We start from the raw sequence: 121,896 nt of genomic DNA on the forward strand, positions 1-121,896 counted from the left end.
ACTAGGGCCCCCCCCGCACCGCATGGGCTGCGGGGGCCTGTGTTACACCCCTGTGTTCATCCTCCATTTTACTTGCTAAACCAGCAATATTCTAGGTGAGGACTTTCAGAGTGCCTATGTCCCCCAAAGTAGAAGATGAGCCAGTGGGGTCCTTAACAATAGATGTACAGGTTAGTTGCAGTCAATCTCGAGGACCTAGAGTACTCAAGACCAAAAATCTATTGACGATGGGATGTTACCAGCACCCACCTCACAACAGGCTTCTCACCTTGTTTAACACCACTAGCTGAGGTTCAGGGCTAGAGCCCTGTACATAAATCCCAAAGTCAAGGCCAGAATGCCTGAGTCCTTTTTAGTAGGGTAAGACAAATCCCTAAGAGGGCAGTTGTGCTGGAACAATTTTCAGAGTGGGGGTGCTGCCATCAATATTACATCACTGAAGTCATAGGAATTGTCAAAAATTGAAGCATCGCAAAAAGAACCGGTGCTCCAAATGTGCCACATCCTATCAGAAGGAGAGTAGTAAAGGTGTAGTATGTAGCTGGTGGTGCTTTTTGGAGCACACTATCACAAATATATTACTAAAGCATGGTGTGGAGCGCACTGTAATTTACAGAAAGCACATTTTGCATTAAAATGGACACTAACTTTTATTAGACATACAGGTTTACAAATAAAAACTGCAAAAATAATACTGTGTAGAAATCGAGTTTCAGGACATAAGTATGTCTTGATTATTGTGACCCAATTCAAATCTTTGTTTCAATCACACTTCAGAATTACAAAAACAAGTGCTGAATTTGTGTTCTCTGAACTGCTTATATAGTGTGAATCATTTGTACGGTTTGTTTACAGGCATTTAAATTTTATTATGTGTTGGGAAAAAATGACAGCCTTTAGTTTCAGACTCCAAACCAGTGGCGGAGGAGCGTCACCCCAATACTATAAGCAGAGTAAAAAACGGGCAAAATAAAATGATAATAACTCGAGGTTATTATCATTTTTATTTTTTCCTGTTGCAGCGTCTTTGTGAGGTGGGGCTGTTCTCAGAGCAGGTAGGAGTGGTTTGCACTCCCTATGTGACCATGAGTGATTGGCTGGCCCAATAAAAGTCATGCGCATATATCATGTGCATTACAACTTGCATGTAGAAAATGCCCACCCCTCCCGCCCCTGGCTGAGCGCTGAGACACAGCACTCAGACCAATCACAGAGCTGCATTTCAGTGTTGTAATTGACTGCGGGAGCGTGGGAGTCCTGGTGCTTCCTGCTTCCTGTTTCCCCTGAGAAGTCATGCAGAGGATGCAATAGAGGGGGCGGCGGCCAGCCAGGAGGTAAGTGATTTTTTTTTTAACCCAATACCACCCCTCCCCTCCACACTGCTGCTTCCAGGTAAAAGACGCCACTGCTTCAAACTACAGGCCCATATCAAATGTGCCATTCTTAGGAAAACTTTTTTGACAGAACAGTGTACCCCTGCAAGATCACCACATAGTTCACTTTACAAGATCATCTCACTTTGCAATCGGATTAAGTAAATACCAATCTCCATGTTAAAAGTATAAACATCCATTTGCCAGAAGATATAGCTTGGCATTTGGCCTCTGTCTCTGAATACAGCAAATGTCAGCAGATAATTTTTTAAGGGGTCTTCATTGATCATTCACCTCCTGAACTCCAGCATGGGTTTTTTTTTGGAGTGTTGCAGCACCACAAGCACCCCTACTTCCAGAACATATGCAAGAAGGTGACCAACAATGAAGATGTTATTAAAATTCCACCATGCAGTCTCCATCAAAGATGGTACCATCCCTTCCCACCTAGGACACTCTTCTAACCATACTGATTTGATCAAACATTGGCCAAACCCTGCTCATTATTTTGTGCAGGAAACGGGCTACCTTGTTTTTCAGCTGAGAGAAGCTTTGTCCCCATTACTCTTAGGTGTTGGCACATTAGCCAGCACTAACATGAAAGGGTTTTTCTGCCAGCATTAGGTCTAATGTCAAGGCATCATGAGCAGAACCAACCTAGCCTCCTGCTACCCCATAGAGTGAGTGACTTGGAAGAGTGTGTGGCCTTTTTGATTTAAATGCGAGAGTAAAGTGTCCTTCCAACATTTTGACAAGAATCCACTCCCAGGGGCCCCTAGAGCTCCTTACTGTGCCCCCTTCCCTCCCCCCCCCCCCATTTTGCTACCACCGTAAAACTTCAAGGACCTTCCTATCTCTAACCTGTGATTAACAGAAATATCCGAGAAAAAATTACTGTTAGAGGTCGGTAAGTGAGTAATATCTACAGTGTTCTGGGCAGAGAGGGTCAGCTATACACCAAAGCTGGGATTTAGCTGGTGCAATGAAAGAATCCACCATGTTAGAAATCATAGTCTCAATCTTATTTAAGTGCTGATTACAAGAATAAAAAGAGACCCGTACTAGATTTTCCAATCTTCTTAAGTGCTTCTCGAGCCCAACCCGAGAGCGGCATACTGGTGGGGCCTTCAGTGCTAAAGTCTGATTCACCTTGCCCGCCTTATCGCCGATCAAGGAGCTACCAGATGTAGTCTGTTTATCCAGTGGCTGATCCACAGAAATACCAGTCAATGGGCGGGCTGATGTACCATGGCCTTAATGGCTTCAGTATTAGCTACCAGATGTTCAGCCCTAGACCCAATTGTTCCTCCACAGTGGGTATTTCCTCTGTTAGGGCATCTTTTGCAGTATTGAGATATGGAAGACTAGTGGTGCTAGTACAGGAAATGTAATCTACTGCATGATCTGCATTGATTTTTCTTTACCCATGGTCCAGCATAAGGAGACATATGGATTCAAGGGTAGGGTTACCAGGCGTACCGGATTTCCACGGACAGTCCCGGGTTTTCACCAGCTGTCGCAGCAGATCTCTGCAATTTTGGCTCATATCCTAGTTTTTAAAGGGGGTCGACAGAAACCAGTGAGAGGCACTTATTGGGTGTTCTAAAGTTGTGCTAGTCAGCAGCTGGTATAAGTAAGCAATTTAATTAAAAGGTATGATGCTGGTTTTAGAGATTACATTTTATTTATTTTCTTAGTGCATCTTCTGTGTTCCTCTGTTGAGTTGTCCTTCTGTGCAGCACTGTTGATGCAAAATTGTAGTCCTTCTTCTATTTTTGCAAAATGTCCTGGTTTGTGGTTCTTAAGATCTGGTCACCCTTATCAAGGACCAATACGGATGGGCCAGTATCATCCAGGCTTGAACAGACGCAGACGGGCCCGCTCTTTACCCAGTCTTCGCTCGGCCTCGGGCATGCACTGGGGCACATCTTTTGTGTATCCTGCACCGTGGCGTTCTTCCTTCCGTGAATGTGTGCACCCATTGACACCAAGGATACAGGCTCTGCCCCCTGCAGCAGAGAAACCTGGGGATTGAAGTCCTGCCCCCAGAGGGTGCTGGTGCACGTATAAAGGGTTGTCCAGCGCTGCGGTAACCTCCCATGAATTTATGTGCCTGATGGCGCCAAGGTTACAGGCTCTGCCCTCCTGCAGCAAAGAAACCTGGGACTTGAATGTTGCAGGTGCAAGAACAAAGGCACGTACCAGAAATGTGTTTTAAAACCTTCTACATGAATATTCACGTGTCAGTCACGTGCATGACTGCTATAGCTGTACCTATTTTCCTGCATCCACAGAAGTGGGAGTTGTGTACCATCATTTGACCCTCACTTACTCATTATCCTGTCGTGTAATGTTCAGTCTCTTCTATCAACAAGGTCTTTTTGAGTATTACTTTTTCAATTTTTACCTGCTTTTAGAAGTGGTATCTATGTATAAAAGCCTAAATCAGAATGCTGGAGAAAAATCTGTTTAGAGGTTGAGACAATATTTTAGGTCTCTCACAGAAACTGATATTCTCCATTTTCATAAAGAAAGTATTATGTAGAAATTGACTAGGCCTGAGAAGGATTTTATTGAAGAGATGAATGGAAGGAGGGAAGTGATTGAGAGGAAGGCTGAGAGAGGAGTTAAGGTCTGACAGGAGAAGGAAGAAGAAAAGTTGAAAGCTGCAAGATGCATCTGAAGGGTAATTTGGATTGGAAACGAGAGGGAAAACTGTTTGTTATGAAGAGAAAGGAACAGGTTCGGCATCCTCAGATGGTGGGGTGGAGTAAATGTGTACAAGATTGAAAGTTATGGATAAGCAAATATTTTCAAGGAAGGATCTAGGTATTTGTGGGATTTATTATCTGTGTAGAAAGATTGCTTCATTCCAACATCCTGCAAATTGGATTGGCAGTTGCAACCTGGCTTTAATCATCCCTACAATGTATCATGTAGAATTGCAGATGAAATAGATGATGAGGGAATAGTGACTCATGAAAGAACTAAGCGTAGTGCTTCTCAAGTACTAGGTGACATCTTAGTTGCTATGAATCCTTCTGTAGGTGTAGTTTTTAATGATTTAAAGATTACAAACCTGCCTACTTTGGTTGGCCGCCTCCTTGCTAACACAGCTGGAGCTTTAACTTTATTAATTCTGAGCTTGTAGCAATAAGATCAATAGATGTGTAAAATAGGCATCCCCTGGATATATTACTTGCGAAAGAGAGCAGAGTCTGCCGCATTTTACACATTCAACAGTGCTGCACTTATGTGCCTAACAAGAGTAGTGCAATTAACAGGTGTGTTACTAACATTTCTGAGATTTCTGAAGAGTTGAATGATTTCGAAAAGACAGGTGCCTGGGAAGCAATCGGGAAAGAAATGTCATCATTGGTGAATGGCTTAGTGGCATTGGTAAGGGATTGTTAGGTAGCATACTAACCCCTATACTAATCATTGCAATTCATTTGAAATGTCTATTTCTTTTTATAAGGGGAATCAAATGAATGACTGCAAAGGGTGGATCAAACTTCAATGGAGAACAGCAGTGGACAAAGCTGAATGGGAGAAAAAGGAAAGGGCTTAGGTAGAGCTTGAGTAGTTGTTTTGTCACATATACAATGAATTGCAACATTTGGAGGAGTCCAGAGGCAAGCTGGGAAAGTTGACAACTGTTATGTATATAATGTCACTTTACACAATGTAAGGTGTTGAAGGGAATTATGGGTGTAGTGTGTGATGATCCCCAGAGTCATCAGAAAGAGGATTTGAAAGATATTTATCTTACTTGAATGTTTTACACACGTAAAGAAATTAACATGAAACTGTATTAACTGTGCACTTTTCGCATTTTAGTTAACTGTAGTTAACATAGGCCACAGTGTGCTCTAGCAGTTGGGGCTAGCCTTGCTACAAGATTGGCAGGGCAGCAGGCACGAAGAGGAGGAGAGGCTGCACCGCGAGGCTGACGCAGAATGGTTATTTTTATGCCTTAAACCTTTTTGGGGATAAAACATTATGGGGAATTTTTACCTGATTTTACTGAATGTGGTGAAGGAGCCAATTATTGGGGAAAATGTTTTTTAATTCTTTTTACTGGGAAACTTGCATTGACTGAATTTGCATTTTATACCCCCACCATAGAATCACCTAAAACAGTTTGGCGCTCTAGTTGTTGGGGCTAGCCTCGCTACAAGAACAGCAGGGTAGATGGCACGCTTCTGGCTCGCCAAAGACGCGCCTAAGGCAAGCCCCTCTTATCCCGTCTGCGCTAAGCATGAGCGGATTTTGCGGATTGGCAATCCGCGAATTTGCGGATTTGCAAACTCGCAATCCGCAAAATCCGCGAATTCCCGCGAATTTGCGGATTTTTTTTTTTTTTTGTGTTCGCCCGTGTTTCTGCCAGTTCGCGAGGGGTTTTTACAATTTCGCAATTTGCGAACTTACCTGTCGGGTCGCAAGTTTTGCGAACTTGTTGTTTCTACGTGTCCAACCTGTTTGGGACACTCTTCTTCATCACTGCCACTCTCTGTCACCACTGCCACTCTCTGACTACTCATGCCACCCTCTGGCCCACCCATGCCACCCTCTGTTTCATCACCACACCCTCTGGTTGTCCAGTGTACATTATTTTTGGCAAAGCAAAGCACACCTTCCCTGCCTCAAGTGACCTGAATTAATTTGGGGCTGATTAATGTGTCACAGAATATTTTTTTAGCTGGCACCTGCTTCCTTAGTGCGCCCTGATTAGTGATCTTTTGCACTTGCTAAGTGCTTTCATTGTTGCAAAATTAGTTACAACACCTGCCCTGCCCCAACTGACAATAATGAATTAGGGGCTGATTAATGGATTTTAACTTCCAGCCTGGCTCCTGCTTGTCTCCCTTAGCTGTAATTCAGGACCTTTGTGGCATATGTGTAACTATTCTGAGGTTCAGAGCAGGGTCACATAATAGTTGCAACTGGCAACTGAACTCTGGAGGGGCCCCTCAGGAAGCACTACAGGAAATGGCTACTAATGATGAGCCTGAACTTTTGAACCTGGTAAGTAGTTACTTTCAGTTTTGCTAAAATCGTATTTCTGCAATTTCGCACTTATTCGCGGGGCGCGAACTCACGCGAACAGTGCGAGCAGTGCGAGCAAAATCCGCTGCTCGCGGATTTGCGGATTTTTCAGGAAATTCGCAAATCTCGCGGATTGCGGATTTCCCGAAAATCCGCAAAATCCGCGAGCGGAACGGATTTTCCGCCCATGCCTAGTCTGCGCCCGCGCAAGCCCAACCGGGACACAAAGAAGCTTACTCTAGGGAATCCTTGCTCAAACTAAGAGGGCTGCATACTGATAACTGCAGCCACTCAATGGACCTCTTTAAGGGCGATAAAAACCACAATTTTAGTTTTTCACTTGACCATTATCTCAGGAGTTTGCTATTGTCTAAGCCGAAAGGGAACATGTTTCTGCTTAACTGTAAGTCCTTTCCATGTCACAAACTGGATATATTTTCTTTTTTGGAAGACACAAAACCAGATGTCGCCTTTCTTATGGAAACATGGCTCCAGGAGGAGTCAAGCCCTGACATCTCTCATACCTTTCCCCCAGATTATTATATAATACGGGAGGGATACAGCAGACAAAAAAGGTGGAAGGTTGACTATTCTTTTGAAATCTGCATTCAAATGCTGGACCAACCCCCTCATGCTCCCACACTGTGAGACTCTGGTGTTTGACATCTCACTGTCCCATATATCCACCTTCTCCAGTTTTATTATACTGCTCCCCAGGACCTCCTAACCAATACACTTAGGGGCATATTTGCAAGAACTTTATGCCGATGTAGCTTCAATTTTTTGACGTTACAGCTGCTTTTTTTTAATCGCCTTATTTACCAGTTTCCGCTAACAACAGTTAGTGGCACTTTTCCAGGCTAAACGTGAATTTTTAGGATCGCCACTTCTGTTAGCCGGACTTAATGAAAATTAGATGCAAGTTAGGTGTTTCTGTGATAAAACTGACCCTAACCACACTTCACAATATTTACAAGGAATTCCTTGTATGGTGCAAAAAAAATCCAGTTAAAGGCAGTTTTTGAAGACCAAAAAATAGCTGGTCCTAAAATTGGTGCAAACCCTTGGGCACACATATAAGATGTTTGGGTGCTGGACAGTGCTGCAAGGAATATTGTTGCACTGCCCTGCGCCAAAACAAAAGGTCAGGAATGCGCCCTTCAATAAGATGGAGCGCCTTCCTGGGCCTCATTCATGAAAAGTGTTGCATCGCTGCGACAAAACAGCGTTGTGACACTTTTCACTGTGCACTCCTTGCGACACCATGGGTGCGCTGTATTTACTGTACGGCGCTCCATGTTGCAATCAATAAAAGATACGTCTGGAATCCTGACATATCTGTCAGCACTAAAGTCACGCATTGCTGCAGTTGTGTCGCAAGCATGATGCATCTCCAGCAATGCATGGGGCAGGCCTATCCCTATGACACACCATCACCCTTACGTGTAAGGTTTTGATGCAGTGGCATCCTAGAATTGTCGCAATGAAATCTGATAGATTTCACTGCGCCATTCCTACAAGGCTTTGTTGCGTGGATACACCCACCCTGCATACATCATACATGACGTACGTAAAATGTGGGTTGGGGCTTTTCAAGGTCACGCACATGCCTAGATGCATCACTTTATAAATACGGCGCAATGTGGTGCAAAATTAACGCTGCAAGTATGTCAAGAAAATGATGCACCAACGACTTTAAACTGTCGGAAGGGCTCATGAATAAGCCCCCCTGTATTTTTCCTCTACATGGAACACAATGGCTACCATGTGCCAAAGCAAGCACCCTTGTGCCATTGTGTCGCAGAGTTGATTGATGTTGTGCAGGAAGTGACACCTACCTGCACAAAAATCAATCTAGGATATTTCCTCTTCATATGTGTGGTGTGTGTTGACAGCAGATTTGAAGGTTGTGTGAGTTTCAGGGGTATTGTTGTGGCTACATCTCTTCTCAAGACGTCTACAGGGGCGTCTGGACTAGTGGGGGGGGGCGGAAGTGAACCAGTTGTCCTTCTTGGAGTGTTGTTTGTCTGGTCTTTTCTTGAGGGGTGCCAGGGTGTCGGCGTAGTTGAAGATCCATCTGTGGAGGTTGCGCACTGCGGTATTGCCATCTGTAAGCATTGGTGAAGTGGTGCTGATAAGGGAGTTGACGAGAAGTTCTTTTAGTGGTCTTGATCCAGCTGCGACGGGGGGCAGTGATAGTGGTGGTGTATGGTGGGCGTAATGTATACAATGATGGTTGGTCCAGGAGAGTTCGGTGGTGTGGCTGTAGTTGAAGTTCCCGCTGGCGGAGAAAATGGGCTTGAGTGTGTGTCCAGCTATGTGGGTTGGTGCAGGGACTAGCTGCTTGAGTCCGATGTGGGTGAGGTTCCCCAGGAGGTGGGTAGTGTTCTGGTCACTGGGGTTGTTCAGGTGGAACTTGAGGTCGCTGAGTAGGATGTAGTCGGTAGACGGGAGAGCCTGGAGCATGATGAGGTCTACGATGTAAATGTAAATGTATAGGCATTTATATAGCGCACTACTTACCCGTAGGGTCCCAAGGCGCTTCGACCGCTGCGAAACCCTTCCTGGCTTCCCTGAGAGATGGTCCCTTAATGGGTATCTCCAGGGTGAGACCAGGCATCCCCGGCGGTCTGGTGGGGCCGTTAGTGAAGATGAGGCAAGCTAATGCCCAGAGTTGCCGAGTGTGATCGCTGATCAGAGTGGGCACCGAGGCGAGAGAATTATCGAGTCCGCTGACCCTGGTCCAGAAACCTGCCGCGCCGGGAATCGAACCCTGGTCCCGGGCCGTCCTCTGCTCTCGGGTCTGCCGCCTCTAACCAGTGAGCCACACTACTTCACGATGGCATCGGTGAATGGGGGTTCATGGGCTGGGAGGCCTGTAGACAACGGTGCCTTGTAGGGTGGTGTTGCGGTTGGTCCAGATCTTGAAGTGGAGGTGTTCCATGGTTGCCGTTGGGTCATTAGAGTGCGTGGTCAATCGGATTGTACTTTTGTAGACAATGGCAATACCTGTTCCTGGACAGTCAGGGTGGTCCTTGCAAGTGATTTTGTAGCCGTTGGGAATGTGGAAGGCGATAGCGATGTCCGGTCCGGAGCAGAGGTTTCTCAAGGTTTCCGTGAAGAAGGCAAAGTCTGAAGAGGTGGCGTCGAGGAGGTCCCAGATTTCTGTGATGTATTTGTGGAGAAACCGCACGTTGAGGAGGATGCAGTTGAGCCGGTCGAGTGCGCTGTTGGTTGGCTGGACGGCAAGAGGCGCGGTGTGCTGATGAGTCAGAAGGCGTGTTTGCAGTTTCGGTAGGCACAGGGTGCAGGGGTATTCTTCTCTGATGCTAGATGGCAGAGGGCATGGCATCCAGGGTTAAGGGCGAGGAGGGTGCTGGCATCATTGCGGTGGAGTGTCTGAGAGGCAGGGTCCCTGGTGCTGTGTGCGGTACAGGTGTGGATGGACGCAGACGGGTTCGCCTTTGGGGCACCAGTGGCACGGCCGCTGTACATGGCCACACAGTGTCCGCCATTAAATAGTGCTGCTGGGGCTCAACAGCTGGGAGGAGGGAAATGCGGGAAAGGACACTGGAGGGGGTGAGGACATGGGGGATCACAGCAGCAGCGAGAGAGAGGACAGGGAAAAAGGAACTGGAAAAGAGCACAGGAAAACAAAGTCAAATGAAGCAAAGATTTACAAAAAACAAAGGTAGAAAAGCAACGGAGAAGAGCAGAAAGATGGACAGGAACAGCAGAAAAGAGGGATAGGAGGGCAGTCAAGCTGCAGAGCAGTGACACTCGTCACTGGACCATCTATCATTCACAGCTCCAAGGGATGCAAGGGGGTCTTCTCACACAGGTCAGCAAAGTGTCTCCATGTGACCTGCCAGACTTCACCACCAGGTAAGGGCGATCCCCAACGCCTCAATGTCTACTGCCATGGCCATGGCCATGGCCCAGCACCTCAACAGCACTTCTGCCTCCCACTCCAGGTCACAGACACAGGCCCAGCAATGCCTCCGGCTCGGGGTACTGTCTGCTCTTTCAGGGTTTAGGCTGCCATGGTGTTGCCATGGTGTTGTAACGGTTTGCTGTTAGCCGCCAATGAGGGCATCATTAATAAACTCCAAGTCGTGCAGAACACGGCAGCACGCTTGGTTTTGAATGCCCCAGCACGTACACCCTCAAAACCATTGCTGAATCAACTGCATTGGCTTACTGTGAAACAGAGGGTGCTGTTTAAAACGTGCTGCATCATCCATAAATGCCTCACTGGTAAAGGTCCTGACTATCTAACTAAAAAATTTGTTCCTTACATCCCCTCGAGAACTCTGAGATCTGGTAATCAAGAGCTGTTATGTGTCCCCAGGTTCTGTAAGACCAGACAAGGAGGAAGGGCTCTGTCCGTAGCAGGACCAAAGCTTTGGAACGATCTTCCTTACGACATCAGAGTCTGTAAGGAACATTTTCCTTTTAGGAAAAAATTAAAAACTTTTCTGTTCAACTACTAGTTCCATTTAGGCATTACTTAACCTAAGATAGAGCCGGCTTTGGTCTCAGATGCTGCTAAAAGGCGCGGAGATACTCCTCAGGGAGTCGATTCCCAGCGCGTTATAAGTATGCAAATAAAATAAATAAAATAAAGGTGGGTGCTATGAAAAGTGATGCATCACTGGTTTTTCCCAGCGATGCGCCTCTTTTCATATAAGTAGCCCTGAATCTGCATTATCTCTTCCCCTGGGACGTCAGCTGGTCATCCTGGCTTTTGGGGAGTTTGATCTGTGCCGTACCCGGCCCTGGCTGCTCCATTCTGCATTCCAACATTTTTATTTAATTTTTTTATCAGAGGTGGACTTATAGGCTATTTTTGCCTCTAGAGGCAGAAAAAGTGAGGTTGGGATGTCTAACGTGAGTTTTTTGTTGCAAGTTGGTCTTTTGTCACTTTTATCTCACTAACGTCCCAATTTGTATTGCCTTGACACTAATCTTAGCGACAGTTTTCACTGCGGCTAGCTGATACTATCGCATTGTAAATGTAAATGTTTTATACTTGTAAAGCGCACAGCTGCCCACACCGCGGGTGTCCCGGCGCTGTATACCGCTGGGGAACCCGTCCTGGCTTTCCCTGTGAGATGGTCCCTTCTGGGCACCCCCAAGGTGAGACCAGGCATCCCCTGCGTTGAAGGGGCCGTTGTGAAGATTAAGCAAGCTATTGCCCAGAGTTGCAGAGTGGGACCCACGGTTAGAGTAGGCGCAGAGGCGAGAATTATCAGGCCCGCGGACATTTTGACCCAAGACCCTGCCGCGTTGGGAATCGAACCCTGGTCCCGGGCCGATCTCAGCTTTCGGGTCTGCCGCCTCTAACCATTGAGCCACACTTCTCCACACTTGTAGCAACATATTGAAAATACATCGCTAACAGGGCAATAGTTTTCTGCGATAGGCCACGTTAAGAAAACTGCAGCTAACTAACAATAACACTAGACAGTGGCAGTTCTTGTAAATATACCCCCTGAGATCATTCCAGAAGTCCTAGCAAGTCTTGCTTCAAAACACAGCAACTTCACAGTTTTGGGTGATTTAAATATACACTTTGATAAAGCCAGTGACACGCAAGCAACCTGCCTTATGCATGACTTGGATGCCATCCAACTAGAGCAAAGTGTTCAGGGCCCCGCTCACACAGAGGGTCACTTCTTAGACCCTTTTTTTACTAACATCGACACTCTACCATTCTTAAACCTAATACCTCTTTCATGGATTGATCCCTTCCTGATCCCCATGATTCTTAAGATATCTCAATCCACCCTATTCCCTAAATTTAAAACGATAGAGGCACGACATTTGTCAATCACGATAGTTGGAGACATGCTTTGAGTCTAACTTCGCCCAACTTCGACCCTGATCCTGAAGATGCTACTAGTATGATCTCAGAATGGTTGATCATTGTTTAGATTAAAACATCCTTAAGAAAACTGTAACTCAAAATCCTAGGAATAAATCTGCACCATGGTACGCCCCTCATCTCAGAACTTTAAAAAAACACTGCAAGATCGCAAGAAGAGCATGGAGAAAAAACAATGGGAAAATTGAAAAACACTATATCAAGAGAGAGTGAGGACATAGCACACTGAAATTCATCAAGCTCAGGCCTCATAATTCGAAGTGAGAAATAAATAAGCTATCAACTCCCCTAGAGAAATCTTTAGAAATACAAAATCCCAGGTGGAATCTAATGCTAACCCACCCATGGCTGAACCATCTATTGATAAGTGTAATGCCTTGGCCACCTATTTCAATACGAAAATTTATGACATTTATTGCTCATTTAAGGTAGCCAATGAAAGTGATAACTCCTCTTCATTGAATAAAAGTAATGAGAGATATCTCCCTATCCTGGATGAGTTTACTGCCCTGTTTAAGAAAGTCAAGTCAGGATCTTCATTGGATACGGCACCTTTGAGAATCATTGCTCTTTATTCTGAAAGTATTTTCCCACCCTGCGAGACATGGTTAATATCTCTCGAGAGACGGGTACAGTGTCCCTCTCCTGGAAACATGCGAAGGTCAGAAACGACCTTAAGATTCCAACTTACACTCCGATTTTTTAGGCAACTACCACCCAATTTCCCTCCTCCCAGGTCTTAGCAAAGTGACAAGAAAACATGTCAACAAATATTTGTCAGACCACCTGGAAGCAAACTCCATTCATCAATACACGCAAATGGGTTTCCGGCCCAAACACAGCACAAAACTACTCTTCTGACTGAGGCTGAAGAGGCGAAAAGGAGCCAGGATCGACGGGCCTTGGTTGCCATCATACTCCTGGACCTCAGTGCGGCTTTTGATACCGTAGACCACTCCACGCTTCTAAATAGGCTTGGTGAAGCCGGAATCACAGGAAAAACAACCAGGAGTGAGTGAGTTCCTTTTTGAGGGGATGAATATTCCAAGTCTTTGACAAAGACTGTTCATTGGAAATCATGCCGGTTACTTGTGGGGCCCTGCAAGGGTCCTCACTTAGTCCAACACTCTTTAATATATACCTGCAACCACTGGCGGACATTATAGCTCCTTACAGGATGTCTGTAGTCTCCTATGCGGATGACACTCAGCTGATCTTCTCTCTTGCTCCAAATTCAGATACTTCTCCATCCACACTTGGACCTTGCCTGGAGCAGGGGGCCAACTGGATGAACAAGTCTTTCCTAAGCTCAATGGAGCTAAAACAGAACTAATGATTCTGGGAAACAACTCCGCCACTCAACAAGACCTAGACTTGCCTACTAGCCTTGGCTTTCATCCATCCTCTAAGGAGGTTATAAAAAGTCTAGGGATGCGGCTTGAAAACACCCTAAAGATGGAAGCCCAGGCCATCAAAATGTCGACTAGTTGCTTTGTACTGTTAAGAATGCTGCGGAAGATCCTGCCCCTGCTCCAACAGAACTCTGGACGGGTAGCGGTACAGGCCCTTGTTCTCTCTCATTTGGACTATGGCAAATCACTGTGCCTAGGGTCTCCTAAAGGAGTGACACCCAAACTGCAAGTTGTGCAAAATGCAGCGCCACATAAGTACTTGGAATCCTGAGATCAATATCAGTTAGATAGGGCTTGAGAGACCTTCATTGGCTCCCCATCTTGCAAATAATAGAATTTAAGACACTATGCATTGTCCACCGTGCCCTGCAGGAACAAGGCCTACCTATTCTATGCCAATTGGCTTGCCCCTACATCTAGCTGCAGTCCCCAGTGTTAAACGAGCCAGAAGTGAAGGACGATCGTTCAACCTAAATGCAGCCAAGTTCTCTCTCCCCCACTTATCGGAGCAACAAATACAGAACCATGCTTTCGAAAAGTCCTTAAACCCTGGCACTTAAAATAGTCATCTTTCCTAATTGCTACTCCATTCTTAAGGTGCACCTCCCCGAACCATCGCTGGGATACCTTCAGGTTGCCTGTGTTCTACAAATTCTATAGTATAGTATAGTACAGTATAGTATAGTATAGTATAGTATAGTATAGTATAGTATAGTATAGTATAGTATAGTATAGTATAGTATAGTATAGTTTAGTATAGTATAGTATAGTATTAAAATGGCCAACATTAGTCTGTTATATTTCTCCTTGTGTATCTTCTTTTTTGTCTCATTTTTTTTTAAAGCTGTATCAGCTGGATGTAAGATGTAGCTTTTATTTTGTTTTCTCGTGTGAATGTTTAACCTTACTCAATCTAAACGCTTGCAAAATTAATGAATCTGTCTTATAGACATACATGTATTTTAACCTGATTGGTCCCCTTCATTGGAACTGTGTGTAGGTGTAGAAAAATATAGAAGGCGGATGATTAAAACTAATGCAAAGAAGACTTCGATGCAGAAGCCGTTTTCCCTTGCCCAAGGGAGCTTTGTTCAACTCTTAGAGAGAATTCCCTTTCCTGTTACTAACAGGAAATGCCCTCTCCACTCACTAGAAAATGTGTTACTTTGTTTATAAATACTGCCTTTCTGAGGCTTTGTATGCTGACACCTTTCTGCTGACTTCTCCCCAATGTTCTCCAACTTCTTCCTAGCTTTGCAGTGTAGGACCTTCATGGGGAAATGAGTCTGCTTTCCGTTATTGAAACAACTTTATAACAGTTTGTCTTTGCATTTATCGTGTTGAATTAGTTGAATTATATTGACTAATGCATACATAGTTCGGCTATTGAATTACAACGAGTAATTTGATGCTTTGTGTTTGTAACTTTGTTAATCTTTTAATAAACCTTAATTATTTGCAAAATAATACTCTGTCACTTGTGTGAGGCCTAATGTGCTTCACGTTATTGTGATGTTTTGATCTCCATGTTAGTCTCAGGCATAAAAATAGATCCATCTGCTTGAGTGCAGCCTTAACATGAGTTTGTACCATAATTTCCATGGTGAAAAATGCTACATCACAAATGTGTTTGTTTTTTATCTCACATAGATGCTAAAATAGAATTGTCAACATTATTTTTGGCGACATTATTTTGTAAGATGTGTTTGAGTTGTTTTCTTTTTTTCATGAATGTTTGCCAGGAAATATTGCTTGTTTATGATTTTTAAATTACACTGCTGCACTTTCTTTTTTACATAAGGTTAAAGGTATAGGGGGAGAGTCATTCTCTCCTTATAACAATTGCCGTCGTTAACACGTGGTACATCCAAGGGAGATGATAATGGTTCTATGCACCTCACTGACTTTTGTCATCCTGCTGTTACTTCACTCATCATGCCACCGAGTTTCCTAAGTCGATATCTGCAAAAACATGTGTAGATAGTTGCACCGCTCGACACATGAATCCAGAATCAAAGATACAGGTCAGGCAAAGCCATAGCCCTGACGTCTGGCACTGTGCCTGAAAAGGAATAACAAATGTTAACCTTACATTGAAGATGAATGTGTGACACGTTACAGGGGACCCTGTACCAGCTGACACGTTACAGGGGACCCTGTACCAGCTGACACGTTACAGGGGACCCTGTACCAGCTGACACGTTACAGGGGACCCTGTACCAGCTGACACGTTACAGGGGACCCTGTACCAGCTGTAAAACAACAGTTGTTAGGGAAGTAGAAACCTGCATTTCCAGAGTTTAAAACAGATTTATGAAAGATAAAAGCAATTATTTTAAGAGGTAACCTTGTTCATGACCCTTCCACCTTAAAAAATACAATATTCCAATCTGGGAAGCTTGTCTCCCTTAATCAAGTGATGGCAACTGTTTTACTATCTTTTGGCCAGACCTACAGAGCTTAGGGCCCCCATTGATATCCTCAAAGAAGAGGATTTACACCTCAAACTGGTGAGTCTTCAAAGAAAGTGGTCAGTTATTTGTAGCAGGAAGAGAGTGGCCACATAACTTCATGCCATCAGGAATTGTTTCCAGCCCCAGGCAGTAAGCCTGACACTCTAATGCAATCTGAGGATTGTTGTTGTTTTTTTGCCTTTGTTTGTAATGCTTAGACTGAAACCCCATAGCAATAATTTGTAGGTTAAATGCCCAGAAAATGAAGCAACGCAAGGGATTGTACTAATGAACAGATTCCTGATCCAATGAAGATATATTATTTCGATGACCATTCCTAATCCAGACTCCTTGAATATGACTTTATGTTCTTTTATTTTCTTTGTGTTCTTCTACATATGTTTTACTCTTGTGTGTTGACGTGTTTTGCTTCCCAGTTGTACAACGCTCTCATACCCGATAGAGTCATGTTTCCGTTATATTATAAACCTCTATAAAATTAAAAATTGTAGTATCTTAAGACTTTGAGTGCCAACATCCTGCGGCTCTGGGTGTACTCAATGAAAGAATCACCTAACCATTTGGCAAGGTGTTAAGGAGTGGTTATTAACAGTTAGAAGATAATGAAACGTTAAGTTAAATGTTGTACGCAGATGAATATGAAGTCAGGTGACCCTTATGAATTCAGTATAGGTGAACACTTTTCAGGTCTGGTTTGACTGTATGTTGTCTGATGCCTTATTGTTACCAGTTCTTTAACATATGTTCAGTGAGCTGTGGCTCCTTCAAGGGGAGAATCTATTTTTCATCTCATGCTATTGGAGGTTTAGTGAATTATTCCACATTCTTTGGAGTGCTGGTTTTTTAAATGTATGAGGTACAGTTTTGCACCTTAAAAGTATAATGAATTGCACATGCAAATGGTCATCTCATACATTGCTACCAGCAAGCTTTCAATTTGTATGGTGTTGCTCCCTGTATTTTTGTTTAATTTTCAATGTAGGACTCAAAATGCAAGCCACACCTATTCACTTTTCCAAATATTATTTGGGAGAATGTGGAGTGGGCAGGGAAAGAAACCCTAGTGATCACATCCCAAAAAGGTTGCATTATCCCCATTGACTAGCGGAGTCCTAAATTGCAGGCTTGCACACTGAACAGCGATCGCTCTTCCTTTTGCTCCTTTCGGCGCGCAGCTGCTTTGGTCTGTGAGAGCCGAGGACGGGTTGAGACACAGCTGTGCGGGGGGCGTGGCTGCGGTAGAAGCTCTCAGAGAGGAGCCACTGAGTGGCAGACGCCTATTGTGCATGAAGAGAGAAGAGGATACACAAATTCCAGGGGATACCAAACATCATCCAGCACGGGCGCATGCGCACTCCGCAGGGAGGGTCCTGATGGAAACAAAGTGTCAGCGGCGGAAGAGGGAGAAGAAGGCGCAAGGATGAGGATGGGGAGCAGAGAGATTGGGTACCCCGACCATCTTGGGCGGGCAGCTGCCTGGAACTGAGGCGGGTACCGCTGGGGTAGGGGCTTGCAAGCAACCGCGGAAGGGGTTGGCCGACCAAGTAAACCACTGACCAGAAGGGAGAAGCAACAGGAGGAACTCCGACAACCACTACAAGGGGGGTGTTCTGGTGCAAGCCACTGATCAAAGAGCCGGTCAAAAGGTGCCTAGGACAACCCACTGATGGGAGGGAAACAAAAGGTGGCTCTCGAGCAAACTACTGATCGGAGAGGGGCAACGCAGGATGGAGGAGTCAGGAACAAGCCACTGATGATGCGAGGCGCATGATTCGTCCACCGGCTGCAGCGGGGCCTCATTCTCCACAGCTGACAAAGGCCCGGGCTCGTGGCCAGGTCTGACCACAAACCGGGTGACGTAACAAAGGTCCGAAACTAAGTCCCAGCTCGACAGACCATCAGGGGCTCGAGGCGCTGCACCCGAGAGCTAAGAGAAGCCAATAACCAGGGAGTTTGCAGGAGGGGCTGACGGAGAGGCCAAAGGACTGGACAGGAGAGGATGATGGTGGCCCAGAGGCGGAACAAGGTCTGACTGGAGTATGGGCGACACCTCTAATGGCTGCTCGAGGAAAGGACAGAGAATAGTGACCTTTCAGGGTTCTGGGGGCTGACCACTAAATTGTGCTCTCGAAGATACATGCCCCTCTCTCTGGTCCTGGAGTGGCAGGCTTCATGACCGAAGATCTGTTACAGACTGCGCCCACTGCCTCCTTTAGACATCTATTCTACCCCAGCTGTTGGTCGCTGCTTTAGGGGGTGGCTGGCTGCCGAGAGAAGCGCAGCATGAAGGTCTGGGTACCGGGCAAGCTTTGAGGGGCGACTGGGCGCTGGTCAGCAGTTGACGTTTGGAGATCCATTGGGTGTGGGGTGATTGTCGTCCACTTGGGCTACTCTTGGCCACTCCCAGGCACCGTAGCGCTGTGGAATGCCAGGCACCGAGGTGGTGATACCTTCCCATGTTGTGTTGACAGTGGGTCACTGGAGAGGCGGTGCTGTATGTAACAGGTTTAATTGTTGTAGTAAACAGATGGAAGGTTCTCTACGTGGCGGGTGTAGTGCAGGTTCAATGACTAGGACTTGAAGGTCATTGCTATTTGGCCAGCTGAAGAATACTTGTCCAAGGCTTGTCACAGCCCTCCACCCCCTTGATTACATCACTTCCCTGGCCCACAACCCCCCCCCCCCCTCCGCCTTGCATCACAAGCTTCCCTCCTCGCCCCTGGGGGTCCCTCCCATGGTTTCTTCCCTCCCTGTCACTCATCCCTTTGTGCTAATTAGCAAAGAGGAAACAGGGTCAGCTGACAATAACTGGCCCAGCCTCTGGTTTACAGGGTATTTGAACCCCACTGCCCCCCCCCTCCACCCAACATACATTATTCAAATGAATGCCTCCTCTTAACTATCAGTTGTTCTCGCAGCAACATGAGTAATATTTTATAGTTCCTAAACGGCTGGCTCTGGCATTTCCTCAAGCCTGACCTTATGTGTCACCGTGAACGTCACTGCAGAAGTGATGCCTCGTGGTGAGCTGAGCCCCCTTTGCACCGCAGACACACTGCTGGCTTTGTGAACCCGTTTCTTTGCAAGAGAAACATATTGAAGGTATTTTTACTACCCTGTTTATGGAGAATCGTGCTATTAATTGATAATTATTTATAACGTTTACTTTCACTAGTAATTTATTTGACTGCCTTTTCTACATTCAATTGACAGCGTGTTGTAGGTCTTTTTAGCAGGTTAAGCAGCGTGGTTCTGCCTTTTATTATTTAGTCCTCATCCTTTCGCCCACATTGTGGTATATTTCCCCCTCATTTTTGATGAAGCTGTTTTTATGTTGGAGTAAGGCTAATGTATTAAATAGGTTTGTCCTTGTTATTGCCTAGGACAGACGTGGGAGGGGGCAGTGGTCTTTCGCTGTCCGTTCTCTGTGGGTTTCCTTCTGCCCCATTGCTGCCCTGCCACTCCCTTTCAAGCGGCCCCTGCGCTGCCTGCCATGTGCTTGTGTTGCAGGCCAGGCGCTGTGTGTGTCTGATCCACGGAGCGCGCGGGCTCCGGGGAGAGATGCCGGGTGGCAAAGCGTGCCCAGGGGCCGCCCGACTGTCCGAGGCGAGCGGGGGCGCCGCACCCCGGGACGAAGAGCAGGACGATGAAGGCGACGAGGACATGCGCGACGGCGGCGTGCCCTTTTTCATCAACCGAGGCGGGCTGCCAGTGGATGAACCCACCTGGGAACGGATGTGGAGGCACGTGAGCCGGTGCCACCCGGAGGGCGAGAGGCTTGGGCGGCAGATCCGAGGAGCCACCGACCTGCCGAAGGTGAGAGCAGTAACCCTGGGTAGTAACATGTCATTGTCTCAATGCAACATCTCCAAAACCTGCCGCATTCAAAGGGGTCATTTTGTTATTTCAAGGGAGGAGGCGCATACCTCTAAATTGCACAATGTAAACAAGCATTTCTAGCTTTGCACAGCAAGGTCTGAAAGTTGTGGCATAGGCTACAATCGCCCGCACTAGGCCCAAGCTGTGTCTAGAATACACCCTACGCCAACTCAAGCTGTAAATCAGCAATTAAAATGTCATAATTAAAGTTAATTAAATACATCAAAGAACACACAGCGACTCAGTTACTAGCTCGAATCCATGTTGCTTCAGTAGTCTAACAAAAGAACTATTTGAGTCCCACATTGAGCCGAATGGCCACAGAAACGAGGCCAGGTAACGCCCCCAATATCCTGCACTTGAAGGATAGCCATCGAAGCAAAGGCCAACATTGAACAAATCATGAAAATCAATGGCTGAGGTGGGCTGTTCCAAAGCCCACACTATCTGTACCACTTCTTAGAAGTACTTTTTAAAGTATTGATAACATATGGTGGCACAGAAACTAAAGCTGTCGCTTCGCTAGACCTAAACAGAGGATTTGTTTGCTTTAGTGATATCATCTTTAATGTCAATGGTGATGTGATGTGTGTTATGAAGTTTTGTTATGTTATGTTATGTTATGTTATGTTATTGGGAGTTTTTATAGTACTCTAATCACCTGTGAGGGTATCCAGATGCTCTGTAGCAGGTGTGTGAGGTCAGCCCTCGGGCCTTAATCAAAAAGCCAGGGTTGCAGCTTTTTGCAGAAGTCCAGAAGAGCAAAGAAGGCATTGATATGTGGTGAGAGGTTAGTTGTTCCCGGCTTCAGGGGCCAGGTACAAGAAAGCGCCAACTTCTGCTCATCTCTTGTGCACGTCTGGGGTGTGCTAGTGAGAGACCGGCATAGCAGAGGTGTCTGGAAGATTGGTGGAAATGAATGCAGCTGTTCAGGTAGGCAGGGACAGTGTTGTTGAGGGCTTTGTAGGTGTGAGTGAGGAGTTTAAAGTGTGCACGCTTGTGTTCTGGGAGCCAGTGGAGTTTGCTAAAGCGTGGTGGGATGTGGGCTCCATTTGCGAGGTTTAGGATTAGTCTGGTAGCTGCATTTGGGATGGTCTGCAGTCTTCTTGTGAGCTGGTTGGTAATCCCTGCGTTCTGGATGTTTTCCATAGTCTAGTCTGCTGGTAATGAGCGCTCAGGTTATTGTTTTCATGGTGGTGTCTAGTAGACACTTGAGGATTTTCTCCTGCATTCTTAGTGTTTTGAAGCAGGCCAAGACCACTGTGTTGACTTGGGAGGTCACGTGGAATTTATCTATGATGATTTCAAGGTTTCTTACTTGCGAGCATGGTGTGGGGGTTGGTCCAAGGTCTGTGGGCCACCAGGCGGAGTCCCATGGTGAGGAGTTCTTCCCGAAGACTACCACCCTGGTCTTGTCTGAGTTCTATTAGAGGCAACTGGATTTTATCCAGGTGACTGCTTCTGTCATGCATGTGGTGAATTGTTCCTGGTGTTGGGTGTTTTGTCCGGAAGAGACAGTATCATTTGTGTGTCCTCGGTTTAAGTGGAGATGTATATGTTGGTGGATCATGATGGTGGCCAGCAGGGTCATGTAGATGTTGAAGAGTGTTGGGCTGAGTAAGGAGGCTTGCGGGACTTCTCAAATAAGATCTTGTGCTTCAGAGTGCATGTTGATGGTTTGGGCTCATTTTGTGAGGAAGTTGCGGATCCAATCGAGGGCGAGACCCTAGATGCCTGTTTCATAAAGTTGCAGAATTAGGCTGGGTCTAGAAGTATGAGGACTGTGATTTCTCCCCCCCGTTGAGTATCATCCAAATGTTATCCACTGCAGATATAAAAGATGTTTCCGTACTGTGGTTTGGGTATGAATACTGATTGTGTGGTATTGAGAAGCTGGTGTTTGGCAAAGTGGTTGGAGAGGCTTTTTCCAGGACTTTGGCTTGGTAGGAAAGCAGGGATATTGGTCAGTAATTGGCAAGTTTGATCAGATCAGCCACTGGTTTCTTTAGCAGGGCATTGACGGCTGCATGTGTTTATGGTTACCGGAAGGTGGCTATACTTACGGAGGTGTTGAGGACAGGGGTGATTGCCTTGATGATAAAACTGCTCCTTCGCTACAAGACTGGTTTTAAGATTACCTTGCCTTCATTTTGCAGGGGCTGCGCTCTGGACATCGCGCACCCCTTCACGCCTCTTGACTCCCTTGCCTGCCGCCGCCAGAGCGCCCCACGCTGATCGTTCCCTCACCCTCTGACGGGCAGGTCACGAGGGCGGGGACGGGCGTGGCCACCATCTCGGGCTGCTCTGTGGTTGGCGGGGCAGCTCCTCTGTCCCTCCCCCCTGGCAATCTTCTTCAGCTGGGTGAGTCCCACCCCAGAAACTGACTAGATCTCCCGAGGCTTTGCCGGGAGCTACAACGCTGCCGAGGCGCGGCGCAACTTCGTTTTCAAAGCTACAAGACTGGTTTTAAGATTACCTTGCCTTCATTTTGCAGGGGCTGCGCTCTGGACATCGCGCACCCCTTCACGCCTCTTGACTCCCCTGCCTGCCGCCGCCAGAGCGCCCCACGCTGATCGTTCCCTCACCCTCTGACGGGCAGGTCACGAGGGCGGGGACGGGCGTGGCCACCATCTCGGGCTGCTCTGTGGTTGGCGGGGCAGCTCCTCTGTCCCTCCACCCCTGCCACGCCCCCTTTCAAACTCCTCCCCCATGTGTCCCTTTATTACAACTTCCCCTTACAGACGGCGCAGCGGGCGGGCGCAGCGGGCGCGACGAAGGCGCGCCGAAGTTGCGCCTAAGTTAAGCCCGTCTGCGCCCGTCTGCGCCCGTCTGCGCCCGTCTGCGCCCGTCTGCGCCCGTCTGCGCCCGTCCGCGGCCGACCGGGGCTAGGGGCACAATACCCTGCCCAAATCATTGCTTACACCTCTTCCCAGCTTCACAGGCTACAGGGTCCGTGGGTTCTATCTGCCTCTACACACTCACGGATATCCCAGCTAGATTTATCCCCTCCTTCTCACTGTTCCTGTTCATTCACCTCTCCTATTCCGGTCCCCCCTCCCACAGAAGCCGTCAATACTGCCCCAGTTAAGACCCTTAAGGCGTATTATCTGAATACCAGATCGGCGGTGGCACATTCACATGAATTATCAGTGTTGTTAGATCATCATGCACCAGATCTTCTCCTTTTAACCGAGACATGGTTCTGTGATGACTCCCTACCCACCTTGCTAGCTACATTGCCCGCCCCCTACTATGCACTTCGGGCCGATCGTTCATCCGGCAGAACGGGGGGTGGCGTTGCGGTCATTGCCCGTTCTGATCTTCCATTTCAACTGCTTTCTCTCCCCGATATTGCCACCACAGAGTATCTTGCCATTCGAACCACGTCCACATCCCCCCCTCTCACCTGTCTTCTCATTTATCGACCCCCCCAGTCGCCTCTATGATTTCTCCCTGATTTCCAGGAGGTGTTAGCCACCCTCTCGGTCAATAACTCTTCGGTGTTATTACTGGGTGACTTTAATTTTTGGCCCTCCGACCCAGCAGAGTGTTCTTCTTCTAGAGAGTTTTCAGACACACTTTTATCTCTTAATTTTGTATCTCACGTATCTTCCCCGACTCACGTCAAGGGGCATATCTTGGACCAGATTTGGTCCTTGAACTGCCCTGTCGACTCCCTTCTTATTTCTCCTTGCACTTGGTCTGATCATCACCTGATTTCTTTTGTTCTTCCTATCAGTTCTCCAGTTAGGGCCCCCCTTCCCAAAAATGTCTGGGTCCGCTCGTGGAGTAGAGTTGACCCGGCGAACTTATCAGCTCTTTTAAGTGCTACTTATCCCGTCTTACACGGGCTTTCCACCTCGGCTCAGGTTAACAGCATTGAACAATGGCTCTCCTCAGCCAGTGAGTCCATTGCCCCCTTGAAACGTCTGACCTCCAAGCGGGAAAAAGATGCCAACCTGTGGTTTACCGATGACCTGAAAACCATCAAATTATCGGTACGCCGTGCTGAGAGGGCCTGGAGGAGAAACTATTGTCCCATCTTAAGAGCTGATTTTACCACTCTATTAGCTCAATATAAGAATGCCATCTTGGCCGCTAAAACGGCCTATTTCTCCTCCAAGATCCTCACAGCCGAGAACCAATCAAGGGAAATTTTCTCAATTGTTCAGAACCTAGCCTTCTCAGATCGTACCTCTCTTAAGCCCTCTCCTTCCCTTGCCCTCTGTCACTCTCTGAATAGCTTTTTCATTGATAAAATTGCTGCCATTAAAGCCAATATCCCTGCACCTTCCCCGTCTTTTGTTGATCCTCAGTGCCCTCCTTCTCAAGGACAATTAAACTCTCTCCCCCTTCTGACCAAGGAATCCTTCACATCCTTAATCCCCCTTGTAAAATCTGGCTCTCCCCTTGACACCTGTCCCGCTCAAATACTCCGTCACATTTACATCTCTTGCCCTGATCCTCCCCTTCACTTACTAAACAGTTCACTCTCTCAGGGGGTTGTTCCCAACCCCTTGAAATCAGCTATCATTTTACCCATTTTAAAAAAACCTGGCGCAGACCCCTCGATCCCAGCCAACTTTCGCCCCATTTCTCTCCTACCATTTCTGGCTAAGGTGTTCGAGCGCCATGTCACCAGGTCGCTGAGCACCTTTGTGGAAGAAAATGGGGTACTGGCTTCCCGCAAGGCTGGTTTTCGCCCCGCACACTCTACGGAGTCCGTAGTCCTTTCGGTCCTTGACAACCTCAGGGAGGGGAGGGACACCAATCAATTTCAAGCACTGGTCCTCCTCGATCTCTCTGCCGCCTTCGACACGGTGGATCATACCATCTTACTCTCCCGTGTCGCGGCGGCGGGGATCGGGGGTACGGCCCTGGTTTGGTTGTCCTCCTTCCTGAGGGACCGCACCCAGGCAGTTCGCCTGGGTGACTTCACTGCGGATTTTCGGAAGGTCCTGTGCGGGGTCCCCCAAGGCTCCTCCCTTTCACCTCTTCTGTTTAATCTTTACATTTCTCCCCTCATTTTTTCTTTACAACAAATGGAGGTCACCGTATACAACTATGCGGATGACCTTCAACTTGTCTTCAATCTGTCTTCTTCTTCTGCCTCTATCTCTAATTTCCAGTCTACTATGATTTTCATCAGGGACTGGATGGATTTCAACCACCTGAAACTCAACCCTGATAAGACCGAGTTGGTGTTGACAGGTGGTTGCTCCAGTCCCTGGTCTTCACTTTTTTGGCCCCCTTCCCTTGGTCCCTCTCCGGTCCCCTCTACTTCGGTCAAAACCCTGGGTATCAAACTCAACTCTCACCTTACCCTTCACTCCCAGGTTAGTTCTGTGGTTTCTTCTTCTTTTCTGTCTCTTCGTACCATCCGCAAGGTCTCTCGATTTTTCACCTTTGAGGCCTTGAAGTTGATCGTCCTTGCGATGGTCATCTCCCGCCTGGATTATGGCAACGCCCTATATGCAGGTATACCTGCATATAGTCTCAGGCGGTTGCAGATGATCCAAAACCAGGCGGCGCGGCTGGTCTTTAACCTTCCTAAATCCTCACATGTCACCCCCCTTCTGAAACTTTTACATTGGCTTCCGGTTCGGGAACGTATCCAATTCAAGCTTGCATCTATCACTTACCAGGCTCGATTGGGTACGGCCCCTGCATTTATTTCTTCGGAGATTATCCCCTATTTGCCAACTAGGGAGCTCCGATCTTCTTCTCAATCCCTCCTGATAGTTCCCCGGTTTCGCCGGAAAAAGTGGGGGGGCTCAAAATTTGCGACCCTTGCCCCTACCCTTTGGAACTCATTACCCCTTGATCTCAGATCTTTAACCCCATATTCCCAGTTTCGAAAGAAACTTAAAGCCTACTTCTTCAGCAAAATTTTCATTTAACCCTCTGTTACCCGACCTCCCTCCCTTGTCTATTGTGGAGATCTGCCAGTTACAGCGCCATGAAACCGCTAGTGTAAGAGCGCTATATAAGAATTTTTAAACTCAAACTCAATTCGTCAAAGGCGTGCTGTGGGCAGGGGTTTGCCGGGCTCTGGAGTGAATGGTCTCCATGATTGTTGTGGTTTCCTCTGTGCTGATGGTGTACCACGTTGTGATTGTGTTGACTTCCTCCTTCACTGGGAAATTTCTGGAGTGGGCCAGAGGTTCTTTGAGCAGGGGAAGTTGCTGTATATGGTTCCAATTATGCTGCAGCAGAAGTTCGGGATGTTGTTGTACAGCTCTTGTGATGGGTTGATGTTTCTCATGATAGCTGTGGGTGTGGTGAAGTCTTTGACAATTGAAAATATTTCTTTACTGCTGTTGGAACTGGTGTTTATTTGTTTGACTAGGACCTTACTCTTGGTTTTTCCGATGAGCTGGTGGTATCTCCTCTGGTCGGCTTTTTCCACTTCCCCTTTTCTGGTTCTCTATTTCCGTTCCAGTTGTTTGCAGTGTCACTTCATCATTTTGAGGTCTTCTCTGTACATGCTGGCATGTGTTTTGGTTTTTGATGTGCTGCTTTGTTTCAGGGGGGCCAGCGTGTCGGTACAGTTGATGATCCACTTGTTGAAATTCTCGATGCTGCATCCGAGGATGCCTGTGGATCTGGTTTGTTTTTGTGTAGGGTGGTCGTCCAGTCTGCCTCTCTTAGATTGTTCCAGTGTCGGCATACTGGGCCCACTGTATGGGCTTTTCTGGGTTGATGGCTGTCAATTGTAAAATGGGCTGTCCAGGAGACAGTTCTTGGGGTGTTGATCGTACTGTTGTTAAAAGATGCGAAGACTGGGTGTAGGGTGTGTCCGGCGGTGTGGGTGGGCTCAGTAACACCTTAGTTGTGTCCCAGGTTTTCCAGAAGGGCAACTGAGTTTGGATCGGTCCAGTCTTCAATAGGGAAACGGAGGTCTCCTATAAGGATGAAAGGATTGGTGTCAAGGCCTAGGGGGATGATCAAGTCTGTGATGATGTTTGTGAAGTTGACACTGGGGGCTGGAGGACAGTAGACTAGGGTCCCACCCAGATTGAAATTTGCTGTTATTTGTAATTTGAAGTTGAGGTGCTCCATGTAGTTTGTTTTGGTTATGGTGGGCGAGGTGCAGATGAAGGACGGTGTCTTTGCAGACAGTGGAGATTCCTCCTCGGAGTCTGTGTTGACATTCTTGCCTGGAGATCTTGTATAAGGCAAGGATGGCAGTGGGGATCTCTAGCATTGAAGCTGTGATCAGCCATGTGAGCTCTTCACTGATTATGCTATTTGTGATGTCATTTGTGACATGTCAAGAGGAGTACATTGGGGTAGGGGCATGTTAAGTTGCATACGTTAAGTTGACTGGTATTTGCAAAGGTCGCCGTAATGGCAACTTCAGAGTGTCTAAGGGCTTTTGATTGGAAAAACAATATCCCTTGAACTGAAGTATGTTGGGGTTTTGTACGGGATGTTTCTTAGAATGTTAATTACTTGTCTTTCTTGATGCCCATAACTTCCCTCAATAATAATTTGTTTCAAATATTGTTTTTAAGTTTGTCATTGTATACTTCATCACATGCCTCTAATTTAGCTGTTGCCAGGCGGCCAGCGATTTTGGCCCTGCGTATTGCCCAGTACCACCTTCTCCAGTTGTTGCTGGCCACAGCCTGGGGACTTGCTGAGTAACCCCTCACTATGCATGGCCCTCAGTCACACGCTGGTCACTACCCATTCTAAAGTGCTCACTGGCCTAACCTCTTCCTTGCACCATGGGTATAGCTTGTGCCTTTAGACCCCCAGTGCCTGCTTCCCAAGCAGGCCATGGTGTCCGGCCACACACTGAGTCTCTTGCCCTTCCCCTGACCTTGGGCTGTGCTCTAATGCCACAGGGAGTGCCAGCAGTTCCCACTACCTCTGCTGCATTGCCAATTAGACCTGTCTGGGACAATGCCTGGCGTCCACAGGCTACTACAGTGAGACTCAAGTGCCGTTTTTTCTTTGTTTGCTTTTTTGTTCTTTTTTCACGCTATAGCTTATTTGACTTGCCCCCCTCCCCGCCCTTCCTCATTGAAAGCTCTTATAGCATCGCAACATTAAATGTGCATATTCATTTTCTCTGACATTATTGCAGCTTGCAGATGTTATGACCAAAAATACACATTTTTTGCTTTGGGGGAAAAAGGAAATGTTACTGTGCTCTAAGGTATGATTCAATCCTCACACCTTTCCCCTGATCCCTCTCATAAAAAACAACCATTGCATTGTTTACCGATCAACCCGGTCTTTACATTTATAAATTATAGATATATTTTTACACCATGTATGGGAATTTTCTGTAAACTCTGAACTAATTTCCACAAATTAAAAGAAGGCATTCGTAACTCAAAATTCATGCCAGATAACCCAAATTTGAAGTAGAAATTGCCATGTCACATTTAAAAACCTCTGTAGCCCTTTCCCCCTTAACAATTTGCTTGAAATTTCAAATGCTCGAGCTCAAGTGCATAACATTTTTTGAAAAGTTTCTTACAGATTCATATGGCACGACAAAAGTAAATAGTGAAACAAAAACTGATTTTATTATTACAAAGTGCAAGACCGCCATAATAGAATCTCTATCTATCTACTCACAGTGCAAAATGCATCATTTAGGCCAATGCGGGTTCTCATGGTGGTTGGCTGTAGAACTGTGGCAGACTTTCCTTCTCTATCCCCTGCACGCAGCAAAATATACCGAGCTCAGATCAACATGTCATTGCTTTAGACCCAATCTGTTAATTTTAATCACATCACAGTCTGGCTCGTCAAATTAGTTTTCCTCTCCTTACCTTCTCCTTTACTTCTTTCCTCAATTGATTTAACTGCCTTTAACTGCCTTTATTTTATTTTGGCATGTAAATCTCATAAACTGCTGGACAGCACTTGCCCGTGCTTATATGGAGGCCTCGCCCTCTAATCCTGAGCTAGGTAATGAGCTAGACATTAGGCAAGGTGATGACATTACCCCCTGTTTTCCTTTCTCTCATCTGCATCCAAATCCTTCTTTTCTTTCACTTGGGTTCTCATCTCATACTCTTTCACCCCAGCGTTTATCTCTGTGTCTCACTCATACCTCATTTGCCATCCCCCCTCTTTTGGACATTGCTTCTTTGCTGCAAATAAAAGCGCTATCACCCATGCTTGTTATGACCAATTAATGCCTTAGAGGGGCTCAACCCTGTCACTGAGTGCTGCGGTCATTGTATCTCCAGGGACGGACAGCACAGTTCTGCATTCCCTGTTACTGTACAGTGCATGGCAAATGCAGGTGCTGGTCTATTCCCAGGTGATGCAAACCAGCTCTGTCAGGCCATTTAAGAAATGGGTGGTATGATCTGATCAAGATAGACATTTCCTCACATGCATATGCCAACTCTAATCATTTGCTTGATACAAGATTCACAAAAACCCAGTGTCAGGCTAGAAGCCAAGAATGCAGGTTGATGGAGCATTTATTATTTAATAAGCACGCCCACTGAAATGATGTGATTCTTTGGCGATAGCGGTTGTTTTAAAATTACGGGGTTGCCACATATGCCAACATATGCTGCATAGTCTGCAGATTGTACAAAAAAAAAGTTCCTAGCTCAAATGGATCAAAAGGTAATAAAAACGCGGCAACATGTGTTGCAGTGCAGCGGAAGGCACTTCTCAAAAGTTAACTGGTCACTTTTCAATTGCCTGTTGCTGTATTTGAGTGTTAATCTATTACTAATGAGATGGAATATTTGCAAATACAGTGTAAAAAAATACTGTAATACTCAACATAAAATGTGCTGCAATTATTCAACCTGGAGGGTTTGGGGTTTTCCAGAAATGACAAGGCGCGCACCTGAGTAACCGCAAAGTATTTACTACTATAAAGTACAGAAGTCCAGGCAAGAAGGGCGGGCGGTAATCCCTCGTAACCGCTCAAGGTTGGATCAAGAAGATCCACACAAATTGCACAGTAACAACAAAGCCCCTGCACTGGAGAAGAAACAGTAATGTCTGGGTGATTTTGAGTTTCAATGAGAAAGGTAAACTGTGCACATCAAGACTTTCAAAGCAAATAGACCATTTGGTGCAATAAAAGAGTTCAGAAGATGTAAAGTTCTTGGTGTTAAACACCGGTTTAATGTTCCTCTGTACTGGCCAACACGTGTTTCATCGCAGGGAACAGACTGCGAATCTTCAGGGCCTCATAGATTATGGACCGGAATTGGTGGTGTGGCCAAACCCGATATGGGTGAAATTTGTAGAAAGTAAACGTTGCTCGCGTAGTTGGTAGTTTCTCATTAGTATTCAATGGAAGCCATAACCGGGAGGAGAAGATTTGACGCAGTAGCGCTCCGAGTAATAGACAGGCGGATACACCTGACTGTCCGTGTTCCCCCTCCTGTAGTTCCCGGCGCCGTTTTTCAAAGACGGTCTGCATTACACTGTCCGACACTATCCGACTTTGTGCACAAGCTCCAAGTGACTCGGTCCTCAGGCTGCTCTCTGTTTGCTAAGTGAAGCCCATAGGCTGCAGTGGGTCATGGCTGCCACTTCCAATTCTAGACTAGCCTCGTCCTCTTCCCAGATTGTGATATCCCCCCTTTGCTGCTTATTTTGCAACCTCGAAACCCCCCCAGTTGTACACGTAGCCCCAAATTATTGCTTTTACTTTGATCAATGCAGTCTAATCAATAGAGGGAGCCAAACACATCCGCTTCCTAGAGATTACACTGAAATTTGGAGGGCTGTCATTGGACACAAATACCCATGCTGTACCCTAGAGTGGAAGTGCAGTACCAATGACCATAACACTTTGGCTGAATCCATGATAATTTTGATGGCTGTCAGTCCTTCTCTAGCCACATGCTTTAGTACAACTGTCTCTCCCTATTGGGTAGGATGGCTCTCTGTTTTCCACTGCACCTCCTTCCAGGCAGTCCTCCACCTCCCTCTCACTCTTAAGGATATGTCACTGTCAAGTCACATCTTACCATATTCGGTTGGATACATAAACCATAACATTATAGTTAAAACAATAAAAAAAAGTTCAATTGTAATCCTAAAATACATATATACAACTAAGTACTGATAAAAACATGAGAATCTGTTTCTGCAGTTTGATGACACACAGTAGAAATGTCCCCAAAGCCCAACAAATGTGCAACAAGGGTAGCGATTGACTATAAACCATGGCTTCTTTACAATGCCTAAAGGTCGCATCTTTCAAAATAGGTAGGAAGAAGCGAACTCTAAGAGAGACACACTACTCACAAAAAACACAATAAGTTCAATGTATAAAGTGATCATCACAGGGCCATAATGGTAAAATCACATGATCTGAAGATGACAACGTAAAGGCCACCATAAAGTGCAAAGTCTTGAATTCCAGACATGTTAACAGATGCCCATGATAACTATTTGAAACCCAAACCATATATGAGTCAACCAATGGGCTGGTAGTGTGCAAATAATAGTTGCTCACAGAGGCCTTCCTAACCTCCTTGCGCTTTTTCGATGAACGGCATAAATCAAAGAATCTGTCTTTTATGACATGTTTGAAATAGATAGGCAAGCCACTGGGATCATCAAATAAATCATGGATACCAAGGGTGCGACTTAGTTCCTTGTTATTCATTAGCCAGATAATTTTATTTTCCATATTTTCCAAGTCCAAGCGTAGACCGTCTTCTACCACTTGGCGCATAAAGTTGTTTGAGGGTTTGGATCAGATTGACAACCACAATATGGCAGGGCAGAGTCAGATGGTGTTGTTTATGTAGTCCAGTCCCAATTCATCTTGGCACAAATATGTGGAGTTACACTGGGGGACTGACAGGAGACATCTCAAAAATCTATTCTCCACTTTCTGTATCATTTCATACTCCCACACACCCCACAGCCCAGCACCATTTGAAGTGATCCAAAGATATCCGCGTCTATAAACCTTAACAAGCTCTCTGATGGACTTGTGGCCTAATTTAACTGCAAATTTCACAAGCACCTCTACACTTCTCTCAAACATAGCTTCCCTATTGCTGCCTAACATAGACAAGCTACCAGAGTTGTGCAGAACACCCAAATAGGAGAAGATGGAAACAGTGAATTTTGGAACAGCTAGCAATAGAAGACTTGCTCTTAGGCCCAAAAACCATTATGTTTGTCTTAGACTGGTTTATGGTAAGATCAACATTTGTAATGAAGTTTGAGACCCTACCCAACAACCTCTGGAGACCAAGCGGGGCCTGGGCCATGAGGACGACATCGTCCACGTACAGGACTGCAAGAATGGGGGGTGGGCCAACGTATGGAAAATCGACGGGACGGTTCTTGAGATATTTTTCCAGGCTATTAATGTAAATTAAAAACAGAAAGGGAGCCAAAACACAACACTGTCTGAATCCTGTAACATCTGGAAGGGTTCAGTTGTCTCTCCATTAGGGCCAAAACTGACACTCGCAGTTACATTACTATACAGTTGCCTTAGAAAGTAGACAATGCTGGGCTTAACCCCCAAATCAATCATGATATCCCACAGTTTACTTCGATTTACATGGTCAAATGCTGAGCTGAGGTCCATAAAAGTGGCATATACGGACAGAACTACACTTTACAGCGGAGTATTTATTGGCTACAAGATCAAAATCTAGGCACTGCTCTAACGTTCCCACACCCGGTCTAAAATCATGATGTATGTCCAAAATGACATTATTAGCCTTGGCCCAGGCTTCCAAATGATCTATCAAAATCCTGCCCATTGGTTTGGCTGTGGAATCAATCCAAGAAATTGAACGGTAGCACTTCGGGTCCCCTCTTTCACCTTTTTGAAAATTGGCACAATTGTGGCGTGAGACCAAGATCCAGGCGGGCCATGAGAGCCACAGCACGCAAAACATTTGCAAGCTGAATTGTTAAAAAAGTAAAGTAATGGTTAACCACTTGCCAGGAGCCTTTACTATCGTTTTTTTCACAGGACTTTAGAAGAGTTTCATAGGCCTCCTCCCTGATCTGTTTCTTCCTGGTATCAGCGGCATTTTTGTAAGCCGCCCGGCACATATGTATATCAATCCTGGATTCTGGTGGTTGATTTTAGGGCTCAACAGGTTTTTGTGAGGCCTAGAGCAGTTGGCATCGAACCAGCGTAGAACCGTGACCCTTCTGGGTCCTACAAGGGGGTGTCAACAGCTTCTTGATGGCTACACGTAGGCCATGGTAACTACCAATGAAATCTGGAACTATAGGATCCTCATCTAGGCAAGTTAGGATATCGGACATATTTCCAGTGTTCAGATCGGAAAGCAGATAATCGTAATCAACATTTGCCCAACATCGTTCTTAACATGGATGAGAGTTAAACCTGAAGGAGACTCCTTTACTGCCCGCCTCCTATGACATGTTACTGAGAGGATACAATGGTCGTTAAACACAGTTTCTGCAACTAAATAATTGGAAAAAAAGGCAAATATTGTCCAATGAATACAAAGTAAAATCAATTAAGCTACCACCTTCACTGCCAATATGTTGGCTTGAAAGAAGGGTCCGCATGTAGCGAATCCAAAGCAAAATGCCAACTAAAGTTAATGAGAAGATGACTAAGTGCATCCCCGTACAGAGAATGACAAAATGGGTTAATGCCTCTCCTACACAGTTTGGTAAAGGTCTATAGTCAAGTGAGAATACAAAAATAATGAACCACAGACAATGTAAACACCAATAAATACTAACAGATGAACTCACCACTCACTAATGTATAAGCATTATTTTATATATTTTTATTTAGTCAGAAAAATTCTTTTTTCCGTTTTTTTGAAAATATTCTTTGTGTACAAATATATCTTTTTTCATTTTTTAACAGTGACAATACGGGATTAACATAAAGCCCGCTACTAAGCTTCTGCAAAGATCTACAAGGGAACTGACACCTTACTAAACTATGTAATATCACGTCGAAGGAATCCCAACCTTTGAGATATCACTTCTAATTCAAGTTTAAAAGGACGTGTAGCCTTTCTTGCAACCTATTTTAGTGCAATATATGGCCACCTGAAGAAGGCTAGCCAGCCGAAACGCGCGTTGTGACCTACCTTGCCATATTGCATAAATCACTTGTTGTGTCCCATGTTTGTCTGCTAATGGTTTTTAATGTCTATGAATTATAAACAATTTCATTCTGAACTATGTTATAAAATGAAAAAAGATATATTTGTACACAAAGAATATTTTCAAAAAACGAAAAAAAGAATTTTTCTGACTAAATAAAAATATATAAAATAATTCTTATACATTAGTGAGTGGTGAGTTCATCTGTTAGTATTTATTGGTGTTTACATTGTCTGTGGTTCATTATTTTTGTATTTTCACTTGACTATAGACCTTTACCAAACTGTTTAGTTTCCCTATATATAGCAAGTGTATCACTATTGTATATAGGGGTCCCCTTCTTTCCAAATTGCTTTAATGCCTCTCCTAAACAGTCCACTAGGCCGCAAAACCGAGACCCTGATTAATAACAGGTTTCAATATTAAAATGACCCATGCAACGCAAAGCTGTTGGTTCCTTCTGAGGGTCGATACATCTGTCCAATTCATATGTGAGAGCTGTCACTATCTTAGTGCAGTGTATGTTAAAATCGTTCTTCTAAAAATTAAGTAATAAGAAGTTCATGGAGCACGGATTAAACCACAAAAGGTGAAAATTAGGAGTATCTAAAAAGGACAATTTGACTGCTCCAGGGATCCCTACCTTGACTAGAGTTAAGAAACCACACTTGGTTCAGCCAGCACGTGGCGGAACTGCAGGTGTAAACAAATAAATAAAACCATCTATGTAGAGAGTAACTCAAGGGCCCATGTCTCCTGGCAGCTTATAATATCAACATCCTTAATGAAAAGTAACCAATGGGGGTTATTCGTCTTGGAGCCAAGACCTAAAACATTCCAAGAAGCAAAGTTAAGATCAGGGTTGCTGCCCAAACTCCAGCAATCCCCATGTATGATGGACCCTACAAAAGCAGGTACATGGGATGAGCCCGTACAATTTGAGGCCGGAGGGATAGGCAAATTGAGGCCAGGGGGATATATGGTAGGCACTAGGGAAGGGGGCCTATGAATCAAATCCTCAGCGGCTGGGCACACATGTTTAGGAGTGGGAAGAATTCTTCATGATTGTCAATCATTGACATCACAGCCGGACAATGCATCATATCTGTTAGTGACTGTATAGATAAGTCACTATCACACCCAACCCAAACCTGATGACCCCTCTATAATCCGCAAGCATGTTTTTCGGGGATTCGTCATTGTACATGCAAGTGTATGATCATATGTTCTTTACAAATGGAGAGAGCGTTTGGGATACAACAGTGTTGTGTGTGTGTGGTATCACCCCCAAGGTCATCCTGTGAAGCATTAATTCACCTCCTATGACGCTTGTGCCTATGAAATTGTCTCTCCACCAGGGATAGTGATTTAGCCCCCTGTGTAATAATCACATTCACTGAGTTCAATACACCATTGTGAAACATTGGGAATGGTGGGTGGTTTGGTATGGCTATCACCTACTGGCCCACACCAAATCTGCTTGATTTTACAAGAATGAATATCATTAGCCCTAGAGATGCTGTATACATCTGCACTTCAACAAAAAAGATGCACACACAACTTTGATCTACCAACTCTCCCAATGTTGGGACGAACAGGCATAAATGGGCATAAGAAAGGAATATTTAACGAGTGGACTAGCCCAACGCGGCTGGTAAGAACCAGCAAAGCACTTCAGAATCATCACACCAGGTAACGTGCCTCAACACCCTCCCAAGGGTGCTTCCTAACACACTTTGTGCTGCAGATTGGCAGGTACTCTGATTCCACAAAATAGAATGCAGCTGTGAAATGGGAAACTCTTTGCAACATCTTTTGTTGGGCCTAGCTATGCCCTATGTTACTGAGTCCTCCTGCGCCTTGAGATCACTGTGGTTCACACTTGGATCTTTGCCTGAGGCCGGTTCACCCATTGTTACACCACTCCCACACAGAGAGAATGGTATTAGGTATGGGTATGGTATTAGAATGACCATACATGGAATGCTCCTCTCCCTTTGGAACCCTTGCTGTACCATTTATCTCTCCCACCCACCTGTAGGCAACTTCCAACAGCAGTCACTCTACAAATCAGAAGCTCGACCAATCTACCCATCTGTATAGAACTCGTACTTGTAAGATCCTTTGCTCATTGGTTTCCAGGCCCGATAGGGGCTCACAGCACGTTTCCCAGATCCATGGGTTACCCTTGTGCTGTGGTTTTTGGACAGTGAGCATGTGTTTAATCGGAGTGTAGTAGATGTGTTGGGGAAGCCGGATCCCAGTATTTGGTGCCTGTTATGAGCCAGCCCACTACATTTTGACCAGACTGCAGGGCTGTGATGACACTGTCATGGACACCCTTGTAGAGCAAAAAGGAGCGCACAAGAACTTGCACGGCTCACATGAAAGGCATACAAGCACCTGTGGTTTCATTATTAGAGGCTAATGAGCTGGGAACTAGTTCAACTGGAAAGTTTGTGTTTGGGTGAGTCCTGACATGACCTGAAAAAGCTTCCACCTTCCCTTTTAAATTATTTGCTGACATGCCAAAAACTTTTTTTTCCAGTGAACTTTATAATTTATGTGTCCTCTAGAGGTACTTAACTGAGGCGTTTCACATGAAAGCCTAGCTTCTGCACAAAGTAGTTGTACCATTCTTAGTCCACCTGTATCAATGGGTGGTTACAAACCAGATTAACCAGGCTATGTGCCGACTAGAAAGTGATGGCATTTGATACATAACTCAGGAGTATATATCTCTTAATCTGCATCTCTGATGGAGAATCTGCCTACTGGTCCTCCTATCCTATAGAATCTGACCAGACCGCATGACTGGGGTCCGTGCCTTCCATTCCATGCACCTGGCATGTAGTAACCTGGGAGGAGTGTGGTTCTTGTGTGCAAGAAGGCTAGTATTACATACTGTAAAAGACGGGCATTCCTTTGCCAGCTTTGTTTGTTTACTGTTGATGTGTCCCACTTCCTTTCTGCTCTCTAATACAGTATCTGGCTGGTGGGCATGAGGGAGACTCACCATGCCTTCCTCCAAAATATACTAGTTTCCCTGTTTTACGCGGAAGCCAAGTAAACCCACTCCATAGTGTTGTGCAGGTCGCCGTATAGCAACCGGGGAAACTGTGGCTAAAGCAGACTAGCCCGAATCAATACACTACCTGGACCGATGACCCTGTCCTCTACCTGCTGCTAGGAAAGTCCAGGAGAAAGAAGACAACGAAGAATGGCCTGCTTCCCTGTTACTGGATGAGAATGCTCGAAGAGGCTGACCATTTCGTGGACCCTGGCTTTCTTCTACTTCTTCCAAAGTGTAAACCTGTCACTCTGGGCCAGATAGTTTTTTATTTGTGTGGACTTAAAAGGAACTCTTCACACTAGAGACAGGACCTTACTGGTAGCGGTTTTCCCAGATGGCAGGGACCAAGCGCTAGATGCCAGTCTCTCCTTGGTACAACCAGTTGCCCTACATAGGGAAGACTCTGTACTGCCCAGCAAGGCGAGAAGTCGCTTCTCTGAGAAGAAGAGCGGCACAAGGCCCATCTGACTGGAGCTCCGCGTGGGGACGCCTCAAGGGGAGGAGTCACTGATGGGCTAGTAACCCTTACAACCAGCTGGCCAGAATCAACAAAAAGGAGCCAGACATGAATTTCAGTTTTTTAAAATTCAAAATGTAACATTCTAATTGACATTTTCACCTAACTATAACATCACTCTAACCTTTGTTTTTTCAGTGAATTTCTGAGGCTGAGGTTTTTCTTTAGTGTTAAGTGACATTATATATATATATATATATATATATATATATATATATCTATACTACTATTATAAAGTAAGAACTGGGAACCTTTGAGGCAGGTAAACTCGGGAACCACAGCGCCAATCCAAACACCTAATACGTCATTGGAATTGGCAGGGTGTGCAGAGTGACATAGGCTATATACCCCCCAAAAATATACCTTCTTTAAAAAATATACCTTACAAAAAAAAGTAGTCCCTTCGAAGTAGCGCCGGCCGTGTGCGCTAACGTGCTGACATCATCAGGAGCGTGGGGAGGAGTGGTGAACAGCGTGAAGTTTCACAGACTGGAGCGGGCTGGGAGGAGCGGTAAAATGGAGGATAGCGGGGAGGAGCGGTGAACAGCGGTGACTGGAGTGGGCTGAGGTACGTCAAACGGAGGAGCGGTAAACTTTGGGGGAGGACCGGTAAAGTTTGTCGGACTGTAAGCCTCATTGCCTTTGCAGACTGGAGCGGGCTGGGAGGAGCGGTAAACTGGAGCGGTGGACAGGATAGCGGGGAGGAGAGGTGAACAGCGGTGACTCGAGCGGACTGTAAGCCTCATTGCCACCGGACGCCCGCGGTGAGCTGAGGAGGTGCTTAGGGGCCTTTGGATGGTGGAGCGCGGGAGGAAAGTTAAACTTTGGAGCGCAGGGAGGAGCGCTACGCTATAAGCCTGATTGCCCCCGGTAAAGTTTGTCGGACTGTAAGCCTCATTGCCTTTGCAGACTGAAGCGGGCTGGGAGGAGCGGTAAACTGGAGCGGTGGACAGGATAGCGGTGAGGAGAGGTGGACAGCGGTGACTGGAGTGGGCTGTAAACCTCATTGCCACCGGACGCCCATGGTGGGCTGAGGAGGTGCTTAGGGACCCTTGGATTGTAGAGCGCGGGGAGGAAAGTTAAACTTTGGAGTGCAGGGATATATATGTGAATAAGCCTCTGGAGAGAGGCGAAATGCGTCATGGCGGACATGTTGGGCGATTTTTTTTATTAATGCACTAATAAAGCACGAAATATCTGGCACCAGAAAACTGGTTCACTCTTCGTCGTTTTCCTGCTGGAATACGTTGGATATGTGTTGGCGTGTGGCGAGAACTACTCAATATATATAATACTCATTAGTATTTCGAACATTATTTTTCCTCAAACCTAATGAGTGTTGTCCTCAATGATGCCACTTAACATGTCATGAGTGTAGTAATATGTTCGGTCATAAGCAGTGCATGATGGGGCCACAAGTACGAGTTAATTTAGTAAATATAATTGGCGTATTTCAGTGTTTTTTGTTACTTTAGTGATCTTGTCTTATTTCAACATCTAACTCTAATTCCTTGTAACGTTACTTTTTTCAGTGAATTTCAGATTTTAAAAAATCATATTCTAAGTTGCCTCGGGCCCAAACCTCCACGAATGCCCAACCCCTGCAGCACAGGACCTTAGCCCATGGTCAGCAGGGGTTGGCCGCAGGGCTGGGCCTCAAGATCATGTTCGGCTCCAAAACCTCAGCAGACTGCCATTCAAGCTGTGCAGAGCCTCTGGCCGTGCCCAGGGGGCTTGGCCACTGGGCCTAATCCTATAGAGGCATCCCTCTGTGTGTGCCCAACCACCACTGCACACAAAGATTATCTACCAACATTTATACTTTTTAAAAATTACGGAACTGGTAAGCGACTGAGAATATGGTTAGAGTGAATAAACAGATGTGGAAAGAGGATGCTGCAATTACGCAGACGTGTCCTCCCACTTTAACTATGTTTAGTCCCTTTAAAAATACATTCTCTCTCAAATTACTAAACACCCATTACCCCTCACATTTTTAAACTCACTGGTTTTCTACTTGTGTTAAAATTCCAATGCACATTTACATCAGCCTTCCCATCAGGGAATGTTTTCAATTCAGCTACTCCTGTTCTAACAAAATGACGTTCAGGAATGCCTCACTTTTGTTTTCATTTCAAAATGTTATTGCTTATTTTCTGTGGTGAAGATACAGTTGATCACTGGGGGTTAACTACCATACTGCTGCTGGCAGTATATGTTTGATTCTTCATGTCAGAATGTTTTACTGACATTGATGAGGAAGATGTTTGATAAATCATTGAAAATGGGTCCTTGTTTTATCTTTCTAGAGCACTAATCATAATTTCTAGAACAAAAGAAACCCCTCATCTCTTAATTTGCTGCAGTATCCTCTGTGAGAAATGCTTTCAGTTTTGCAGCTTTGATTCCATCAAGATGGTATTATGATGTACCACATTTTTTTCATCAATACAGCTTGTTAGCACTCTGGTTGTTCATTAGAACGCTGTGATGAACCTACAGTAGGGCACTGAGGAATTAACTGACAGGCTGCACGTGTTGAAAGTATATATTAGTATATATTTCACCGAGCATACAAGAGTTTTCTGACATTGATGAGAAAGATTTTTGATAATTTACAGAAAATTCGTTCTCATGTTAGCTTACTAGAGCACTAACCATGATTTCTATGATAAAGTGAACCCCATCATTTTTACACTTTCGATTCCATCAAGATGGCATTTAGGTGTACAACACTTCTGTCATAAGTACAGATTTAGTCATCTGGGTGTTCATTAGAACACTATGGTGAAACTGCAATGGAACAATGAGGCAAAAACTCACAGGCGGCTGGTGGTGGTAGTGGAACGTGTAACTCAGCATATCAGACTTTTTTCTGACATTGATCAAGAAGATACTTGAGTGTGTGTATATATGTATATATGTGTGTATATATATATATATATATATATATATATATACAAAATGTAGATGGGTCTTCAGTGACCTAGTCTGCATGCACTACCTTCATAGGAATAAACTGAAATGCTGTGCACGAGCTGCCCTATATTGTAAGGGCCCGTGCACCCAGGACACTATACATTAAGGTCCCATGAATGCGCTACCCTTGTTTACAGCAATATTCTGTGCAATCACTGTTATTCTGTTAATATGCAATAACATTTGGGCTCACACTGTACTTCAGTTCTTAGAAACGTTCTACATACACTCTTTCACTGGACATACTTTGGAACGTTTCGCACTTGCCTTGGTTATCCCATTTCTGACACAAATATTACTTCATTCCATTGTGCTACGCGCCTGCAGTGTGTGTTCAGTTTGAAAGTCTCATGCTCTCATGCTACATGTAGGTGCTCAAAGCGTCCATTATTTATTTATTTGGAGCTTTGTTAAGCGCGAATGAGGCCCAATGGCGACCGCGCTCTCTTCACAGTGCACGTTATTGAATGTCGTCTGACAAGTGATGCTGTGAGTCTGCTGACTGAGGGGACTGTCAGTTCATGATTGTCATGCGTATGACCTAGGATGCCTGCAGCTGAGCTCGTTCAACCCCACGGGGCACTGGAGCATGCAGGCTAAGCCAGGCCAGCGGGGGCGCGGGGGTGACCTACTTTTCAATAGGATTAATGACTGACAGGGCAGTGGTAGATCAGTCCTTCAGCCACTAAACGACAGCAGCGCAGTGGTCTGGTGTCAGTCTGTCCAGTATGTAGACCACTCCGCGCCTGACAGAATCCAAAGCTAGCATCGTCATCATTGGGAGATTTATGGATCATCCGCCATCTTGGATTGATTCCCAAAGGCTGCTTTGTGCATCGACCGCTCTCTTCCTTCCTGTCCTTTTAATATCGGCTTCTAATGTAAATGAAATACAGTCCATTGACCGGCCCCTGTTAGGTATCGGCTCTTGTGCTGATTTTACTCATGAATGGAAGAACGACTGTCCTTTTAAAGCTGATCCTATGTTTTGTTTTTTAATGTATCAAACAAATGAGAACAAGCTCGCTACCATCCCAATGTAATCCCAATGTACGGCCATGTATGTCTTTTACTCATGTCTCAGACAAACCATTAGTTTTTTTTAAAAGAATCCTCACCTACCTACCTAGTTGGTGGCATGCTTCATCAGATACTGAATGCATCTTAGCTGTGCTACAATGCCTAATTACAGCGGAGCTGGTTTATTTGTGTGACGTGATGAATTTGTGAGTGCATTTTTTAAAACCACCTCCAGGATATCCACCCTTAGGGAAAATATTTTACTCGTGGATTCCCTGGGTAGGGTTAAAAACAGTGATAGTGCATGTGTGGTAACAAATTAGTTATCTATCACATTCTAGCGTAAGGTTGATATGTTTCAGCCAAATATGAGTGCTGTTTGAGTCACAGTGGCATTCTCAGGAATGCTAGGGGAAAACCTTAGTCCGTGAACGCAAACACACTACGGCATGAGCATGTAGGGTGGGACCATTCGTAACTTACGATTTTCACCCAACTTCTTTATGGATCTAAAATTGATATAACGGGAAAGACATTATGCATATATGCATGGTAGTTCGAGTCATTGATGAAGATTGTGCAGAGCTGGCACAGCGCACGTGTGTCATGCAACATGGTCCTCCTGCACCTGTGTAGCTGTTTCCAATTTTGTTGGCACAGGTGTGGAAGTTGTAACGCATGCCATTTCCAGTGGATGTTGCTTTGGTTTTTAAGAGCACTCTTGTGACATATATGCCAAAGTGCTCCTGCCCATCACTTGCCAAATAAAAGTAAACCACCGGGACATGAGCACCTTACAGCTGTCACCTTTCAGCAGAGTGTGCCTGTTGTATCTAAAACACGTGTGGTCCATTTTATAAGCAGGCAAAAAACATGCAGCGCATTCGCATACGTGCGTCGCATCTCAAGGCTTAGTGAGATGGAATAAGGTGAATAAATGGAAAGATCGTGTCTCCCCAGTGTGTCACCTCCTTTAATCTATATCAATTAGGCAAAACATGTGCCGCACTTGAAAGGTGCATTGCATCCCAAAACTGTAGGCACTTCCTCCTTCCGGATCCATGTTACCCTAATTGGTAGCAACTAAAGTAGGAGATCCTCAGGGGAGATGCAATCTCTCTATTTTATTACCTTATCCCTTCTCACTATATGTCTTGTGTTGCAATGCATGTTTGCAAGTCTGCTGCACGTATTTTGCCTAATTGATAAGGTGCTCAAGTGCAGCAGTTTTACATTTATATAGCAAGCAATGGGGAGGAGCACTTTGGTATGAATGTCACAAAAATGTTCCAAAACCCAAAGAAACATCCACTGGAAATGGTATGTGTTGCAACTTTCACATGCATGCTGACAAAATTGGAAATACCTATACAGATGCATGGTGAGCATGTTGAATGACACACACTTCGCCCGCTCTGCACAATCTTCATCAATGATTCAAACTACCATGTATATATGCATAACGTCTTTCTCGTTAGATCCTGTTTAGATTCATAAAGAAGTTGGGTGAAAATAGTAAGTTACGAATTCTCCCTCCCTACATACTCATGCCTTCGTGTGTGTGCGTTTGCTAACTATGGCTTTCCCTAGTATTTCTGTCCTGAAGAAAGCCATTGTGGCTCAAACAGCACTCCTATCTGGCTGAAACAAGTTGACCTAACGCTAGAATGTGACCGATCACTAATTTCCCACCACACATATCACCGTTTTTAACCTTACCTTAGGAATCCAAGATTAAAATATTTTTCCTAAGGGCAGATATCCTGGAGGTAGATCTAAAATTCACTCACAAATTCATCATGTCACACAAAGAAACCAGCTCCGCTATAATCAGGCGTCGTAACACACCTAAGATGCATTTGGAATCTTAGGTGGGAACCCAATGATGAAGCATGCCACCAACTAGATTGGTGGGTGAGGGTTCCTTTAAAAACCGAAGGGTTTGTCTGGGACATGAGTGAAAGACATTCGTGACAGTACACTTGGATGATATCGATCGAGCTCGTTCTCATTTGTTTGATAAATTGATAAGGAGAAGAGGAACTGTCTGTCCTCTTCTCACTCTCTTCTTTGTTTTAGTTTTTTATTTAATGTTCAATTTGCTTGCTTTTAATGTGCTTATTGGTGGATGTAGGTGTCTGTTTTGACTACAGTGATTCATTGGCACAATTCCTTTCCATGAAACCCCACCGTTACTCCTGATTTTGGCTCTTGCAGAGTGACAAAATCAGATTGGAAGTTGAGAATGCCATGTTCTTCCGCATCCTTGACTCCACTGCAGAGCGCCTTGCGTGCCACTGATCGACTCAAAGGAACAACCTCACCAGTCCTGTTCTCAGTGACCTGCTAAGGCTGATCCTCCCTGTCAGCATCATCTGCAAAGCGTTCTGCATCACCCACGAGCCAGTAACCTTACCTGACAGGAACTCTTCCTGTCTTGGGGGCAAATAGAGTGCATGTAAGCAAGACATCACTGAAGTGCAAATTCAAAATTTGCCAACAAGCATAGAGCAGAACATTATACTTCTAGAATTTTGCACCCTTCATCTGGAATAAAACTCCCCACACTGCATTAGGATCGTCTCTTCTCTCCTGACTTAATCTGACAGCATCTCTCCTCAAGGAACACCACATCTGCTGGCAAAAGAACGTTCCAGGACCTCCAAGTCCCCGGGTCCCAAAACGTTAGTGAATTGAGTACTCTGCTTACATTTGGTGGTGACATCTGCAGTCAAGTTTGAATTCAGGGAGGCCCAGGTCGGCCTGTCTTCTGTCACTGGTTGACTAGCTGAGTACCTTTAAACTAACACAGTTTCTGGGCTCTGTAAATAATTGAACTACGCAGGATTATGCAGTATGTAAAAACATTATTAACACCCCTTCCTGCCTTTCTCCATGGACACTATCCTGAATTGTTTCCTCCACCCTCTATTTTGTTCCTCATTTTTTTTCTCTCGTTGCACATTTGTGCCTTTTCTGTACCAGTGTTTTCTTCAGGAGCTGAGCTTGGCTGGTAAAATCCGAGTCAACCTGACTTGCATGATTTTAGTTTAGAGCAGGCCCCTGGTTGGGGCGGTGTCTGGTTGAAGGTGATATGGTTGTTTGGTCTGGGTATTTATTATTATTTTTATGTAGTTTTATAGAGCGCATAGCTGCCGACAGGTTTCCCAGTGCTAGGCATGCATAGTAAGGCAGAAGAAACGGTGTACCAGAAATTGAGTTAGAAGTTTCCAAAAAAGACTCGCGGATTGGCACGTTGCCATCGAAAAGGGTAACGCATTCCACAGCCTAGGACCCAGAAAAGAAAAGGATCGGCCGTGGTACCCCTAGTTTAGATGGTTAATCTGATTTTGAGTAGTCCATGTTAGACTTGGAGAATAAAATCACTTTCAAATAAAAAGCGAAAATGATCCAATCCAATCATCCATATATCCTGAAGCTCTCCTTTCCCACCAATCAGCATGCAGCCTAACACCACACGTACCTCTTCCCTGTCTTGTCATTTACCCTTCCTCCTTTACCTACCAAAGTACCTTTTGTAAAAGTGCAAGATCTCTGGAGGGGCCTCTCTATCGATACGTGTTGCTGGAGCAGCAATGCTAAACATGGTGATTGCTAGGACTGGTGCATAGAAACCGAGGTTGATGGCCTTTAATATTTCTGTTAGTGCTTTCTTTGATATGCACCATGCACTCTCCTTCCACCATCTTCTGTCTGCAGGACCTTGTATCCCTGACCATTGAAAGCCTTCTAGTTCTACGGGGATCGCTCCGCCTTGTGCACACTCACACAGATTGCTTCTGCCGGAACCCACTTTTGAAGATCTGTTTCGGTTCCTCCAAATCTCTCTTGCTGGTTCAATTCGGTTTCTTGATTTTGCGTGTTCGTGGTTTTGTAAGGAGAGCACGTGCCCCACAGACACGTCATCCTGTTCTGCTGACTCTCAAAAGTCTCCATCCGTGTCGGCTGCAGCAGACAGGCCCTGTCTGATTGTAGAATGTCCAGACCCCCACTGCTGAGATGTGCGGTGCAGGGAAAACTCACCTCATGAGGACATTTGAAGGTTAGACGGCTCGGAGGGCCCTGTCAATCGCAGATATCTGTGTGAAACCCGAGGGCACAGACATCACCCTGGTGGGACTGGCACATCTTTTCACCCCTTCAGAGTAGAATGCAATGTGCTCTTTTAAACCTGGTACTAATAGTACCCGTTTTTCAAATGTTGAGAGGTCATTAATGTCAATGAAAACCAATGAGAAAATGTGGGTTAGAAGTGCAGTTGCTCATCAGAGGATTTATTCTTGTCTCATTTCAAGGGTTTGACCCAAAATTGTTTGATTTGTGTCAGATCACTTTATCTGGTGTCTCAGTGGAATAATGGATATTGTCTATGGATCTGTGTTTGACTTGATGGACACTGATTCAAGACCTAGTTGCTCCACTCAGACTTTCATCTTTCCAGGGTCGATACAATGAGTGCCATTGAGTTGGGTAACAATAAACATCTTATATTCAGAACTAGGATGTTCCATATGGGAACCTGTGCTTTACAAATACAGGTTGTGTTTTCGCCCCATGCGTGAAATGTAAATATGTGAAACCCATCTGTGTAGTGTGTTATCAAGTAATATCCCAATTCAAATTTCTTGATTCCCCATGGCCCACTCACTTCCTTGTTTGTGTATTTAGATCACTCCTGTGTCCCTCAAACGACATCAGTTCTATGCAAAAATACAGCTGCTCAAAGTACACCTCCTGCAATTAAAAGGTACACTCTGATGTTCTCCACTACTTGGAGTTCAGTCCACGCTGTTTGTTTTGTTATGTTAATTGCCCGTTTTATTGCACACATTTTGCCTTTAATATGGCCTCCTAGATCTGTTGGCTGTCCTCTGTGCCTTTCATCCCGGCCTTACTTTACAGGCCAAGCCTGTTGGAAATAAATATTTTATTCCTTGCATGCACTCTAAAATGACATTAGTTTGAATCCCTTTCTTATTTACAACACTCCAAATTGTGAAGCACTCTGATACCCATCGGGGGTCTTGTTAACGCTATACAAAACTTTATAAATACATTAATTTATTTATTAGGTTTGTCTAAAAGATTGTGCAGTGCAATTTGTGTTGTGTGGCGCATTGGATTCATCGCACAGGATCATCAGTGATCCTGTTGAACGGCTAGGTGGCAATGTTTATTCATTTGATGGTGAAGAGGTGTGTGGCAGGAGGCCGTGGTGCGATTGCCTACATAAGTCTGAGGTTGGTGGGCCTTTTGCCTGACTGATATTCAGAGGATGTGTGTGTGTGTTCTGTTTAATGTGATCTTTTAATGCAGATGCATTTATATTGGCTACTCTGCTCAAGTTCTGCAGTGATAGATGCATGTGGATATTTAGTTTGTTCCAATTAGTTGTGGGTTTTGACAGCACACCTGTCAACCAAGCCAATCTCCCTGTTGCCTTCAACCCCCATAGAGTGGGCTTTAGCACTGCTTCCTCATCCTATTAGCTGTTCGAAAGTATCCTTCCGCATCCAATTGAGCGCTTGCACTGAAGTGCCTAAGAGTCTATTTTACGTCTCATCATAGCTTGTTGCTTTCCCTTCCATGTTCCCGTCTTATGTCCGCTCATGGTTGTTCACTCCGAACTAGCCCTCTTTTCCCAGTGTGTTGCTTTTTGGTCTTCCTGCACCACCTCTTTGTAAAAATAAATAAATCGTAAATCATACGTTCTTATATAGCGCCTTTCACCGCAAGGTCTCAAGGCGCTTGCTTTGGGAACCCGTCCTGGCTTTTCCCTGCGAGATAACCCCTAATAGGCATCCCCAAGGTGAAAGCCAGGCATCCCATCGCAATGGGGCCATAGTGGAGATTAAGCAGGCTATTGCCCAGAGTTCCAGAGTGTGAGCCCATGATTCGAGTAGGCACCGAGGCGAGAATTATCAAGTCCGTGGACATTTTGAGCTCAAGACCCTGCCGTGTCGGGGATTGAACCCTGGTCCCGGGTCTGACCTCTGCATCAGGGTATGCCTCCTCTAACCGGTGAGCCACACTTCTCCTCCCTCTTGTGACTCTCTCCACTATGTATTACTCCGCGTTCCCGCCAACTTCCCCTTCTTCCTGGCAGCTCCTCATTAGTGCGGCCAAAACGAAAGCCAGAATATAAAGGCCCTGCTGCTTTCATAGCATTCTTGTTTAGAAAGAACCGAAGGACTATAATGGTGGCTATCTTGCCCTCAACCACGATTTCACGTAGAAACCTAAAAGTACTGTAATTGAGGCAAATAAGCTTTCACCATTCATCGATTTTTAGTCCTTTCTTTTGTCTGTCTGCAGTGTGCTAACAGTGTGTTTCCAAGGCTTGCTCATGCTTGTTTGAGAGGTGTATCCAAGTGGTTAGTGCAGTAAGAAGTAGCATCATCATCCACTTTAAGGCACTCCTATGTTCGATTCATGTGAAATGTCTAAAGTGCTTTCTAGAGTTATTTTTGTGAGAGATACTTAATTATTGCCGATCTTATTGTGCAAATCTAGATGGAAAGCAATTGAAATGGAGTGCTGTGCATACATTGGGGCCGTTAAACATTAGCATTTCATGTCATATACTTAAAATGGTATTATAAGTTTTTTACATATTTTAGTCTCGCTGAGATGATTTGCCCGGAATCACACAATATATTGGCAAGTGCATGAGCGAGGATCAGAACCCACTTCGCTAGGTGCAAAGACAGTAACTTAGCCTCTCGTTCCCATTTCCTTCCTGTATTTCCATTGTGTGGCTTATTTAAGTGCTTAACGTTATAATGTTGTTGGGAAAGACTGAACTCTCAGTATGGTATTATGGCACGGATGTCCTGCGGAGGGTGGGGTAAACAACTTAAATTAGAACATTGGAATGTTGAGCACTCCATTGAATAGAATCGAGTGCTCTGTGCTTGACATGGCTGGTAGATGCCCGGAGCATCAACATTCCAATGTTTGTTCACGTTCCAATGTTTGTTCACAACAACCGCTTTGAACAAAGGCCTCACAGAGCCTGAGGGGAATCCAACACCCTCGGGCCCCGTGAGGCCTTTGTTTTACAAATTATAACATTCTGCCCTCTAAGGCCGGAATGTTCTAATAGCCTTAGAGCCTCCTATAGCAGGCTCTACTGGCCATTAAAGGCCCACTCCCTTGTTAAAGGCCATCGCCTTCGGCTCGCACTTTTAATGCTGGAACGGGCCTTAAATGGCCGGTAGAGCCCGCTATGGTGGGCTCTAGGCTATAATGGAACATTAGAATGTTGAAAGCTCCATTGAAGACAATGGAGTGGCTCATGGCTTATAATGCTTGGTAATTTGCCTTCTGCCCCAAAATTCCAATGTTTTTCTTTGTTTCTCCATTTGAATTTACAACATTCTGTCCTCAATGGCTGGAATGTTCTAATAGCCTTATAGCCCCTCTTCCTCGGTCTATACAATGTTAAAGGCCCTCTCCTTTGTTATAGACCCTCCTGTTCGGCTCAGGCCGATAACTTTGATTCGGGCCCTTTAGCAGCCGGCATAGCGCTCTGCAGCGGGCTATAATAAATAAAATACAAATGAAGAATATACTATGTGCCTTATTTTTTATTTCAATAAGTTTTATTGAGGATTTTATATAGCAGATAGAACCAGCAGTAATGAGAGATAATAAAGTTGGGATTAACATATCCTTGTCTATATAGCAGTGATAAAGACATGGAATTCATACATAGGGGGTCTAAATGCAGAGATACTTGATGTACGTTATGACGGAGGAGATCGAAAGTGAGTGTATGAAATAAAGGGGCAAGCTACAGTGCTTTGAACAAATCTATGCTTAGTTTCTGCTCTACACACTCACAGATGTTTGGTGAATACACATCCCTACAGGCAGTGACTTCACCTTTTTCTCTCCTCCTCACAATAGCTTTTCAAGGATCGATGTGTGTAATGGTGGCAGCACTGCTGCTCAAAGAGACTATTTCAGATTTATTAAAACCCATATCGGTCTCTGATCACGCTGCTATCACGGTCAATCTACGTATTTCGCCCCTTCATCCTAAATCCCTCTGATGGCGCATGAACAATTACATCTTGAACAATTAATCTGATGTCTGTGAGCTGAAGCCCGAAACAGAATCCTTCATTCAAGAAAAATTGAACTCGGTTTCATCTCCAGCTATGTTCGGTGGTGCACTTAAGTGCTCGATCAGAGGCCAAATCATTAGCCACATGTCTAAGAGAAATATCCTGTGTTTAGTATTGATTAGGGAGAACTGCATCTGGTCTCCGCGGCAATCTAAGAAGTAGAATGTTTGGCGATAGCACCAGGGGCGGCTCCTCCGTTAAGGCAGAGGAGCATCGTCCCACCACTCTCGGGGCAGGGGAAAAAGGAAAAATAAAATGATAACATCATCATTGTTGTTATTTTATTTTTGTAGCTACGGGGCTGGGTTAGGGCGGGGCTGGTGTCACAGCCTGGGAGGAGGAGTGGTTTGTGCACAATAAATGAGCACAACGGTTTGGCCGGTGGTCCTGGGCCGGCCAAACATCCACGCACCCTTTGCATGTTCTCTACCGGGCTGTAATACACATCCTTGGTGGAGAACATGACCAGGCTCCCAGTCCCCGTCTGAGAGCCAAACCAAGGTGCTCAGACCGAGCGCAACGCTGATAGGAGCGTAGTCATTGGGTTAGGTCAGCCTGTGTGCTTCCAGCTTCGGGACTCGCCAAGAAGAGAAGCAACAACGGAGGAGAGACGACGACTGTCAAGATGTAAGTGTTAAAAAAAAAAATATTTTGCCCCCTTATCTCTCTAACACTGGACCAGAGGCTTGTGAGCAGGGCACCTGCAAGCTTGTTTCTACCGCCCCTGAGGATGGATCTTGTCAAAACTGAAGAATCCATACCAAAATGAGTGACCACTATCAAACGTTCACTCCATGGCAAAGGATGACAAAATCGCCCCCTTGAGTCTATCCTCCGCCCCAAGGGCGGGGTTCTCTGTGGGCCTCTTTGTCTGCAACTCAGCAGACAAAAGTTCATCCATAACGCTAGAATACATTGTCCACAGAAGACCAAGTAGGAGCAAGGAGAAACAGCTGGGTAAATAGAACAGGAAATAAAGAAGGAATATTGTAAAGAAGAGTGAAAAGAAGGAAGTATGGATGAATAAGTGGGTGGATTAATACGTATGTGGATGAATGAGTTGGTGAAAGGAAGAGTAAATGATAGGTGGCTGGACCGATGAAGGATGGCAATGCAAAAGGATGGATGGATGGATGAATGAGTGAGTGAATGGATAGGTGAACAGCCAGGCAAAAGAATGGCAAGGTAAAGGACTGGATGGACAGGTGGGAGGATGGATGAGTGGGTGAAAAGATTAGTGAATGGATGTCGGAGTGAATGGATGGCAGAGTTTATGAGTGGATGGGTGGATGGAATAGTGGCTGGATTGATGGATGGATGGTAGAGTGACTGTGTGGATGGCAGAGTTGATGGATGAATGAGTGAATGGTAGGGTTGATGGAATGATGAATAAATAGCAGAGTGGATGGATGGCAGAGTGGACGAATGGATGGATGGCAGTATATATAGATGGATAGAAGAGTGTAGGGATGGATAGCTGACTGTTTATATGAATAATGGATGGCATAGTAGATGGATGGATGGAAGGATGGATGGATTGCAGAATGGATGGGTGGCTGATTGGGTGGATGAATGGATGGAAAGAGTAAAGATTGAATGAGGGATGAAAAAATGAATAGATAACCGAATGTAAAGGTGAAATAGTCTATATTGACAGATGGATGGAAGGACGAAAGAATGAATGGGTAGATGCATGCATGGAAGACACAAGGGAGCTCTTCTAGGGAGAGGTCAGCTCACTTGCTTGGTGGCAACTGCCCTGTAGTTTAAAGTGGGGGCTATTTCAATGTTCTGGCTCCTCCCTTGCTCTTCCCATTGCAACCTTTTCCTCCCAAACTGAGCTGGTTCTGCACCTCCTTACACATATGGGCTTGTCTATTTCCTGACCCTGGACAGCCATCTTGGCCTGTTGCCACATCTGTGGTCAGCAGATTTTCTGTAGCGGGTGAAAGCCCTACATTGCATGTAGGTGTGAATGAGTGTGTGCTGGGGTAGACTTTTGCCAAAGAAGCGGGTGTCGCCCCGCAGCTTTGCTGTTGTGTCTTCTGTTGTTTCCATGTCTATTATGGAATGCAGTAGTAGGGATTGGAATGCCGCCATCTTGAGTGGTGTGCAGGTTTTTGACTCAATTGAACTGGCTGCAATCAGCTGTGGGACTTTCGTTTTTTATCAATGGACTCTCTTGATTCCGTCCACGTGTTTCATACCTTTCATATGCTGAGCCTCATTACATGTGGCGACGATTGGCACCCACCTTCTCGACACCTGCAGGCAGCCATGGTGTACGAAGGATCGATTTCACTGACAGAGAAGCCCAGTCCGAGTCCCACGTGCAGTTTGCCGCATCTGCTTGACCCATTGTGCTAAAACTGCAGGATGAGCCCAGGGTCGCTGGAATTGTGCCATTTTGTGGCTGCTGTGTTTTTCGCATAATTATGGATTTGCCATAAAATCCATCATCTGCAGATTGTAAACAAATGTTTTGATCTCAAACTGATCAGAGGTTATGAAACATATTGTCATTTCCGAGCAAAGCTCTACTCAATGGTTGACTGGTCACATTTCTTTTGCTTATTTGCTGTATTTGGGTGTTAAATTGGTACTTAGATAGTTTTAACATGTGATAATGAGGTAATACTATCACAAAATATGCCCCATGATTTTCTTTTTCCCCCGCATACATGATTATTTAATCATGCCGCATAATTTAATCTCTGTAAGTTAAAAGCGACGACCCAGGCGTCTTTAAGGTGTGCTTTACTCGGCCTGACTAACCTGCAGCAAATAATGGCTAGGGAAGTATAACTATGTTATTACAATATACATTGTGTTAAGTTCAACGCCAGCTAAGTTATGTTGAGTTGTTATACACTTTTGTTTTTGAAAGACATACAAAAAAAAGTGTAGACCTGAGCTCAACTATAGGTCACCGTTCCAGGGGTGTGCGCACCATCAGTTTCGTTTTTGGGATGTACTTGGTACCTTGTTTGTAAGTTGGGAGCAATTGCACAGGCATTTGGAGAGATGCCTTATTGCCATTGATGGTAAACATTTGACAAACAGTGGAAGTTTGCTTTACTGTATAGTTGTTTGTTGGCAGAAAGTCACTTTTGATGGTAAAAATGTGACAGCAAGTGGAAGTTTACTTTACTGTACAGTTGTTTGGAGGTAGAAGGTCAATATATTTTTAACTATCTAACTCTGGCTTCTCCAACTAGTAGCTCGTGAGCTACTTGTAGCTCTCCAGCTACCTGTAAGTAGCTCTCCTTTGTGTAGCCCTGTCTATTAAATTAGACACTTGTTTGTTGAATTACTATGCCTATATTAGAATTGAAAAACGTATTCGAAATGAAAATGCATGTATTTTCAGAGCTCATACCCTGATGTTTGAAGAAGAATGGTTGGATTTCTAAAATCTGTTTATCGGAGTGATAAGTCTTGAGGTATTGGGGAAACATATAGCTCATACTATTACCTTGGTGCCAGGGGCATTGCAGCTATGACTGGTCTGCATTACTCATGTAAGGGCATTCTAAGTTGATAAAGCCTGTTCAATTACTGCTGGCAACCATGCCTGAAGCACTGACGGGATCACTGCTAGTAATCTTGCATATGGTGGCTACAAATGTATTTTTTGTAAGATGTGATCACTATTATAACACCAATAATAGTAAGGAAGGATTTTCATTGAACATAAGTAGCTCTTATTGCAGAAAAGGTTAGAGACCCGTGATAACTGAAATAGAAGGTGACCGTGGTCATTTTGGCTTGTGAGACGAGTATATTGAGTTTTTTTGATAGTCATTCGTGACGGGAACCCAGATTGGTCATTGAAAAGCAGTGTTTTTTTAACCAGATGGGAAATGGTCCATGAAGTCATTGATACCTGCGTGGCTGATTTACGAATCGTTGCGTCATCATGCATTTTCAAAGGTTCCATCGAGCAATAATCTAGAGATCAGATTCTAGTGGGATGTTTTGAGAGGAAGGCCCTGGGAGCAGTTGATGTGCCGCAGCAACCCCACTCTAGCTGAGACTGTTGACATAACAGCTGCCTGGGCCTGCAGACCTGGAAGCCTGCCTAGAGTGAAGTCAGACCACCCAGGAAAGACCACCTCCAGACACTGGCTCCTGCCAGAGGCCCCAAAAAAGGAGAAAAGACGTCTTTCTGCAAAGAATTAAAAAAAAAAGCCAAATCACGTCTACAGTTATCATAACCTTAGTGTGTGGATGGGATGGAGGGAGGGAGGCTGTGGAGCTGAAAGGAAAGGTTCAGTGGCAGATATGTAAACGGAGCCTTGGGACACGGATGTGGGCTCTACGTACACAGCCCCACCATGCATGGAGACACATGTTAGATGAGATCTTGTCTGTTTCAGCTCCACCTTACTGTGTAGGATGAGGCATGTCATTTGATGGCCTATGTGTAATAGGAGCAAGGGTTGTGCAACAACCTTTGTCAGAGCCAGGCCTGCAATGTGTGTACTGCTGGGCCAATCATTCGCAGATTATTTTGGCCTGTGGATCAATTAACCCATGGCGATCATCCCGGCCCAGAGGAGCAGGTATCTTACAACCCGGAACATGTTGTGATGGATGTCGTTAACAGAGTGCCTCACTGTTAAGATTCACTTGGTATCTTGCACTGTAGAGTGCTCTGGTGGTTCGAGTGCACGTCCCTAAGGAACTCTTGGGCTCGCCGCCTCCCGCCTCCAACCAGACGCACTGAAGACCATCCTGTGCCCCATAATGTGTCGCTTCAGAGCAGCTTTGATGTGGTGAAATGAAACTCAACCAATGAGCATACAAAACTGTCTCATTTATGTCACCCAGCGGTACCCAGCGGTGGAACAAACACCTCGCCCCATTGAGTGTCTCTTTAAGATGATCTGTGATGTTGTCTCTTAATGTTTCTGGGTTGTTGTCTTGACCAAACAAAGCCACCATCTTTGACGTCTTGACATGTCTCATGATTGCGGCCTCCAAGCAAGAAGGCACCTCGCAATATGTCATGTTTGAAGTCCCTCTGCCATTAGTGGGGCCTCTCAGGACCGTCAGGTCTGTTACCTTCTCACACTGATTTTGGGAATTCAGACCTGGACCAGAGGCTGGTTAGCGTTATGAGCTGTAAGCTCAGAAGTGCATTTTTAGTTCTGCTGTTTGCATTCGGTGAGTTTTTAATCATTGATGGGTGCATTGTGGTGTTTAATTGGTGCAGCCATAAAACTTCTTTTAGCCTGTAGTTGCTATTAGGGTGAGTTAGGTTGTCTGTTGCCATGTCTATTATGGTTATGGAAGTGTGCTTACTGTGGAGTGCCCTGTAAATATTCTGAGCATTGCTGGCAAAGAAGAGCATGCTCTCTGATAGGGTTGTTTACTCTTGGGAAAATGGAGTGAGGGTGCTCTGAGCAGGGCCGGCTTAAGCACTGCTGGGATGGCCCATGACCAGGTCGCACAGAGTTGTCTGCATACACGTCATGCTGTAGTCTCCGTACAATCTGACTCCAAGTGAAAGGGTGTTTAGTCGCTGTTTCTTTCAGCTAAAGGAACCCATATTCATACTGTCTGCACATCTCACTACTCCCTTTTTTGGTTCCCCTACCTCTCCACATTCTTTCCAATTTTTCAACACGCTTCACAGATGTTGAGTTGGACCCAACAATGCACCCTCTTGTATCCTAAGACAATTTGCAGGTTGTTTTCTTCTGCCATTTGGGAACGCTCCTCAGGGATCAATGTGTTAACATACCGGTTCCTTCTTCTCAGCTCCAGCAATTCACCCTTCGGCTCTGATGAAAACAACACGACTGCAACGAAAAATGTATCCACTCACAATGCCTGGACTTCGGCTCGACAGTGGCTGACACAACTCTTGACTAGTCTCCAGTCCTTACCAAAGCTTTTGGAGAACGCACTTACTGTAAGGGTATGGACCATACACCCTTCTAGTTCTGCTCTAGGTGTGACACCGTGACCAAATACCCCTAGAGCAACCATCTTGTGAAGTCTACCTCACCTTCTGCTTCAAGAAGGGCTTATGGTAGCAGAGGGAATGGAGGTGGTGCCCTAAGACCGGCCTCATTTAAGATGCCCGACATTCTCAGAGCCAAAGATAAGCCATGTCCTGCGGAAGAGGTAGCTGGTCCTTTCAGCTTCCCAGTGGGTAAAGCCACAGAGAGTCCAGAGGGAAGCTTCTCCAAAGCCTTTGAAATTGAGGAGGAGGTTGTGTTCCTCGAGCCAGTGGTGCAACACACGCTCTACGGTGCCCCCAGGTCAGTCCTGAGCCCTAAAAGGCAAAATTCTAGCACAACTCCAGCTGCATAACTCCTCATTCCAAAAAAACTATGGCTTGCCTTCGAGGAGGAACCAAGATTTAACCATAAAAGGACACCAAGTCCAAAAAGGGACAGATTATGCAACTAGTCCTTCGCCTTTCCCACAATTTCCACCCACCCCACCTCCTCGACCATCACCACTGACTGCTGTTTCTCCTACAGGACACCGACTCAGAGCTTGGCAGCCTGAACTACCCAAAAGACCCCTACGACTAGCCCTTCAGACTCTACTAGGTAGATGATCCCTAGAAGGACTATTTGGTAGACCCTCATAACAAGCCAGACCTTGAGTCATATCCTGCCAAACTATCCCCACCTGATTATACTACTGCATACCATGTGGTGATACAGTGGGGTGTGCATCATCACCACATTAAATTACACACATTACAGAGCAAGGACAACGTCCTAGTCAAGACTCTGTCCACGATAGATCATGCAGTGCATTACCTCCTCATGCTAATGGGAATGATGAAGTCACCCGCTGAGAATTTTAAGGAGGCGGTACAAAAGGGGCTGGTGATGGACGGAGCATCTGAACCAATCAAACACTCACACCCAGTCAAAAGATCTGGGTTTAATCCATCACTGTTCTTTAGCCCACTTTGCCACCCCAGTTCAGACATGGCCATATGGAAATCAGTCTGACCCTAGAATTTTAAGGAGCCAGATAAAGGCGCTGGTTGTCACTCCTCAAGTGGAAAAGAAAGATAAGCGTGCCCCTGATGATCCTGCTTATTTTCGTGGCTAGATTGTTCCAGATCCCTAGCTGTTCACATCGCCTGTAAAAGTGCTTCTGCGCCGGCCACGGGAGATGCTCCTCCACCTTATAAGGATGGATGCTGCTGTAAAGCATATAGTGTATGGAGCAGCCACACACTGGGGCATTGCAAACTCAGTGGCCTTTCCAGGTACAACCAGTACAACAGGGAGATGATGGAAGAGCTAGGGAAGCAACTACCATATGCCCATCATAAACAAAGACGGGAGTTGGTTGCTGAGGGGAATACTATGCCTTTGATGTGGCGGACACAGACACAAGGGCTAATAATAGGGTTTAGGCCAAGGTGCAACAGTACCTCTTAAATACCTCTATCGAGGGGGAGCATATTTTCAGCTCCCTGGTTGACCAGATTATTGAGAAAATAAAAAAAGACACCGATTTTACCAAATCCATGGGTGCCTCACAGTCCGCAAGTCTAAGATCTTATTTTTGTAGGCAGCAAACCAGAAGCAGCGAAAGACCAGCACTCTTATAGCAACACCATAACCAATCCTTTCAGGAATGCCAGCATCCTAAAACCTTCCAAATAGAGCCTATGTGGACATGTCTGTGAGAAAAGCAGAGGTGGCTCCCCAAGGGGTGTCTCTACTACAAAATAGTGACTTCCCTTCCCTTCCCCCTGACCACATCACACCTGTTGGGGGAAGGCGGAGGCACTTCCTCACTAAGCGGGAAAACATCCCCTCAGACTAATGGGCCACTCCATTGTGCAGGAAGTATACTACTTCGAATTCTACATAACCCCTCTTAACATCTCACCCTACATAGTTCAGACCACCTTCACCTTTTGTAGGAAGAGGTTCAAGCACTATTCGCAAAGGGTACGATAAAGTCAGTACATGCACATCAACGCAGTGCAGCGGAGTATTCCATGTACTTTTAAATCCCTCCAAAAACATGGCTCCCTCTGTCCGATCCTTGACTTTCAGCCATTGAACAGGCTCATCCTCTCTGAACACTTTGATATGGTCAGTTAACAGGATGTCTTCCCGCTGCTACGCCAAGGTGACCACATCTCAGCGTTGACTCTGAACGACACATACTTTCACATTCTTATCCACCCAGCGCTCACCAGTACCTTCGGTTCGTGGTAAGTGGAGGATGCTACCAGTTTAAGGTATTACCCCTCAGAGTCACTACACCTCCAAGGGGTTTTAAAAAAACCTGGTGGTAGTAGCAGTGCACCTTCACAGTCCTATCTTTCACTCTTTAGATGATTGGCTGATCAAGAGCAGCAGCAAACGCAATGCCTAGTGCACTCTCAAGCATCAGTGTCCCTCCCTATTTCACAACCTAGGTTTTAGCATTAATGCCCTTCCTCTGCTCAGTTTTAAATGTGGTAATAGGCAAATCATACGCCAGCAAACGGAGGGTGATTGCTTTCCAACAGCTGCTGAGACTTTTTCAGACACACTGTCCCATCACTGCTCGAACCGTCATAAAACTGTTGGGAATGAGGGCTTCATTCATAGACTGTACCATATGCCAGATTACACATGCTTTCGGTACCAGGATGCCTTGCAAGGTAGTGCGCGGTGGGGCATTAGGACCATGCAGTATTGGTAATGACCAGGGCTCAGCATTCTTTGCTTTAGCATCAATCTGTTATTTCTTTGGAAGGTTGTAATATATATTACCTACTGGCGGTCGCCAGTAGGTAGTTATAGTTAGGATTATTTTCAATGCAAAATCTCAACATTCTATTGTGAATAACTTTGGCGTCGGTTGAAGAATCTGCCTGAAAATTTCCTCAAATTTGCCTCGCGGCGCTCCGGTCCTTCCCTGAAAGTTTGGGGGGGATTCGTGAAGCGGGGGCCGAGATAAAAGGGGGGTCCCAAAACGTGTTTTCTCCATGTTAATTTCCATAGGGCGGTCGACCTCACTTTTAGCCCGAACGGCTGAATGGATTTCCACCAAACTTGGCAAAATTGTAGGGACTGGTAGCCCGATGTGCTTTTGCTATGTCTCAAGATATGTGCTCCAGTGGTTTTTACAAAAATTAACTTTGAAAAAATATATATTGGGCTACATTGGGCTATATATATGTTAGAGCCCAAATGTAGCCCAATGTAGCCCAATGATGGCCACCAGAGACAAAAAAAACAAATGTAGCCCAAATATCAGCCAGATGTAGGCCAATCTATAGCCCAATGACAGAATGTCCCAGAGTTTTCTAAAGAACAACTAGAGCGCTAACAGTCTTACTTATGACATAAGTATGGCACACCTGAAGTCATCTTGATTGGAATAAAGTGTTAACACTTAAAACATTTAATTTGCAAAGGAACAAAATGAGGGGGTTCATTTTGCCATAGAAATTATGATTAGTGCTGAAGAAAGAAAAATTAGGGCACATTTTGAGTGACTTCTCAAATCCTCTTATATTTCATTTAAAAAATTCTGTTATGCAGTCTCCCAAGATGGCCACCAGAGACAAAAGAGCCCAAATGTAGCCCAAATATCAGCCAGATGTAGCCCAACTATAGCCCAATGACCGAATGTCCCAGAGTGTTCTAAAGAACAACTAGAACGCTAACAGTCTTACTTATGACAAAAGTATGGCACACCTGAAGTCATCTTGATTGGAATAAAGTGGTAACACTTAATACATTTAATTTGAAAAGGAACAAAATGAGGGGTTTCATTTTGCCATAGAAATTTTTATATATATATATATATATATATATATATATATATATATATATATATATATATATATCCTACTGGCAGTCGCCAGTAGTTAGTTATAGTTAGGATCTACTTTCCATAGGAAATCCGCAAAATTCTATTGGGAATAACTTTGGCGCCGGTGGACGAATCTTCACGAATTTCTCAAAATAGGTGGCCCGCTCCGCTCCTTCCCTGAAAATGTGGGGGGGATTCGTCAAGCGGGGACCAAGATAAAAGGGGGGTCCCAAAACGTGTTTTCTCCATGTTAATTTCCATAGGGCGGTCAAACTCACTTTTAGCCCGAACGGCTGAATGGATTTCCACCAAGCTTGGCAAAGTTGTAGGGACTGGTACCCCGATGTGCCTTTGCTATGTCTCAAGATATATGCTCCAGTGGTTTTTACGAAAATTAACTTTGAAAAAATATATATTGGGCTACATTGGGCTATATATATGTTAGAGCCCAAATGTAGCCCAATGTAGCCCAAAAATGGCCACCAGAGACAAAAAAAAACAAATGTAGCCCAAATATCAGCCAGATGTAGCCCAACTATAGCCCAATGACAGAATGTCCCAGAGTGTTCTAAAGAACAACTAGAGCGCTAACAGTCTTACTTATGACAAAAGTAGCTGATCGCAGTATCTGCATTTCAAGACGCCTTTGTTGAATGCAGGCTGAATGTTTGGAACCAGCTCTTGCGATCGCCCCCTCACTGAAGTAGTTGCTCCTCCGGTGGATGTAGAGGCCCCATCACTGGGAACCTCTTTTGCCAGAGCCCTGACACTTTCCCGGGCAAAATTCTGGGGGTGCTTCCTCTCCACATGGCGAAGCATTGTGGAGTTCCCAAAAGAATATTTCTTAGTGGGGTCACCCCGTGACAGGACTGTGTGGCAGATCCTGCACTCCACTTTTGGAGCATTGACCTTCTTCTGGTCATCTGGTATGGAAAAAGTTTTCCAGATGAAATGCTCTTTGACCTTCGGCTGAGGAGGCTCTTCATCAATGAATTCAGGCTCATCTTCACTGCTGGATGGTCTGGCAGCCATGATTATCCAAGAAAGATCGAAGAGAAAAAAGGCAGGTCTTTCAGTCACAAAAGTGAAAGAAGAAGTGAAGGAAATGGGTGGGGATTTCATTCTCTGTAAAAAAAAACTGTTAGCAACCAATGAAAAGTGTTATTTTAAGGTCACATGACTTGACGCGCTGACGCTGCGCGCACCGGAGCGCTTCCGGGGGCGCATACGTGGCACGAACATAGGCGCTTCCGGGGGCGCATACGCGGCGCGAATGTAGGCGCTTCCGGGGGCGCTTACGCGGCGCGCCGAAGTGACGTTTTGATAGTTTCACGGAAATGCAAAATTATTTTCATTTCCTTATTCAAAAAAACTGCTTTTATATGTATGGTACTAAATGTCTTGCGTTATTCTTTACTTTTCATTCATATTTTTTTACACGAACACAAGTAGCGCTCTGGGTGTGCTTTCCGGAGAGCTTACCGGTGCGCGGACCCAGAGCACCCCAAGAAAAAATGCTAAAAAAATTTTTTTTTACAAATATTATTATAAAAAAAATAATACTAATTATTACTCACACAAAACAGCAAATTAAAAAAAAAATCGTAGGTTACAAACTCGATATAGAAAGGAATTAGCATTTAAAAAACCTATGAAATTCACTGAAAAAACCATAGGTTTCACACCAGTTATAGTTAGGAATTAGCATTTAAAAAACCTATTAAATTCACTGAAAAAACCATAGGTTTCACACCAGTTATAGTTACCTGGAAATTTTACTGACATAAAACCATTGAATGGTTTTACGTCAGTAAAATTTCCAGGTAACTATAACTGGTGTGAAACCTATGGTTTTTTCAGTGAATATATATATATATATATATATATATATATATAATTATACACATATAGCATTTTGGATGGTGGGAGCCAGGGGTCGACAAATTCTCCTTCAGCCAGGGTGGCATCTACGTACAGGCTAGCCCTGCCTCTGGCTGCCAGAGATTCTGTGCTTCAGTTTCCCTTACAGTGAAGCAGTATGCTCCACCGCCATGACCCTGGGTTACCAGAGCTCAGGGAATTAGTCGAGGGCTAATTCCACTCGACGGATCCATAAATAATTACTGTGCCCAGCCAGTCTGCCTCAGAAAGTAGCAATAGGAACCAGTCTGTTCCTTGCCACTGCCAGAGCCTGAAACAAAATCTAATCACAGCCGACGTTTTACAAGGAATCCCTCACTGCTATGGTCTTACTGTTGGAAGCTGTCACTGTCAGCATCTTGGTGCAGATCCCCACTCCCTGTCAGTGTCCTACCACAGAATGCTGTCACTGGCAATGGCTTAGTAAACATAATCCCATTCATTAGCAACAGCTCACAGTGGAATCCCCATGCTTATCAATGTCTTACCGAAAAATATTGTCACTGCAGCTTTCTTGCTGCTGTGTCCCCATCACTGTCTATATCTCAATGGGGATCCCCAATCACTGTCCGTGTTGTATCACAGAATGCTGTCAGGGCTCTCGGTTTATTAAATAAAAGCCCAGTCACTACCAATGTCGGCAGCAGAGGTTTCCAAGGAGAGTTCAGATTGGCTTGGATTTAGCTCCTGATTGGTTGGCTTCTTCGTCGCTCTTATTTCTTCTATTTTCATTGGGCAACGGCACCTTGTTTCATTTTGCCAGTCGCTCCACATGGCTTTGGAAGGATTTCGGTTTCACCCCTTTAGGTTCGAGACACACACACACACACCCACACACCACACTTATTTAATCTATTTATCTATTTTGGATTAATAACTTTGTAACAATTTGATGTGATGATGCAGCAACGTGTGTAGGCATGCATGGGTTGTTAGTAGGTATGGGCTTAACTTGCGTAATTCTGTGTAGCACAATCACACAGAATTTCCTAAGAATTAGCGCCAGAAACCGATTGGTGTATGTGCGCTATATGAACATTTTTAACATGACAAAAATGCCACAAGATTACGCTTGAATTACGTTCATTGCTGTTTCTTAGCGCAAAAATGACCCCTTGTGTCCAAACGGTACGCAAGGATGCATTTTGCGCTAAGAAATAGCGCTAAATGCAACAGAATATATATAGCGAGCAGCCTCTCACCCTTGCTAAATGTGCACTTTGGGTAGGATTTTCTGCCAACTTCCTGCTGTAATATAACAGTATTTTCTTAGTACAAAAATGCCCCCTTGCGTCCAAAATGGATGCATTATGCCCTAAGAACCACTAAATTCTGTAGAGCATGAATATCGAGCATGAGAGCCCGCTCGCACTGACTAAATGTGCTCTTGCTGTAGGATTTTTTCTCCAAATTACTCTTATTTACACAAGAAAGATTAATTGCTTAATTGCCAGTAATTCCACGCCAAAGAGTAAGGCGGAATTACCTAAATTACTCTGGCATCATCAAAATTCTGCCCAGGCCTAGTTGTTTGCATTAGCAAAGTTAATAGGTCTTCAAGCAGAGTCCTATTGACCAGAGCCGGCCTTTGCTCTCAAATAGTGCCCTGGACTGACAGACATGTGGCGTCCTTGCTGCTGCTGGTGGAAAAAAACGGAGGCAGCAGGGGACCCCTTCTGTGCGTTAATTACAGGAGCGACTGTCCTCTGAACACAAACACCACCTTCACTCCCCCGCCCCCAACTCCTATGAATCACCCAGAGGATGACCAACTGGCATAGGTGCAAATTCAGGTTGGTGAGTATACAAATTCAGGACAAAGGGACTAAATGCAGGACAAAACTTCAGGACAAAAGGTACGTTTTACAGACACGTCAGAGGTGGTCGCGCAATAGTATATAAGTAAGTAAATAAATGACCACCTAACTATAAGTCAAAATAAGTTCACATTAGGTTGAGACAATCATGCACTTCATGGTTTTTCAGTATGGCCGAGCAGCTACCTTAGACGATTCAAAATTCGCATCTCGATCCAGCAGGTACATTAGTCACCAAACAATGGTGAACCATACCTGAATATAAGTGAGGCCACTTTTATTGTTGATTGAAAACTACTGGATATACAAGGAACTTTGCAGTGCCAACCCCCAGTAACAACTCCCCCTCCCCCCCCCCTTTCCAGCCTCCCAGGGAAAAACCTGATGCCCGGTCCGGCCAGTCCGGCCTTGCTACCACCCTCCAATGGTGCCCTTCATCTTCACTTAGACCGTCTCTCATGTGTATTTAATTTCTTTTATAGTGTTACTCATCCCAAGTATGTAAGACAGGGTGTCAGAGTGCGTTACATCAAACACACATTGTATAGAGACTATGACACCTATTAACGTGAAAGTCAATGTATCGGAAATGTTACTTAACCTCATGCGCGCTAGCGGAATTCCGCTCGCACGCTGAGATTTGCGAAAATGCATGTTACGTGACGAGCTGGGCTCGTCATCAGCGTGCGAGGAGGCTACACCATGACGAGCCCAGCTCGTCATCAGCGTGGAAGGGGTTAAGATAATGGGTGTGACAAGGTGTAATCATTTAGTCTTTCACCATTCATTCTGTCCTTCCATCTATCCAAACATGTTCAACCATTTGCAAACCTATTCACCATATATCCTTCCATCTATCATTTCACTCATCCATCCCTCCATCCTTTCACTCATCCATCCATTATTCATCTACCCACCCTTCCACCCCATCCATCCGTACAGTCATCCATCCACTCTTCCACTCATCCATCTCTTCACTCACCCATCCAGCCATTTACCATTTTACCCATCCAGCCATCCATTCACTTACTCATCCATCCATGCAGTCACTTACCCTTCCACCCATTCACCCTTTCAGTCATTCATCCTCGCTTTCTCTCTCCATCCCCCTTTCACTTATCCATCCACCCATTCATCTACTCATCCATTCATCAATCCATTCATTGATCCTATTGCTCATCCATCCTTTCACTCATCCATCCATCCTTTCTCTCATCCATTCACCATTTCACTTCACTCATCTATCCATCCTTTTGTCCATCTACCCCCTTTCACTCACATATCAATCCTTACATCCACCCTTTCACTCATCCATTCATCCATCCTTTCACTCATCCATCAACCCTTTCACTCATCCATCATCTACCCTTTCACTCATCCATCCATCCTTTCACACCCATCCACCCTTTTACCCATCCATCTACCCATCCACCCAAACATCCATCTATTTACCTTTTCTCTCATCCATACTTCCACTCATTCACTCATCTATCCATCCTTTCTTTCATTCATTATCTATCCATTCACCCTTTCATTCATCCATTCAGCCTTTCAGTAATCAATCCAGCCATTCACACATTCCTTCACTTATTTACTCACCCACCTTTTCACATTATGAGCTGAGCCTTTGTCTGCAGAGTTGCAGACAGAAGAGCCCATCAAGAACTTCACCTTGCTGTAGTTCCTAAAGCAAGGGGTGGGGTGCGGTGGGGGAGAGTTCACTGTGCCCCTGCACATAGGCAGTCTAAAAACGTAGAAGTCATGAGTCATGCATGATGCACAGTGCCAGGATGTGAGGTGACTGTGACATGGTGTTGTTTCCAGGGCTTTAAGTGGTGTAAAAAAACTGGTGGGTCTCTTCAGAGGGGTGTTTGATGTAATTAAGGGCGTGGTTTAAAACACCTAGGCTAAAAATCTGCGCTTAGCATAGTGTTGCACCCAACTGGTATTATGTTATTTCTGTCATTCCATCCAGATATATAACACAGCAAGTATCATTACACCAACAACAAGCCAGGATTATTGGCTTTGTCAATGGTTGTTAGTTCCTTAAAATAAAAAAGCAGCAACCATGGTGTTGTTGAATATAATATTGAAAATACTTCAGTTCTAAAATGATGAGACAGTGAAAGAACAATAACTCGTTCTTTTTAACTTGTTTTACAGGCTTCTTTATATAAACTGTTCTCTAACGTTGCAGCATGGGCGTTTTACCTTTTATCTAAGAAATGCCCTGCTGTACACAGAGGCAGGAGGAGACCACCACATGCTTTAACACCCCAGACTGCCCCATTGACGTTCTGTATGTGGCAATTACCCTGCATACAGAATGACAATGGGTGGGTGGGTCTGCTCTTGTGCTCCAGGAGGAGTGCGAGGTGGCTCCATCAGGGGGGGTGAGGCCTCTCACAGGGGAGCAGTGCTGCTCCCTGTGATGGCCAAAATTATGGACAAAAGGCGTCTGTGAAAGGGATCCTCGCGGACAACGGACGTGAGGTCCAAATTACGGACGGTCCGTGAATTTACGGACGGTTGGTCACCCTAATCACCCATTACCTCTGCCATGCTGATTCCAAGTTGTATGCTGGGGAAGGGGAGTTATTGGTGTGTGGCGGCAGGAGCTGAGAGTAAAATGGGAGGGTTACGAAGGGAATGACCGTGTTAAAGCAGCGCATGCTGCGTGGTAAAAATAATTAAACGTGCTTTACACTGAATAACGCAAAATAACAGTTGATGAACAGAATGCAGAACAATGTCATACATTCACCCCAGTACAGAGATCTGGGCCTAAATCCATCGTTTTTTTGCACTCCAAACCACCCCAGTTCAGACATGGCCATATGCAAATCAGACTTGACCCTGTGCCTCCTGGGAACAGTCCAGCCTGAACTGCCAAGCCATGTCTTTCCTGAACCGGAATCAAGCATCCTAGGACCGGTTTCTGGCTATCAGCCGTCTTCAGCCAGGATAGCTTAACTCCAGTGGTGTGGAGAGCATGGGACTCACGTCTGAGCATACCCATTCCACTCGACAAATGCAAAATAAACAGTTGATGGACAGAATGCAGAACAATGTCATACATTCACCCCAGCACAGAGATCTGGGCCTAAATCCATCATTTTTTTGCACTCCACACCACCCCAGTTCAGACATGGCCATATGCAAATCAGCCTTGTCCCTGTGCCTCCTGGGAACAGTCCAGCCCGAACTGCCAAGCCATGTCACACCACCCCAGTTCAGACATGGCCATATGCAAATAAGCCTTGACCCTGTGCCTCGTGGGAACAGTCCAGCCCGAACTGCCAAGCCATGTCTTTCCTGGACCGGAATCAAGCATCCTAGGACCGGTTTCTGGCTATCAGCCGTCTTCAGCCAGGATAGCTTAACTCCAGTGGTGTGGAGAGCATGGGACTCACGTCTGAGCATACCCATCCCACTCGGGGTGACAAATGCAAAAATAACAGTTGATGGACAGAATGCAGAACAATGTCATACATGCTGCGTGGTAAAAATAATTAAACATGCTTTACACTGAATAACAGCAGCCATATGAGGAGGTGGTGCAGTTTGCATGACTCTAATACAGACAGTTCTGTGCATCCCTCAGAAGATCGGCGCCCAGGGCCAGGGCTCAGCTCGCCCATGCCTAAAGCCAGCCGTGCTATTGACTTTGCCAGTGCTTGATTAGGTGATTCCCTAAAGCATCTCTTAGAACTACTTACTCCAGCTTGGCTTCGTCGCCACCTGCACCCCTCACCCGCCCAGCACGCTAGTTTTTGTGGCCCAAAACCCTTCATACCAAGTGCAACTTGTTCAGTATCATAATACATAAACTTCGATAACATGATCTAATCAGGGCTCAAGTTCTTAAAAAAAAAAAGAAGCTGGGGGGACTCACCAGGTTAGGCAGGATGGGTGTGACAACACGGCGCGTGGCATCACAGGAAGAGACATCACAGTGTGTGACATTGCATGTGGTATCGCAGAAACTGGCATCCCAACCCATGACCTCAAAGGAAGTGACCTAAGATCTTCAGACCTGACAAATGTTTAGCTGGTCTATCATGAGTACATTTTAGCGCATTGCAATATTTAACAAATTAGATTTTGCATTGGGGTTGTGCCAAAATATTGATGCAGCCGGACACAAAATCTGGGCCTCAATTTATACCTTTATTTTTTTTAGGTCGAACCAGGCCAGCACATGCGGTGCTCTGTGAGCCATGCTGTATTGTAGTACGGAATAGAAGCCCCGCCCATATTTGTCATTGGCTTGTGTCATTGTCCTTCGTAAATGCTGGCTTCTGATTCTTTAATAGGCTTGCTAGTCCCTCCTTATTTCCCCCTTGTCTTCATTTGTTACCTCCCATGAGTACTGGCCCTTTTACTTCTGTTACACGGTGAGTCTTTTTTAGTCTGTAAGCACTATTTTTTTAATGAGTTTCTCCTACTGCAGGCACAACATGCTTTCCTGCAACATTCAGCGTGTCATGCTCGATTTCACTTTCTAAGCAGCCCGGGACAATGGCGGCTGCTTCTTTGAATAGGTCGTGCATCTACAAGAGTTTGAGCTATTGACATTGTACATGACAATGCCTTTTATTTATGTGTTAATTATCAAAATATATAAATAAAAGGCACTGTCATTTACAATGTCAATAGCTTAAACTCTCGCAAATGCGAGACCTATTGCATTGCAAATGCTTGTTAAACCCTGCCACAAAGAAATTGGCAACAAGGAGACATGTGGCAGTAAATCTGTTCTGCCTAATTGGTTGCAATGCCTGTATTTTAAAATATCTCATGCGGTTAAGGTACCTGCTGCAGAGTAGTTTGTGCGCGAGCGAAATCTCAGGGAATAATAATAATAATGGTTAGATAACTCTAGAGGATAACGTGTTTGCTGGGTTAATCTATGTTTTGCCTGAATCAAAGTATCATAGAGGCAAAGCACATTATGTAACATGCAGATGACAGATTTTTATTTTATGTGAATGGATAAGTGGCCCCTCTGGAAATAGCGGGTGAATGGCGTCTACCTTCAACTCGAGCCCTGGGTGTAATAGTGCGGAAGTTGCGCGTGTAGCACTGAATCCCGCTTCGTGAGGAGTTTGATTTTACTGTCGGTCTCTTTTTCTATGCCAGTCGCTTTCTCTAGGCTGGTTGCCTTTCTTCTCTGCCCATGCTGATTCTCTTGTGTGTGTTCTGGGGCCGACTCTTCCGTTCGTTCAAGTCGCCTCAAGTCCCTGTTTCCTTCATGTTGTCTAGAGCGGTTTCATTCGTGTTTCCGTCTTTCAGCTTCCCTCGGTCTCGTATTAGTTTTCTCTTTCCTCTTTTTCTCTATCTCTCTCTCTCGTCTTCTCCCGCTCTCTCTCTCTCTCTCGTCTTCTCCCACTCTCTCTCTCATCTTCTCCCGCTCTCTCTCTCTCTCTCTCTCGTCTTTGCTCTCTCTCTCTCTCTCGTCTTCGCTCTCTCTCGTCTTCTCTCTCTCTCTCTCGTCTTCTCCCGCTCTCTCTCTCGTCTTCGCTCTCTCTCTCTCTCTCTCTCTCTCGTCTTCGCTCTCTCTCTCTCTCTCGTCTTCGCTCTCTCTCTCTCTCTCTCGTCTTCTCTCTCTCTCTCTCGTCTTCTCCCGCTCTCTCATTTCTACTTTCTGTCTATAATCTCCCATGCTGAGTCTCGTACCTTCCTCTTAATGATAATGCAAGCTCCTGGAACAAAGTCACCCAGTGACAAATCTGAGCAGACACACTGTCCGTCCCTTTAAAGATCACCTCTTCCTCAAGGGTTTGTGGACAGAAAGGTGAGTTCACCAGATTAAAGTTCTATATTTCCAGACAGCCAATTCAACGGCAAGAGCCTGTTTTTTAATGACTGAGTACCCCATCTCAGCACCCTTCAGCAAATCTCCTGTGGGCCACCTCCAGTCCAGCCCAATGCTAAATTCATTGTTATCAGTAGCAATGACACTGTTCTTTATTATTAAAAATGGAAAGGGTAGGGGAGTCAGAAATGTATCTGTTAAAAAAAGAAAAGAAAATCCTTTCACAGTTCTTGGGCTATTGAAATGCCAAGAGGAAGTTCCTTACCGACTTCCTTGTGTTAACATTCAAATTGGCAATGTTTTTACTACGCCACACTCAACTCTGCAGCCACTGAAAGAAAGAGCCTAGTCCTTATTTACAAATTCAAGTGCCTCACAAATAGCTTTTCCCAATTAAAACTTAATCTTGCAGCTCCACCCATCGTTGTCTGTCCCAGATGTTCAGTGACGTTGACTCTAAACTTGCATTTTTTCTTGTACGTGTAGCCCTGTTTTCTCCAGTGGTGCTCTAATGCCCCCTTTCTCCTGACACTACTTTTTGCGGGTCTATTTGACCTTGATCCCATACAGCTATGGACACCCTTCCTAGTCCTTGTATTTGGTGTGCCACAGGAATAAGTCCTGTATCCTGGAAGCAATCCGAGTATGTCAATTCTAAGTATGCTCCCTTTCCCCGTGGTGCATCTTCCAGTATAAACATGTCTACAGGCTGCTGGGTGCCATATTAAATAAGCCGCAGCAGTACAAAGTGTTTGAAGAACAACCATAGTTCTTCAATAAGCCAGGTACCAACATTTCACCCATGGTAAACCTACACATACGACTTGGATCCAAGCCATAGTGACTTGCATTCATACAACCAATCCTTATACAGCAACAAGGGAATGCTGTCACTCTTTTTGTAGTATACTTTCCACAACTGTCTCCCATCTACCATGGGTGGTAGCTTAGTAAACAATGAAGCATGTGGAAGCTGGTGTTGGGCTGTTCTCCTTGTCTCTCTTGTGTCCACCTAACTATCTGTCTGTGTCTGCAATCCTTGGCTGGGAAATAAAGAAGGGTAATGGCTGTGGCCCCAAAGTTTTTGGATATAGACTCCTCCCTGGCAACTGAAGTCTTCCCCCAAGGGTGCCACATTACTTGACCTTGTAGTTGATGCACCTTAGAAGTGACTCGCTGCATGTTGCCTGCTTACTATCTATACAAGGAATTGTGGTTAATAATGTCTAGTCAAAGGTTTGAACTAGACATTAATAGCATTTGGTGTGTCAGTTGTAGGGAATTACGAGTAAAGCGTAGGTCACAGATGTCTATTTTTATATAAAATAGCTCACTGTGTTAATAATGCTTTTGTTGCAGGGGTTCTTATATAATATGTAGGTCAAGACCTGCAATGAGGTAAAATACCTTAGTAAGATATGCAACCACAGCAAATATATACCTGTGAATTGCAAGGCATCATTTTTAATCCTCGCATGTTTTCATCAATCTATCATTGTTTAAGGTTAATCATGTATTTGATTGTGTAGTGATAAGTACTTGTGTAGAAAAGATTCATTTTGTGTTGTATAATTAGATATTAGTATAATTACACACACATATGTACTTAGCCTTCCGTCAAAGCCAATATCCTTACATATACATGGAGTTAAATCATAATTTTTTTTAAATCTCACTTTATTTCTTTGAAAGATATGAAATGATACACAAGTGTATATGTGTTGCGAAATCTGGAGGCAAGGTCCCAGCTGTGCCCCGACCTCCAACTGCTCTAAGGATACACACCTCAGACAAAAGGTACTGGTGATTGTTGAAGTGAGCCAAGTAGCACTGGTAGGAAAATAACTGCTCTGGGTTGCAGCTCTGCATTGCAAATCAAACTAAAGGTGGACGAGCCCCTGAATGTGTCCCAGTGTCAGGGAAAGAGCGTATGGGCACAGTTGGGAAGATTCACAAGGACTTGGCCAGAACCCCCTTTCCAGTTTAAGAGTAGCTACTGGAACCCCAGTGCAACTGGTCACCACTCCATTAGAGCACTGTTGGGTGCTCACTAAATGTGTCTTAGGGCGTACGATCCTGGAGGATGGGATACTCTGTCACAAACGTAATGGACATGCCGTCCTCTGTATTACAAGTTCCATAGGATATAATGGAATTGTAATTTGGCAGCCGGTATATCCGTTTCATGCATGATGGAGTAACCCTGTCCCCTAAGATCGTAATCAGACCCTTCGTTCCTTGTGAGCATGCCCAGACTATAAACAACGGCTGAGGCAATTTTCAGCATTTTTAGGTGTTGTCTCAGCCAAGAACTTTTTATGTACTGTATACATACAGAGGCTTTTGGTCAAACTCATTCAGCCAGTAACTTCTTTGGCAAAAGATCCTTCATATGTTGGTTTAAGATGAGGCCAACCACATCTTTGGCCAACTCACATGAGTGTCTTACGCTCACTGCCTTTGTCTTGGTTGGTACCAGGGGCAATGAATGCCAAGTGACGGCGGGCCTCTAAGCCAGGTGTGGGCCCGATCAGACTGGCTTTAGGCAGCAACTGACATTGGCCGTCATGTCTGAATTTTCATGGGCCTCCTGCAACGCCAGTCATTGGCTAGTGGGAGGGTGACGAGGATGTCTGGTCAGAGAGCAGGGTCAGCCGGGGGAGTTAAAAGGTGACACAACCTTACCTGTCGCTACCTGGTTTCTCGCCTGGCTACATCTGATGCGCCTGCACCATGGGACCTTCCTTTGTTCTGCCCCAGCAAAGAGTTCACTGTTTTTTCCACTCTCCCCTCTCCCATAGCTGGTCTCTTTCAGTGAAAAGTAGAGAGGGTCCGAACAGGGAAGGAGTCATGTTTGTCCACAAAACAACTGGACAACCTTACATCAGGAATAGAAGTGCAGGAAAATTCAAGATGGAATTGGAAGCCTTTGTCTAAAACCGGGGCTGGGGTACCTCGGTACATAGAGAAAGACTCAGAAAACACGCCGTAGTGACGGTCCATAGCCTCCCAAGTCACTCCATTACATAGCCCTGGGGATGTTGGTGGATGCTGACTGTTCCAAGGGACCAGGATATGTCTCAGGTGCCCGGGCCCATCTCTCATTGGGTGCCAGGGTGGTATATCCTTTCTTTAGGTTGGCTCTAGCATGGGGTTCCAAAATTCATACTGGCCCACCCTCCTATCTTGAAAAGGCAGGTCAGTTTGCCATGTGAAGTGCAGCTTGCGAGGGGGAACTGCGGGTGTTACACGGCCCACTAGTCGATTGAAGTTGTCATTGCCATAGGTGCCTGGGGGATAGTCAACCATCTCTCCTTTGAAATCTATTGTCAGGAGTTTACATATATGAGTTATCCCCAATGAAGCAATGTACTTATAGTAAATAATATGCATGAATACTGTGAATGCTTTAATGTTGTGTTTATGAATTGTATAAACGCTTATATTGTTATATTCTCTAACGCATGAGTGACATGATCTTATCTCTGTCATTTTAGGGTGTACAATTCCCACCTCGCAAAACGGGGGCTGGTGGGAATCATTGGTGGTATAATTGAACAGGTCTTGGTTTCGGTCCCCACATGTAGGTGTGTTCTTCCCTTGTCCTTGTCCTCTTCCCCCTTCCTCCGAGCAGCTGCTTCCAGTTCCATTATGCTCTAATCCCTCCGCGACCCTCCCTCGCAACCTAAGAGTCCCCCAATGCTGCTTCAAGCCACCACTCCCCCAACCCCCCTTGACACATGGCCTGAGGACAGGCCTGCTCTCTTCCATTCATAGGCCCGTCTAACAGTCTCTCGAGATTCTGCTGCCCCTGTGAGTCCCTTCCTCACCCACTGCCCAGCCTGATCGCGGCTCTCCCAGCCACACCTCTCCCCTGTGCCCACGCTCTGGGTGGCTGCAGGCGCGTCCCGCATGAGAAAAGGAGCTTTATGGCCACTCCGCAAGCCACGCCCACGTTTCACTCCTCACTGTGGTATCCTCGTGTCTTTGCCATGCCTTCTCTCCTTAGTTATATGTGCCCTGCTGCTCAGCCAGTGAGTGTGCCTGTGAGGTTATAGAATGCTGATGTGTGCATGGTGTGAGTGAGTCAGTTGGAATGCGTGGGCTGAACAGCAGGGATGCTGCTCCCAGTGAGGCCTTCCTTCTATTGTCTTACCATCTTCTTCCTGTAACTTCTGTCTTGTGCTGAACCTATCCTGAAGAATAAACAATCTTGTTTTCGCCTTGACTACCCTGCATCCTCATTGACCACAATGGCGACGAGGATGGGACCTAGCGTGATGGCTAAAAGGCGACTGCTGGAACAGGACATACCTCTCACGATGATGCGCACAGCTTAGACATTAATATTTGAAAGGATCTGGTACTCATGCCTGTTTTGTACTGTGGGCCTGCCAGCGCTGCTGTGAGTTCAAGTAACTCGTGCTCGTTCAATATAATTCAGGATCACTTTGTTTACTATTTCTCTGCACAAACTGTAGAGTTTGTTCCCTTTTGTTCTGCTGTAGGCACCACTGCGCCTAAAGCAGATTTCATTTAGAGACGCTTTATTGTTTTTACAATCATTTGCATTTTCTCTGCTCAGTGGGTTGTATATTGCTTTTCTATTTACCGTTCTGTGTCTTCAGCAGATTTCTTCTAGTGACACTATTTTGACATTTTGCATGTCTGATACGAGGATTGTTTGAGGCTGCCATAACATGTGTTCTTTGCCGCATACTTTTTATCTTTATCTGGTGTAGTTTTAACACATTTTTCATATCTGCCCATTTCTTTATACTGTGCTTATTTTATTTATTTATTTATAAAGTTTCTGTCTTTTAAGCATGATCTATGCTGGGCTGCTGTGTACTGCATTTACTCAGTACGTGTTTGATAATTTGATTAGTGAATTTTATTCTTAAATTCTATGGAGTAAACCCCTGTCTGCTGTTTCTTTTAGGCAAAATACGGTGTGAGTGTTGCACCTTATGCAAATGTTACTGTTTGTTGCTTGTTGTCGGGGTTATGTTGTTTACCCGAATGGTGCGTACTATTACTTTAGTTGGGGCATGTTTATTGCATCCCAAACAATTCTTGCAGTTACGTGTGGTGGGGCAGGGAAGCTGCAGCTCAAACTTTACTTACATTTATTGGTGTTGGAGCATGCTGGTTGCTTCCATGCCCTACTTAATGTTGCTGGTTATGGGCAAGTGTTTTGCGCTCAAACCATACTTCCTTTTACTTGTCCTGGGGCTTGTGTTTACACCCAGACATTGCTTACTGGTGCTGGTGATGAGGCACGTTGTTGCACCCAAACTGTACTTACGTTTGTTGTTTGTGATAGGCATTTACGTTGGGCCTAAACCGTACTTACGATTACATGTGTTGGGGCATTTTTACTTGTGCCCTAATGTTACATTGTGATGGGCTGATGAGTTGCTACCCAAACAATATTACATTACAATTTCTTACTAGTACTGGTGATTGGGCATTTTTCTTTGCGCCCAAACCTTTTGCTTTGGGACATATGTGTTGCACGCACAGGTGCATATGTTTTGCACTTTCTTAGATATTGTTGTGTGGTTGGTTGATTGTGCAGCTGCATTGCACCTGTTGGGGCATACGTATTGCACCCTTGTGCTATGCTGTAGAGTCGGTGACTTTAGTGTGTGATGTCACTTTTGTTCCTCTTCTATATTTTATTGTCTGCCGAGGGGGGGTGGGGGGGGGGGTGTTGGTGTTTTTCCTGAGTGATGAATGCAAATGTAATTCTGGACCTTGTATCATTATTTCCTAACCTGGTCTGTTTATTTTATGTGTTGTATGACTGAATTGTTACTTACACCATGTACCTTCTTTTTATGACGTTGAGTATTACCATCTTCTGTATTAATTTTTTTTTCTCCCATGTTCTGTGCTCATCCAATGGGTGTTATGTATTATTTTCCTACCTGGATTCATATTTTCAATTGTTTCCATAAAGAAGGCAGGTGTTTGGTATCTTTGTGTCTTTGCCATACATTCTCTCCCTAGTTATATGTGCCCTGCTGATCAGCCAGTGTGCCTGTGAGGTTATAGAATGCTGATGCGTGCAAGGTTTGAGTGAGTCAGTTGGAATGTGTGGGCTGAGCAGCAGGGATGCTGCTCCCAGTGGGGCCTTCCCTCTTTCTTCTTACCATCTTTTTCCTGTAACTTATGTCTTATGATGACCCTATCCAAAAGAATAACCCATCTAGTCTTCACTGTACTACTGGCTACCCTGCATCCTCATTTGCCACAACCACTTACCGAAAGAGGCCATTATTGACGAGTGACGCCGAGGCTCTACCTCAAGTGATAATGTCTTCCTTGGCCCCTCTGGCCTGTCATTCATTAGAGCAATGAATGGCTCGGGGGCTTTTAAGGCCACAGCCAGGAAGTCTTCGGTGATATTAGCGTAACAGAAGCCTGCAGAGGGACGGTGCAGTGTAAAAGGAGCCCCCACCCCTGCACGGTGCAGGGGTGGATGGAGCACTTTACATCCATAAATCACTTGTAATGTACTGTATATTTTATGTACCTCTCGGTGGTCGACTTAAACAAGCTTTGTTGCTGTTTATTTATTCATCACCAGGCACGTAGCTCCTGCACCAATCCCTACAGCACCTCCTCCAAGGCAAAGGTTATTAAAGGCAAAATGTTGACCGGACAGGCATTTGTTACATGATATCGAAAATAATTCCATGTCCGTGTCACAAAATCAAATCCTAAATATGATAGTGGTTAGGGGTAGACAGAGAAAGTGTGACACAGGAATCTCACTAGTGAGGCAGTAATAAGGGGGTCATCATAGGAGTTGGCTCAGTGAGATAGTGAGGGCTAAGCGGTCTAAACCCTTGTCACTGGCACAAGAAATAACCACATCACTGGCACAAGGAAGATGCCAACACGAGTAGGTAGAGTAAAAAGGGTGAAAACGAAGAAACACAACTGACTCCGGGCACAGGGAAACACCACTGATCCATGTGGAGCACAGGGTGGGCAACTTCAAGGATTTCTGCTTCGTTCATTAGAGCACCTCCTGCTGGCAGAGTGAGGGCCTGCAGTAAATTCGCATTCCCCACAGCGCCTCCAATCTGAAGAGCCTAGGACTGCACCTACTGTGGACTTTGCACAGCAGTGCTGCACACCACTCCCTGCAAGACCTCCCGCTGGCAGAAATAGGGGCCATCAGTAATTCTGCACCATTCTCTACAGGACATCTGCACAGAGAGGAACCGTGAACCCTACATCCCAACCCAAAGGGCCTCGTAGTGGGGGAGGTGTGAACCTTAGACCCTGTGAGTGAGTTCTCCAACTACAGTCCACACAGCACCTCCTGCCAAGAGGCAAGATTTGCAGGGACGGTGGGCACCCCTGCACTCCTCCCCACAGACTCTCCCTGGCACAGATTTATTTTACTTGTCTTTTATTTGATTAATGCTTGAAAGCAGGATCTCTCAGAATAAACACAGAGTTGTGCGTGCTACCCTGCACTGTGGCGTTGCAGCGCGAAGCGTAGCCGCCAACGAGACTTATAGTCACCGTGTTTGCCTCCAAGGGAGACAGACCTGTGCACGAGCCGATTGTAGTGTGGGCACGAGCCGATTCAGGTCTGTGAACGCGCTTCACAGTGGAACAGCTTGTGCGCCGCAAGTAACAATTATCACAGCATGAGACCCCACTTATCACAGCATGTCAACAGGCGCCCCAGGCTGCTGAAGTACTCAACTATAATTAATGCGCAGTTGAGTGCTCCAGCAGCGTGGGGCGCCTCTCTGCATGCTGTGATAATTATCACTTTGGGGCCTCATGCTGTGATAATTAGGGCGGCATGCTCTATTTGCAGCACTGAACATTTTCAAAGAAGGCGAAGCAGCGACATTCATTGGAGACACTCACCCTCACTCACCCTCACGCCCTCACCCCCTTCACCCCCCTCACTCGCCCTCACCCCCTCACACCCCCTGACCCCTCACACACCTCCTCACCCCACACCCCCTCACTCTCACACACCCTCACCCTCACACACCCTCACACACCCTCACCCTCACACACCCTCTCACCCTCACACCCCCTCACCTTCACACACCCTCACCTTCACACACCCTCACCCACCCTCTCACCCTCACACCGCCTCACCCTCACACCCCCTCACACCCTCACCACCCCTCACCCTCACTACCCCTCAACCACCCTCACACCCCCTCACCCCCGCTCACCCTCACACCCGCTCACACCCTCACCCTCTCACCCTCACACTGCTCACATACCCTCACACACCGTCACTCACCCTCACACCCCCTCACCCCCTCACCCTCTCACCCTCACTCACCCTCACACCCCCTCACCCTCACACCCCCCTCACCCTCACACCCCTCACCCCCTCACCACCCCTCAACCTCCCTCACACCCCCTCACCCTCACACCCCCTCACTCTATCTATCTATCTATTGCTCTCACTTTATCTATCTATCGCCCTCACTCTATCTATCTATCGCCCTCACTCTATCTATCTGTCTATCGCACTCACTCTATCTATCGCCATCACTCTATCTATCTATCGATCGCCCTCACTCAGTCTATCTATCGCCCTCCCTCTATCTATCTATCTATCTATCTATCTATCTATCTATCTATCTATCTATCTATCTATCTATCTATCTATCTATCTATCTATCTATCTATCTATCTATCTATCTATCTATCTCACTCTATTTATCTATCTATTGCCTTTACTCTATCTAGCTATCGCCCTCCCTCTGTCTATCTATCGCCCTCGCTCTATCTATCGCACCACCACAGCATCAATCTGTGCAACCATTCAACAACAGCTGGTTCAAATATGTCCTCTCAATGTTTCAAGCTTTATTACAAATGTCACAAAAAGATGTTAATATTTCACTTCTGTTCTTAGATTTTCGTCACAATAAAATACACTAAACATAATCTTCACAAAAGTTATTTACAAAAGTTTAAGCTATTGCCATTATAAATTACAATAACTTTTATTTAAGTATTAATTATTTTAAAAAATTAAAAGCCATTGTTGTTTGTAATATCAATACATCTAAGTCACGTAAATACAAAACATGTTGCATTACAAATGCTATAGGTGTCACATTTGCAAAAGTTAAAAGTATTGGCATTGTAAATGACAAAGCTATTAATTTCGCTATTTTCAAAACCAACACATAAATACAAAATTTGTCATTTACAAGATCAAAAGCTCAAACTTTACTAATGCGAGACCTCTTGCATTGCAAATGCTTGTTAATATACTTTTTAATAATTGCCCTAATGGTTCTTGTTGGACTGAGCATTATTGGTGCACGAGGCTGAGGGATGGAGATTAAAATAACAATCAGTGAACTTGCCCCGAAACACTCGTAGAGCCGCTGGAGGAGCTCATTCACGAGGCCAAAGATTGCTGGTCCCTCCCTCCTGGTATAAGGCAAGCCGAGGGTGTTGTAATTCCAAAGTCGGGACACCCACCAGACCTGTGTCTGTCTTATTGCCCCATTTCTCGTTTAAATATGAAAGTAAAAATCATGGCTAGGACCCTGGTGAGCAGACTGCTCAAAGTTATTCCCTCTTTGGTCTGACTGAATCAGCCTGGCTTCATGCCTGGACGAGCCACCTGACACAATTTAAGATTATTACATAATGCCTTAGCTGGGGAAGGAAGGCTTGTGGGACCAGGGGTGGCTCATCCATGTGGGCGGAGGAGCGTCGCCCCACTGCTTTCTCGCAGTGTGATAAGCAGTAACATAAAATGTTATAGACACCATTTTATGTTACTGCTTCTCACACTGCTAGAAAGCAGGAGGGTTTGGTGGGGGGCAGGCGGGTAGGCGGTCCTGCAATAGGGCAGGGGAGGAGTGGCTTGCCCAATGTTGCGGTCCCTGACTGTTTGGGCGGCCCTCTGGGGCGGACCAAACCAGTCATGCGCACTCTGCCATTTTCTCCATGTAGGCTGCATGCAGCGTACATGGAAAAAATGTCCTCCCCTGGGCGCCGTCCCCACCAATCACAACGCTGCCATTGCAGCATTGTGATTTGCTTAGGGAAGGGAGGATGCCTGCTTCCTGCGAGGAGCAGAGGAGCAGAGAAGCAGAGACGACGCGGGACCAGATCTGGCCGGCTGAGGTAATTAAAAAAAAAATGTAAAAAAAATTAAACCCCCGTCCCTCCCCCCTTCCACCCGCCAGTCATTCCGGCCAAGACTGGGTGGGACAACTGTCCAACATTTACTGTATGGAGGGCGGATAGACCTCTAACTCCCTGTGGCTGCTATATTAGTGCTGAAGATTTGGAAGGGCACTATAAAGATACTAGGCTGGGATGGATGCTTGACAGGGGAGACACCATCCTGGGAGGGAAAGGTACTAGCACAAGTATTGATATTAGAAGAATTCCAAAGATGGGATGCTGTTGGGGAATCTGGACCCAAGGAGACGTAATGCAGGGAGTAGTACTGAAATCTTATCAAGACCTTTAGATGGGACATAAACTACATCACAATCACTTTTTTCGCTACCTTCCATTGTGACATGCAATTACGCCCTACATACCTGGGTTAGAAGTTATTCCTCAGTTTAATCCACTAGAAGCCAAACTCTTGATGGGTGAGCCGAGGGACCATACGATAACTCAGATCTACTGCACTCTGATCATTAACACTGCAGTTTCTTTTGACACATATGGTTATCCTGGGAGCAGGACTTGGTACTCTTTAGGAGGAGGAATGGAGAGAGGCTAGAGAACCCCCAAGGGAGACGGCCATTGCGGCAAAGTTCCGCCTCTTCCAGTTGAAGTAACTCCGTAGTCTGTACTGCACGAGTCATAGGTTATGGAGGATTGGCGCAGTAGCCTCCCCCTTGTGTCACCGATGTTCCTCATCGGATGGAGATTTCTTGCATTCCATATGGGGCTGTTAGAGGCTCGGCCCTTACTGGGAGGCAGTGTTTTCCTGTCTGGGATTGGTGCGAGGCTCTTTGTTGAGGCCAAATCCTAAATTGATTATTTTCCTTATAAACATTGACTTCGACTCCAGTAGGTACAAAATGGTGTTGCTTTGGTTGGGGTTGATGATGGCAAAGAGAGCTATAGCTCGCCGATGGAAAGATAGAAGAGCGTCTTAAAGGCTTGGGACACTGCATGATTATGGAAAGGCCGATATATGTGACCAGAGGACGTATGAGAAAACAATCCAAATTATTGGGAACTTGGGGCCAGTATGTTAGGATATTTCTTGATCTAATCAAATCACTGAAAATGGAATTAGATGAAGAGATTAAAGGTTATGGGACCTTATTGCTTGAGATGGATGGTAGGGGAGATTTTCCGAGTAAAGCAAGTTGCGATTGTTATATATTTTTCTTGTAATGCTAATTGTGGAGATGGTTAAAGGGGGGGGGAGAGGCGGTGGCCCTGTCCTGTTTCTCTCTGTTGTCTTACTATTCTGCTTGTATGATGTGCAGGTTTACAAATCCAATAAAATGTGTTATTAAAAAAGTCTGTGGAAATGAGATCTTTGTAGGTTTATGATGTGTTACTACAGTTGAGGCAACTACTGCAGTCCAGGGTTTAAAATCTCTTGGCAAAGCAGACGAGGCAATGGAAGGCCTGTTGCATGCTGTTGGATAAATGTGGCATTATGATTGTTAGACCCACCTCTCTGCTGCCTCTGATAAGTAGAGCACACCAACCATGGCTACCTGATTGGAGGAGGTGGCAGATGGAGACCAGGCTCTTAATTGGCTGCTGCTATTCCCCTAAATCAGATTTCCGTATCTCCTTACCAGTCTGTGTTCTCTCATTTATCCTGTGGTGTTGCTCTGGGCTTGTCATTGAGCCCCACAACTGTTCAATCTGTTAAGTAACCTCTCTGGCTTCCCTGATTCAGTCTTAAGATACGCGTTTGATCGCTGTGCAATAACACCCAGAGTATTCTTTATTTAAATACCACTAATGAGGCAAATATTGCAGATTTACACAATTTGCCTTCAGGTCATTTTTGAGATAGATGAAAGGAATTCAATTCATGCTCAAAGAAAGCAAAGCAAAAGTAGTGATTCTGGTGGGCCATCTTCTATCTGGACCCCGAACTGGTAGAGATTGAGGGAAAATCTCTCCATGGGCGTAAGTGTCTCTTTTCTCGATAATTCTAGGGTACTCCACTGCTTTTTGCTTCTTTTATAGTGGGCACCTTTTTTGGTGTTTGTCCGGTCAATAAATTAAAAATAAAAATCAATTAAATCAAAAGTGTATTCGCCACTGAACTGTGACACCCAGTAGTGTGCACCAGAAACCCAGTGCAGTATTTTATGGGTATGGTTTGTAATACTTCCATTGAGAGATTGTAATTGTTGATGAGCATAGTATAATTTTGGAATCTATGTCCATGGGTTGCCTTGTTTTGTCCCCATGACCAGCGCACAGGGCTGGGAAGGAGGGAGGCGAGAGGAATGCTGGTACTGAATTGGGAGCAGGAGCACCATCAACTGTTTTGGTGATTGCATTTATGTCTCTTCTCTACAGGTTCCCATACCAAGTGTGCCTACGTTCCCAGCAGCCACACCCATTCAAGAGCGCCTGGAGGCGATCCAGAGGTACATCAGGGAGCTGCAGTATCCTTTACATGTTCTGAAAGGGCGGTATTTGTGGTGCACCAAGAAGCACATCCAAGATCTGCAGGATCAACTGGAGCAGATTGGGGCAGTCAGTGAAGAGGATTTGTACTCCAAGCACAGGGGTGCGTGGGGTTGATGAGGAGGGAGGACTGGAAGGAGGTTGGTGGGTAAAGGAGATTGAGTAGAGAACATGCCACGAGGTCAGAGCGTGGAAAGTGGAAGCACTCTTTTCAGAAGTGTGCGTGTATGTTCGCACTCCCATCAGTGGTTTTTGGTGGTATCTACAGTTGACTGTCATTGATTCTGTGATAGGGGCTTGTGATACGAGCTCTTGCTATCCTTTTCCAGCTGATCCTGTTTCCTCTTAACCTCAGTTTGCAGATACAATCACACCGGGACACAGTTCTTTGAAATCAAGAAGAGCCGACCACTCACTGGGTGAGTACCTCCTTCTCACCTTAGCCCGCTGGCTGACAGCGAGTTACTCCTAACCTGCCTTTAATGGCGTGTATTGTCTCTTGCTATACCTCTGTCAGGGCCAGCAGTATGCACCCTAGTACTTAGCCAATTACTACTTTTTACAATTTCTTTGAGTTTTCAAATTTGACCTTCACGCCAAGGTATTTAGTAGGCCCAGTCGAAACTTGTGTTACCCCAGCAAATTAAGTGTAACTTTCTTACTCTCGTTACAGCAAATTCCTGAAATTGTAATGTTGTGCCACATCACTTAATTACGTGCTGTTTGCTGTAAAATTTTGCTGTTTACGACAACACGAGCAGCTTTTGTTCACCATGCTTTTGTTTTTTGTGCACTATTTTTTTGCGCAAAATGCATCCTTGTGTCCAAAGTAGATGCAAAAATGCAATAAAATACAGCACCAAATGCCAGTTTTACATTTCACATTAGTGTAGTTTTGCTGAAATTTCACATAATTACGCAAAAGCAAATTACATAAATCTCTCACACCCCAAATATTTAGTAAGAGTGTTTTGTGTTTACTGCACTTACTCTCACTTTGAAAGCAAATGAAGTGAGTCTTGCGTTGGTTCCAAAGAACCAAAACTAACAGCTGCTTGTCCAAGATGTCCCTCCCAAGATATGTACAAGTTAGTTCTCCCGGTCAGGTTCTTTTGTATCTTCACCAGTCCAAAGGAGGAGGTTTGCCAGGCTGGAGCGTGAGATCTCACCCACCAGAAGGGCCATCTTTATCCATTTGATACATCTTCCCCTCTGCCCATGAGGAGGGCTGCAGACCGCGCTGAATGGCAAACTGACCACGGGGAGTCATAACCTGTCTCAATGTTTGTGTTTTTTTGTGGATCTCAGCTAGTGTTACTCTATCATCAGCCACTGCATGTTTCTTCTGCACCATTTCTCAGCTGCTTCTTGGTCCTCATCCACCTTAATTTATTTGCATATTTGGTTATTGATAGCACAGTATGCCATGGAAGTGGTCAGTGCTACAGGTACATGGGGGGGGGGGGCCTTGGTCTTGGCGATGGTATGAAGTTGTGTTATGCTAGGGAAAGCTTGTAGGGGCATTTCGTGTAGTGTGTTAAGGAGGATGTGTTGGTCCACTAGTCCTCACGCCAACATTAAAGTCAATGAGATGGCCTTCATATCAACAAAACCTTTACTTCAACATTTCCAGTATATCAAACTGCACTGATCTCGACTTAGCAATTTTACTATTCAAATTTCACACCTGCCAACTTGGGCCCCAAAGTCACGCTAAAAGTCAAGCAAGTCATTTTAATAGTCATTTTGATCTGAAAGTCTCTTTCTGTAATGGTTATCTATACACTCGAGGCGCGCTATTTTGAAAAGTTGGATTGTCGACTGCTCTCTGAAGTGGTTCCCTGGTTAAATAGTCGGACAGTCATGATTGGTGTTGGAGCACCTTTTGGGCCAGGGTCAGCGCTCTTGTTGGCTAGTAATAGATATACTCCTACTTTACAAGCCTCCACTCAACATCAGCACGGCTCAAAAGAAATCTGAGGCTTGTGGCTCCTTCTGGAGAACAAGCTTCACTCACATAGAGCAAGGTTCCTTCCAGTGTCCATTTCCTCAGAGATAGAGCAGAAGTGATGCTGTAACACAAAAGCAATGCAATCTACTCTCCCTGTACGCTCTCGAGCATTGTAGGCCAGCATTGGCTCGCCACATCTTCCCCTGCGGCCCAAACATATCCGTTTCAAAGAGCTTTGTGTATGCTACTTAATTATCTTCTTTAAGCTTGGAGTAAACTGTGACCTTGTGGAACTGGTGCAACAGGCGTATGGTGGGCTCCCCATATTCCAGGACTGCTTTGGCTCATCTGGAGGAATGTTAAACTAGCTGAAGAACTTGCTATTTATTATCCCACATTGCTAGATTTAGTGGTTTGTCATCAAACCAGGAGAGGGCCTATGCTTTAATGCTATTATAATGTATGTATTGTTGTGGTATTTTGTATACATTTTAATACACTAAATCTCAACACAGATCAATCTCTTTCCATTCTGGAGTTTGGGGCACTTTGGCACTTGGAACTAGACAGTGGTGTGGAGGAGTTGCTGTATTTGTATATTCTTGTTTTCTAATTTGCAGAGAGCTAGAATACTTTTATAGGTTATGGGTATGAAGGTCCAATAGGTTTGGAAAATATTAGATGACCATCAATTCTGATGCCCATGACACATAATCAGTTAGCACCCATCTACTCTAATATAGGATTGAGTGAGTTAGTCAATTGCTGAACACCTGCTCTGTTGATTTGAAAAGATGGTTTGGTGTCATTTTGGATGATGCAGAGATCGCTGTTTCTCTCCCTTAGTGTGAGAGAGTGTAATTGTAGACATGCAATAGCAGGAGTGATAGCATAGAGGTTAAGGGATGCTGCACATGAGGGTTTATTCCAATATTTTAGGACAATGACCATTGTTTGGTGTCTGCTCTATGGGAAAATGTGGAGTCATTCAGATGAAAGCCTGGTAATGTTCTTTTTGTCATTGTGTGCTTTGGTCAGTGCTGTTGACGTAGCCGAGAAGAAAAGGGTACATCCTCCAGGACAGCTTAGGATATGGGTTTTTGCACTGCATGACCGGCCACTCTGCATTCCTCCTGCAGCTGAGTTTCTGTGCTTACTTCATTATTAGAGTGATTGTCATACTGTGCATATCAAAGTAACATTGTTGTGCTGGGAGTCTTCATTTTCCAGCCAATGCCATGTGTAGCTGTCTGTTTCATCAGTGTTTGTTATTCTGCTGCACTTATCTCTCCATAATCCCTCCCACAAGGGTTTACACAGGCGCCAGTCCCAGTTAAACCATGACATCAGCGCTAGGAATAGAAAGTTCCGTTTCTGTTGAGTCGTGCCTGGTGTATCCTTCATTCTGTCTTTTCTTCTATCCCCGCTTCCTGTTATAGGTTGATGGACCTGGCCAAGGAGATGACCAAAGAGGCCCTGCCAATTAAATGCCTGGAAGCAGTGATTCTGGGAATGTATCCTTTTTTTCCTGGCTGAGAGCAAGAGGGCCTCCATGCAGATGAGGGTCTTCAAAGTTCCTTGGGAAGAGTCAATGTTGATAAGTCGTGAAAGACCATTGAGAACATTCTGTGTTTGGACTAGATGTTTGAGAGGTGCATGAGCATCATGGAGAAATTAATATAGAGCGGCCTCCAAGTAACCCAACGTTTTGTAGTTCTCATGACTGAAGGGCAGTGTTGGTAATAAATGCTGGGACCAGTGCGAAAAGGTATAGTGTTTATCTGGGTCTTTTTTTTCCACTGATGTTGCTCCTATGGCAGTAGTAATGGCACATTCTGGCCACAGCGCTCCTTCTCATATGCTCCCTGGCGATCCAGGTTACAGACACCAGTGGCTGGAGAGAACGGCTTTTGTTTGATTTCACTCTCCCAACCAGCCCAAACACCCTTCTAATCCTCTTCAGACTTCTTTCTTTCTCCCGTCTCATACCACTGACCACCTGGCTTAGGAGGTTAAAGTCTGGAGGTAGTGTCCTGCACTCCTGCGCTTCCATTTCTGTGAGGTAAGAAAACCATGATTGTCTAGATCATAGATCACGATGACTTGTCTAGAGTACTTCATCAATGCTTGGCACATTTTCCTTATTACATATGGTAGAATAGGCAATGAAAGAAACATGTGCTTAAATATTCCTGCTTATTCTGTGGCAGAAAGAAATCATTTTGTGCACTGTTGCACTGCATGTCATATGGATGCATTACTTGATCCAGTTCAAGGTATCATTCAGTACTTATTGATAATAAAGCAATCAAGTTTAGTACACACATCAATATGTGCGCACTTAGTACATTGGCGCTGTGTGTAAGCAAACGGTAGCATATACCCAGAAATGACAGTCATAACATCGCCATGGAAGGACTAATATGACTAAGACAAAATAACTGCATCAAGGGATTTCCTTATGGTCCTCAGAAGACTCTTGAGTCTGCACTATGAACATGTGTATTTCTGTAGCTTCAGATTCCTCTCCTGCAGTATAGTCTAGTTCCCAACTCTTCCTTATATAGTCCACAAGTTACAGTCCATAGGGACAAATCCACATCTTAGTATAGTGTATGTCTGAAACGTTTTCAGGGTTGTATCATTGTTTTCATATTAATCGAACCGTGTTTCGTCCTCACTTTTCACTAATCCAGAGTCATTTTCAGCTATTTGGAGTTGTTAACCTACCACATGCCAGTAAACAATGTCTAAATCTGGCTAGCAAGATGAATTGTATGCAGCATACAAACCCGCTCCTCTTGTGCTAACTGCTAATTTCAAGGAATTTCTCTTTCAATGGAGATACACCAATCTGTAAGATAACCTCACTCAGTTCAAAGCACTACACGCGGAATGAAGATACCTCATCACCATAAGTTAGGCCAGCCTATGCAGGAGTAAATCTATAAAACAGCCTACAGAGGAAACCGCTCATCAAAGATGCAGGCACTGCATACACCCATTACCAGACTTTCCAAGCAGTGAACAAATCCAATACCTTCAATAGCTTTTTCACTGGGATCCAGAAAATGAGATCCTGTATTGACAAAATAAGACATCCACTCCACATCCTAGTCCCATTGCTCCACCCCAGTGGACTGCATTCTACATCCTGTTGCACACTAAAAAGAACATCCTCAACTCACTTGAGGCTATCTCCTTTGCAGACAACATTGTGCAGTTGTCTGGTGTTAAATGCCTCTCAGGTCATCCCACTAATGATGAAACTGACCGTGAAACTCGGTGATCTTGCCAACTTCAATGCCATTGCACACTTACTCTACATAGAACACAAATCATCAAAAAAGCAGTGCCCACCCAGCTTCTGAAACACCTCAGCATGGCCAACCTTCTACTGAATCGCCCGTTGGTCTTCAGACTGTGCTGCAGCATGGAGCAGACACTTAAGTAGTTGACAACACCTTCATTAACTACAGAAACTACTGCACTCTCCTTATCCTACTCCACTTCTCTGTAGCGTTTGATACCATTGACAACTAAGGACTTATCCACACCATGAAAACATGCTTGGGCTTCTCTTAAGCTATCTTGCAGTGTTTCTTATCCTGCCTCAACAACCACCATCAGCTTGTGCAAAGAGTATGATCACAGAAAATATCCATCTCCAGTGGAGTACCCTAAGGAGTTACAGTCACTCGCAAAATCATGATCCGTCAAACACTCTTTTCCATTGACTCAAAACCAGACTTGAACTAATCCAGGCATGTATGTTAATTATTTAAAGCTCTGCCTAATGAAGACCTTATACCTTTTGTTCACCAACAATTGTAAGCAAAAGCAAATTCAAACTTTTCTGTCGAACATAACCCTTCAGCTGACTAAGAATGTAAAATCAATGTGATTCACCTTTGATACAGTCCTTGTATTCAAAGGTCACCTTATGTTTATCTTCTCCCGCTGCATGCTCTCCACCATTTTGCGAAAGGTGATGTTGTTTCCTCACAGTCGTTGCCCAGTATGAGAATTTATTGTGAACGCCTCCTTCAGACAGAAAAGTATTACTTCACTTTAACCACTGGTATGAAGCCTGTTGTATAGAAGATTCTCATGGGACCTGGCACAAGCAGGGCGTGAAGATGACGTGTATGCTTTAGATATGCTTGTGGGAACACTGACTCATAACACTCTTGGGGGGACCTAATCTAAGGTACAGTATGTGCTCCAGAGCATTGTGATCCTTTGAGTGATACGAAAAGCCAAAACAAAGGGCTTGAAAAAAAACTATTTGTAATATTTCGCAGCCAACATATGATGTTGTACAGGATGTGAATCTATAGCAGAACAAATGCCAATCCGACATACTGCGGTGAATAACATTTTGTATGCGTTTCTGATTCACATCTTCCCAAAGCACGGTTGAATAGGTTAACTACAAATTAAAATTAATATTTGTTTGTTATTTATGTCTGTGCTCTGAAGGAGTTTCTACTTTTCAAAGGTTAGTAGCATTTGTGCTGAGTTATAATAGACAGATTTATTTGAATAGAGTTTTTGGAAGATTTTCTTTTCTGTTTATTTTGTTCTATTTTGGCTTAAGAGTCTTTTTCCTTAACTCGCATGTCTGGCCCACAGTTACCTCACCAACAGCATGGCTGGGCTGGAGCGCTTCCCAATCAGTTTCAAGACACATTTCTCAGGGAACTTCTTCCGCCACATTGTCCTGGGGGTGCATTGTGCGGGCCGATTTGGGGCGCTGGGCATCAGCAGACGTGATGACCTCATGTACAAGCCGCTGGCTTTTCGCACGCTGGGAGAGCTAGTTGCAGAGTACGAGGAGGCTTACCGGCGCTGCTGGCACACCCTGAAGAAGGTGAAGATTGGCCAGTACGTGTCCCATGACCCCCACAGTGTGGAGCAAATTGAGTGGAAGCACTCTGTGCTGGACGTGGACAAGCTGGATCATGAGGAGTTGCGGAAGGAGCTGGACAGGCACACCAGAGACATGAGGCTGAAGGTACGTCTTGAGATGTGGAGGATGTGTGATAGGGCTGATACACACAAAGCATTACAAAATAGTGTGTCATGAGGGTCTGGGTACATGGGGAAGGGCAATAAGACAGAGACCCTGAAGATGTCTAACCAAGAACTGGAGGATAAAGTATGTTTGCTTGGGACATGAGATGTAAAAGCTGCGAGTAGCTGGGGTGGGAGAATAGGACAGTCTAACCTGAGAGGTGAAGTTGAATGAGTCGACATCACTAAAAGCATATGTGAGAAAACAGACCCACTAGAGATTTGGCTTGCTGGAGGCTGGGTGAAGGACAGTCAAGATTACATGTGACTTCAAATCACTGGGGGCTGGGGGAAAGACTGGCATGTCCAGGACATGAACTTTGGGACGGTTTCATGACGTTTTGCTTATCTGAGAGGGGCAGGCAGACCAGAACAAGAGTAAAGGTGGTTCTGGTAAGTGAGAACAAAACAAACATGTTTGGGACAGATTTTTAAGCAGCGGCGAGAGGAACGACAGGCATGAACAGGGTTTGAGATTGTATAAAGAGAAGCTGAATGGTTTTGGGAAGAAACTATAGGGCAATTATAACTATTTTTCCCTATGTGCTATAAACCTTGATTATTTGGGAGAGGTATCCAGGGTCAGATAGTGAACCCTTGTGCTGAATAATGGATTAAATCCAAAGGCCTCGGTCGATGTGTGGATATCACTGGTACAGTAAATTCGATCCATTTGCTTTGACATCTTATGGACACACTGTCATGGTCCTGGGAACCGTTGGCATTGTATTATATTGAAAGGGCACACCGGTGTAGGGATTTTTATGCATCAGGCCCTGGGCATAAACCTCTGCACCCATGGGCACTGCTTTCCTAAAATTAAAAATGATTTTCACATTAGCACACCATGACATAAAATGCTGCATCCTGTCCTGGCTTTTTTCTCATTTGTCTTTGCATTAATACACGTGTCTCAGTATTAAGTGAAATTTCCCTGGTGGTGTTGTAAACTGTGCCACTCTTCCTTGATTTCTTAACATTTGCCTGGGGCCTAATTTATTTCTATTCTTTTTGACCTGATTTATTTATCGCCCAGTGGTCCTAAATCTCAAACGCACTGAAAGGTGCACCGCATGTCTTGTTCAATTGTGCTTGTAGCAGAGATGTAGAATATGCTAAATTAGGGGTGTACTCAAAATGTACCACCCTTCCCAGTGAAGATAGTGCATCACACCACAACCAGGCTATTGGAAGATTGATGGTTGGTGGCAGCTAGTAATCAATACAAGATCATTTCTTCTTCACTGATTGGTGAGGACACTGGAGGGGAAAATGTGTTGCAGGGAGACAAAGAGCAGGATAGATTCTATTCTCCCTGTAGACATGAGCAAAGTCATGCACTTTTGTTCAGCATCAGGAGTCTGGATAAAGGACTGTCTGAAATCCATGGACCCAAATGCATCCTTGACCATTTGGGATTCTTCCGCTCCTTCCCTCCATAATTATTTCCTAAGGGCAAAGTCTAGATGGATGCCTCTTGATTAATTTGGAAAAACCACCTGTAGGGCATTAATTGTTCCTCTTGTGGCTGCAACATTGGTTTTAAGGAAGCACCCCTGAACTCGGAATTTAAGTTCCGACGGCACACTCTGCACATGCACTGAGGACAGCACGAACAAGTAGTGGGACCCTGTATTGCTATCTTGAAGTCCATACTAGGATTCAAACTGCAGAACCACTTGATCTGAGGAGGAGTTGGAGAGCCATGAGTAGAGGTCCGGTCCCAGACTTTGTGAACCATTCTCCAGGTCTGTCTGAAAGAGAACTGCTCTAAGGACACGCTTGAATGAAAAGGAACTTGTCTAGTATCAGGGAATCAACTGCCCAGTGGGTCCCAGAAACAGGAACAATAATTGCCTAAGGAGCAGCGCCATGTGCATGCCGCCTGCATGTTAAGCCAGATCTCCTGCTCTGCCCCCTGCTCTTTGCACCTGCCTGTTGGCACCCAGATTTAGGCAAGCCCACCTCACTTGACAGTGGTGTGCAGGTGTGGGCTGGAGCACTGTAATATTCCAGTTTGATTCACCACCATATCTTCCCTTGTGAATTCCTAAGATCTGTGGGTCCTAGTACTACTTGCTCATTTGCTTCAGAAGAATATTAGAAAAACAAACTCCCTTGCACCCAGGCGTCTTTGCATAGTTGCCATTATCTGGGCATAGCTGTGCTTCTTTAAACCTCTAATTTTATCATTAGTCTTGATGGTTCATGGGATATTGTGCTACAAGTGTTAGCTCCACTCAAGCTCCAGTCACCCACTCTCTGTAGAAGAATCTCTGGGTAGATCTTGAGCCAAACTAATTTGACGGTGACTAGCCTGCTTTGAGATACGAGCTGCTGGTGTCTTTGAACATTGGAGAGGACTATGGGCCTTCTTTAGATCTCGACGGATGGAATACTCTTTCACTAACCTGACAGATATCCCGTCCACCACATTGCGATCTCCAGAGGATATAATGGGATCATAATAAGCCAGGCGCCCGCCGCCAAGATGCATATCAGACCCAATGTTTGCCCTAAAGAACCTGGGTCCAGTGATTTCTTTGGATTGCGGGTTTGTTTGTGGGATTTAGGATGTTTGTGGAGAAGTGTGGCTCAGGGGTTAGAGGCGGCAGACCCGGAAGCTGAGATCGGTCCTGGACCAGGGTTCAATTCCCCGCCTCGGCGGGTCTTGGCTCAAAAATTCCACGGACTCGATAATTCTCGTTCAGGTGCCTACTCGACTCACGGGTTCACACTCTGCGACCCTGGGCAATAGCTTGCTTAATCTCCACTACGGCCCCTCGTGGCGGGATGCCTGGCTTTCACCTTGTGGATACCCTACTGGGGTTATCTCACAGGGGAATACCAGGACGGGTTCCCAAGGCAAGCGCCTTGATGCCTTCGGGTGATACGTGCGCTATATAAATCGCAATACATTTGAAAACATCAATGTCTTGGAACAATGGCCCTGTCTTTTGAGCTTTAAAGTGACACATGGCTTGGAACTCTGTGACACTTTTGTAGCAGTTACCTTTAGGGTCACAAAAGCATAGTGCCTCATCTTGGGGTTTGAAGGGTCAGCAATGTTTAATAATCAAGGCTTACTCTTGGAAGGTGATGAGCGGTAGAACCTCTAGGGTGCACATGTGTTAATGTGCAGTAAGTATAATATCCAATCCGTCTTATTTTGTTCCTAAATAGATAAAATTATTATTAAAGAACTCTGTTCAGTGGGGGCTTTGCTAGCCTGCCCAACATGGCAGCCGCTTGATTGCAGACCACCGGGTGTCGGGCTCCCTAATCCTCAGCAATCCTGGTATCCGGCAATTCCTGGACCACCTCCATCTGAGCGTCACTACCTTGGAGATCTGAGAGACCCACTCCCAATCCAAGACACCCCTTGATTGGTGGGAGAACCGAGTGACATCTGGCCTGGAAGCCAAGCTGAAGGTCTGCCCAGCAGTTCGAGTGTTTCCATCCAGTTGTCTCCTGAAGCCGGAAGGAGCCATGACAGACAGTGACATCATGCAGTTGTGGTGGCAAAGTAGTGGTGGGGATCCCTTCTTCCTTGACGGCTCCTGATTGGTTACAACCAACCTTAGCCATCACAGCCAGGACATGTGAAATCCTGGAAATTACGCCAAGGGCCCGCCCGTGAACGGCCCCCTTTTTCTGCTTCTTTTTATTAAAACTGCTGGTGATTGCTGAGGGAATAGGGGATGGCCGAGATGGTGTATCAAAGTGGGCCAGGCTCCCCCTTGCTACCTATCTTTGGTTATCCAGTGACTCCCTTGAAATCCACTGTGATGGGCAAACCCAGCTGATAAACAGGCTGCAACAAGAGACTGCTATTTGCAGCCTACTCATATTGTGGGCCCTGCTTGCCTTCCTGAGAGCATCTTTTGAGGGAGCTGGGTGTCCTTCAGGCTCAGTCCCTGTTGCTCGGGGGGTAGGTGTTTGAAGCCCACGCTGCAAAACTGGGGCGACTTGGAGGACAGACTGAATTCTGCACAGCACCTGCCCCTAGGAAAACTATGTGCGGGCCTCACTGGTGCCCTTCTGCTTTCTTGGGCCTCTGGACTGCTTGTGTCACCTTGCCTGCAGAGTCCCCCGGCATACAAGTAGTTGCAAGTGGTCCTGCATCATACACCCCCCACCCCCCACACTCTCCCTCCAGTATTTTGTTTGGGATACCTTCAGACAGGAACTCTGTACAATGGGGCGCACAAGACCTACTAAAATAGACCAGCCCCTCCCCGCTCACCTTCAGCACCAATGGTGCAACCTGCCAAACTAGACACTATTTTGCAGGCAATGGAGACTTTCCGATTTACCCTCGAGGCTAAGATAGACTTGATGGCCGTGGATATGACCCTACTGTGTGGTGACCACTGAAATAAATCAGACCAGGTCACCCACTCTAAAAAGACACTAGCCAGTCTAATGCCCCAGACCACTCATTAACAAGACCAGGTGAGGGATCTTGAGGAGTTGGTCAGTTTCCTCAAGGGACGGGTGGAGGACGTGGAAGGCTGCTCCTTCCGCAGTAACTTCAGAAAGGGTTATGAGTGCCAGAGTGTGGAGGTCTTTCTGGAGGATTTTGTATGGCATCCGGTCCTTTCAGAGAACTGAAGCCCTTACTTTTCAGTGGAGGTGGCCTACAGAGTGCCCACGTGCCACCCCCTTCTGTGGGCGCTGCCTCGCTCGATTGTGGCTAAACTTCTCTTCTTTAAGGAATGCAATACTATCTTGAAAAGAGTCTGACAACCAATGTTTTCTTATATTTCTTTACTGTATGCTAGTGGTCCAATAGAGGAAACCCTTTTTCTAGGGGTTAAACTAAAGCTCTGAGAATTGGACCCGACATACATCCTGCTCTTCCCTGCGAAGCTGAAAATCATAGCAGACCAGAAGACTCACGACTTTTCAAACCCAGTTGATCCCTGGGCATGGATGGAGAGCAGGGACATACATAGGGCTACAACTCTGCCTGATATCTTCCTCCTGCTCTGGTAGTGCCAGTCCCATGGTGTGGGCCTGGATGGTCCCCTTCTCTGGAACAAGTCCAGAATAGCCAGCGGTCTGCTCTGGATGTCTATGCTCCTTTTTTGAGACCCACAACACGGGTTCCTTCGGGAAAGATTAGCAGAATGACAACACCTTCTACTTGACCCCATATGGGTTGTGTCCCCCTCCCCAGGTGACTCCACAAAGGGCGGATGACCTTATCGGTGCCCCATCAGCCCTACTGCTCCTCCTGGACTGGGCTACAGCCCGCTTGCTGTTCTCTAGTTGATGGAGGCCCTTTCCTGGGACCACACCTGGCTGGTGGATGCCCTTTGCCGAAACCATTCAGATTATTGCCTGGAAAATTGGGAGAATGCAAACATGTGCGCCCAAACAAAATCTACTTGTTCCTCAAATGTAGAAAAGTTCATATAGCGCTACTACAAGAATCACATATAGTCCACACAGAGATTGGGCAACTGCGGGGACAAGTATACTCCACTCAAATAGGTTTTACCTCTGGAATACGCTGAGTAATGGGTGAAGTTGGGAACCCGCCTGCGTGTCTTGGCCCAGGATGGTTGACCCTGAGGGCTGCTTCACCCTTCTCGAGGCTAGGTTGGACAGTCAACACCTATTGTTAGGTAGCATAAATGCACTTAACTACAACTAGACTGCCTTTCCTTTTCATCTCTCATTCTACGTAGAGAAGTGGGCCCACTGACCTTGGGTTTTGTGCGAAGTTTTTGACTGCGTCATATATGCCTTCCTGGATCACTCCTACCCTCCACTTCCGATGGTTCCTTTCACTGCTGGTCTCCTGGCTCCTGTAATGATCACTCTGCGATGTTTGGAGACACCTAAACCCGAAAACCAAATTGTATCCTACTACTCTTCCAATGCATAACTTGTATGTCTGCCTGGGCTGGGTAGTATGCTAAACTGTGATTTGGTCTCCTCCCCTGATTTGTTAGTAGGGATATGTCGGACCATAACCCCTCTACTGCTGGAACTGGGTTAGGGAAGAACCCCCACCCCAAACTCTTCTTGGAGATTGCAGCCCTGAGCCCAGGAATATAATATCTTTGGCGACACCGTAACTGTCTAGATCGTGGAGTATTTCAAACAATGATGGCTCCACTACTTTCCCGGCACAAGAGTGGGAGGCATTTAAGGTGTTCATTAGTGGATCCCGTATTTTCACCCTTCTCACCCTTCACCCTTCTGAGTGTAGAAGCCTGCTGGGGTAACTGTCGAAAGTCACACAGTCTTATGTCGACATGGAACGCCTGGTCATTTATGACCCCAAGCAGCGACCTTCCTTAAACCGGCTGTGGAAAAAGAAAAAGAAACTACTGGAACAGTCTCGATGCCTGGATTATCAGGCCTATATTGCCCTGTCTCACTCAGAGGAAGGTAGATTGGTCCACCAGCTAGCCTGGCTGGTCAAAAATGAAACCAAGCAGCTTCCAATAAAGCTACTTCTACAGCAGGATGGCACCTTTTTCTACTCCCAAGGGGACATTAAGAGGCATTTGTGGCTTTCGATGGCTCTTTGCACTGCCCATCGAGAGGTGTCCCGGAAACAGATATACAGATGTTCCTTGACTGAGCTCCAATGCTCACCCTCACCATGGTGGAAAGGGTAGAGCTCAATGCCCCCATTTCAGATGTGGACATCGGAGCAGCCCATATGGATAAGGCTACTGTTAAAACATTGGGGACCGATGGGCTCCCAGTGGAGTTCTACAAAATATGCAGAGCCACTCTGGTGCCCTAGCTGGTTAAGCTGTTTGATGCTACGGGCAGAATTCTCTTTCTGTACCAGAGTCTGCAACCTGCATGTATGGCTGGACACAATACTTTGCTCTTAGAGACAGATGCAGAGTATTTATGCCACAGCCTATCAGACAACAGCCCTCAGCTGCTTAAGATGCAGTGGGGCACATGAGTATCTCCGATCCCCAAGTGGAGACTATTGGTCAATGCTTGCATAGCCCTACATTTGCTGACCCACTAGGGGAAGCCATAAATACATACTGCTGGGTCAATCTTCATACTGTGGATACAGTGAGCACCGAGTGGGAGGTCTTTGAGGTAGTAGTGAGCAGACTGTCTTTACCAGATCATGGGGCTCTAAAGACCGAGCTCACCTCTCTGGAAGGCACCGTGCAACAGCTTGAACAGGAGGCACATATGACCTGGGCTGATGGGGAGGCCCTTTGCATGGCTCAGGATGGGCATGTAGAGGTTACAGCATGCTTGTGTGCTCTTACACACCACAAATACCTTCAGCGCAGCCACACAGATGAGAGACAAAGCAGAAAGGCTGTTGGCCTTGCTAATACACTCTGAGGGCAGGGGCACCCCATCACAAGACTGTTGACACATACCGGGACAGTAGTACACACACAGCGGTCCTACAATACTATGAAACACTATACGGGTCACAAAATTGGCCAACAGAGGGGGAAGTTGAAGTGTTCCTTAATAGAGCAGTGCTGCAGAGACTTCCCCAGAGTGAGAGTGTGGAGCTGGGTGGATTGATAACTGCAAGAGAGATTAAGTTGGCCATCAAGGAAGTGGCAAGGATAAAATACTGGGTACTGATGAATTCGACCAGTTCGGCTTCAATCGCATCTAAGTCACTTCTAGCGGCCCGCCTGCTGTGACCCGATATCGAGGCTATAGCTTGCCCTCTCAACACGGTCTTATAAGCCTCCCATAGAACACCCGGTGAATGTACGGAGTTCACATTTTCTTGGAAGTAGTGCTTCGTGACTGCAATAAGTTCCTTTTTAATTTTAGGGATCTGTAAATAGCGTGTGGAAATTGGAAAAATGTGTTTCCGAGCCCTGGCATGGGTGGTATATGTCACAGAGACCGGCGAATGATCAGAGATGCCCCGTGGTTGTATCTCTGTCTCAGTCAAGTGAGGAAGGCCGTCTGCGGAGAGGAAAAAATAGTTAATAGGGGAGAGGCTGTTGTGAACTCCCGAGTGGAAGGTATACCCACGATCCCCAGGATGTTTATATCTCCACCCGTCCGTAAGGCCCAGTGCGCCCAAAAATCCATGCAATCGGGACATCCCCCGTCCCCAGTGACTTACAAGGATGGCGGTCTAGAGCATCATTTAAAACTGCATTAAAGTCGCCTCCCATAATGAGCTCCTCCTCTGGCAAGGTCAATAAAAATGCACTAAGGGCAGGAAGCACCACAGAATGAAGGGCTGGTGGGATGTATACTGACACTATATTAAATCTCTTCCCCTCCCATTGACATGAGATAGCAGCAAATTGCCCCTGTGTGTCCCTCCAGACCTGTTGGACAATTAGTGGGAATCGTTTGCGAACCAATATGCCCACACCTCTGGAGCCCGTGTAAAACTCTGAGTGCGCCACCATTGTATAGCCCCAGCGGTCCATAGCCTTATATGCCGAGCCCACCAGATGCGTTTCTTGGAGCAGTGCCACGGCAGGTGCCGCTTGGCGTATATATTGTAACACTAGTCCTCGTTTGATTTTATCCCCCAGCCCATGCACATTCCAGGTCAGTAAGGTCATAGGAGACACCGGGGCCAACAGGGGGATATTAACATCTGCAGCATTGCACATTGGATCCATTTCTTCCATCAGAATTAAAACAGCTTTGTGTACCCATCTCTTCAGTATGCACCTCATCAATCACAGCAGTGAAATACAGCCCAAAACTTAAACTTGGAAGAAAACTCAAGAACACTTCACATATCCTCGCCACTATTTTCATGGTCTTTACAGATTCACAACAAACAAGATCTCTGTCCCTCCACCCCCCAAGAACTCTCCCCTCACTCTCCCCCCACCCCCTCCCTACTCCCCTGCCTGTGGATGTAGAACTACCCACCCCCCAGCGTGGCAGAGTGCCTGTACCCCCCCTCCATGCTAAAGATGCAGAGGGGAATTGAGCCCTCCATCCAATGGCAATCTAGAATGTCGACAATAAGGCACAGCCTTAATTCTATGATAGAACCCTACAAAGCATCACAACATGTCTAAGTAATCGGTAAATAAAGCACATTATAAACCCAGAGTCTCTTGAAACCTGGTACAGCCGAAAAGTCCGCGCTGTCATTGGTATTCCCCGCCTCACCTCCCCCCTCCAGTACTTGCGTGTGTCTTCGATGTCGGGGCCTACAACAGGTCAAGAGTTTGTTTCATTCCTGCTCATTCAGATCACTAGATCCCGTCGCGGTCTCCGTCGCTGTCTTTTCAGGTCCATTACTGTTCCTCCGATCTGTTCTTTCCTGTCGATTGCCGGTCCTGCCTCTGACCTTCGTCCAGCCCTCCATCCAGTCCCAGGCCGCATCCGGTGAATCAAAGAACCATGGCTTACCGTCCCATTCCACTCGCAGCTTTGCCGGAAAGAGCATTGCAAACTTAATGTCTCTGCTACGTTGTTCCTGCTTAACTGCTTGGAAACTTCTCCGCTGTGCTTGGACCCTGGCAGTGAAATCGGGAAAGAAGGATACCTCGTAATTGTCGATTTTGAGCGGGGGGCCAGTTCTTGAGGCTTGTAGGATACTATCCCTGTCTCGAAAGTTAAAGACTCTGGCAATCAAGGGTCGCGGTGGGGCTCCTGGCCTTGGCCTTCTGCCTGGCACCCTATTAGCCCGTTCTATAGAGAAGTAAGCGGAGAGCGCTTTGGGTTTTAAGTGTTTCGTGATTAATTCCTCCACATAGAGGTCTGCAGCCGGCCCTTCCGTTTTTTCCGGAACGCCTAGGATTCTTATGTTATTTCGGTGGGCCCTCCCTTCATAGTCATCCAGCTGCTGTGCCATTATAAGCTGCTTGTTCTCCATTTCTGACATTTGACGTTGAAGCTCGGAGGTATCATCCCGTAGTGCGGTCGTCGCTATTTTGAGCTCCTTCACTTTCTCATTCGTCTGCATAAAGTCAGCTCTGAGTAAGGAGACCTCCATTGAGATTGAGTCCTTGGACGTGCGCTTTTCTCCTATGGCCGCCATTACGTCATGGAGTGTCGGCGCCGGTTCTGAGGGCTACGACGCCTCTGAGCCCCCGTTATCTGTTCTCAGCGAGTCACCTGTATCGACACCTTCAGTCCACGCAAATTTGGACAGTTGAACCCCGACCCCCTGTCGCCATTTTCCGTGTCGTCGTGGGAAGCGCACCGGGGGGAGGGGGCCTGCGGGTGGAACAGTAGCGTCAAAGAATTCCCCACATCACCAAGCAACGCAATCCGTATGCAGCCCTGGTTCCAATTCTGCCACTGTGCCGGGGAAACCTCTGTTGGACCCTTAGAACAATCTTGGGTCTAAAGAATCAGCAATATGAGGCCAACCAATGCCCACAGGTGGTAAGTATTCTCCCAGAGCGCCATCCATATAATGCACCACCCTACACAGGCATCACACTCCGGGTCTCTAGCCCTCGTCAGGGTCCACAGGTCACCGCTCTACGTAGGGATCAGTATGGCAGATGAGGTCGCTTGTTGCCAACACTGGGGCAGATAAATTGGGTTGGCAATGCCCCGGTTTTGCAGGGTCAAACAGGGAGGGGGAGTGGGGGGGAGCGAAGACTCACCCACGCCCTCTATGTGTCCACCGAGGACGTCCACTGATCACAGGCTCACATAGTCCATATCGAGACAGGCCCCTCGCATTCAGTATTAGTACATGGGAGGGGGAAGGCACACACATTCGGCGGTTATGAGCTGGTGGAGTTTGTCACTTGTCATAGGGTCCGACTCGACCAGGCCCAAAAGTCTGTGTCCCAGGTGCCGGTATTTTGTGGCTCCACCCTGAGTCCGGGGAGCAAAAGCAGCGATTCTGCCCACCAGCAGTCGTCCCGTGGGCCCCTTCAATCGAACCACCGCAACCCGAGGGCTCAGGGTCTCACCAGGGCTCCCCCGCGTACCTCCTCCAGCCCGCTGCCGGTCTTAGGCTCCAGTCAGGCCTCCAAGCCGGGGTCTCGATTTTTGCCCTGCCCCTAGGCCGATGTCCGCACTCGTCCAAGGATACCAGGCGGGGGAGACCAGTCATCCGCACAGTGGAGCGCCGGCTACCACCCCCTCCGCGTCGCGGTATGTAGTTCAGGGCCACGGGCAGCACTCAGCCAGGGGGGGGCGCCGCAAGGCGAAGTCCAGTACATGGAGCCACTTCAGCCTATAAGCGCCGCCATTGTTCCCTTCTTTGTTCCCGGAGTCGCCCGGGTCTCGGAAGGCCGTCTCGGGGTGTGGTGAGCTCGCAGAAATCACTCCGGAGCCACCATGGGGGTGCCAGGTCGGTGGTAAAGCTCTTTGGTAGGAATCGCACCAGATTCACAGGCTGTGCAGGATCAATTCGCCTTGGATGAAGCAGAGCTCATTCAAGCCGCAGCCATCGCTCTCGGCTGCTAGCCACACCCCCCCATCCATGCTCAATCTTGACTATAAAATACTTAGCAAAGTTTGGGAAGACCACTTGGGCCCACATCTGCCGCTGTTTGTGTATGGGGAACAAAATAGTTTCATACCGCACCACAATATGTCCCTAAATATTAGTCAGCTTTTCATTGAGGAGACACAGTGATGTGTCAGATGGCCCTGAGTGAAGGCTGGCTCCACTGGGTTGCGTTTCTGTACATAGATGCGAGTGTGCGGGTCCCAACGGGCTATTATATATCGAGTGCCTTCTGTATCTGTAGGGGGACAAGGCAGGGTTGTCTGATGTCTCCCAAGTGCGTTTGGAGGGCAGAGGAGCTGGCATACTGTTGTATGATGGGAACACATTAGAACACTGTACTCAGATGACATGCTCTTGTACTTAAGGCACGCAGAAACAAATTTTCTTATGAGTATACACCTCATGGACAACCTGGATAGACTCTCCAGCCTGCATATGAACTGGTCCAAAACATGCGTTTCCTGTGTCCCCTGTCTTCCAGTGGCCCAAGCTGCTGTGTCGCAATTAGGCATCAAGTGGGAGTGCCGCACCTTCATATACCTCTGTGTAAAAGTATATCCCCATTAAAGGGATTTCTGGAAAGGAATCCTAGGAGGATCCCTCCAAGCCCTAAAAGGAAATGTATAGTTCTGGCACCATCTGAAATTACCCATAATTGCAAAAGTGGGACTGTCCAAGATGGTGCTATTACTATGAGTGCTGTACCACTTTGCAAACGTGCCGGTCTGGATCCCCCACTCATGGTTTAAGGCCATTGGTGCCTTACTAAGGGCTTGATTTGAGATGGTGGGCACTGTAGGGTCTCTCTGGAGATACTGAGATGCCCATACAAGAGAGAAGGCTTGGCGACCCTAACATTGTGGCATACTATCTGATGGGGCAAATCGAGTAAGTGGCAAAATGGCCAGATGTGCAGGGATTGGCAGAGCTGGAGATGGGAACCGAGACCATGCCTTAGTAGTGAGTCTGATGGGGATCAAACTGCAGGCAGATAAGCACCCATGACTTCTTAAAATCGCACTATGCTGCTGGAAGAGGGTTTGTGCACAAACCAGCCCACTATGCGCACCAGCGCTCCCATTGTTGGGCATGCCTACTGCTCAGGGAGGTAACTTTATGGCTGGGACTTTAGATATTGACAAAGGCGGACTGCAGATGGTGGGTGACTGCTATCAACATGGGAAATTCCCGTAGTTTGGGGATCTGGTCAGTGAAAACGGGCTCTTGAATTTGCAGTTCCTGGTATAGGCAGCCCTGAGACACTCGCTGGGGACAATATGAGAGGACATTCTCACTGAGCGTCATAACATGAAACACTGCAAACACTATTAAAGTTTGGAAAAGGTCCTACCTTCTCTCCTGGCTACTGAATCGCTTCTGAAAATGACACTACCAACCCTAATGAGCTTGAGACATACTGGGGACAGCAATGGGGAGGGATCCCGGGGACAATGAATAATCCACAGCCATAGAGCACACAAGTCTGGTCTCCAGAAATACCAGATATAAATATATGCTGTTCAGCTATTTACACACCACATACTGAACACCACACAGGCAGCGGCACAGATGAGAAGATCTGCCCTGGATGTGCTCAGAGAGACGCAGACTTCCGACACATGACATGGGTGTGTCCTGAGATTGTGGCCTTCTGGTATGTGGTCACTTCAACTTTGGGAACAGTTATAAATAAGGTGGGCCTCTATGTGCTTGAGATCTGCCTCTTGGGCTTGTACACACTGCTGAAACCTGGCAGGATCAGTTCGAAGTTCCTGGCTCTGCCCTTGGTGCCTGCTAGACGAACCATGGCAATGCATTGGAGATCCCCTGATGGCACTCCCACCCCCCGGGTGCAGTTGGAAAGAGGAGGTAAGGAAATGGTATATTACTGGGGGCATTTCCCACCATATAGAGGAATGCTTGGGGTAAAGCAAACATCCTATTTCAGATCAGTTGTAGGAAATGTCAAACGGTTCACTGACACGTTGGAATGAACAGGGCTGCTCCATGGGCCCGGCACAAACCACGTGGGGTAAAGGCACGTGCTGTTGCCAGTGCTATCAGTGACCGTGGACTACATAGCCACCAGAGGATGGAGGAGGCACAATACAATTGTATACTGGATTTAGGTGACACCAGCATGCGAAAGGCAAATGGCCCAGGTTGGGTGCATCTATTAAGGTTTGTGTTGAGCAATGTACTGGTCCTGCTCCAGGATCAACCCGCACAAGGGGTCTGATTTCTTGCCCTTTTCCAGTGAGTAGAGGCACTAGGCAGGGGTGTTTCTTCTCCCCACTACTCTCTGCTCTAGTAGTGGTTAACCCCTAGCAGCGCAATCTCACCTCTTGGAGAGAGACTGGAGTTTTCCCACATTGGACAGGACACACATTGTTTCACTATCCGCAGATGATGTCCTGTTCTACGTCAAAAAAATTAAAATAAAGAGAGGTGTGGTGCAGCAGCTAGAGCGGCTGACTCCAGAGCATGGGGCTCATGGTTCGATACCCGGCTGCAGCTCAGCTCAGCACTATGTGACTCTGGGCAATAGCTCACTTAATCTCCCTGAAGGCCCCCAGAGCCTTGAGACCTTTAGGGGTTAGTAGTCTGCATTGTACAAATTCCGGATTTACGTTTTGTTTTTAGCACGATGGGAAGACAGGTCCTTCTGTTATTTGGAATCAGAATTTTCCACATTGAGTCAGATTTATTGGATGGTAACGTCATGTGGCGATGTACTCTCTTCGAACCCAAGTGACCCTTTCATTATCCGTAAAGGGACACATACCCATTGCGAAGAGGGTAATGCTCCCCGTCTCTTTCACCAATCTCCCAGTGGTTCCCTGCTGAACAGTTTTCAGGGGTCTGGATAAGATGCTGGGAGATCTCATTTCGCATAATTGAAGACATAGAGTGGCTGTTTCAAAGTTACAACTTCCACGAAAGCTAGGGGCCTGGGAGCCCCTAACTTTGCATTACATTTTCTGGCTGCTCAAGTACGATGGCTGGCCCATTGGTTGAAGGCCATGAGCTGGAGGATTTTTGTTCATTAGCGCCTCCTTTAAATCAAATGGTTGGGGTTCCTCAAGTATGTGGGCTACCATGTTAGGTATGGTTGGCCTCACAATGTCGCCGTAGGGCTTGTTGGATCACTTGTGGTTCTCTTCCTAATGCTCCTTCCATCCCAGTACTGTGCCTTCCTAAGGGGCCTGACAGCCTCTCCAAACGAGATTTATGATCCTAGGACCGAGTTGGCCTCTCAACGTTGGTTCACGTATTCAACAACGGCCAAGTACTGTCCTTTGAAGTGTTGGTAGAACAATATGGCCTCCATCCAGAATAGTTCCTAACATACAGCTTTCTTTGTTAACTTTTGAGGGAGTGATAGCAGATGAGGACTCCAAACCGGTTCTGAAAACCCATGCAGATGGCCTCCACACACCAGGTAATGTAAGGAGACTAATATCCTGGCTCACATGGGCCATGATCACACATACTCAAGTCCCTCTGCAACACCTTCACAGGACTTGGGAGGCAGAATTTGGCAGAGCTTTAACAAGATGGAATGGGCAAGGTGTCATACATTTTATACTTTCTCAAGTAAAACTGCATTATTTGGACAACAAACGTTGTAATGAGCAAAACTGATTCGGAGCACACGCTCAGGATATGTTGGCCTAAATCCTGCTAGCTCACAGTGTACCATCTGTACCCCTAACCTTACAGAGAAACAAATGGATGTCCAACCTCAGAACATGACAACCCGGACTCCCCAAGGAAATTGTGGTAACAGATCTAGAACGCTTTCGCTTAGTCACTTATGCATACCCAAAGAGATACACAAGAAATACACAGTAAAGCGCTTAAATGTTTATTGAAACATTGTAAAATACTTGCACTGCAATAATCAATATAAGGAAATCAAATAATGTGATTAGCATTACTAGAATGGTAAAGAAGATAAACAATTCAACCATTTTGCTGATTACAGAAAATATATGCATGCATATAAGTTGTGTAATATATTGCACTCCTACCTAGCACATTCTAACCTATCATGTCTAAGATGAGTGAATCTGCCAAATCCCTGTAGGGTGATCAAAGTCCCTGTTACCTTTAGGCAAGTATCATTAAGCTGCCTGTATTGGTGAGGAGCTGGACAGCATCACTTGCATGAGGTAAACCGGTATCTGCTGAGCTGGAATTCCAGCATAGATCGACCTCTCAGTGCCAGCAAAATGCTCTTCTGCCTAAACAAAGGCTTGATGTCACATGTAAAATATCTTCACCTGTATTACCATGCTGAAGCCACAGTCAGGCAGCTATTGTTTATTCTATTGTGATAACTGTTTTGCCGAGTGGCCAAAACAAATAACATCTTGCAGGATGAACCTTATCTTGTACAGGATGTTCAAGGTATTTTGATAGAGAGCATATGAAGTGGTTGCGCAAGAAAAACTGAGTTTGAAGAATAATATCCTTTATGTGCATGCAAATGAACAGTGGCAGCTCCTCCATAGGGGTGTGGGGGCATCGCCCCACTGCTTTCTAGCAGTGCAAGAAGCAGTAACATAAAATGGTAAAACTACCATTTTATGTTTCTGCTTCTCACTCTGTGAGAAAGCAGAAGTGCCTGGTTGTGGGTGGGTGGGCGGGTGGGCGGTCCTGTTCGAGGGCAGGGGGGAGTGACTTGCCCAATTTTGTGGGCCCTGACTGCTTTGGTCGGCATGGGGCCGACCAAAGCAGTTATGCGCACTCTCCCTTTTGTCTATGTAGGCTGCATGCAGCCTACATAGAGAAAAGGGTCTCCCATTAGGTGCCCGGCTGGGGTGCTGTGCGCCTGCACCGCGGTGGCTGCTTCCTGTTGAGGAGAGCAGCAGAAAAAGTGCAAATTGGGACCCAGCCAGGAGCTGAGGCTGCCTGGAGAAGGTACGTTTTATTTTAATTTAATTATTTTAATTTAATTATTTAAAAGGATTCGTGCAAACACAGCCACACGCACACATGCACATTCACAAAGCCATACACACACACACTCAGAAACACACGGACGCACATACGCACAGGCACACCACCAGAGACACACAGGCACACTCACACACGCCAATTTAACTAGCTCTCATGTAAAGCGCTCCAACACGTTCGCTACATAAAACTTCAGGGCAAAAAATGGTGTCGCGTGGAATAAGCCATGAGTGATGTGTGTGTTTCAGGCCAGCATGACTTCCAACATTTTCAAATACACACAATTGAGTTATGTGCAGCGGAGAGTATGATACAACATTTGTGCTAAAACGCCATTATTAGAATGTAATTCTTCAAAATATGAACTCCTTATTTCTGTCCTAAATCTCTTACAGAGCATGCTCCCCAGATAGGTGATAAGCTCGTTTAGGTTGGGCTCACTGGCGCTGATAGCGCTGTTACTGGAGCTGGCACATTGACCAAGCTGTGCAACCTTCGAGATTTCTCAAGAGCGGTGATTGGTGGAAAGTGGCCCATGAGGCCGTTGGTTGAATCCGATTTTCCCCCCTGACCCTAGTACATGACAGGCTCGGATGAACTTGGATTAGACCATTTGTCACAGTTGCCTCATGTCTGGAACATGTTCAGAAGCACTGGATTGCAGGAGTGCAGCATGTGTGCAGCCCCCACCCTGTGTCCATAACCATCTCAGGTGCGCTGGAAGTGCATCATTTGCAAGAATCTGACAAACAGATGGTAACAGCACCTTCAGTTCCCCTTACCCTGGGGGTGTACACAGCTGTTCTATTGCAAATGTTATTTCATTTAATAAAAGGCCAATATTACTGTGTTGTAGAGAGGAACTAACCGATGCTTCGCATTTTTCCTATCAAATCTATTCCTTTCTTATTTTCCTTATCACGTTACCCCTAACTGTGCTTAATGACATTAAATGCCTCTTTTGTGATGATCCTCTTCGATTTAAATGTGTGCCAGCCAGACCAAATTATAAAAGGTACCATTGTGAACAAAATTAGGTCAGTTTAAGGAAAGAGTTGCAAGAACTTTTTGAAATTCTCAACCCCAGGTCTAATTGCACGTAAAATAGTTTTGTACTGAAATGCCTCTCTTTTTTTCAAACTTTTCACTGTGGAGACCTCCCCCGATTCCCCAATGTGTCGATCAGGTTTGCTTGCTTGGCTTGCTTGTGATGTAGCACTCATCCCCAACTTTTACACCCTACCACTTACAAAAGTTACCCGCCACCACTGAAAATGAATGTGTGTTAGATGTCATTGTGTTTGGGGAGAGATGGCAACTTAAGAATGCGAGCATGTAAAATGGTGTTTCTTAACCGAGCAAGTGTAACTATGTGACGGAGGGCCCTGTTGTAACCCCTCAAGCTTTCCCGCAATGCACCTTTGCAGCAGATACAATTGTTGTACTCACCAGAGCCTATCCCTCACCCCAGCGCATTAAACATATATTCCTGGATGCCTCTGACACACGTGCCCATTGTAGGTCCCCAGTGGCGGATCTCCCACCTGTCCTGTGTGATTGTCCCAATCTCAGACTCTACTGGAAGGAGGTTACACCAACAATTTCCTTTACCACCGGCCAACTGCTCCTCTACACATGGGAGGCTGGATCACAGGGGATCTACTAACGGCCAAAGACATACGAAACAGCTGCCCATTTTAATGATCTTGCCCTAGCCAAATGTGCAGTGACAATGTGTTGGAAGAGTGTAACTCCTCCCAGTGATGCAGCATGGAGAGTCGCGTTGGTATGATGGGCCAGGTTGACACAGAGAGGAGGCCAGAGGTCTTTGCCGATGTCCGATAGCCCTGTGTGTGACCAGTTGCTATCCCAGTTCTTTAACTCTGGGCCAGGGAGCTCTTTTTCCTCATAATTTTACCGCAGATGCGCACATCCCCTCCCGTGCACTAATCAACCCAAAAGGATGATTTAGGGAGGCAGGGTTCGAAGCTCCAGTTCAGTCATAACATTGTTCCGTTCTCATATTAACAAAACTACAATGTTGGCTGAGAATGTGGGCGCACACAACTAGTTTATTATGAAGTGTAAATACACATCTACTCCGTACAATACTTGTCCATACACCCTTTGGTGCTCTGGAGGAGTCACCTGATCTTCCCAAACTGGAGGAAATCCAAACTGAATTAAAATGTTCTCTGAACACACAAAAGGTTTTGAAGTCGAGGTTGTGGTATCAACAGTTTTTTATTCCAACATCCAATTAAACCCTTATTGTTGTATTCTCCACTTGCCAGCACATGTTTCGTCTTTACACTGTAGGCGTAACAGCCAGTGGCGTCACTAGGGTTGGTGTCACCCGGTGCGGGTAACACATGGTGTCACCCCCTCACGACATAAACCAAGGAGTCACAGCACTTCAGTATTAAAATAGTTGTATCTACTCCGGATCGTAAGTTACAAGTTGCCGCACAAGTAACAACATTCAAGTTAAGCAGCATTTAAGGCATCCGTGTGAAGCTGCCAGCATACAAATATACTAACATCACGAAACTATGACATCATCCATATGAAATACTCTACCTTCTGTATTGATGGATGCATACCCTTAAGACTGGGTAGAGGCGATATTATAAAAGTTGTTATTGAGTATATTGTGATATGCTATGTTTGAATATATTGGATGCACGTCATATGACGTCAGATGGCCGATTGCAGCATGGCGACGTCCATTTGTGTCCAAGGTTCCATGTCTTCATGGTGTCCACTTCTAAGCCTTCCTGGGCCCACCACCTCTGACTCCATGACTGTGTCCCATGCCTGCCTGCCTCCCTGTGCCTGTGCGTGCATGACTCGATATTCACCTGTGCCACTTGCCCCCTCGGTGTCAGGCTTGTCCCCAGGCACAAGTACTTGTGTCTCTGTCCTAGTGTCCATGTTTTTCTGGCTCTCCTGGTTTCTTTGTCGACACAACCTTCTACTCCACTGTCATGAGCAAGTGACTAAAGAGACTGCTACTCTAGGAACACATCTTGTTTCTACTCTTTTCTTAAATTTGAAAGACAACACAATACAAGGCTGTTTGTTTCCACTGCTTAGGCACAAATAGTTGTTTTGCAGTGGGCTTGAGTCAAAGGATTTAAAGTAAAGAAGGAATGAATCCAAAATAAACACGGACCTAGGGGAAGAGTCATACTGATGGTTTAATGACTTCTGGTTATCATTATCCATAGTAATTACTGTCCTCGTCTTAGTCATTACTTAGGAGGCGTTCTCTACCTCTAGAGAGGAGAGAAAGACTTGGAACTATGCTGTTAGCTGACACCACCCACCCATAGGTGCTATAAATGGCTTGCACTCCCAAAATTGTTCCTGATGTTACCAAGTCTTCTTAAAGACCAGCAATCGAAGGTGAGTGTTGTGTGGTAATTAATGGATGTGGTGAGGGCGATAATGACTAAAGATAATGAAGATTACCTAAAAGTAATTACGTTTTTAAGCCAACATCCACCGGCCTTGTGGCCAGTCGTTATTTAAGAGGACTACCAAAGCCATTAAATAGCCTTTGAAAACATAAAGTAAAATCAACAAACAATTTAAATGCAGTTATGAATTATATACGAATGGTCTAACGGAACAAAACAAATCACAGATTAAAGACAGAATATGGAAGAATAGAATTCAAGACACCTTGCTCAAGTAAGCAACCTTTCAACCCAGCATTTTGAATACGATAATGGTTGGCATGGCAAAGGTGTTTGGAGAGGCCCAAGCGGGTAAGCCACGCATCTGCCTCGCACCAACATCATCACATCGGTGCGTGCGTGGCGAAGTGCTGCAGTGCAGTGCACACACACTCACTGCACTGACTGCAGTAGCAGTGTTTTAATTTGTAAGCAGGTGCGCAACTGCTGCGAGTGCGCACCGTGGTGGCATGCGTTTGCGGCTTGCACCGTTGCACGCACTGGCAGCAGAGCAGAGGTGAGGGCGAGGCTGAACCGATGGGCTGCACTCCACTGTGCAGTGAGCCAGCCAGCGTAACTAACCAGATTGGTGTCACCCCTGATGGGGTGACACCCAGTGCGGTCCGCACCCCCCGCACCCCCCTAGTGACGCCACTGGTAACAGCAGACTTAATCAGGGCTCAATGGGTGTATATAAAGCTGTGTCCTCTAATGTGAGTAGGCAGGGTCTGTACAAAATCATCGGTCCAATAGTCAAAGGCAAGAGTATATTTACTCTATCAGGGTCCCAAAATACAATTTGTGATCGAATGCCTGTGTGTGGTACAGGCAAAAATTTGTAAAGATGACGATCCCGAAGAGTGTCAGGTCTTCGGCGTGCCGCCTCTTTCTTAGGACCATGACCTTGACGTCAAAACCTTTTGTGTGCTTGGAGAATATTTTAATATAGTACCGTTCTCAGTCCCCAATAAAGACCCTTAACGTTCCCCCCCCCAATATGGCTCAAACCCTACCACAATGTCAATGGTAATTTGGACCCCATCTCGTACCTCCCTCCTCCCCCTAGATTCTTCCCTGCCAAGTCTGATATTGCTTTGGATTACCTCCATACAGAATTTGGGTAGTCAACTCTACCACAGTACTCCCTCCACCCCCTGCTTTAATGTATCTTTGACATTTCTCTAGGTGACATATGAAGAGGGCTGCCTGAAATTGACCAATTTACCCTGTGCTTATATTTCCAAATATCCTGTATTTGTGACTGCGGCGCTATGTGCATTCTAGACAATGATCCACAACAAAATAGTGCTCGTCCCCACAGGCAGAATGACCACCACATACTACATCCAGCCGGTACAGGAGATATAGCATTCGGCCATTAATTTTCACATCCTTCTTCTGGCAGAGCACCTGCTAGCAGTGGACAGCAACTTCCCAGAACTGCTCAGCGGGACGCATCAGCAGACGCAGGAATGGGATATCATTTCCTAAGTATTTTGTTAGTACTTTCATCGTATAGGGGACACTTTCAATCAATCTGTTTGCCAATGCAAAAAAATACAAAAAGCCAAAACTTCATTCACAGATTCACCCACCAACAGCCCGTGAGCAGCACTCCACTGTTGAATTGGTCAGGGATATTTCCTAAGCTTTTCAGCTACTACGGCTGATTCTGTATGTTGTGAGGGAAATGAGTTAAGTGCCAACGTATCTTATGCGTCTGTGCTCACCTGGGTAATGCAGCTGTGGTTTTCCACCCTATTAGACATATCTGTTTACCCAAATAAGTAGATCCCTCAGTGAGCAGACCTGCCCACACAATATTGGGATCGACTATTCCATCTAAATGTCAAGACACTGAATGGAGAAAAGTTACTTGCCTGTAACTCTGATTCTCCAGCATTGGCATCTTTCATAGATTTACATGTGACCCACCCTCCTTTCCTTGTCAAGAGGCTTCTTCCTGTAGCAAGCTAGGGAAATCTGACAGTTGGAAGAGACAGATGAACACCTGTGGGTGCTAATCTCTGATTGGCTTCCGTTTGCCTCATACATAATGATGTGAATGGATTACTAAAGTGTTTGAGAAATGTCAGTGTTATTAAGTGTACAGTCTGCACTGCTATATTAACATTTTAACTAAGGGTTCCAAGTCTGTTGACGGGGAATGATTCAAGCATGTGAATCTATGAAATATCCAATGAAAGAGATTTGTATGCCCACTCAGTGTGCATGCTTCTCTGCCAAGTGCAAGAGGTTTGTCAACTATTGTCTCAATTTAAATAAGCAGCCCTTGTAGGCATCTGTACAGGTCATCATCTGCTATTGGCTTCATCTGAAAAAAATCAGCCCTATCGTACATTTCTACTAGGGTCTATTTAACAGCAAAATCAGCCTACATGCAAAACAGACATCAACCTTTCTTTAAAATTCCTGTTGCTAAGTTGTTCGTGAGTGGCTTGAAAGAGTTATTTTGCTAAGAACACCACCAGCAGTTCATAAAACCTTGTTACAAACATCCTCCAGATATGCTCTCAAGCCACTGCCTTAGGGAGGAGGCCACTGCTCTTCAGACTGTGCTAGTATGTGATCTACAGCAGCACCTGCAACAAATGGAATACATTACGTGCCTGTAACAGCCAATTTGCAGTGCTCTAGATTCATGTGCACCCTTACAATTCCTTGGATGCGAGCTCATTTTATGACGTTTTCACACAGGCAGGCTTATACATTACTGAACAGAAAATGGATGAGTAAGAGGGTACACTGGGTTTGGCCTCCATTACATGTAATAGTTCCAAAAAACAAAACCCCAGTACAGTTAAGTGTGAAAAAGGACTCTCCTCTGGCAGGAAAAACATTATCTTTTCTTGTGAAATCCTCACCCAGCAGGATTACCCATTGGTGGCATGCTTCATCATTGGGTTCCTCCCGATCTTCTGCGGATCGGGTATGCTCCAACCTTCGACTTACTTGGGAGCACTTACTGATATTCTTATACAATGATAAAGGAGTTGTTCTAAGAAAGGTAAGGAAGTGGTGATGGTGATACATGGTTTAAAAATACCTGACTAGTAGGTATCCCTTAGTTTATTTGAACCTCTAGTCGGTATGATTAATAAATAAAGGAGAGTTTTTTTAGGAAGAGAGATTATTATGGATCTATTTCCAAAAAAGCTCAACATGTTTCCAGCCGTGCCCCTAATTGCCTCTTCTTCAGGACCCGGAGAGACCTAGTTCCCTGGTACCACTCCTGGTAAATCACACTGGAGGCATACCAAAGCATGCAGCAAAAGGATTTTTTTTAAATCTATATATCGTTACTACCTATTTGGCATTTATAGTTTGATAATATTAGGATGTAGCACTGCTGCATCATGGTTCCTCTGGGGAAAGAGGGTCGACTGTTGTCACACTCACTCCAAGGTGGCACCTCCGCGTAGTAACCTAATCGGTGCAACCTCCGGAGACTGCATATTCCATGGTGGGTGAGGGTTTCACAAGAAAAACTAATGCTTAATGTTTCACACTTAACTGTACTGGGTTTCTGTTTTTTTGAAGGCTTATACATTATCCTATTCCAGTGCACCAGTATATACATACTGCCCTGCTTCACAACACTCCACACACCTTCTTTCATATTTAAAGGGGGGAAAAGCACTCTGAAATAGAGTCTTTGTCCTGGTCTATTGTGGGTTTTGTGATGGATCACAATTTTCCTCAAAGCCAAAACTGCAAAGAAAGACAACTTTCAATGTCCACACCCAACACTAGATAGCAGGAGTGAGCTAGCATGTGAATATACAGAACTACAAGCTGCAAGCTGATGGTTACTGGTAAGTATTGTTTTCCTTATTGGCCAAATCAAGATTACAAGTAGTGCGGTAATACCATGCTCCAGCTTTCTGCCCTGTGTCTCCTGAACGTTTACCTGTAAAAAGCAGTCAAATACGTGAGTGGGAATCAGCCCAAAGAGTTACTGGTGGGGGTTGGCATTGGTAACAGCAGTAACTTGACATACCCCAGGGGGCAAGTCAGGAAGCCAAATGCGAAAATACTGATTCAATATTTCCATTTATCTTAAATTGAGGGTTTAGTGTCTGCTTATGGTTGCTTACAAGCATCCAGTGTAAAGCAAACTTGCATGAAAGTAGCACCTGCCATCCTTCCACGCATGGGCAAGAGTCTCTTACAATGATGGACAGCCTTTTGTATTACCAGGAAAATATTCAACCTGATGCACACACAAAGAAGAGTCAGCAAGATCATCTGCGTTGTTATCTGAATATCTGCCTGAGCCATACCCATGGGCATCTTTGACCTGCCTACTGTGCAGTCTCCATGGAAGGCCCAGGGCGTGGGCACTGATGCCTCACCCCCTGGCCCACTTTGAGGTTGACAACAACCAATGCCTGATTACTGGAGAAAGCATTATTGCCTGGGTTTGGGTTGATGTTTCATAGGGGGAGTGTGATTCAGGTACTTATAGAGATAAATACAAAGAGAAAATAATTGTAACTTTGATTGCTCTAAATTGTTTAGTAAGATATACAAACAGTCACTGTCATCTGCAAACATTTCACACTGCTGAAAGTACACTTATTGAGAATGCATTGGCTGGAAGAAATGAGAAAGCTGGTTTAATTATTCAGTGTTGTTTCCAATTGGATTATGATTCTAAACACTAATTAACAAGTAGGAAAATGAAACTAGTCTTGCCTTCCTTATGATCTAAAATGGAAACAAACTTTCACCACCGCATCATATGTTATCCTATGTTCTGTTCATATAGAGCATGTCTACCATTACCACGTTTTAATTCTTGAACACCTATGTAGTGTGAGGGTTGTAGGCATCAAGATGGCAATAAAAAACAAGCCTTCAAGTTTGGATCACCACCCACAGCAATCACGGGTTTCTGTTATTTTATCATTCGTTACATTCTGTTCCGGATCTCGGATGATTTGTTCGCACTAACCACAATAACCCTTTAAGTGGTGTGGACTTTGTTAGCTTGATGTTTCCTACCATTCTCAGTTAGCAGCTTCACGGAGTTTGAGTTGGTACTGGTAAGTACTGACCTCCATTAAATTTTACTACTGAGTGACTGTGCAGAGGGTCTGTATGCAACCATAATCTATGCTGTGTATTGTGGTACGGGTTAGAAAGCCTGTGCAGTACACCTGCAGGTTTAGGCGACTTCCACAATCCACAAAATGTGCCCCCCCATTTACATAGTGCAAGACCAGATATAATTCATTGATAAAGCCATGTAATCCCCACCGCCTCCTCCAGCTCCCTTAAACTTTAAAAATGTATCCTTTTGTAAATACCTGCAGATCAGCAAAGGCACGCCATCCCCCAGCAAAGACCGCAAAAGGGAGGGATCTGTATCTTCACCTCAGCGGAACCAGTCCAGCCCCCACCGAAGGAACAGCCGCACAGAGCGACGGTAAGGAAGACCCCGTCAATATACGGATGGTGCTTGTGAAGCATCACCACTATCAGGATTGGTTTGCTGAGAGTGAAACTATTTTACATCCAGACACTACTCTCTGTGCTTCAACACTAAACATCCTAGATATTATTGAGCTGTCTCTGTCTTTAGCTTAAAAAGTTAAACTGTGCTGTGTTCTGTACAGTCAGTCAGTTACCACATTACTCCTTTGAAAAGTGGAACCAAGGAATAGCAGTAGTTCTGAAGGGTCCTGTGGTTCAGGCTCTAAAACTAAAGCAACAATTAGTTGTAATGATGGATATGAATTTTACTGGAGAAGGTTGTATTGAGTGTGTAGGCATAGGTTAGGAGAGCGTGAGAGAGGTTGATTTTCAGTGTTGAATGCTTTGTGTAAAATGGTGAGTTTTGTGTAGTCCTTTAAATAGGCAGGGAGTGAACTTTCTCATGCATTCAGGGAGTGAGTTGCAAAGCATTCCAGACAGAGTGCAACCTGGGTAAAGTAATCTTGCCTTTTGAGAAAGGGGAAGATTGGGCGGCGCAAGGGTAGGAGAGTAGCATTTACACAGCCAAGAACTGAGGTGACTGTTTAGAGGAGATGAGGAAAGGCTGCAGAATATGTTTAAAGCATAAGTAATGAGATGGCAGTATTGAAAGGGTTAGGGAAATAAACCGAAATGGTGTTACTCCAAGCCTTGACTAACTGCCCAGAAGTTGTTGACCAGACCCCAGTTGCCTCCGGCAATGTTAGAACGAGATTTGATGACATTTTCCAGCAGTAATACACATAGTTCATAGGTGAATGTCCCAAGAGAAGGCAGGCACTGGTACGTGAGGGGTGACTAAGTGCTTAGTACTTAAAGGGACACCAAGACTGCAGGATTGAGAATCAGGTACAGCTGTAGTTTCAACATACTGTTACGCAGTAGGAGCTTGAGATTTGGGTGTGAGATGGCCTGTGACATTTTGATATGCTTGTCGTCAGGAATGAGTCCTACTTTGGAAAAGATGGTTTGACTGTGCAAAATAGAGCAGTTACAACAAGCTCTTAAATCAGTGGTGCAGGTGTGAGAACCACTTTGTATCTACTCCATGGGATCGTAGTCTAGACAGATATCCAAGTTTGATCCTTGAGAGCGGACATTGCATAGTTGGCTTCCGTACTTCCTCAACAGGGGATAATTTGCTAAATTTCAAGTTTGCTTTCACTTGATTTTGTTGTCTGTTAGATCTCTTGCCAGGATAGATTTTATTTTGGTGCCTATCTTTATCATTATAGGCATGTTATTATTTTTGCCAGTACGCCTCTTTTTTTCACATCATGCTTTGTTCTCCCTTCCATTGTAGACCATCTGGGGATAAGAAGCCCGCAGAGCAGAAGACTATGCCAGACATTAACGGGTACCAGATACGAGTCTGAGCGGATCAGAACTTGAATCGATGGTGTCATCAACCTGGACTTTGATATGAGAGCATGAAGGATGTAAGAAGGATCGGGCCAATCGGGAGGCTGTCTTCTCCACTAGGGGAGGCGTCAAACATGTGTTCCCGACATTTGCGCCTTTTGAAGATTCACTTGCGCTTTATTTTCAGACCCAAAACAGAGTGTCAGGTTTATACATGTCTGACCTGTTGAAAGATCCTCAACTGATGTTGATAGAAAAGGGCAGTAGTAAGTCTAAAAACAGGAGGAAAGGAAGCAGTGTCACAAATGGTAAAAGGAAGACAATGACAGCTTTGTTGTACGATAGGTTACAGACCAATGTGAAAGAATAGTATGTGTTAGAAGTAGAGTGAGAACATGCAGGGTACTGCCCAAAGCAGGCAATTGGATTGTATTAATCGACAATCATGAGAGCGAACTGACTGGTGTATGAGAGGTGGAGATATGGCTGGAAGGAGATTTGAGAATCAAGTGGTCAAGAATGGCATGGCTATGAAATCTCAGGGAGTGGAGTACAAGTCTGTGGATCTAGCATGCTTGCCAACCTCAGACTGGGAGTAACAGAACCTCAAAGAAGCAGCTTCGTCATTTTCAGACAACTCAAGGACTCTGAGCGAGATACTACTAAATTTACTAACTCATTAAAGATTTGTTTTCCACGTTAGTGTGCAGCTGTAGACAGATTATCCCCTGAATATGTTGCACTCTAAAGCCTCACTGTCTGATGTCTGCCAACCGAGCCCCCCTTGTAAACAGTTGATGCAGCAACAAAGCAGTAATTACTCTGATTAGTAAGCTTTATTATACCCTATATATGGTGCTCTGAATGCACTGTACACTGTGGATGAAGGATGCCACTAGTAGCAAAGTATTAGGACACATTCGTTATATGCGCAGTTATGTTGTACATGCATATAACATGGCCTTCTCACTTCAGTTGTTTGCTATTTTCTAAAATGTAAGTATAGGTGAATTTTTTTAAAACCTATTTAGAGTGATGAACCACTAGTCTGATCACAGGAAACTGAATATGATTTGTAGATTGACTGTGGTATTCAGAGTGGGAATTTGTGGACTCTACTCCCACTGGGGCAATTTATCTTCAGATATTAAATTGGTAGCTTGAAAGATTACATTTTGCCGCTTGCAGTGGCAGGTAAGCAACCTGCACCTCACTTCGCATCGCAGTATAAAGGACCGCAAGACACTGCGGATCAAAGCAGATTTTCTCAGCAAGAGTCTATTCATTGGCCAACTCAACAGCGAGTTGAGAAGTCTATTCAATTCATTTCCTTTTTAGTTAGATTTCATTATTTTTTGTGACCTGTTAAAACGTGATGGTATTTATAGTAATTCCACAAGTGGTGTTATACGGAGTGCCCATGAAGCTCTAAATGTTGAGCGGGAATGCAGGAGGATCCATTGACTCCGACTTTCTACTGCTCTTTCCCTGAAGCTCTTGACCTCAAGCAGGCACACCCTTTACAGAAGACAGGCTGTCAGAGGCCCACAGTCCACATTTATTTCTTGTGATGCCAGGATTGACCTTTTTTTGCATATATGTACTGACTGGAATGAGTCAATTCATCAGGCTGCATGCTCTTGGATAACGCTTTGCACTGCAGTCGGCAGAGTACCACTTCAGCATACAACATTTTAAAGTTTTATGTTTGTTTGTCGTGGGCAATCAGCCATGCAGGACCATAGGTATTCGAAAGTTTGTCTTGATATGAAGAATGTCAGATGGACTCCGAACAGAAACACATATGCTCAACTCCAAGGAAGTGGACTTGAACCGTAAAGTGGACTTGAACTGGAAAAGAATCCGTGGTGGACAGGTTGTCATAACACGCAATTTAAAATGGCGTCCCATAAGCAGATGCTGATGCGTAAGCCTCTAGCAATTTCAAGGAAGTCACATGTGAAAGCATACATAAATCCCACCGAAGGGACAAATGCAGCCTGACTTACACAGCGCCAGGGCATTCCACCACAAGAAGACTCACTACTGAAAAGGGAGCTCACTCTGACAAGCAGATGCTGAACTATTTGCATCCCTCTGGAGCAACCCCATGAGTCCTCTTGTGAGAAACTGTTCAAGGTAATGCTTGCAGTGTTCTGGTATATATTTGTATACCTTATCCACCGAGGTGTTTGTCTTGCATTTCTGCAAGTCCTTATTGTGTGAGGGAGGGCATAGCGCACACACTACTAGTTGTTCTGTAATGTCCAGACCATCCATTTCTGGCCTTGACTGGGTCTGGCTAGTGTTTCATATTAGAAAAGTAGTGGAACAAAGGATAGATTCTGGGATTGTGTAGCTGCTTTGATAAACAATAGAGAGCTCAAAGCTTGGGCACTGGTTTGTTAAGCAAGTTCCTCTGTCGGGTGTGCATAGTTGGTTTCTGGTCCTGTTTGTCATAAAGTTTAGGCTGTGCCTCTAAGCCTGATATGTGCTGTAACTCTTGTATTTATAGAACCTCTGATTGCTGTCATTTTGGATGGCCATGTCACCAAGGGTGCTCTCGTTCACACAGGGTAGTAGTTACGGGCCTGCGATATGTAGGGTGACATCCACTGCTTATTAAAACATGTACAAAGCCATGTGGAAAACTCTACTTTTAGAACCTGTGGCCTGTCCATCACAGGCACCATTTTCTAGCATTCCCCCAACAAACCTTTCGATTTTTTAACTTCACAGACCAGGGAAAGTACTTGTTTTAGATTTTAATGTTTTTTGCACTTGTATATTTATTATTATCAGTATTGCATTCCTTGGCTTCCTTTTACACTCAAACCTAAAAAAATAAATAGCCCTTTGCCACTCTTTCAATGTGTGTGTGCCTTACTGATACTGGACATAAATCCACCACTACTTGGTCACCTCCAGAGTAAATTATATGTGTTTTGCAGGTTTTAGATTTCTGCATCTCTCTGGCAACTGCAGCGGCTGCCTGTAGTATCTTCCAGGGCAAGCCAGTAGTGCCGCAGTGGCCTCATTGCAGTGTTGAGACTATCACTGCCATTCGTTGGCCATTTTTGTGTCAAGGTTGTGTGCGTGAAGGGTTGTTTGATAAAGCATTGCTGGAACTGGGCATGAAATGATCAAAGGAGAGGGCAGGGAGTTTCATGTTAAAATTGACACATTGCCAGTTGGCGCTGTGGTGGGTACTAGGAAGTGAGTCAGTGTGCGGTAGTGTTGTAGTGTGCACGTTTACTGCTGAGAAAGAGCTTGATTTTGTTTCTTATTTTAGTAGGTGACTGCCTGGTGCACAGGGGGTGGGTGCTCTATCTGTGTTTTGTTTGTGGTGATGTAGAGTGGCAACCTGCTATCTTTATAGCTCTTGGCCTTGTGCTGGCTGCATGAGTTTGATCTTGAGGCACCTCTTGTTTTCTGTTGTCTTAATGGTGTTGAAATGGGTGAGGTTGGGTCTAGCAGGGGTTGTAGAATTTTTGATTTACTTAGTGCTGTTGAAGAGCTGTTCGTTGCCACATGTATGGCTCATCAAGCTGTGCTGGTCACATTGCATACAAGTGTGTTAACATTGTGTATGGTGTTCTCTGATCTGGTAGCCATTTTCTGTTGGAGAGCTGCACATTGCCATTCGTGGGTCATTGCATCAAATACAAGGGGCTCACTGCACCCAAGGTATGACTTTCACTACCCAACCCAACCTAGGGGTCCATTACCTTTGCTTACACTACTTTCTTTGGCGCCCATGGTAAACCGCTGGTATGCTCTTTGGTCCTGTTGCATGGGTTTGGTGATTTTAAGGGCAGCACATTACCATTTATACTGCCATTAGTGCTGTTTCACTGTATAAGCACACACTACAAATAGTACGGCCTTGAATCACAAGAGAAAAGTTTGAATTTAGTAAATGTTACCATATTGAGGGTTTTTTTAGTTTGCAAGTGTCCACAGAAACACACAAGTCTTACACTGCCCTACACATGAAAAACTGGGCGGGTTGCTTGCTCATCTAGGCCTTGGTATCTTTGCAGGGACAGCCTAAAGCGTGCAGATCTACTACCTAAAGTGTGCAGATCTTCTACCTTTTGCAAAGGTTCTGGTAGTGGGGACTACGTGTGAGCGAAAGAAAGGGGAACAACACATGTACAACCAAAATGAAAACAGCATGGCGCTGGTCTTGCAGGTAGATACTGAAGGGGCAGTGTTAACTAGTGCCTGTTTAGAGTAAGTCTCCAAGGGCATTTTTTTCTCTGATGTGAAAAGATGGTTGATGCATATTGAAAAGATGTTGATTGCAAACCTTATTGCAGTTAGTCTCCTTAGGATGATACTGCCCAACCTTTGTAGGTTATTTTTGGAACAAAAGAAGTGTCCCTTGAAGGAGCATCCTCAGCACAATCTGGAAGTAAGGTGCTATGATTGGATTCTGTTTCAAGTATTGCAAATAGGTATTTGCAGAAAATACAAGTCATCTGCCCAGTCACTGCCATTTTACACCTCAGCATGTCAAGCATGAGCAGCGAGAAGCACCCCCATCTTCACACTTCCAAGCACTCAAAGAGACAACATGCCTTCTCCCCTCCACAACACTTGCTAAACAAGATGCATTAACATCACACATGAAGGTAAAGCCCAGGAAGACTCTGTGTACCCTCTAGAGAAAACAATGTAAGCTCAAAGCTCATAAACTTTCCATTCTGCAGGATACATGAGCAAACCCTCCCCATAGCAACTCCTCTTAACGTCAAAGCTCTACTACAGACTACCCATGAAGTTCAGCATAGCTACTTTACTCCATATACATAGGCGTTAATGACAGAGCCACACAGCTTCACACATGAACACCATGCATTGTAGACTTTACGTGCTCACAGGCTGGAAGACCGAAACAAAGCTCCACAGATTATGTTGAAATGTACTGACATTTGTTTAGCTCTTAATTATCATTTACAGGGCCCAAAGCACCTTGAGGGTAGAAGTGTATTCTCCAAATACATTGCATTGCTTCCAGGGTGTTGATTGCAGGGATGTGGATGGAAGACTTGTTGACATGCCTTAGGAGTTGAGGAGTGCTCCTGTTTTGTTGTAGCAGACATGTCACAGTGCAGTATTACATAAGGAATGTAGCAAAATAGTTATTGTACGGTTCCTACTATTCCAGTAAGACTGTGTGTTTGGGCAACATACACATCAAAACTATGGAGGTCTGGGTCCGGGCACACCATCAGGCTATGTTGACCTAAGTCCCGGCTAGCTCACAATGCACCATCTGGACCTCTAACCTAACAAGATACTGGAAGGTGGATGCAACCACAGATCATGACAACCCTGACTCTCCAGGGAAATCATGGAAACAGATCTAGCTCTTCATTGTTATCTCAGGCATGCCCAAAGAGAGACAAGAAATACTCGAATTGGCATTTCAAACATTTATTGAAGCGATTGGATTCTTGTGTAAAATACATTGTGCTGCAATGATTAATAGAAGGAGCAAAACAATGTTACCAGTGTTACAAGAATGGTGAAAAGAATGAATAGTTCAACCATTGTGCAACTGTGTTGATTATATGAATACATACAATGGTGCTCCATCTTAGCGCTCCTTATTGTAGCAAGCATAGGGTGCGCGAGTCTGCCAGAATACGTAGAGTGGTCTAACTCCCCATTTACCTGTTGGCGTGTCTCATCTGGCTTTACAATATCACAAGCAGATAATAATATAGACTACAATCAGTACTATATTTTTGGAAAACGTCCAGCCGGACGTAAGTTTATTCATAGGATAACATAGAGTTGTGTTGGCCCATGGAGAGGCCAAAGATAGTGGCAAGATAGGGTACAGTCCTGTACCTATCCCGAAAGGTTTAGAAGAGATAAACCAGGAAGAGGGAGATAGAGCAAGGAAAAAGTTTTTCAGGCAAGCAAGAAGTTTTTGAGCCAGAAGGTGACTTGTAGTTACAGTAAATACAGTTACAACAAATTCACCCTGCAGTGTCAACAATTTCAAATAAACATATTAAGTAATATGCTACACTGCATTTTGCGTTGACGTTTCGATCCCTAAGGGCTCATAATACAATGGGATCATCATCAGGACAATTTTTACAGTTAGTGCCTGCAGTAAATATAGCCTGTAAAAAAGGGGGGGAGAAATAATGACAATATTAAGGCCTAGGCCCACAGAAAGAAAAAATGTTCAAGAAAGCTTAATACTCGACAGGGCACAATTGTAAG

The 121,896-nt window shown here is 45.4% G+C and overlaps 1 protein-coding gene across 1 annotated transcript; it reads left to right on the forward strand.

The window, feature by feature from the left end:
- Positions 1-17,530: 17,530 nt before the first annotated feature.
- Positions 17,531-118,515, forward strand: VASH1 (vasohibin 1). Its single transcript, XM_086937536.1, has 7 exons — positions 17,531-20,011; positions 81,801-81,889; positions 82,274-82,330; positions 85,302-85,376; positions 88,498-88,879; positions 114,129-114,241; positions 115,592-118,515. Exons 1-7 carry the CDS (start codon positions 19,757-19,759, stop codon positions 115,662-115,664), a joined length of 1,044 nt encoding a protein of 347 aa, XP_086793662.1. The 5' UTR covers positions 17,531-19,756; the 3' UTR covers positions 115,665-118,515.
- Positions 118,516-121,896: the final 3,381 nt, after the last annotated feature.

This window comes from Lissotriton vulgaris, chromosome 9, assembly GCF_964263255.1.
Source record: "Lissotriton vulgaris chromosome 9, aLisVul1.2, whole genome shotgun sequence".
NCBI lineage: Eukaryota > Metazoa > Chordata > Amphibia > Caudata > Salamandridae > Lissotriton > Lissotriton vulgaris.

Excerpts from the sequence above, each read along its gene's own strand:
- VASH1 (XM_086937536.1), top strand. The coding sequence starts at position 19,757 with ATGCCGGGTGGCAAAGCGTGCCCAGGGGCCGCCCGACTGTCCGAGGCG. Across the intron at positions 81,890-82,273 it reads AGGTACATCAGGGAGCTGCA|ATACAATCACACCGGGACAC; the intron begins GTATCCTTTACA and ends CTCAGTTTGCAG. Across the intron at positions 114,242-115,591 it reads AACAGCCGCACAGAGCGACG|ACCATCTGGGGATAAGAAGC; the intron begins GTAAGGAAGACC and ends CTTCCATTGTAG.